The 121896-nt window shown below is 48.7% G+C and overlaps 2 protein-coding genes and 1 non-coding gene across 6 annotated transcripts; all 3 read right to left on the bottom strand.

Annotated features, from left to right (window-relative positions):
* Positions 1 to 1082: 1082 nt before the first annotated feature.
* LOC142573136 (glycogenin-1-like) lies at positions 1083 to 90531 on the bottom strand. Of its 4 annotated transcripts, XM_075682668.1 has the most exons (9): positions 90464 to 90520; positions 90033 to 90371; positions 87139 to 87388; positions 86328 to 86453; positions 73429 to 73604; positions 49207 to 49357; positions 45983 to 46027; positions 35037 to 35153; positions 1083 to 1436 (listed from the first exon to the last, which is right to left on the bottom strand). In XM_075682668.1, the coding sequence occupies exons 2-9, from the start codon at positions 90269 to 90271 to the stop codon at positions 1212 to 1214; spliced, it is 1329 nt and encodes a 442-aa protein (XP_075538783.1). In that variant the 5' UTR covers positions 90272 to 90371; positions 90464 to 90520; the 3' UTR covers positions 1083 to 1211. The 4 variants fall into 4 exon arrangements, with proteins under 4 accessions (XP_075538783.1, XP_075538784.1, XP_075538786.1 ...); XM_075682669.1 differs by lacking the exon at positions 35037 to 35153 and having other exon boundaries at positions 90464 to 90523; XM_075682671.1 differs by lacking the exons at positions 35037 to 35153; positions 45983 to 46027 and having other exon boundaries at positions 90464 to 90522.
* Positions 13116 to 14155, bottom strand: LOC142573137 (uncharacterized). Its single transcript, XM_075682673.1, has 4 exons — positions 14012 to 14155; positions 13588 to 13654; positions 13451 to 13507; positions 13116 to 13306 (listed from the first exon to the last, which is right to left on the bottom strand). The coding sequence occupies exons 1-4, from the start codon at positions 14153 to 14155 to the stop codon at positions 13116 to 13118; spliced, it is 459 nt and encodes a 152-aa protein (XP_075538788.1).
* On the bottom strand, positions 36882 to 36954 carry TRNAS-CGA (transfer RNA serine (anticodon CGA)). Its single transcript has one exon. It is a non-coding gene; the product is annotated as a tRNA-Ser (tRNA).
* Positions 90532 to 121896: the final 31365 nt, after the last annotated feature.

The following is a 121896-nucleotide window of genomic DNA, read 5'->3' as shown; positions in this document are numbered from 1 at the left end:
ATTGGTCTACTCAGACAACCCTGCGGGTTACCGCCCGATGCTTGCGCGTGAGCTTAAGCAAATTTGACGTGACGAGATTGGAATAAAAACATATTGGAGTAGCTTTACGTTATAGGGCCCCTGTTCGAGTTCTATATACCGGGTGTTTCTTTTTAAGAAGGTCCACATATTTTAAGGTCGCGTCTGTCAGATAGCATAATTCTAATCCCTGATCTAAATTAATAGATGAGGCGGCCATTAATGTTGAGAAATCAAAGCATTTAACTGAATAATTAACATAATTACCGCAACTCTTATGTAATAATCTTACGGCACATATTTTAATCTATGAACTGTAGTATAGCGACTTCGCAAGGCGTACACATTTGGAACGAATTCTATGGACTACACCAGTTTCGAGGTAATAATTGTCCTTCTTTTAAGGGAACGCTGCATTACGCATTGAAGCACAAAAGTAACTGGAACACTAATGCATTCCGTCAGACATTTTGAAACAAAATATCTCGACACTGGCGCAGTCCTGAGAATTCTTTCCAAATGGATACGCCTTGCCATCGAACTCTCTTGCTATAATTGGTAGATTTAAATATGTGTCTAATTAATTGCAAAGGTAATGAGGTATTACGATAATTATTAATTAGGTACTTTATTTCTCGTCGAACCAATGGTCGCCTCATGAAGACAGCAATAATTGTGCTATCTGCCACAGGCAAGGTTTAGAAATTTTTGACCTAAGAAAAACCACCCGGTATATGGGATCGACTGCACCATTGACGCATAGCTGCAAAGCTGCAGCGTTGGCAGTTATTTGTATTATTAACAGCCTTTAAAGAAAGCAGCCAAGCAGACGACGCGTGCACCTAATGGTTAGCGCAGATTACACAAATTCCAGGCCATGGCCTCCCATTTGTTTAGTTCGCCGTGGTCATAGAGTTTCCTACTATTTCCTGCCATTCGTGACGCCTGACCGTAAAATTTTGGACGGAGGCTGCAATGCCTTTGCAAAGTCTTACACAAGGCCTTTTGCGCGGTCAGAAATTCCGCTCAGTGGCGCACTTTACATTGCGCGCCCTTGAAGAAAATGGAATAAATATAGGACGTGAAGAGGGTGATTTGAGGTCGACGCGTTTACTACTGGTCAGCTCGCTCAGTTTCCAGACAGGGTGTTCTTGCGTGAGGCGGCAGCTAGACGCGCAGCTCCAGAGTCGCGCTCAGCTGTCGGTGAGGACGTCAAGGTAGGTGGACTCCGAGAGGGATATATGCTTGTCCATTTCGTCCGTCTCGTGCTTTTCGCTGCCCTGCGGCCCCTTGATGGCTTCGTCCAGCCTGCGCTGGATGTTGGCGAAGGCGTCAGCGCCCAGGTAGTCCACCTCCCCGCGCTCCCACGCGTCGTAGCGGTCCTCGTTGTCCCGTGCTCCGTCCGACCGAGACGAGCCCTGCAAGCGGTGAAGACACTCGCACAAAAACAGTTGGCGACAAAGAAGGAAAGCGGCCGTTCAGTCATGACCAGGCACGCACCCGGGGGGGGGGGGCGCCCAGAAATTAGGTGCCATAACCTCCCCCCCCCCCCGCCTACCCGCGCCACCCCTCCTCACACACATTCCTAAAGCATCCGCCAAATCATTCTCCAGACTTGACAGCTATTCTTTGACAGCTATTTTTTGCTGCCTTTTTCCCTCCTTTTGGGTCGCGGTAGTTATCGGTGTCTCCTGGAGTGTGATGGGCAGTTTTCTCATCGATTCGGTGCCCGCGTGTTTAACTCGAGATGCGTTCAGTTGTCACCATCTATTGCAACAATCACGCGCGTTACCTCTTTAGTTCAACCTTCGTTGTTTATAGACTGATCCAGTGATCACGAAAGGGATTCAATTCGTAGTCCGCTGGTCCGTATGCTCGTGGAAAGAGTTGCGGCCGCAGACAATAGACAGTTTGAGTTTAGCGTTTGCAACCAAATGTAAACGCATTACCTACGTAAAGAAATAGCATTGTCGTCAATGCGCATGCTCTGGACGTAATTGGGTTTCTGCGGTTACGTGCACAGTACGGTAAACTAAAGGTCTTGAAAGGACGCGCACCATAACGTCCCACAAAGGTGATTACGTTTAACGTATCATCATCAGCCTGGTTACGCCCACTGCAGGGCAAAGGCCTCTCCCATACTTCTCCAACAACCCCGGTCATGCACTAATTGTGGCCATGTCGTCCCTGCAAACTACTTGATCTCATCCGCCCACCTAACTTTCTGCCGCCCCCTGCTACGCTTCCCTCCCCTTGGAATCCAGTCCGTAACTCTTAATGACCATCGGTTATCTTCCCTCCTCATTACGTGTCCTGCCCATGCCAGTTTCTTTTTCTTGATTGCAACTAAGATATTATTAACTCGCGTTTGTTCCCTCACCCAATCAGCCCTTTTCTTATCCCTTAACGTTACACCTATCATTCTTCTTTCCATAGCTCGTTGCGCCTTCCTCAATTTAAGCAGAACCCTTTTCGTAAGCCTCCAGGTTTCTGCCCAGTACGTGAGTACCGGTAAGACACAGCTGTTATAAATTTTTCTCTTGAGGGATAATGGCAACCTGCTGTTCATGATCTGAGAATGCCTGCCAAACGCACCCCAACCCATTCTTACTCTTCTGATTATTTCCGTCTCATGATCCGGATCCGCCGTCACTACCTACCCTAAGTAGATATATTCCCTTACCACTTCCAGTGCCTCACTACCTATTGTACATTGCTGTTCTCTTCCGAGACTGTTAAGCATTACTTTAGTTTTCTGCAGATTAATTTTTAGACCCACTCTTCTGCTTTGCCTCTCCAGGTCAGTGAGCATGCATTGCAATTGATCCCCCGAGTTACTAAGCAAGGCAATATCATCAGCGAATCACAAGTTACTAAGGTATTCTCCATTAACTCTTATCCCCAATTCTTCCCAATCCAGGTCTCTGAATACCTCCTGTAAACACGCTGTGAATAGCATTGGAGATATCGTATCTCCCTGCCTGACGCCTTTCTTTATTGAGATTTTGTTGCTTGCTTTATGGAGGACTACGGTGACTGTGGAGCCGCTATAGATATCTTTCAGTATTTTTACGTACGGCTCGTCTACACCCTGATTCCGTAATGCCTCCATGACTGCTGAGGTTTCGACAGAATCAAACGCTTTCTCGTAATCAATGAAAGCTATATATAAGGGTTGGTTATATTCCGCACATTTGTCTATCACCTGATTGATAGTGTGAATATGGATGTGCAATTACCTTAGTGAATACTTTGTAGGCGGCGGACAGTAAGCTGATCGTTCTATAATTTTTCAAGTCTTTGACGTCCCCTTTCTTATGGATTAAGATTAGGGTGGCGTTCTTACAAGATTCCAGTACGCTTGAGGTCATGAGGTATTGCGTATACAGGGTGGCCAGTTTCTATAGAAAAATCTGCCCACCATCCTTCAACAAATCTGCTGTTACCTGATCCTCCCCAGCTGCCTTCCCCCTTTGCATATCTCCCAAGGCTTTCCTTACTTCTTCTGGCGTTACCTGTGGGATTTCGAGTTCGTCTAGACTATTTTCTCTTCCAATATCGTCGTGGCTGCCACTGGTACTGTATAAATCTCTATAGAACTATTCAGCCACTTGAACTATCTCATCCATATTAGTAATGATATTGCCGGCTTTGTCTCTTAACGCATACATATGATCCTTGCCAATTCCTAGTTTCTTCTTCACTGCTTTTAGGCTTCCTCCGTTCCTGAGAGCATGTTCAATTCTATCCATATTATACTTCCTTATGTCAGCTGTCTTACGCTTGTTGATTAACTTCGAAAGTTCTGCCAGTTCTATTCTAGCTGTAGGGTTAGAGGCTTTCATGCGTTGACGTTTCTTGATCAGATCTTTCGTCTCCTGCGATAATTTACTGGTATCCTGCCTAACGGAGTTACCACCGTCTTCCATTGCACACTCCTCAATGATGCCCACAAGATTGTCGTTCATTGCTTCAACACTAAGGTCCTCTTCCGGAGTTAAAGCCGAATACGTGTTCTGTAGCTTGATCTGGAATTCCTCTATTTTCCCTCTTACCGCTAACTCATTGATCGGCTTCTTATGTACCAGTTCCTTCCGTTGCCTCCTCAAGTCTAGGCTAATTCGAGTTCTTACCATCCTATGGTCGCTGCAGGGCACCTTGCTGAGCACGTTCACATCTTGTATGATGCCAGGGTTAGCGCAGAGTATGAAGTCTATTTCATTTCTAGTCTCGCCGTTCGGGCTCCTCCACGTCCACTTTCGGCTATCCCGCTTGCGGAAGAAGGTATTCATTATCCTCATATTATTCTGTTCCGCAAACTCTACTAATAACTCTCCCCTGCTATTCCTAGTGCCTATGCCATATTCCCCCACTGCCTTGTCTCCAGCCTGCTTCTTGCCTACCTTGGCATTAAAGTCGCCCATTAGTATAGTGTATTTAGTTTTCACTCTACCCATCGCCAATTCCACGTCTTCATAGAAGCTTTCGACTTCCTGGTCATCATGACTCCATGTAGGGGCATAGACTTGTACCACCTTCAATTTGTACCTCTTATTAAGTTTCACAAGACCTGCCTCCCTCTCGTTAATGCTATAGAATTCGTGTATGTTACCAGCTATATTCTTATTAATCAGGAATCCGACTCCTTGTTCTCTTCTCTCCGCTAAGCCCCGGTAGCACAGGACGTGCCCGCTTTTTAGCACTGTATAGGCTTCTTTTGGCCTCCTAACTTCACTGAGCCCTATTATATCCCATTTAATGCCCTCTAATTCCTCCAATAGCACTGCTAGATTCGCCTCACTAGATAACGTTCTAGCGTTAAACGTTGCCAGATTCATACTCCAATGACGACCTGTCCGGAGCCAGGGATTCTTAGCACCCTCTGCTGCGTCGCAGCTCTGACCGCCGCCGTGGTCAGTTGCTTCGCAGCTGCTGGAGACCGGGGTTTGATTGTTGTGTTCATATAGGATGTTGTGGCCAAGTACTGCACCAGGGTGGCCAATCCTGCTCTGGTGAGGGAGTCCGTTACCGGTTCTGCTCACCGGGATCAGGCCATACTCCAGGCCTGTTTATGCAATATTATCAACACGCGGATTTTTTTTTATCCGGTGGAAAATTGCCGGCGCCAGGATTCGAACCACGGACCTCTTGCACACGAGGCGGGTGCTTGTCGCCTTACGTACGTTAAACGTAAGCACCTTTGCGGGACGTTACGGTGCGTGCCCTTTCAAGTCTTGTAGTTTACCTAGCGGAAACACAAACGTACTGAAAACGTTATAAAACAGGGCATCGTCTGAAGCCTCGTGCCAAACGTATCCAAGTCAAGACGATCTATTAGCAACCATCCTGCTGCTGCTGCTATGTGGACACGTCTCGTTAGGCGTACGGGCGCCAGAATCGCCGGACAATCTCAGAAAATGGACGCGCTATGCGCTCATAACTAACCTTTCAGGTAAGTTTAGAGAAAGCGAAAGGTAATTACAATAGTTACTGGCGATCATCGCGAGTGAGAGCGCAGCCATGACGAGAATTCACGCTGAAGCGGGAGCCATGCGTGCGCCCCCCATGTTCGACAACGCAATTTCTTAGCGTCCGTAAGCATTACGGACATTAAACTTGCCAAATAACGTACGATATCATAGCGCACGTAAACCACATAAACCCAATAACGTTCCGAGCATGCGCAGTAAGGACGACGCTACTTCTTTACGTACGTAATGCTTTTATGGTCGGTTGCAAACGCTAAACTAAAACTGTCTAATATTCTAAAACTGCCTAATGGCAGTTGCGTTTACCTTTTCCTTTTGCTTCATTATTTCCTCGAGTGACGGCTCGCCGCGACGCTGGCGTATCATCGGAACCATATACCCGTGATACAGGTTACATAAGGTGGAAAATGAAATCATGCAAAACAGCGTCCATGATCGAGCCCTGCAATAACCGTTAAACCCATAATCAATATGAATGTCACCCATTACTTGGTCTCGTTTTTCCCTAATTGTACAGCACTTTTCATGCAAAATTGGCAACTTGAAACAAGAGTCGCAAGGAGCTGAGAAATTAAGTCATCTACTAAGGGAGGGTCGAGTCAACAGCCATACAGGAAGGAAAAACGAAAATTAGAAAATTTAACAGTTGCTTGTGGAACTATTTGTGCATGAACACCTTTACATTTAAAAAGAACCGCAGCGTCCTGCGCTCTACGCGGCTGTACGGGACTTGCAGCCACGCATCCTTACGCAACTTTCCAAATAACAATACGAGTCGGTTTTGGCAATTCACTTGATACAGCAGTAAACGAGGGATCCGATAGAACTGTGATTGTTCCGCAAATATATATATTTCTCTATTTATTCCAGAGCTAATTAAAAGAAAACGCTACTAGAAATTGTTATTTTACACTTTCCCTTGTTCAGTTGTTCTTGGCAGTATTCTTCCTGCGCTCCTTTACTGCCCGAGTCCATTTGATGTGGTTCCTTGTTTGTCAAGCAAAGGACAAGTCTATCTCACAGGCGTTTACCTGTGACATACACCTTACTTTATTTATCTTTTGCGGGATTACGCATTTTTATGGCGAACGGTGGGCGCTATTCACATTTGCGCTAGTAAAGGTGCCCCCCCTTCCTCATTTGCACAGAAAGCTTACCTTGAGTTACCCTCCTCCCCCCCCCCCAAAAAAAAATTGGAGGACGCTTAAGCTTCGCCTTCAAGAGTGGAACGCGACAGCGTTCCCATCGACCCGCCAAGGGGTGTAAGACAAAGCGCTACGGCGCAGGGATCACTTACGAGGCGCCCCGCATCGGACTTTGCGCCCACCTATCCCACGGAGAGCGTCGAGCAACGCAGCGTTCTGCGCAGCAACGGAACGTGCGCCTGAGCAAACGGAACGAACCAAAGAACTCGGTGTCTCGGAGGGGGAAACGATCTACGCCAGCCAAACGTCGTGATCGGCACGGGCAGAGAGATAGACAGATAGTAATCTAAAGAAAGGAACGGCGCTTGATTCTGCAACCCGCGTGGGAGCACGGCGAAGCGTCGCCAGGGGAGAGGGAGTCGGGGCCGCAACGTGCCTGGCACCGGTCCGCGCACAGCACAGCCCCAATGCGCGCATGGCGCGCCACCTGTCGGGGCAGCGCCGTACATTGAGAGGAGGGGTCTTCTGTGTTTGCCGCAAGATGGCTCTGCGTGTGCGGTAAGCGCAGAAGAAATGTAGCGGAAACGTACTTCGCTATTCGTGTAATTAAATGCGACTTCTGTAAGTTACGTGCTCATAATTACCGATATACACCGCAGTATAACATTCTACGGCACGTTTTTAAGGCAACACCGCGTTCACTAAGGGCGCGATCTTGTACGCGTTCCAAAATAGAACGGAGGCGGTCCGTTCCATCAAGCCGCACACAATTGGTCAATTTGAACCGCGACGAATGCCATGACGTCAATTGTCACGTGAGCCGTGACGTCTTGCTGCGCATAATCATTCCGTGTCGTCTGCTAACGGACGAATGCCACGGAACGGACGGAGAGTCCGTCCGGAGCGATAGAACGGATTAGAACGGCTACCAGACGGCTTGGATTGGATTAGAACGTAAGTACTTGGGACAGTTAGCATTTTTCGTATCCGGTTCAATCCGATTCCGCGCTCCCAACAGTTGGAGAACATGGCGTTTTTCTCTGCCGTGCCTTTTCGTGTCGCCTGTGCGGCTGGTGCAGTCGCGCAGAGACGACGACCCGAGGTAGATGATGCATTTGAAGAGTTGACGGAAGAAGAGTTCCGGCAGTATTTTCGTCTGTCCAAACGAACAGTGCGTAGCTTGTGCGACGAGCTTGACCCTATCATTGGATGCCAGCGAGCCAGTGGCCTTTCCACAGAAAGGAAAGTGTTGTGCGCGCTGCGATTCTTCGGCACCGGAAGCTTCCAGAGGAGCGTTGGTCGCGAGGAACACGTAGGCATGGCACAGTCGGCCGTGAGCAGCACCATTCACGAGGTGACGGAGGCCATCATTTCCGTGTCTGCCCGGCGAAAGTTGGTGGACTTTCCATTGACACCGGCTGCCAAGGATGAGGCAAAGGCGGCGTTTGCGCGACGCGGCGCCATTCCAGGCGTGCTAGCGTGCGTCGATGGCACATTGATGGCAATTATGAAGCCAGAGGGACTCAGCCCGGCTGACACGGCGAGCTTCATGTCGAGGAAGGGTTATTACGCCCTAAACGTCATGGTCGTAAGTACCGTTGGAATGTTTTACTTCAAACTGTGGTTGCCATTTTTACTCGCCCATAGTTGCAATTGTTCGGTTTAATGCCCAAGCTGGCATAACAAGTAATGTAACGATTAAAAGAGGACATGCGGGGAACTGTTTACGAGCTCGTTGAAATGTGACATGTCGGGAGTAATGATGAGTGCCATGTGTTGTGGATAATCAGTCTGCCGTTCTAAAATTGTGTTTTAAATGGGCAGCAGTCGTAGCAGAAATGGATACACTGTAGGGAAGACACGATGGAAGCATTTTGAACACGGAAGTACTTACAACCATTGCATGGGCTGGCTTCGTCTCGTATGGAGGTTCTTGCGCAATATCGGGCCTCGAGTTTTCATTTAGCTATCAATTAGTGCGAACCATAGCCGTCCACATAAGGGGGGGTGGCGCATTGCCACCCCCCCCCAATTGCAAGACCCTGTGCACGCCTATGGCTGAAACAGTCTGCTACTTGTACCAGCGTACGTGTATTCTTTTGTGCATATGAATGGCAAAACGGATTTCGAGCATATCTGCAGCGCTATTTTGTATTGCTCCCCATTGCAGGTTTGCAACGCGGAACTTCGCATTCTTGTTGTGGACCCCCGGTTCCCTGGTTCGTGCCACGACTCCTGGGTGTGGCAGCGTAACCCACTGCGTGCACGCCTAGCCGCACAACTGCAGCCTGGCGAGTATCTGCTTGGTTAGTATTCGTAATGCGTACCCCTAACTAGGGCAGAGCACTCAACTGTCACTTTCTGCAATAGGAGACTCAGGATATCCTCTCGAGCCATGGCTGCTTGTTCCAGTACCTGGCAGCCATGCCGGCACCAGCTCTGAAGGCCACTACAACCAGGAGCACGCATCCATGCGCAATGTTGTGGAGAGATGTATCGGGGTGTTGAAAAGCAAGTTCCGCTGCTTGCAGCGCTTTCGGACACTGCTGTACAGCCCCGATAGAGCAGCGCGAATCATTTATGCATGCGTTGCTCTCCATAACATTGCCTTGGACGCGGGCGACTGGACATTGGACGATTATGGTGGGGAAGTGCCACCAGCTGAGGAGCCAGAGGAGCCAGGAGACATCCAGGTGCTGGCACCACAAGACGTGTTCCTCAGAGGAAGGCAGCAGCGCAGCGCAGTTGTCAACCTTTTCTGAAGGACACAGGAATGGTGAGTTTTCATAATACATAATTTATTTATACAAAGTGCAGTGCCCTTAGGCTATCACAGGGGTGTGTTTGTACAGCGGAAAATACATTTAAAAATTTGTATACACGACAAGTGCACCTCCATACGAATGGTCAGTGTTCCCAATCCACACATCCGACAGATGATAATTTAAACACAAACGAAGTACACTTCGTTTCGCCAAAGACTTGAAAAATTATAGACCGATCAGCTTACTGTCCGTTGCCTACAAAGTATTTACTAAGGTAATTGCAAATAAAATCAGGAACACCTTAGACTTCCGTCAACCAAAGGACCAGGCAGGATTCTGTAAAGGCTACTCAACAATAGACCATATTCACACTATCAATCAGGTGATAGAAAAATGTGCGGAATATAACCAACCTTTATATATAGCTTTCATTGATTACGAGAAAGCGTTTGATTCAGTCGAAACCTCAGCAGTCATGGAGGCATTGCGGAATCAGGGTGTAGACGAGCCGTATGTCAAAATACTGAAAGATATCTGTAGCGGCTCCACAGCCACCGTAGTCCTCCATAAAGGAAGCAACAAAATCCCAACAAAGAAGGGCGTCAGGCAGGGAGATATGATCTCTCCAATGCTATTCACAGCATGTTTACAGGAGGTATTCAGAGACCTGGATTGGGAAGAATTGGGGATAAGAGTTAATGGAGAATACCTTAGTAACTTGCGATTCGATGATGATATTGCCTTGCTTAGTAACTCAGGGGAGCAGCTGCAACGCATGCTCACTGACCTGGAGAGGCAAAGCAGAAAGGTGGATCTAAAAATTAATCTGCAGAAAACTAAAGTAATGTTTAACAGTGTCGGAAGAGAACAGCAGTTGACGATAGGTAGTGAGGCACTGGAAGTGGTAAGGGACTACAGGTAGTGACTGCAGATCCAGATCACGAGACTGAAATAATCAGAAGAATTTGGGGCGCGTTTGGCAGGCATTCTCAGATCATGAACAGCAGGTTGCCATTATCCCTCAAGCAAAAAGTGTAAAAGAGCTGTGTCTTACCAGTACTCACGTACGGGGCAGAAACCTGGAGGCTTACGGAAAGGGTTCTACTTAAATTGAGGACGACGCAACGAGCTATGGAAAGAAGAATGATAGGTGTAATGTTAAGGGATAATAAAAGAGCTGATTGGGTGAGGGAACAACCACGAGTTAATGATATCTTAGTTTAAATCAAGAAAAAGAAATGGGCATGGGCAGGACACGTAATAAGGAGGGAAGATAACCGATGGTCATTAAGAGTTACGGAATGGATTCCAAGGGAAGGGAAGCCTAGCAGGGGGTGGTAGAAAGTTAGGTGGGCGGATGAGATTAAGAAGTTTGCAGGGACTACATGACCAGGGTAGTTGGAGAAGTATGGGAGAGGCTTTGCCCTGCAGTGGGCGTAACCAGGATGATGATGATGAAGTACACTTATACAAAGAATCCTTTAAATAGAATGCCACAGCCGTGGAAACAATTGTACCGTCGTCACTATGCAAGAGTCTCCAAGGCTGCCACTTATTGACAGTAGTACTCGCGAAGCAGTCGTAAGGCAATGCTTCATGCCCATTCATCTGTGAAGAACTGCATTCGCTGCTGCTCCCAAGCTAGCATTGTCTTATGCAATATGCACATCACAAAGTACTTCTTTCCTAGTGGAACATGAAACGCGGTAGCAACGTGAAAGTGCAGCCTTTTCTTTAAATATCACATGAAATATGAAATAAAAACATCCCTTGACCCATCATAGTCATGACAGACTTGATGGAAGCAATGCATATGATTGGCACTCTGTACTCATGGTCACCATCAGCAAAAGGTGCAAAAAATGTTCATAAAGCACATCAGAATGAACGCAACCGCCGCATCCTGTGCATTTTGACGCTCAGTGTACGTTGGTAGGAGTGAGGCAATATGCTTGCTAGCCATCTCTTGTGCTAGGTGTATCAAAACTTGTGTGCAAGCATGAATACGCAGGTGAGGCAAGCAAGTAACGCGTAATGAATGCGGATTCAAACACAAACAAAATGTAACGCCGAGTGTAGTGACAGCATTATACTCGTCACATCATGTCCAAATGGGTAGATGTAAATTAACGTAAAAGCGCAAAAAATAGTTAGGTCAACTTTATCACACTATGATGACAAGTACATCACAAACCTTGTAGTACAACATGCTTCAGGTAGCAAAGCATGTGACAACATCAGCATCACACAATTCGTTTTCACCACGGCATGTAAAACTTGCAATTACATTTACGTGACCTTGCAAGAAGGTATGTCCATTCCCTTGTCAGTGTTATGAGTCACTGACTAGAAGCATTCATTTCTCGGCAGCAATTGTAGTGCAATGCTAAACAGGTGAATCATAATTGTAAAAAGGTGAGTGCACTTGCCAGCTGTGATGAAACATGTTACATAAAACATGGATAATTGGCTCTACAATCTCACAGCACCCAGAAAGTGTCATGCGTGAAAGTTATTCTTGCAATGACTCCCTTGGAACGAAGACCAGAGGAAACCAATCACTGGTGTGGTGCAATGATGATGGTCATTTTCATTTGTGAAACTATGCAACTTAAAGAGTGACTAGTTTGGTGCTCTGAAAAAAAGACATTGTAGTCGTTGCACCTTAGCCTCACTGTGCCGAAATGAAAATATCACAGTGCAAACACTATGCGGTAACGCTTCATAATGAGTGCAGTAAGCTACAACACAGTGAAGCAATATAAATATCGCAGTACAAAACCCATACACAGAAATCGACAACTATTTGTAACGATTCCAGTGTGAATGACTAGGCGCCTTCGAAATGTGTAAATAAAGAAAGCACGCTGGCATTGCAGCTGGATAAGCATAAATAGAAAGAGGCAAATACAACAGAACAAAAATGGGTGCGCGCATTGCACCTCTCAACCAAAAAATCCTCTATTACTCAAAGGAAACTCAAACAACAGAACAAAAATGGGTGCGCGCATTGCACCTCTCAACCAAAAAATCCTCTATTACTCAAAGGAAACTCAAACAACAGAACAAAAATGGGTGCGCACATTGCACCTCTCAACCAAAAACAATAAATAAACAAAACAAACGGAACTGGTGAAACAAATGAATAAAATTATAAGTTAATTTCTTGCTTGCTGCAGGTGCTCAGCTATGTCCTGCGCTATGGCGCGCACCTGCTCCAGGATCCCCTCCTGGGCTGCTGCCGTCCGCTCTGCCGCGACAGCGAGGCGGGTTGTGGAGGCCTCGAGGCGGGTTGTGGAGGCCTCGATTCTGCGCAGCACCTGGAATGAATAATCATGGTGGAACTGTTCGCATCAGTTGCTGATTACTCGCAACCAGCTCACGGCTGCAAGCTGCTGTTGTGAAGAATTGCAACGTGCACAACGATTCCCTCTCTGCTGAAGAGCCACTGGCCTGATGGCATCCTTTGGCAGTGTCAAGCGTCGCGTACAAGCTATGCCCTCTTCGTTTGGACAGACAAAGACCTGCTGGAACTACTCTTCCGTCATCTACTCTAATGCATCTCTCACCACCAAACAGCCCTTTTCAGGGCTAACCAACTTTTCGTCCGGCGGCTGATCGTTGGCAAGACACGTTACCGAGCCCTCTATACAACGCATATTTCTTGTTTACATCCCAAGCTGATTTGTTTTTCAGATTCATGATTTACTTATAACAAAGCATAAAGAATATTTATGTCCTTCATGTAAAATGACACCAAAGGGCCTACGAACCTGCAGCACCTCATCGCCCTGTTCCAGGCTGCGGGCGCACTGCGACGACATCGTCGTCAAGGTATCCACCCGTCGCGGTCGCTGTCGACGTGGTGGCCGAACAGGGTGCTGCAACACTGAAAGCATACAGCATTTTCTACAGTTGCACTGCATTTTATGGTACGAATAAAAGTGGCTATGGCCATGTTATGGCTTATTGGGCTAGTTCAGTAAAATACAAGAGCTCATTTTATTTAACAGCTTGAGGACCAATAACTTACCAGGTGCAGCGGCCACCCTTTCGGCAGGCGCCGCGCCGCGCGGTGGATCCTCTGCCGCTGTAGAGTAAACACATTAATGTTTACGAACTGCACACACACTTGGCGATAATTAAAACACTCATTCTTCTGATGCTTACGTGTGCTCACGCCCGCAGCCTCGTCTTGGACGACGACTTCCATCGCGTAGGTGGGGACGTCAGCCTGCTGGAAAATGTCATAAGCGTGGCTATTCGTTACAATGCCTATGTTACAAGTTTTCGTACTAATTTGCGAAAATATTGTGCAATTATTCAGTGCTTAATGATCCCATGTGTTACCGTCCTCGTGCACTTCCGCGAAGGCATTTTAATTCTGTGTTAATCACTTAACCCCCCCATTTCCCGAAAACGCAGCCAACTGAGATTTAGTTGATTAACCTACCTGCTTTTCCATTCTCTCCTACGCTATTTTCCTGTTCACCAACGGTCTCGCGTTCTGCTAAAGGTAGCACTTACAGATAATGGCAAACTCTAAACCGGCACCATTCAGGAACCCATGATATTACGGCGGCAGTGTGCTTACCTCTTGGTAGGGGAGGTCGGTCACGCCGTGGAGGCGGACCGTCCCGGTGAGCTCCAGGACTCGGCCATGAAAACCATGTAGCCGCCCCCCTCCTGTGCTTCTGAAAATACACGCCAATGTCGAAGGACAAATCGCCCAGGCCATTGGACGGTCACTCACCTTTGTTCTTGGGCAAGTGCGGCAGCGTTGCGGCGGGCCTCGAACACCTGCTTCCGCCACCACTCTTGCCACTGCTCCGTGGTTTTCACGACGGGGCCTTGTGTGTTGAGCTGGTCGGCCAGCTGCTGCCACAGCCGTCGGCGGTCGCCAGCAGTGAAGCGCGGCCCCAGCTCGCTGGATCTTATAGCCAGCTGGGGATGCGCTTCCATGAAGGCGACCGCCGTCTCCTTCTGAGCCTCCGACACGCGCGGCCCCTTCGCCGGTGCTTGTAGGTTAAGCGCCATGGCTTCAACTGAACGACTGAACCAACCGCTTCAAAATTCGCGCCGTGTGCGTGAAACGGGGTGGTAGCTAGCGCCATCACTAAACGTTTCGCAAAACTGCGACACCACCTAGCGCCATTTGAAGACATTAACCACAATATTTTGTTTCAGTCGTTTTCCATTCCAAATTGAATCTTTGAAAAGCAACACCAACACATTTTGCTACTCACTCATAATATCAAAATATTTCTTAACATGTTGCAAACGCTTCTCAATATATTATACGGTCCCCAAGCAGACGTCAAAAGCATGACGCAGGCTTCCACTTCACTCATTGGCTGTTTGCTTCCTCTCGTTCTCGCGAACACTGCGAACCGCCTATTTCGTGACGTTTAGAACGGAGGCGGTCCGTTCTATTTTGGAACGCGTACAAGATCGCGCCCTAAAAGCGCGTTTGTACCGATTTCAAGCATCGAACTCGTGGCTGAGTGGTAGCGTCTCCGTCTCACACTCCGGAGACCCTGGTTCGATTCCCACCCAGCCCATCTTGGAAGTTGCTTTTTATTTATGAAGTGCCTGCCATGATTTATCGCTCACGGACAACGCCGCGGACGCCGACACCGACGCCGACGACACCGGCTTTTCTGCGACACGAGCTCCTTAACGCTACCGCGTTAAAAGAAAGAAGAATCCTGGGTACCTGCCTGGTGATGATATTAGTGTCACGTCATCAACACGTACTAAACCACCACCACTCGGAAGGCGTATACGATAAAGGCATATACACTGTGTGCATCCAGAGGCGAACTAGTGTTTTCCGAACAAGTGCGTTTAGGAGCAAGGGCACCCGACGAGATGCGAGCCACCGAGGATGTGAAGACACCGAGGAGACCTTAAGCCACGTCGTCGTTTCTTTCAGCGGATGACAGCCACCACCACCAACAGTCGCTCCAGCTTATGCACCTGCAGCAGCACGCTTGGACTACGGGACTCCTCCGAAAAGCACGCAGTACCCATACAAAAAGAGTGCTTGGAACAATGTTGGCGCGAGCGAATAAAAAAAGGCACCGACTGAAACGTAAGACGGATGGTGCACTGCGCTAACCGCTTATTGCGATGACCACGGTTAAGGCCGCCTGTGTAACAAGGGCGTAATGAACCAAGATTTAGGAGCCTTGGTGCTATTCTTGTTTAGTTTCTATATCAATTTTTTATGCTTTTGGGGGGTTTTTAATTTGTACTTCTTTAGATAATATATTTGTTTGTTTATTTTATTTGCGTGATCCAGCAAACTGTAATTTAAGGATGCAAACCGCCACCACATTATGGTGGCAGTTATAAGTGCTATGGGAACTAGGGCATCGGAGCCAGCAGTCGAAGAAGTAGAGGACAAGGTGACTCGGGAGCGCGAGCGGTGGTTTGAGGCTCGGCTGGGAGCTCAAGGGCGCGGGCGGCCAGGACTGGGGCCTGCTGGCGTGGACTGAGGGACCGCGCCGTTCCCACAGTGTACAGACAACGAAACTGGCGATTAACATTCGGATGGTTGCTCCAGTTTCTTATACCGGGCCTTTTATATGTGTCAATGACTTCCAACATAGCCTCTCTGCTAACACTGAATGCCGATTACATGTCGATGACACCACACCACACTAGCGATGAGGTCAGAAGGGCATTGCAAGATATGAAACGAGGAAGAGCGGCAGAAGATGGAATTATACTAATTTACAAGAAGGGAGACGTTAAAAAATTGAAAAATCATAGGCCCATTAGCTTACTCCCAATATTATACAGAATATTTACCAAAATAATCTACAATAGAATAAGGGCAACACTGGACTTTAGTCAGTCAACCAAGGGAACAGGCTGGCTTCAGGAAGGGATACTTTACAATGGATCACATCCATGTCATTATTCAGGTTATCGAGAAATACGCGGAATACTATAAAGCTGTCTATGTGGCTTTCATAGATTACGAAAAGGCCTTTGATACAGTAGAGATACCAACAGTCATAGAGGCATTATACGTAATCAAGGAGTACAGAACGCTTACGTCGATATCTTGGAAAATATCTGCAGAGGTTCCAGAGCTACCTTAATTCTACACAAGAAAAGCAGGAAGGTGCCTATAAAGAAAGGGGTCCTACAGGGAGACACAATCTCTCCAGTGCTATTCACTGCGTGCTTGGAAGAAGTATTAAAACTATTAAACTGGTAAGGCTTAGGTGTAAGGATCGACGGTGAATATCGCAGCAACTTTCGGTTTGCCGATGACATTGTTTTATTCAGCAACAATGCAAACGAGTTACAACAAATAATTGAGGACCTTAACAGAGAGCGTAAGAGTGGGGTTGAAGAATAATATGCAGAAGACAAAGATAATGATGAATCGCCGGGTTCCAGAAAACTGGAAGAATGCAAACATTATACTAATTTACAAAAAGGAAACCTTAAAGAACTGAAAAATGATAGGCCCATAGAGTCTGTGAAAGGGTACGTTTACGTAGGTCAATTAATCACAGGGAACCCTGATCATGAGAAGGAAATTTATAGAAGAATAAAAATGGGTTGGATCGCATACGGTAGACATTGCCAGCTCCTGACTGGAAGCTTACAATTATCATTGAAAAGGAAGGTGCACAATCAGTGCATTTTACCAGTGCTGAGATATGGGGCAGAGACTTGGAGACTGACAAAGAAGCATGAGAACAAGTTAGGGATCGCGCAAAGAGCGATGGAACGAAGATTGCTAGGCATAACGTTAAGAAATAGAAAGAGAGCGGTTTGGGTCAGAGAGCGAACGGGTATAGACGATGTTCTAATTGACATCAAGAGAAAAAAATGGAGCTGGGCAGGTCATTTAATGGGCCGGTTAGATAACGTTGGACCATTAGGGTTACAGAATGGGTACCAAGTGAAGGGAAACGCAGTCGAGGATGGCAGAAGACTAGGTGGAGCGATGAAATGAGGAAATTTGCGGGCGCTAGTTGGAATCGGTTGGCGCAGGACAGGGGTAACTGGAGTTCTCGGGGAGAGCCATTCGCCCTGCAGTGGAGATAAAACAGGCTGATGATGATGATGATGATGACACCATGCGGCATTATGACCTAGATGCGTTTGTCCCAAGTCTCAACCGCGATCTTTCTAGCACAACGTACTGCGAATACACCCAGCCATTAAACGTACTTCCCACAAATTTGATATTCACATCAAAACCACTTGCAGGCTGGTTTATCATACTTGTGCAAAATTTTGTGTAAAATTTTGTAACCACTAAGGTAAATGCTAGGTTTTCTTCGTAGGAGCTCCACAGCATTCAGCCAGTCTACGCGAAAGCTGCCATATAAAACGTACGTAAAGTACGTCCTCGGAGTACGCCTGTGTAGTGCAGCACCCTCCTACGGCACATCACATTGAAAAACTTGAGAGGGTACAGAATGTAGGTGTGCGGTAGATGTCAGGTCGATACAAAGTTAATTTAAACGGCACAAGTGCTAAGGAAGATTCTAAATGGGATACCTTAGAAATACGACGCAGAAAGCCGCGTCCGAAGCTCTTCCATTCGATATACTACGGTGCAATTAGAATACAAGGGGAAGCGTATATAATGCCGCCTCATTAGCGGTCAGAACGCGCAGACCATGAGCTAAAGGTACCAGAAGTTCCGAGCAATACAGAACTGATTAATACTTTTTTCCAAGAACTATACAATAATGGATATGCTGCCTGTCGATGTCGTCAACGTCGTGTCAAACGATGCATTCTTTGCCCTGTTGAAGTGACTCAACTTTCCCGTTTATTTGACCTTTTTGTTGTATTGCCTGCGGGTAACTTAACGTGTCTTGAAAGTGCTTTACCTTTTAAAAATATTTTTTGCCTTACACCGTGTGCAAAAAAAAACCCTTTGTGAACGTTTTTTACTGTTTGTAACCCCCCTTCATTCTCCCGTCCCCAATGTGATGCCTTCTGGCTCATGTGGGTACTGAATAAATAAATAAAACAAATTTACGGTGTGATTCTGCTGATCACTACTTTTTTTCAGGGGTTGTGATGAACAATTGCTTTACAGCAAACTTACATGCTCGTTCATTAGAAACGAAATTGAGGTTGAAAGCGGAATTGCATAATGGCGATTTATTTATGTATTCACTTATTTAGTACGCCGTAAGGGACACAGGCAAGAGGGAAGTGGTTACGAGCAATCAACGAGGAAAACTGAAATGTGCGATAGGTTTAAGATGTACAGAAAGTGTAGCTGCTGATAGAAAGTGGGCCAGCTTACAATAACGAATACATAAACTTAAATGACACGAAAACTGACACCACGAGGGGGCGCGCGATGTACAATAAAAAGCAGAGCGCATGACCTGCGCGGTCAGTGTGCCTACGCCCCTTACAGCGGCTACTGTGTCTTCGTTGCCGTGCGCTGTGGCCGCGGGTCTGGCCACCACAACTGGCGACGAGGGAAAATGCTTCAAGTGAACGACACAGTGACGCAAAAACAAGCATGCCGGTCATCGGAAAGATAGACGAATTCAACGCAGACACTGCAGACTGGACCGAGTACCGAGAGCGGGTGGAACTATTCCTGACAATGAACGACGTGCCAGACGGTAAGAAGACGGCCGCATTTCTAGCGTGTTGCGGGGCCGCGACGAATTCCTTGCTGCGAAGCCTCCTGGCCCCTGAGAAACCTGCCGCAGCAAACTTAGCGGCAATTTTTGAGACCCTCAACAACCACTTCGCGCCAAAGGTGTCGGGAGTGGTAGCAAGTTTCAAGCTCTTTTCACGACATAGGTGGGACAGAGAGGCAGTGAGTGAGTACTTCGCGTCGTTAAAGCGACTGCCCGACGACTGCAAATTTGGGTCATTCCGAGACCGCATGCTACGAGTCCAAATCGTCAGTGGCAATGACGACATGCCAATGCAAACGCAGTTACTGGAAACAGCCGATTTAAACCTGGAAACCGCAATGAGTACGGTACGGGTCATCGAGGCTGCTCGCAAGGATTCCCGTACGCTAAGCGCTCACCGAACGCCACAGTCGGTCGGAGTCAGCCCAATTCATAGTCGAAACTGTTATCGTGGCAACAAACGTAGTGAAACCTGTTCAGGGGAGTGAATCTCCGCATGGCTGCCATTGGCTGTTTTCGAGCAGACGCTCTTTCGACGCTAGCGCGAAGGTCCCCTTCAGTTACGGCCCTAACCAATGGGCGACGCAGAAGCAAAATGGGGGCGCACACGATTGATTACGTTGTCATAGCAACAGGCATAGCAGCCGCGCAGCGCCTCCTTTTCCACGCGTTTTTCTTTTCTTTTTGTTTTTATTATGCCGAGCCGCTCCACTTAGCTCCACTCACTTTCACCCTCTCCCTATGCCGCGCGCGCCGCTTACTTTTTTTTTTTTTTTTTTTGCCGTCTTATCGCGTGGTGTGCCGTGGGCTATGCGTTGGCACGCATGGAGTCTTGCCCATACTTATATTACACCAGCATGTGCCGGGAGATACAAAAAAAAAAAAAAAAAACACTTCCAACGCAACAAATGTTTAGTCTCGCTTTATTGACTTCGTTTCCGAAAACAGATTTTTCTTGTAACGTGGTGGTGATACACGCTCAAAAAATGAGCAAAAGTGAAAGCTGCATTACATATACAAGAGTACTAAACACAAAAGTTCACAGACGGTGAAATAACAAAAGAAAGCGCTAGAAAACGCGAAGGCCGTTTCATGTACACACACATAAAAAAACAGGATTTTTATATAACGCCCTCAAGACTAACATGTAGACGAACTTCTGATATATGCAGTAAGATATTGCACAAAATTGGACATATAACGCCTTCAAGACTGAAATGTAGACGAACTTCTGATATATGCACTAAGATATTGCACAAAATTGGACATGTATGACATAGTAGACAACTATAAAAAGGGAAACCTCACTGGTAATGGCAAAAACAATGACACGCAAAATACCTAAAAAATAGAATAAAATGCTAACATTGTTTGATTGAGAGCCATGCCAAAAAATAAAGAGTTTACTTATTAATCTGCACGAAAGTGTATGAAATGCGTGACATGTTCATTACTGCTGAACAAATTGAAAAAGACATGGCAGAAAAAATAACATTGTGCTCAAAACTGAAATACACATTATCACATTATTTTGCATTTGGCCACAACTTGAGTTGGCAAGGGGAACAGAAGGTAGTCGGCTTTTGCAGCAGCACATAGAAAACATTCGCAGAAAGGCTTATTCCTCAATCAAAGACCAGGTAAAATAAGCCAACAACACGACTTTTCTTTCGACCCGAATGCAATGCTTAGCAATAAAATTACGTCACTTAAGGCACTAAGCCGTACCTACTGGGCACTCCTTAGTATAATAAACACGAACTGCAAAAATCTGCATGTATGACACTTGCAATACTCATGCTTTCTAGAAGAAAAAGAAAGCGTATCATGCCTACACATGAAGGTTGTTCGCGCGGTTTTCCCATCGGTGGTTACTGAGATTATACACAAACACGAGCAGTAATTTTTCAGCTGTTAGTACGTTTGTAGAACGTGACACACAGAAAAAGCACTGAGGGCGCTATGGAAAGTTGGGCAAGTTACTGAAGTTCCAGAATGAGACTTGGCACAGAAAACACAAGTCACAGACCAGGTGACAATGAGGAGGAACATCTATTTGTCAGCTTTTTCTACCGGGAAGAGGCAAGTGTAGCACAATCAAGGCGCAACGACATCCGGAGCCTCATGGAGCACACAAATGGACCGGGCTGTGTTCGTGTACATGCACCTTCTGATGTCCTTGGGTCTGAGCGCTCACCCGGGGCGCGATCGGAGATATTTTGTTCGATACGTCACAAAGATGCAGTATGCAAAATTTGTGACAGCGGGGCGGAGAGAGCAGCCAATCAAGAAGCGGTGACCTCCCCGGAAGTTTACTTCCGTTGTTTTTCGTCTGCTTGCAGACAGTATACTACAAAACGAAATGTTTCTCGTCTTCCAAATGAATGAAATCTTTATCTAAAAAATTTATTTTTTCTTCTCAAGCCCAAACACGTTTTCAAATAGTAGTACGTGTGACTACAGCAATTTATAACTATTAGTTTCTTTGCGTCGTCCCAAGGTGGTGTCGCGCACAGCGAGAAGAAAAAAGAAAAAAAATGAACGACGGGAGGAGTGGCGCACTTTTCAAGAGGCAGCGACAACATTCCAGTGGCTCGCTGGCACCGATGGTTGGGTCGATTGCTCTGTACAACCAACGAATTATTTGTTTCGAGAAACAAAAACGAGGCCGGAATTCACTTTCTGCCACTTCTTCAAACGCTTTTCGCACCGCCACCCGCTCTCCTCCTTCCTCTAGAAACGCCAGCGCAACAACCTAAGTTCCCAACGGAAGCGCCATTGCCGCAGCCACCTGTTGGATCGAATCCAATCCACCAGACGCGCCATGCGAAGCCGTATGATCGTTCCAAACTTCCCAGCTCCCGTCGGGTTCGGCCAACACCTCCTAGACAATAAGTTCTCTAGAGGGTGTTGGTTCGGCGCCTAGCAGACGAAATGCTCGGTGGGAGGATGATTGACAGGGGCGTGTCGTCATTTTGACGTCACCAAAAACGTGGCCGCGCCGCGCGGCTGGCGACGTCGGCGCGGAGTAGGCCAATCGCACGCGCCGGTAACCGAACGAACGCGCCGAACAAACATCTCCGATCGCACCCCAGTTGTCTTTAGGCACCCGGAACAACATTGCAGGGCTTGTTTTTGAGGCATTTCTGTACCACTGCACGATGTACGAGCGGTACGAGTCGTGAAACGGGTGAAACATCGCGGAGCACAAGCACACAACTACCGAGGACCACGAAAACTGACGAAACTACCCACGCCGGTCAACGCACAGCAGCGCACGCTTCGCAATAAGAGCATATAACGAAACATAAAACGTCAGGCAGCGGGCTGAGCCAACACCTTGTGTTGGCTGAGCTGGCGCCGGGCCGGCGGGGCTGTACGGCGTCCTCGAGGAGAGAGTCGCAAGTGAGGGAGCTGCGAGGGAGGGTGAGGGGAGAGGACTTGAGGGGTGGAAGGGCTCAGCCACCTGGATCGGCGCGCGTGACGATCTACGAGGTCATGCAAGGGAAACGGATTTTCGGGTTCGCCCAATACAGAGATGGCGCCAATTACCTCTGCCACCGAAACCGGGGAGTTTCCCCCCACTGACCTGGTCGTCGCGAACGTGGGTGTTTCCGCTGCGGCGGTACCCATCAAACGCGCGCCAGTGCCAACACGTCACCTGAGTTTGCTACAAATGCGGGCGGCAAGAGCATCTGGAAAGAGTGTGCAAAAGTGATAGCGAGTTAGTAAACAGACAGGCGCGGCGCGCAGATTCGAGGCGCATGAACACCGTGGATGAAGTGGTTGGGGCACCCGGAGCGATTGAAACGCCGGAAGCGTACGACCTTTGGGCACTTCAGGCGGCTGGGCCTGCGCCTATGCGCATTGCGGTTATCATTAACGGGGTTCCACTAGAGATGGAACTTGATACGGGGGCCAGTGTCTCAACCATAAGTGAAACAAAGTTCACGCAACTGTTCCCATCGGCCGCCTTGGAACGATCCGACGTACAGCTGATGAGTTTTTGAGGAGACACGCGAACGGTCGCCGGAATGTTTGCGGCCGCTGTAAAGCTTGGGGAGGAGGAGAGACGACTGCCGCTGTTTGTGGTAAAGTGCCTAGCATTGTTTAGTAGAAGCTGGATGAAGGAATTCCAGTTCGGAATCAGCGAGCCGGAATCTATTTTATCTGCGTCGTCTGCAAAGGAAGCTGTGGACCGTTTTCAAGAGGTGTTTTCAGATGGTTTAGGCACATTTCATCTGGTCAAGGCTCGCCGGTGCCTCCAGTTGGCAAACCCAGATTCTTTAAGCCCCGGCGGAAGCCCTTTGCGTTGAAAGACGAGTTTGAGGAATCGTTGCAGAGACTGCTTCACCAAGGCGTGGTCCAAACAGTGAAGACTGCCAGATGGGCAGCACCTGTCGTTCCAGTGCTAAAACAAGATAGTCAATTGCGCATATGCGGCGATTTCAAGCTGACTGTAAATCCCATAGCACTTGTGGAAACGTATCCCCTGCCACGCATAGAGGAATTATTCACAAAGCTCCAGGGAGGAGTAAGGCTCACAAAGCTAGACCTAAAGGACGCCTACCAGCAGATCGAGCTGGAAGAACAGTGACAGGAGTTCGTCACTATCAATACCCCCAAGGGCTTGTTTCAATACATGAGACTGCCATTCGGGGTTGCTTCCACCCCAGCCATATTTCAACGGGAAACGGAAGACCTCTGGGAGGTCTTGATCATGTCGCAGTTTACTTCGATGACATCTTGGCAACAGGCGCTAATGACGACGAACATTGGGCAAACGGCTGCAAGGTACTAGAGCGCCTGGAAGAGGTGGGCTTGAAGCTGAAACTTGCAAAATGCAAGTTTTTGTTACCCGAGGCCCAGTAGTTGGGCCACATAATAAGTGCTGCCGGGCTACATCCAGATCCTGCCAAGACTGAAGCACTAGGGAATGCTCCCAAACCTCGAGATGTGAAAGAGTTACAAAGCTATTTAGGTTTGGTGAACTTCTATAGAAAGTTTCTCCCCAACCTGTCAGATGTACTGCAGCCATTGAACGGCTTGCTTACAACTGGAACAAAGTGGCGCTAGACGGCAGTTGAGCAATGTGCATTCATGAAGAGCAAGGAGCTGCTCGCATCCGCCCGTGTCTTGGCCCATTATGACCCCTCCAAATCCACGGTGTTATCGCTGATGCTGCCTTTCATGGCCTGGGACAGTCCTGGCGCAGAGAGCCTACTGGAGAAGAGCAACCGAGAGCCTTTGCATCAAGAAGCCTCACGGCCGCTGAGAAGAATTACAGCCACTTGGATTAAGAGGCACTTGGTCTCATGTTTGGTGTCACAAAGTTCAGGGAGTATCTATGGGGACGGAAATTTGAAGCGGCTACCGACCACAAACCCTTGTTGGGCTTGTTAGGTGCTGGATGGCGTATTCCAGAAACATGCTCGCAGAGGCTTCTTCGCTGGGCGCTGCTGCTGGCAGGGTACAGCTACAGTTTGAGCTATAGACCTGGAGGCCTGATAGCCCATGCAGATGGGTTGAGTAGACTCCCCTTGCCAACAACTGATTCAGCAGAAGCTTGATGTGGGGGAGTTGGTTTTGCATACTTGAAGAAAAGAGCGCTACGAAGACGCGGACTAAAAGAAGACGTACAACGGACAAAGCGCTACTTCCAGCTAAATGTTTTTTTTAAGAAACAGGACTTTAAGTAGACACAACCTAAAATGGCCCATCGTGACATCACGACCTCCCTGCCTCATTAGAAAAGCTATCTCTTTTTCGGTAAGCGTCACTGAAGGGCAGCTAATGCACGTGTCCTCGGCCTTTGCAATGTAGAAAGCTTCCAATATCTCCCTTCTAGTCTATCTCTAGACCGTGCCAGAAACCTGGTGTCGCGAAGATACGGACGGCAATTGTGACGTTTACAGTGTTCTGCCAGGTGGCCCCCCGCATTGTTATTTACGGCCCAATTGTGCTCACGCGCCCTTTCATTAAAACACAGTCCGGTTTGACCGATATAAGCCTGTTGGCAACTTAGGGGTATCTCATATACGACATTACTTTTGCAAGCCGTGTACTGCACTGCATGTTTCTTAGAGCATGGTTCGGGTTTTGCTTTTGTCATCATAGGGCATATCTTGGCCAGCTTACACGGTGCACTGAAGAGAAGATTAGCACTGTGCCTTTGCGCCACCTTCTTGAGGTTGTGGGACACCCTGTGCCAATAAGGAATCACTTGTAATCTCTTCCTATCAAATGGCTTTTTTGTGTTAGTGCCCTCTCCTGCCTGTTTGATCTTTAGAAGAAGCTTATCACAAAGGCTAGAGATCAAGAGTGAAGGGAAACCGGCTAGGCGTAGCCTTGAAACTTGGTTACTGAAACTACTTTCTATTTTGTGGTTGCAAGATTTATTTAGCGCTTCTTTTAGACAAGTCGTTGCAACTCCTCTTTTTACTAGCTTGGAGTGCACAGTGTCGTATGAAATTAGCTGCTTGTTCATCCTCGGCTGGTATTCGAAACAGACATGCGTGTTCATCAGAGTGAGCTTGAAAACTTCAACCTGGATGCTCTTCGGAAGGCGACGATCAGGGCTTAGGTAGGCGTCTTGGAAATATTTTTCTGCGGCAAGACCCACAAGCCTGACTGCCCCTTTAGGGCTATTGTCTCTGAGAAGACATGGTAGATGCGAGTAGGGCACTACCTGAAGCGCCATTTATGCCAGTTACCCCTAGATGACCCTTTCCTTGTGCGGAGCTCTAGAGAAGTCGTGCTGACTTTAGAACAAGGAACTTGGAGCAATTTGTACACGTTTTCACTGGACGTTGAAGAGCTGTATTATGCGATTCCTCATGACGGAGTGCTCAGTGCCATTAGGAACAAAATCGAATACTTTGGTGAAGTTAGGTTCAGTTGTGCAACCGGAGTGAATAGTACCAGTTTTTAGAACTGTTAAGCTTTTATCTTCATTCCACTGTCGTTAGTTTCAAAAACCAACGCTATGTGCAACCCAAGGGTATTTGCATTGGATCGTCGCTCGCTCCCATTTTTTCAGACATCTTTCTCAGCGCCTTTGACAAGTGTGTAAATAGCATTCTGAATCAGTCATGTGCTCCTTCCATAATGAGGTACGTCGATGACTACCTGGTGGTTGTTAACGACGTTCCAGGGTCTAGGCTAGATGACACTGTTGAATCTATAATTAACACATTTAGAAATGCATCGGAGGCTCTAAACTTCACGTGCGAAAGGCCTTGTGATAACAGCATTCGCTTTCTGGACCTCAATCTCACTCTGATGAACACGCATGTCTGTTTCGAATACCAGCCGAGGATGAACAAGCAGCTCATTTCATACGACACTGCGCACTCTAAGCTAGTAAAAAGAGGAGTTGCAACGACTTGTCTAAAAGAAGCGCTAAATAAATCTTGCAACCACAAAATAGAAAGTAGTTTCAACAACCAAGTTTCAAGGCTACGCCTAGCCGGTTTCCCTTCACTCTTGATCTCTAGCGTTTGCGATAAGCTTCTTCAAAAGATCAAACAGGCAGGAGAGGGCACTAACACAAAAAAGCCATTTGCTAGCAAGAGATTACATGTGATTCTTTATTGGCACAGCGTGTCCCACAACCTCAAGAAGGTGGCGCAAAGGCACAGTGTTAATCTTCTCTTCAGTGCACCGTGTAAGCTGGCCAAGATATGCCCTATGATGACAAAAGCAAAACCCGAACCATGCTCTAAGAAACATGCAGTGCAGTACACGGCTTGCAAAAGTAATGTCGTATATGAGATACCCCTAAGTTGCCAACAGGCTTATATCGGCCAAACCGGACGGTGTTTTAATGAAAGGGCGCGTGAGCACAATTGGGCCGTAAATAACAATGCGGGGGGCCATATGGCAGAACACTGTAAACGTCACAATTGCCGTCCGTATCTTCGCGACACCAGGTTTCTGGCACGGTCTAGAGATAGACTAGAAGGGAGATATTGGAAGCTTTCTACATTGCAAAGGCGGAGGACACGTGCATTAGCTGCCCTTCAGTGACGCTTACCGAAAAAGAGATAGCTTTTCTAATGAGGTAGGGAGGTCGTGATGTCACGATGGGCCATTCTAGGTTGTATCTATTTAGAGTCCTGTTTCTTCAAAAACATTTAGTTGGAAGTAGCGCTTTGTCCGTCGTACATGTTCTTCTTTTAGTCCGCGTCTTCGTAGCGCTCTTTTCTTCAAGCAATAACTGATTGTTCTCCAGGGCGCCTGCGTAGGTATTCATGCTTGATGGTGTCTATCCCTGTATCCTTTCATCAAAGGTTTTTGCAGAAGCCACTGCAAAAAATCCGGTGTTGTCAAAAGTGCTACATGATTTATGGTCTGGTCATGTTCAAGACTTCACATCAGGGGCGGGGGGGAGTCGTACGTGTACCGATTCAATGAGTTGAGTGTGCATCAGAACTGTGTGCTCTGGGGAAACCGTGTTGTGATACCCTCCAGTCTCCAAGGGGAAGTCCTCAATTTACTACACGAGAGCCACCCTGGGGTCACAAAAATGAAAGCCATTGCCCGAAGTCAGGTGTGGTGGCCGTCGTTAGATAGTGACATCGTAACCACGGTTCAAGAGTGCTTCACCTGCCAACAACAATAGAGACCATTGAGACTAGCGCCTATGATGCCGTAGCCGTTCCCCGACAGGGCCTGGTCAAGGATCCACGTAGACTATGCGGGACCTTTCCGGAATGCCTATTTTTTATTGCAATCGATGCATTCTCCAATGTAGCTTTCCCGTTTCGTCACCCTCAGCGGAATGTACTACTGCTTGCGTGCGAGTCATGTTTGCGAATAAGGGCCTCCCAGACATGGTGGTATCGGACAATGGAGCCGCATTCGCGAGTGAAACGTACGAGACATTCTTGAAGAAGAACGGCGTGAAGACGATGCTAGTACCGCCCTATCACCTTGGTTCTAATGGTGTGGCAGAGAGAGCCGTTCAAACTATGAAAATAAAATTACAGAAAGTTGGCCCAGTGGGACCTTCGTGCACAAATTGCACGAATACTGTTATGCACAAATTGCACGAATACTTTTATCATATAGGTCGACACCCCCCGAAGTCACCGGTTATTGCCCATCCGAGCTGTTGATGCGACGGAGGCTCAGGACTGCACTGGATCTGCTGCGACCGGACCTAAGGAGAACAGTCCTCCAGAAACAACTCGCTCAGACGATGGAGTACGACCAAAGAACGAAACCTAGGGTGTCAGCACAACCAGGAAACAGAGTACTCACCAGGAATTTTCGGTTAGGTCCGAGCTGGATTCCCGCTGTAGTCATCAGACAACACGATTCACAAGTGGAGCTACAATTGGATGATGGGCGACAATGGACCCAGCCTCTCAAACATGTAAGGCCACAGTCGATGCCCGACCAGCACAATCGTCGGTGCTCCCACCTTTCCACCACACGGTCGGAACCACATTTGACTTTATCCTCAGGGACCGGAGGTACAACTACCAGTGGTTTACCTGAAGCAGCGACAAGCTTGAATGGTCAACCACTACTATCCGGCGAGCCTTATCAGCTGGAGACCAGTGACACCATAACATCAACACGCACCAATTGCTGCCCGCCTCCTTCCACATCTCGGCTTCGTCGGAGCACTAGTGAACGCCGTCCGGTGTTTCGGTTTTCTCCTTGAACTATAACTGCTTATATGCTGTTAATCTGTTGTGTTAAGGGGTGAGTAAGTGTGGTAACTGACACCACCAGGGGGCGGGCGATGTACAATAAAAAGCAGAGCGCATAACCTGTGCGGTCAGTGGGCCTACGCCCCTCACAGCGGCTACTGTGCCTTCATTGCCGTGCGATATGGCCGCGGGTCTGGTCACTACAATTCTGCTGATCACTGCTTCTTTCAGGGGTTGTGATGAATAGTTGTTTAACAGCAAACTTACACGCTCGTTCATTACAAAGGGAATTCTCGTTAAAAGCGGCATTGCAAAATGGCGATTTATTTTGTAGTGAAGAGGAATGCCCATCGCTGCAGCCACATCGCCAATCGTCCGGGAGGCGCGAGCTCGAGATTGCCTGAGCCGCTCTGGTTGAGAGATGCTGCCTGCTGCTCTCTTGTACCGTATTCATATTAGATTCTGGTGAAGGTGCTACGGTTTTCCCCCAACCTGGAATACGCACCCGAACTCTGCCATACGTCATGCCTGACGGCCCCAGCCGGACATCCCCACCGGTTACTTCAGCCATCTTATTTATGTGCCAGTGCCCAGCGTCAGCGGGATCCTAATATCTTCAGCGGCACTGATGAGAAAGACGTTGAAGATTGGCTGGAATCGTATGAACGCGCCAGCAACACCAACAAATGGGACGATTCTCTCAAGCTCGGCAACGCGATCTTCTATTTATCGGACGTCGCCGAGCTGTGGTTCAAAAACCACGAAGCCGATCTCCGCACCTGGGCCAGCTTCGAAACCAGCATGGACGAAGTTTTCGGCCGCCCTGGCGTGCCCAAACTTCGCGCTGAACAACGCCTACGAAGCCGATCCCCGCAAACTGGTGAGGCGTTCACCAGCTACATAGAGGACGTCGTCGACCTCTGCCGGCGTGTCAACCCGACGATGGCGGAAGCGGACAAGGTACGTCACATCATGAAGGGCATTTCCGACGATGCCTTTCATATGCAGCTGTCCAAAACCCCAGGCACTGTTTCTCAGGTCATGGAGCTTTGCCAGAGTTTCGAAGAGCTCTGCAGACAGCGTCTTCTCACGCGGCGCCCCCCTGTGTCCGACGAAACCCTCGCGAGAATGACCGCGGCTCCTGAGATGGACTCCCTGCTTTGCCAGATAAACGAGTTCGTCCGTGCTGAGGTCGCTCGTCAGCTTTCGCTGCTGTCCTCAGCCACGCCACCACCTTGGCTCTTGCCGGCCAACCTTCGCAGGGTTATGCACGAGCAAGTTGGCGCAGCTCTCCCTACTGCCCGCGGGACTCCGCTGGCGCCGACTCCCGTTGCTTTTCCCGAGGTGACTGCACCTCTCAGCTATGCCGAGGCTCTCGCGTGGCCACCATCCGATCTTTGCGCCATTCCCATCAGTCGTGCCATTGCGTCCACCTCCTCACTTCGTTCAGCCGCGGTACCCACACATCAGTGGATAATGTGCAGCGCGGTTGAGGTGTCCTCTGCTGAGAGACAGTTACTGCGCTGCACTTTACCCCAACCTTTCCTTCCCATCAACTAGAATCTCCTTCTCTCTCTCTCTCAGTGGATAATGTCGCACTCCTGACAACCGGCCACTATGTTTTGCGTGTGGTCTACCTGGCTACGTTGCACGGTTTTGTCGTCGCCGCGCAACATCCTACCGCCGTAGCTTCGACACGGAATCATACGTTTCCCCCTACCCGTCATCCTCCGCGTTTCAGAACCCTGGCCAGGTGTCTTCCTACTCGGACCACCGCCCTCTTGTTGACCGCCGTTCATCATCGCCTCGACGCCGCTCGCTTTGGCCGATGCGTCGTCGTCCTTCTACGCCGGAACGGGAAAACCAATCGTCGCAGTTCCAGAGGCAAGAACTGCGTCACCCACGAACAGACCAAGGCCTATCCCATCTCCCACTAACGTTATTGATCTGTACGTGGACGGCGTTGCATTTTCAGTCCTTAATGCCAAATTCTGCCGTTCGCTCAGAAAAGTTTCGATGCCACTGTCAAACGTGTCACTTCGTACTGCCAGCGCAGACCGCATCACGCCTGCAGATGCGTATACTGCTCGCGTTGTGATCAACGGCCTCCTCCCCATCGTCGAATTTTCGGTGCTGTGTTCTTGTTCCAACTATCTTATTTTGGGCTGGGACTTCCTTTCCGCTAATAAGGCCGTAATGGACTGTTCTCGTGTTGAAGTGGAAATTCAAACGCTGTGTCATGCCCCACTCCTTGACGCTCGTGAAATTGAAGATAAAGTATTTGTTGCCGAAGACATTACAATTCCACCGCGCTCATCTGCCCTTGCCACAGTGTCATGCAACACTGTTGCTGATGCCAGCGCACTTTTTACACCATCTGCAATTTTCGCTCGTCGCAAATGTTCCCCGCTGCCTTTCACTCTTTTGGACGTTCATGCCGTCGCCAGCAGACTGTTCATCGCCAACCGATTGTCCTGTCCTCTCACTTTGCTTCGTGGGGAGTGCGTTGGGCGTGCCCAGTGTGTCGACCCTGCTGCCGTCGTTGACATGCCAACTGGTTCCATCGCCACTCATGAGGTCGCCGGAGTGACCTGTAACCCCGCACAGGAGCCGACTTCACCCGATGTTTTACGTAGATCCATCGCCGACACCTTGACTCTTTCTCAACGCGGCCAGCTTCTGCGCCTTCTCGACAAGTTCCGTTCGTCTTTCGACTGCCAGCATGTTCCCTTGGGCCGCACGTCAACTGTATGTCATCGCATCGACACGGGTACCAGTGCGCCACTGTGACAAAGACCATATCGTGTATCCGTGACAGAGCGCCGTGTTACTGACGACCAAGTAGCTGACATGCTCAAGCGCGGCGTCCTTCAGCCTACGGATAGCCCCTGGGCATCTCCCGTTGTTCTTGTTAAGAAAAAGGATGGATCGATTCGATTCTGTGTCGATTACCGTCGTCTCAACAAAATAACTCGTAAAGATGTTTACCCTCTTCCGAGAATTGACGGCGCCCTTGACTGTATCGAAGGCGCGGAGTTCTTCTATCGATTTACGCAGCGGCTATTAGCAAGTCCCCATGGCACCCGAAGACCAACCTAAAACGGCCTTTGTAACACCAGATGGCCTATATATGAATTTCGTGTCATGCCCTTCGGGCTTTGCAGCGCTTCCGCAACATTTGAGCGTATTATGGACAAGCTTTTGCGTGGTCTCAAGTGGAAAACGCGCCTGTGCTACTTAGGTGATGTGGTTACTTTTTCGCCGGATTTTCCCACCCATTTTTGTAGGCTGGAGAAAGGGTTACAGCTCAACCTAAAGAAATGACACTTTGGCGCAAGGCAGCTCACGATCCTTGACCATGCAGTATCTGAACACGGTATTCTTGCTGAAGCCGCCAAGCTCCGTGCAGTTGCTGATGTTCCCAAACCTTCCTCCGTAAGATAACTCGCAACTTCTTTGGACTGTGTTCTTACTTTCGCCGCTTCATTAGGAATTTTACGTCCATCACCGCTCCCTTGAATCAGCTTCTACGGAGCGACTTGAACGATTACGCTTGGTCGTCCGCTTGTGAGGATGCCTTCCAAGAGCTGCGTCGTCTACTGACCTCGCCGTCTATACTGCGTTACTTTGACCCGACAGCTCCAACCGAAGTACACATTGACGCCAGCGGTGTGGGACTCGGCGCTGTGCTCGCGCAGCGCAAATCTGGATTCGACGAGTACGTCGTTGCATACGCAAGCCGCATCCTCACCAAAGCTGAGAATAATTATTTGGTTACGTAGAAGGAATGTTTGGCCATAATCTGCGCACTTGGTAAATTTCGACCCTCCCTTTATGGCCGCCCCTTCGACGTGATTACAGACCACCATGCACTTTGTTGGCTGTCCACGTTGAAGGACCCTTCAGGTCGATTAGCTTGCTGGGATTTGCGGTTGCAAGATTTCAACGTGCGCGTTGTCTACAGGTCTCGCCGCTGCCACACCGATGCCGACGGGCTTTCCCGTTCGACCGTTTCAACCGAAAGCGATGCCCGCCTCTCTGCCGTTGACCGAGTACTTTCGTTCCCAACTGGCTGCGACATGGCTTCGGAGCAACGAAAGGATGCCTGGATTAGTGCTCTTATCCGCTTCCTTTCAAACCTGTCGACTGTTCCTTCACCTTCCCGAGCTTTGCGCCGTCAAGTATCCCACTTCGAAATTCGGGATGGACTTCTCTATCGCCGGAATTACGTCTCTGACGTCCGAAAGTGGTTGCTGGTCATACCTTGACATATTCGTGGTGAAATATGTTCTGCCTTCCATACTGACCCGCAGTGTGCACATGCGGATGTCTTCAAGACGTACACCCGGCTTCGCTCCAGGTTTTATTGGCGTGGCATGTACACCCTTGTGTGCAAGTACATTCGGTCGTGCCTTCAGTGCCAATGCCGCATGGTTCCTGCTCAGCATGTCTATGGTCCACTCCAGCCAATCCCGTGTCCTACCAGACCCTTCAATCGCATTGGCATTGACCTGTATGGACCCCTTCCGAGCACGGCTTCCGGAAACCGCTGGATAGTCGTCGCCATCGACCATTTCACGCGATACTCAGAAACAGCCGCTCTGCCTGCTGCCACCGCTCGCGATATAGCATCCTTCCTCCTGAAAAATTCTCCGTCACGGTGCACCTCGCGAACGTTTGAGTTATAGAGGACGTGTCTTCCTCTCCGAAGTGGTCAACGCACTCCTTGCTGAATTTCGCATCGTTCATGGCAACACCACCGCCTACCATCCTCAAACTAATGGTCTGACGGAAAGATCTGACCGCACTCTTGGCGACATGCTCTCCGAATACGTCGCCTCTGATCACACTGATTGGGACCTCATTTTGCCATTCATCACGTTCGCCTACAACACTGCACCACAGGCGACCACAAACTTCTCCCCGTTCTTCCTCTTGTATGGCCGCGAATCTTCGACTACCCTCGACACCATTCTTCCGTACAGACCCGACTCATCCGAATGTACGCCCCTCTCTGAAGCTGCCCGCCGCGCAGAGGAATGCCGTCAGCTCGCCCGTTCCTTTACAGCCGTCGACCAATGGCAACAAAAATATCGACGTGACGATGATCACTCGCATTGTCATTTTCTTCCGGACTCCCTTGTGTGGCTTTGGCTTTCCGCCGTTCCTGCTGGACTCTCATCCAAGCTTGTCTCCAAATATCAAGGACCCTACCGTGTTGAAGCGCAGACGTCGCCTGTGAACCATATTGTCGAGCCTGTCACGCCGCCTACGGACCAACGCTGTCGGGGTTGTGAAACCGTCCGCGTACAACGCCTGAAGCCGCATTACGACCCCATGATTCTATGTTCACCATGAGTCGCCAGGATGGCTCCTTCTCCTACAGGGGGGGGGGGATTCTAGTGAAGAGGAATGCCCGGCGCTGCAGCCACATCGCCAGTCGTCCGGGAGGCGAGAGCTCGAGATTGCCTGAGATGCACTGGTTGAGAGACGCTGCCTGCTGCTCTCTTTTACCGTATTCATATTAGAGTTTATTCATTTATTTAGTACAACATAAGTGCCAAAGGCAACAGGGAGGTGGTTATGAGCAATCAACAAGAAAAACTGAAATGTGCGACAGGTTTAAGCTGTACAGAAGGAATAGCTGCTAATAGAAAGTGGGCCAACTTATATTAACACATAAACCTTAATGACACGAAAACGCTGTCGAAGCAAGAGAAAAGTTGCACTTTGTGAGTAAATTACGGTGCTACAATAAAAAGAAAAAGAAACACCAAAAAGGCCACGCTTACCAAGAGAGAGAGAGAGAGAGAGAGAGAGGCCAATCGGTAATCTAGAAAAGACTCAAGAACGAGACACGGCTGGTTCCCCGCACCAGCTCGCCGTGACGTCACGGATTGTGACGTAGTTGGTTCACGCAGTCGATTATTCGTCAGTAAAGCTGGGCTATTCTAGACGAGCTGGAGACTGAAGTTAAGAAATTTCGAGAATTACCGCTACACAGTTACTGCTGTGTAGCCAAACAAACTGTTGTAGACCAAACACGAGAAAAATACGCTGAAATCCATTATCTCACACTGACGTGCCTTCGCTGAGGTTTCGACGCGGAATTGAAGAAACACCTAAGTTTGTAGCCTCCCTTTCCTCTTCTGAGGGTCAACGTCTGCCACGTAAATGAGGATATCGAGTTTCAAAGGACTGCAGCTTGACGAATTCCAACTTAACAATCTGACATTCCAGCGCGATTGCAGGAGGCGTACAGCGTGCCTCGGTGACGTTAATATGCGTGCGCATTCGACTGAGGGCCCACCTGCATGATGTTGGCGATGGACGTGTCGCCGAGGATGTTGAGCAGGCTGGCCACGCTCTGGTTGCGGGTGCGAGCCGGCGGCGAGGCCTTCGTGGCCGCCTCTTCGTTCGACGCTTCCTGCGAGCACGCGCGTGAGGCTACACGCTAGAGAGCAAAGCCCCAGGCCGGCTTGGGTATCAAGCCGGACCCCGTGGCGGCCTAGCATATAACCCAGGCCTGCACGACTGTCAGCCGACAAAAGCCTACAGAAGCACGGCTTGGTGGAAAATTTCTGGCGAGAAATTTTATTTAATGTTCTTGCGCACCTATTTACGTTGGAAGCACTATAATGCTTATACGCATTTGTAAAAACGGCTCTTCATTAATGAATATTTCTTGCAGCCAAATAAATAAAAAAATTGCATTATATATTCGAAAAGCAAGTGACTAAAATTCTAAACAAAATGTACAATAAGCGATCAATCTGTTACGATATGATCAGGCTATCACATACAACGCCATTATCACATTTTTTATTCGAAGTAACGGCAGCAACTCTCCTTAAAACCATAGTTTCACCAGAAGACAAACACAACAATCGCCAAAGCCAGCAAAGAAGACCTACGTGGATATTTACCTTTTACCATTTAAAACACAGACGTGGGGTCTAGGCTTCATATGAACCGATGGTGGTGTACTACTTCCAGAATATGTTTTGTCAAAGGTGCATTTGCTCGTACTACAAAAAGGCTTTGTAATGCATCTGGCCTTAATTTCTTGATGCTTTATTTCCGAAGGTTTGGCTTTCAAATTGGTCTTCTGTGAAGTGATCATAAGATGAATAAACTAAGATTTGGTATGGCACAACTTTTTGAGAAATGATACAAGGCACGGAAGAAAATATACGCCGTGACATTTCACAAATAATTTCGAAAATAAGAACTGTTGATATGTGAGGCCGCCACGTGCGTGGCCATATAAAAATTTTATAAACGTCGAACGCTGAAAATCGTCTTGACAGACCTACCCTACTTATCCGCGTTAAAAATGTTTCAACCAGCTTTTATTTGCACGACACCTCAGAACCAAATATAATTTCGACTGTGTTTAGTAGATGTCTGCATTGTGATTTATTACGCGCGCAGACATGGCGTACTCAAGATATAGCTGCCGTTACTGTGCCTAGGTACAGTAACTGCCGACTTTGGTAACAACCCCGAAAATACAGATACGTGCACCAATGCGCGCTACATAAAAGTTGGACCTGCACCGCGAGTAGCATGAACAGCGGGGGCTCAAAGGATGAGAACCGCCGTTTTAGTCTCGAGTTCGTTAGCAGAGTACAACTCAAACAAAAAAGAAATACGTCCAGCAACGCGCCTCACTACAGTATGCAATACGCGTCACTGAACGGCGCGTCGAACTAACATACGAAGCGCAACTTTCGTGTCCGATTGAGCCAAGCAACGGTTTCAACTGCAACGAAGCGAGCGCGCCAAGCAATGTGCGCAACATCAAGCCTGCCGAATTAGAAGCATGACCGACGAGGCTCAGATAACATGAAGCACGGCTTTCGTAGCAGCGGGTGAACGTTTCCAACTACAACAATGCCGAACGTTATTTAGTGCGAAGAAAGGCTGCAGACTCTCGCGTTGCAGCCTTTCCAAATCGTCCGAAAAAGCACGAATGACTTCTGATGAACGAGAAGAAAGGGGTTAACCGAGGGGCCCGATTTTTATTACTCATATCATAAGAAGCCAACAAACACTGACACCAAGGACAACGTAGGGGAAATTACTTGTGCTTGATAAATGGAATGAAGAAACGATAAATTAATCGAAATTAAAGTGGATGAAAAAAACAACTTGCCGCAGGTGGGAACCGAACCCACAACCTTCGCATTTCGCGTGCGATGCTCTACCAATTGAGCTACCGCGGCGCTGTTTCCCCATCCACTTTCTTGGGTATTTATGTGTACTAGTAAACCCTGGGAGTGTTAGCCAGCACCACTACTCACAGACCTTGGCGGCGGACGTGGAACGTCCTTTTTGCCGCAGGCGTCACGAGAACGTGATCTTTTTGGGTGAAGGTGATCTTTGGGTGAAATACAGTGAGAATGCTGCAGTAACGTCACATTCGTGAAACAAATTCTCAGAAAAGCATAACTGATCTCTGAGGCTGATTGTAAACTCAAACACGCACTCCCACATCACGTTTGCTGCTGCGTCCGCACCAACGGCGCAGAAACTCAAGCCATGCCGACATAAATTACTTCAGGACGTCTCACAGATCCGTCATCCATGTGGAAGACGTCACGGCTTACCGAACAGGTTATGAGAGTGCGAAAGCAATAATCGGAAACTGCTACCCAGCGTGTACCTAGCATACAATACGGAGCGCTCGACCAAGCCAGCATGCCGACCGCCAATAGATGGCGCCACTGTCTACGCAATATGGCGGCGCCCATGAAAAATAAAGTTCTATAAACGAGGAGTGCGTTTGTGTTGTTGAAACAACGCTGCTGGTCACCACACGACGCTTGCGCCTGCGAAGCGTCTGCGGTTACCGAAATTCGACATCGTCAGATCGGATAAAATGCGAATGGAATATTATTGCGATACACGGCCCAGGTAGGATTTTGTACGGCTGTAACGCTGATAGCTGACGCCGTTTTGCTGCAACCTAGCCGGCGTAGGGGCGGTCACCAAAGGTTCGCGTTGAAATGTAATTATTAGTGATTATGAAATAAAAGTTAGCCTGTACATACCACGCTGGATTATATAGCAACGTTTATGCCCATTTTTTTTGTCAGTAATCAACTGTATCTTCTATTGTGAAATTTCACTGTCTCCACGTTGGAGGATTTCGTGCGGCTGCGGCGGAGAAAGCTGATGGCCCTTTCCAGCTACGCCACCAGTGCGGAAGCCCCAGTGCAGCTGTATGGCCACACACTCAAAAATAAAGGAGTTATGGTGGAGTAAGCGCAGCATCTACTCTAGAGGAAACGTATTTACGCTTTTGAACTATTTTGTGAGAATGGAGAAAGAGATAGCAGAGCATTTCCTAACAAAGGCGCGGGTCCCGCGCATTTATAAAGTTTGCCCGGCCGATCCCCTGCAGCCAAATATTTCGGCGAGCCGCGTTGCTTCTTGCGGATGGAATAACGAAAAGTATTTTCCCCTAGCCTCCTCGGTTGTTGCACCCATAAGCGCAACATAGGCTAGGCAACGCCGGAATACCTAAACGGCGCCAGCGCTAGAGAAACGCTTCCTGCCAAAACTACGCTGCCAGAGGCAGAGAGAGAGAGAATAAACATTTATTTGGCAAAACAAGCAGGAAACTTCCTCGATGAGTGGGGCCCTCAGTCCAGGGCTCCATTGCCATGAGCGACTTCGCGAACACGCTGGATCAGCCGTTGTTGGTCCTGACGGCTTGTGCTTAGCAGCGCAGACTCCCAAGAGGAAAGGGTAGGGTTGGGTATAGGAGGAACACCAGAAGAATTAGGGCATTCGCATGTGGAGTGGTACACCATGGGTTTGGCCCCACAGTGGGGAAATAGGAAGGGTATAGGGTGGGATGAAATATATGTAACATGTGGAGACATGGAAAGGAATTGTCTGCAGTTGCCGCCAGACAGCGGCATCTGCCCTATTAAGCGAAGAATGAGGAGGGGGATAGTTATGGCGGCTTTGTCGGTAGTGCTCGAGCGTCTCACTGTAGGGGCTCTGGCGGTGCGTCGTATGGGTTGGACAGCTCTTCCGATGGTGCCGGCCAGTCAGACCTCGGGCTAACGCATTAACGCGTTCATTACCATGGAGAGAGGCGTGTCCAGGAGTCCAGACGATACGCACCCTGCGTAACACAGGAGGGGGACAGAGGAGAGAATTCGATGTGTGTGTGCAGTCACGAGTCTTTGTGCGAAGGCCCGGCAGGCAGCCTGCGTGTCCGTCGCTATGTTGATGGGGATGTCTTGTGCGGGAAGGGTCGAGGCGTCGAGGAGCAGCTGTACGTTGTGGGAATGTGGCACACACCCTAAGCGCGTCTGTGTTTTCAGTTACAGCTAAACACATGGCCCGCCTCCCTGGGTAGCGGACAGCGTCAGTGTACAAAACCGGTGTCATTGTGGGGCCGTCACCAAAAATGCGTGCCAGAGCCTGAGTTCTGGCGCGTCCACGGCCGGCGTGTCGCTCGGGATGCATATTACGGGGAATCGGAACTACTTCTATGCTAGCGCGTAGAGCAGGAGCGAGGCGATATTGTGGGACGTGTGTAGGTGTCTCAGGGACAGGGCAGCCAAGGCGAGAGAGTATAGCGCAGCCCTGACGGCTGCGTCTAAGATGTTGGAGCTGACCATTGCGAAGATCCTCGACAAGCTCGCCTACGGTGTTGCGGATACCAAGCTGAAGAAGCCATGGTAGAGTGTATAAGCGCGACTGGACGAGGACGAAGAAAGAAACAGATACACAGACACAGCGCTTCACTTTCAACTATATATGGTTGATATATAGTTGAAAGTGAAGCGCTGTGTCTGTGTATCTGTTTCTTTCTTCGTCCTCGTCCAGTCGCGCTTATACACTCTACCATGGATTCCAACCAACTAGCCCGCCAACGTGTTTTAACCTGAAGAAGCCGTTGTGTGAAAGCATGTGGAAGCAGCCGAAGAGCCGCTTTCACTGCCTTCCGCAGAAGGGCGTCCATCTTCTTAGTCTGAGTGAGGGTGAGATTATGATAAGGTAGGTGATAGGTGAGCCGAGTGATTATCAGAGCCTGTACTATGTGGAGGACGTCCTTCTCGCGAAGGCCTCTTCTACGATTAGTAATGCAGTTTATCATATGTGTGACTTGTGCTATCTGGTGACCCAAAAGGTGCGTAGTGTGCGAGGCTTTGCCATCCGACTGAATGGGGAGACACAAGATGCGGAGTCTAGCTACCTGAGGGATGGGGCTGCCGTGTAATAGCAGGGAGATATTAGGGGATTCGTCGGTTCCGCGGCGCCGCCTGTGCACGAGGAGCGATTCGGACTTCTCGGCTGCACAGGAAAGGCCTCCCGTGGCTGCATAGTTCTGCACGACACGCACAGCTTCCTGGACAGCATCCTGGATGGCCCCGTCGGATCCCTGGGTTGCCCAGATCGTAACGTCGTAGGCATAGAGAGAGCGCCGGATGGTGGGTATCTGGTCCAGTAAGGAGGGCAGCTTAGCCATAGCCACGTTGACGAGAGTGGGCGATAGGAACAAGCCCTGTGGTATTCCTCTACCTGTGTGTGCGATGATGTCCGACCGGAGCTCTTCTATGCCAATAGTTGCTGTGCGGCCCGAAAGGAAAGCTCTGAGGTACGTGTGCCGCATTGGGAAGAAGCCAGATTGTCGAGAATCAGGTCGTGAGAGACGTTGTCGAAGGCCCCCTTGAGGTCCAGGGCCAGAATAGCCCTGGCCTGTGCCGCAGTGGGGCCATCCACAACGTCCTCCTTGAGCTGCAGCAAATCGTCCTGCGCAGAGAGGTTAAGGTGGCAGCCGAAGAATTTATCCGGAAAAAATTGGCCGTCTTCGAGAAAGGGTTGTAGCCGCGAAAGTACAACGCGTTCGAAGAGTTTACTTACAGACGAAGTCAAGCATATAGGTCGGAGATTCTGGAGGGACAGTTGCTTGCCTTGGCTAGGAATTAATAATAATAATAATAATAATAATAATAATAATAATAATAATAATAATAATAATAATAATAATAATATTCCTCATCATCATCCTGGTTACGCCCACTGCAGAGAAAAGGCCTCTCCCATACTTCTCCAACTACCCCGGTCATGTACTAATTGTGGCCATATTGTCCCTGCAAACTTCTTAATCTCATCCACCCACCTAACTTTCTGCCGCCCCCTGCTACGCTTCCCTTCCCTTGGAATCCAATCCGTAACCCTTATTGACCATCGGTTATCTTCCCTCGTCATTACATGTCCTGCCCATGCCCATTTCTTTTTCTTGATTTCAACTAAGATGTCATTAACTCGCGTTTGTTCCCTCACCCAATCTGCTCTTTTCTTATCCCTTAAAGTTACATCCATCATTCTTCTTTCCATAGCTCGTTGCGTCGTCCTCAATTTGCGTAGAACCCTTTTCGTAAGCCTCCAGGTTTCTGCCCCGTAGGTTAGTACTGGTAAGACACAGCTGTTATACACTTTTCTCTTGAGGGAGAATGGCAACCTGCTGTACATGATCTGTGAATGCCTGCCAAACGCACCCCGGCCCATTCTTATTCTTCTGATTATTTCAGTCTCATGATCCGGATCTGCGGTCACTACCTGTCCTAAGTAGACGTATTCCCTTACCACTTCCAGTGCCTCGGTACCTATCGTAAACTGCTGTTCTCTTCCGAGACCTTTAAACATTACTTTAGTTTTCTGCAGATTAATTTTTAGACCCACCCTTCTGCTTTGCGTCTCCAGGTCAGTGAGCATGCATTGCAATTGGTCCCCTGAGTTACAAAGCAAAGCAATATCATCAGCGAATCGCAAGTGACTAAGGTATTCTCCATTAACTCTTATCCCCAATTCTTCCCTATCCAGGTTGAAGAGATCAGCATCTCCCTATAGAGATATAGATATAGCATTGAAGAGATCGTATCTCCCTGCCTGACGCATTTCTTAATTGGGATCTTGTTGCTTTCTTTATGGAGGACTACGATGATGTGGAGCCGCTATAGATATCTTTCAGTATTTTTACATACGGCTCGCCTACACCTTGATTCCGTAATGCCTTCATGACTGCTGAGGTTTCGAGTGAATCAAACGCTTTCTCGTTATCAATGAAAGCTATATATAAGGGTTGGTTATATTCCGCACATTTCTCTATCAACTGATTGATAGTGTGAATATGGTCTATTGTTGTGTAGCCTTTACGGAATCCTGCCTGGTCCTTTGGTTGACAGAAGGCTAAGGTGTTCCCGATTCAATTTGCGATTACTTTAGTAAATACTTTGTAGACAACGGACAGTAAGCTGATCGGTCTATAATTTTTCAAGTCTTTGGAATTAGTATCATGTAATTGTATGATTAGTATGGCGCCATTCCTGTGGAAGCGTACCATTCCTCCAGTGCTCAGTGTAGAATGAAGTCCTGAATGGCTCGATCATCTAGGTTGCGTAGGAGTGTGTATTGAATACCATCAGCCCCGGGTGCGGTGTTGCGCCTAATGCCCTGCAAGGCCGCCCTATCCTCGGCTTCTGTAATATCGGCGTCCAGGAGGGCGGCGTCTATGTGTGGGTAGTCTCTGTAGGTGGGGCGGGTGCCTGTAGCAATGTAGCGTTGCTGTATAGTGTGAAGTAGTGTAATCGAGACCTGATTTGTGGAGGATGGTGCGGACTCTGTTGCTAGTGTGTATTTTGGTTTGCGTAGGGTTTAATAATGCGCGTAGTAGCGACCTAGTCCGAGGTGTGCTTAGCGTGCCGCTGAGGCGATCGCAAATTGCCATTGCTATGCCAATTGTTGTTAGTGAGGGTGCTCACGTAGTCATCTGCCTCCGTAGCTAGGCGGACTATGCGCAGGCGAAGTTGCCGATTGTGTTTTTCCCGCCGCCACCGTCGGATCACGCCTCTGTGGCCTCCCAGAGATGGAGCAAATGGAGATCCACATCGGGCGTCTTTGTTGTCGCAGTGATGTGTTGAGTTGCAATTTTTAGATCAGTTTGAAGTTGTTTGATCCACTTCTGATGGGAGGGGGTGTCCTGAGGAGCGCTAGGGAGGACCGGTTACGCCTAAATTTATCCCAGCTTGTTATGCTCCCATAAGGGGACAGAGGTGGGAACTGCGCTGCCCAGCTTACCGCTTGCACTTTCTTGGCAGATCCATTTCCTTTATGGCCACGGTCCCTCGAACGGCCGCTGCTGGGAGTCCGGCCTTTGGAGCGGCCCTTGGAGCGACTCAGGTCAGTTTGGCAACAATCCCCGGGTGATCCGCGAGTGCGGCTGCGTACTCCAGTCCAGCGGTTCTCCGCCGAGCTCCCCGGTGTCGTTGCCGCTTGGTTCATATTTTGCTGAGCGCTCTGCTGAGTCGTCGTCCCAGGCTGGTATTGCGCTGATCCGGGCGGGGGGCACTGGTCCTTAAGTTTTTTTTTCACGAAGCACGCGCGATTTGTTGTGTGGCGGCAGTTGACGCGATGGACAGCGAGGGTCAGTCGCAGGATGAGCGCCGTTGCAGTGAATACATTTAGGGGTGCACTCATATTCTTTCGGTGGGTTCGATATTCCACACGCCGGGCAATGGGGTTTGTCGGGCGTGAGACAGACGTCCGCCCGATGGCCCATCGACAAGCATAAGCTGCACAGCTGTTGTCGCGGCCGGTATACGTGGCAGCGGAGTTCTGCTCCGTACCTAAGGGCGTAGCGGGGTACGTGGGTTCCGGAGAATATGACCAGGGCCGTATTCGTAGGTCCCATCATGCGAGCGTGTAGGACAGGGGCTTGTGAGCAGCGGAGGTTTTCGAGCAGCGTCGTCGCAGTGGTGTTGGGCCCAAGGCCTGAGACTGTACCCTTGCAGGAGTTGTCTGGGGCTGCTACGTACGCTTGAACGGCGTGTTGAGTGAGGCCCATGGATTTGAGTCGAGCTTTCTGCAGCCGTGCCGCGAGGTTCTCGTCCGGTGTGCTGAGCACCGCAAGATTTTGCTTAGTGCGGATGCGAATAATGAGTTCGTTGAGCACGGCGCCGTCCAGCCCCGCTGCTATGCCGATGGCTCGGGCAACAGAAGGATGAAGCCACGCACCGAGGTTCAGGCCGTCTCTCGGGCGGAAGACAATCTTGTAATCGTCGACAGGCAGTGGCGGGAGTAGCGTGTTCGTCTTTCGGGGTGCTTCGGGTGCCGGAGGACGGGGAAGGTTCGCAGTAACTTCAGCTAAGCGTTTCTTTTTCTGTGCCATGAGAAACCAGTTGGTGTCCTCCTCGACCTGACCGGTCTCCATCTGAGCGGAGTAAATTGGCGTGGGAAAGGACGGGCGCCCGCGTCTAGGATGGCGAGGTGAAGCGCGGGCGAGGCTCAGCGCGGCGGCCTCGGTGGTCCAAAAATTCCAAAGCCAATTTAATGTGAGGATCTCACCAGATCTTGCGAGAAATCGGTCTCGATCGATGCCGGTCGCCGAGTTGCGTCGTTTGATGGTATTTCCAGTGTTGAGAAGGCAGGGGAACCACTCTTCGACGGTTCGAAATACGGATCCCATACAGAGTGCGGCCAGTCACTACGGCAGCAGGTGGCGCACCCGCTGCCAGAAACCAACCGACGCACGATTTCGATACCCGGCAATGGCGCCGGTGTCTGCTACGGACCAAAAAAGCGCGCGCTAGCACGTGACCACGGCGCTTCGACCAATAGAAGGGTCGACTCTCCGGAGGCGTGACAGGCGAGACAGAAAGCGGCATAGTTCAGAGGAAGTCGTTACTTTTTTATTGAGGGTTTTTACAGCGAGCTAAAACCACTTCAGAGCGAGCGTGCTGGTCGCGCCAAGCCGTGGCGGCCGCGGTATCTACGCTGTGCTGCAGAGCAGATGCAGCTACATGGATCTGTATTGGCTATGTACACGACAGGGCCGGAGTGCGTTCATGGGCTCCAGTCGGGATGTGCTATTTTTACGGACGAGCTTTGTCCTGCACCACCTTGACCGACGGATATTAGCCGCATTCAAACAGCGCATTCTGCGCAATAGCTCAATACGAAGCGAAGTCTGCTAAGGCCTCTAGCCAGGAACGGACAGCGGTGAGCGCGCGCTGGCAAGCGTACGTCTGGCCTCAAGTTTCGCGTGGTTTGAGGCCAGTTGAGTGCTCAGCAGCAATAGAAATTAGCGACAATCGACGGATACGACACTGATACGTTGTGTGGCCAGAGCTTCACTCCTACGCGGGCGGGCGCAATCGAGCGTCAGCATACGATAGTCGGCGACAGCACGATAATCGCACTATCGCCGTCCTACCAAAATTCGAAACGCAGGTTTTCGCTTACTTCAGCTTGTTTATTAAACTGCGTCAGTAAATCTACGCAGTAAAAGTAGGAAGAAGCGCACTCATGTAAACAACCTTCTTGATTTATGTCAGCTATAATATAACAGCCGGAAAAGAGTGAAGAGTAGGCTTCTGTTGAAAAGAGAGTGAGAGAAAAAAACAAAGTCGCAGTTTCAACCGACAGGCGAAACATCGATTGCGACAGCAAATTATTAGACAGCTGGACGAAGTAGGATAGTAGGAAGGATAGTAGTTTTATTGGCCATATGAACTTGTAAACATATGCTAACTAAATTGACAAGCATGGTGTCACGTACGCACAGGCAAACAAACACATCTTACTCGTTGAGCGTGGGCACTTGCTGACCAAACACTGGTGCAAGGAAGAGTGGCGCGAGCGAATTGACCCTCGTGATGCCTGTCTCTCGCTTCAACGCGCACTAAGCTACGAAGTTACCAGCCCTTGAGCACCTAGACTCAGTAATCATCGCACATCGCTTCCTAGAAAGGGCTCGCGCCGGCCGCGCTCAGCCGCGCCATACACAGGCGCCGCCGGAGTAGAATGCCCTCGCACGCTTTCACTCACATACAGCAACGGCGCTGTCACGGTGTTATCACACTTCAACTTTATACGGTGCATCACGGCGACGCCAATGGCGACGGCGGCGGCGGAAATGCGGCTGGAGTGCGCATGCAATTGCTATCGCAATAACAGGTAACTTCGCGGTTCACTTGCCAGCTCCCCGCGGCGCAGACTGCAAAATTTGGCTGGTATGTTCAAGCGCATCCGCGAACTGCGTTTGTTCACCGAGCCCGAGGGTTCGTTCAGAACCCTTTTAACCTGTTTACGTCGTATGATACATGCAGGCGTGTGTGCCTTTCTAGAGCAAGATGAGCATACACGCGAGTCTTGGCGAGCACTGGTTTCGCTGTGGAAGACACGAGCGCATTGATGGTCTAATATTGAGAACCCTTAAGCAGCACTCACCGTTTTCGAGTTAAGCGTTCCAGAAGTGCCTGGACTCGAGGGCTCCTATAATTCATAAAAGAAAGAAACGTAAGTATAAAAACATTCTTACAGAAGCCATCGAAGATGAAAGTGAAAATGAATGTTAGCTTTCTTGTGTAATCTGGCGCATATCGCCATGCCATCCGTGAGCCTTATGGGCACATCAATATACACACGCGGCAATCACTGCACCATACTTGATATTCTGCAGCAATTTCCATTACACTTAGTATAGCGATCCTGACTGCAGTTTTGTTGCAATGACTATCTACCAATAAGCGGTCGCGCTCGAAGCGGTGTCATAGCTATTCATCTTTTCTATTTATATTCATCATAGCTCTTCATATTTTTTATTCATAGCTATTCATTTCACAAAGGCTGTGGAAGATGCCGCGAATTGATCCACAAGACATCCAGTCTTAGCAAAGTGGCAGCGCGCCACATCACAAAGAGACGCAGAAATTGACCGAAACAGCTAGTCGGGGTTTGGAACTGGGTCTTTACCCGATACAGACGACACATAGACGGGAAAGCGAAACTATGTCGCTTGCTTATATTCAGGGAAACGATTCTAGGAATTCTAAGAAGCGGCAGAAAGACGATATAATGCTTCCCAAATTTCGCAACAACGAAACTGAGGGAAACAGCCAATGAGAAACACTTAAATATTGGTAAAGTAAACAAAAGTAGTAAAACAATGTTAATGTCCCTTTTCCTCTTATCAGATGTTCCACTTTTAACGGATCTCAATGACTGCTGTTGCTGCTGCACCAAAATATTGACGACGTAAGAGTAAGTAAAACAGCCTTAAAAAATATAGACCCCCCCCCCCCAAAAAAAAAGAAAAGATCTGTTGAATTGCGTGGTACAAATCCATCCATCCATCCATCCATCCATCCATCCATCCATCCATCCATCCGTCCATCCATCCGTCCATCCATCCATCCATCCGTCCGTTATTAAAAGATGTGCTTTATTACTTGAAGAAAAGTTCTGAGACCTGAATGATATGTGATAAGCAACAGCCCACTGGTATCGATTGTAGTCCGTGCCGAGTGGCGTAGCTGAATTTCTACGCCACTCAGATAATTTCATCCATGGCACTAGCATAGGTCGTTGAGGTCAGATTGCTGTGAGGGAGCATGTGATACTTGGTGGTGATGCCCACCAATCGGATTTGGAAATAGCAGATGACAGAGTTTGTGCATTAGCAAGTAGGAACTTGCTACATTGTTTCTATTCCAGTCGTCATGGCTATAATGACGAGAAAAGAAACAAGTTGAGACTCAACATGTTACTTCGCCGATTGTGATAAAACGCCCTTAAAAGCAAGCATTTCATCTATGGCACTAGCATAGGGCCATGAGGTCAGATTGCTGTTCTGATTTCTGAGTGATGCATTTTTGTTTTGTTTATGTGTGCATTTCACGAGATTTTTTTTTCTTTAACTAATGTGTAGCTATGGTTTTCAATATGTTCTGTACTACTTATTTTGCTGTTCAGTTTCGTTTTGTTTTTTTCCACTCCTGTTAGAACCCCTGAATGAGGCTGACAGTATTAATAAATGAAATAAAATGAAATTTCTTAACTACAAAAGGCTAATGTACAGTTTGCATGAAATTAGTAACTAGGCTAGCCCTGCGCCCTAAGAGTTGGCTAGGAAAGGCAACTTCACACAACCGGCCTAGTCCACACTCCTGAAACATGACAAACCAATAAAATCAAATTTTCTTTCTCTTCAAACAGCAGATGACATACCTGACAACGTTGTGTTCACAAAAAGTTTTTAAAATATACTCGAAATTTGGCTTAACAATCAGCCAATCAATAGTGGACGAGCAAGGGAAGCCTCAACGTGGGAAGTTGTCTTCGTCACGGCCCTCATAAATATGTTTGATTGTTGAAACGTTGGCTGCAGGCTGAGGCTCCTCTTGCTCACCTCTGTTACTCAACTGAAGTGTTCGTCTCCTTGTAACCTTTCTCCATTGTTTGAACGCAGAAACCGAGATGTGTTTTCAACATGAAACCGTAAATTGCATTTTCCAACGATCTGTGAGCATTAATTGGGTATACTTATAATTTATTTAGTGTCCTTGTTTATACACAATATTTGCAAAGGTCCTTGTAAGCACTGTCGTCTGCATAACGCTCCTCACCTCCCTAAGGCTACTCCACTTGTGTCAAAGCCTTTACTGTGTCACCTGAATACTACACGTGCAGCAGAAATATCAAGAACAGACAATATGTAATTTAAAATTTAGCATAACGTTTTTCTCCTGAACACTTCGCGCCTATCGCCAATGTGTTATGAAAATAATGCGACATTGCAGCTCAAGCGCACTTTACATACAGTACATCTTTGCCGAGCACTTCTTATGGTTCTTTTTTTAATCTAGCTGCTACCGTCGAAGGCAGACAATGTACGTACAGTATGAAACACGTCGACCAGCACTGCACGCAATACAAGTACGAGTGTAGCCGAGAACAAATATCGTTGTCTGAAGCTTCCTTCTCCTTGCTTTAACTGCACGCCAAACACGATGAGAAAACTTCGCTCGATTTCAGTTTTTAATTCTGTTAAATAGATTACTGTCTGTGTTTCTGTACATTGTAAACTCAGTGACTGACAGCATTAGCTCCACCTGACCTGTACGAAAATTGTGAGCATGTATTGCTTCATTCACGATTGGCAATAAACCCCAATGCACGTTTACTTCTCTGATGTGTTTTCTTTTTTGCCAGTTGGGGCCTCTCGGTCACCTGGCGATATAGTAAAGGTATCTGTAGTCATTTTATAGTACCGTACACACAAACCCGCCCGGAAAGCGGTAGCAAAACGCCCAAAACCAGCGAGCGAGCAGCGCAACGATCCCCACCAGCCGCTACCGTAGCGGCCATATTGCTTACTAGGTAACAATGATGATGTTAGCTTTGATTTTGCCAGCGCCATCTCTCGGTCGCATACTTTAGTCCACAACGCCACCGCTACTGTTACTTCCGCTGCACTGTGGAAGGTATAGTCATGGTACAGTTTCCCTTCTCCACGTTTATATAGGTGTTCTGTGCTTTAGTCGCGTTTAGCGCTTTGTCCAGAGTGACATCAGGCAGCAGATTGGCCGAATGAAGTCACTCAAGGACGTGCTCTTCGGCGTAATTGCCGCGAACCGTGTTGGATTGGGTAGCAAATGGTTAAAGCCTCTCACCGTGGTGTCGGTGGGCAGCGCGGTAGGTGGCTCCTCCCGGTAGAGCGGCGTGCAGATCTCGTCGCGGCAGACGAGTCCCGGCTTGCGGCCTTCGTCGCCGCATGGGTGTCGCGCCAGTTTGGGCTGCACGTGGCGGCTGAACAGGTCCCACCTACGGAGGACGGGTGTTTCAGATGCGCCACAGACGGCAGCCACGCTTATAATGGGGCGCAAAGGGAGGGTCCGTTTGAAATGACACAGTATTAAGCCCAAAAAATACCCGCATTCTAGAACGTTTCTACAGGCACCGGGCGCGGGATCAGTTTGGGCCGGTGACCGCTTCATGCGGCGGCGCCTCGAATATAATGGAATGTGACGGCCGGGCCGGGATCAGTGTGTGCTGCCGCCGGCTACGTTGATTTAATTTGTTCCGTAGTTTTATTTTTCTATTTTGCGTTGCCGAAATAACACGTAAAACGAAATCTGATCAAACATGTGTTTCAGGGTGTACGAACAGTCACTGAAACATTATTGAAGCTGGTTAGCCCATTCAGTTACATCGTTTTACATCGTGGCCTAACCAGATGGAACGGCGTAGAGACTGGATACGCGCGGTCTGTAGGCAACACTACGTTCGTTGCTTAGCAATCCGCATTTTTGATGTTCCTGTGCTGCCCTAGCTATGCCGCACTCCGCTGGAATTGTTTTGGAAGTGTGCCGGGGCTTTCACCGATTGATTTGTGTACATGTGCCCATATTGAGAGTGCGTCTGTGCATTCCGTAGATCTCAGTTAATTAATAATACCCTCTCCGTGCAGCATGTCGTCCCTGGAAGTCATGTAGCACTGAATGACTACCGGGTGAGAAGGCCTATGTGCGCTATTCTGCAAACAGTGCGACCGATAAAGGCACATCGAGTTCCGTTTGCCAACACGGCTGCCTTGCAGTTTGCTGTCGCTGATTTCTGCACTTGCAGCTCGCATTTGGAATTCTTGTTAAATAGTTTTTCTGGCATTTCGCATAATCAAGAAGTCTTAGAGCCCAGCCCTCTCCGCCGGATTTATCAAAGCGGTGCACTTGTTTGTATCAACATCTACAGACGCAGATCGTTGAGGGACAAATATTGTGGAAGGGGTGCATCGTTGATATGAAATAATGCCAGAACGTAGCAAAACATACGTATCTGCGCATATGTGCCGTCTTGTTCCACCCCGAGACGAAACATTATGAGCGGCTTAATCACTGAAACAATGGCAAGTGTGATCCAGATAGCATATTACGGGCTGCTACTTTTTTCTGATTCTCGCTTTTCTTTAACTCCATCATACTTAGAGTTTGCGCGTGCCATGAAACATTATTAGAGAAAACTGTGCTCGCATAAATTAAGTGCTCATTTATAGGCCGTGTTGCTCTCTCGCGTAAAGGCGGATGCCATTGCTGACACAGATGGTACAACTCAGCGAGGCAGTCGTTTCTTCTGTTCTATGCCGAAGGCACTGTCTCTTGTCTCCCGTGTGACGCATAGGTAAACAGTTTTTCTCTGAAATTAAGAAATGTGTCGGCATAACAACACGTGCGGACCCACCCGTCTACGTAGCCAATGCGATCGGCAGCCATCGGGAACGGTGACGTAGGGATGTTGCCACAGCATCGTGTCGCCGCTTGTTACTTATTGTGCACGCGCCGTGCGAAGTAAAGAGTAGTTGGCATCGAAAAACTGTAGGACCACAACTGGACTATAATAGCAGTGTCCTTCATCGTAACTGCTTATGTTTAAGTTCAGGTCCCCCGGTAGCGGGTGCACGAACTCGACGGGGCCAGGCCTAACCCAACCTTCGCTAAACAACATTGGCTCAAACTTCATGCGCACGGCTTGCGAGGACTGGAGCTTGCGCATTTAAAATTTGAAGTCATGTTTAGACATTTTGAGTGCGAATAATGATATATAAAAGTGAAGGCCCTGCGGCTACCGCTTTATCGGTTCGATTACCGATAGCGTACAGTTCGGTAGAGTGATCACGGTCTGCACGCTGATTTTGTCGGTGCCGTTAACAAGAAAGTCCGTCGATGCTGCAACTCACGCCCGTCGGTTGCGTCGTTGTCGGATTGCTCTCATAGAATGGTCTCAGCGACGCACTGTGCTGAGTAGTCGGCGCATTGCTGGCTTCAGTGTCTTGTCGGTCTCGTATCGACCCAGTGTTACCGCGCCTTAAGCAAGTACGCGAAGTCAGGCACGCGCTGGGCTGACGCTGCAAGGAGACTGCGTCAGTAGCGATGTTTCTGAAGCTTCGCCCCAGAGTAACGCAGGAATTCACTGATCAACTTCTTAGCCATCAATGCAAGGCGGCAACATCAAAGTCAGTTCCCGGTGCAGTCCGAACGAAGCCCTGGTCGCTTTCCACGTACACAGGTATTCGGCACCGCACCGACGTAGTGCTACCAGTGGAGTTCTAACGCAATAAACGGCACGAGTGTTTGCTGCAGTGCTCGTCCGTGAGTTCTCTTTTCTTATTTTTTTTGGGGGGGGGGAGGGAAGAGGGCCGCTCGCCCTCTCCCCTTCCTCGATTTCAGGTCGCGCGCGTGTCCTTTCCGCGCGACAGCGACAAGCGATGTGATGGGAGATGGCTGTCGCGTTCGCCCGTCGCTTACAAGTCGTATCCCATGTGAGCGACGATATTGAGCGACGTCTCCCCGATGTTGCCGGAATGAGGGCAGCAATATAGGCGCCGAAACTAGCGTGACGCGTGCTTTATTTAAGTTGATGTATTTTACTGTAAAAAACAGCGTATAATATTTCTGGGGGTATTGCAATAGGTTCTTATCCTCCTCCCCTTCTAGCGGTGACCCTTGGTGCCAAGACCGACGCCTACACGCATGCGCGTCCCTCCTAAACTGCAAGCGTGCATGTTTCCACGCTTCCTCCTTGCGCGCCTCCGGCGATATCCGAATGTAACCGCGAGGCAGCCCTCTTGCGATATGCGCTGTGGCGGCTTCGACGGGCGAAACTATAGTGTACTAGAATAATGTCCTAGTGACACGACCGGAAAGGAGCGCGCGTGCCTCTTTCCGTTGACGCCACCAGGTGTCGCCACTGCGACCTTTTCTAGCAGACCGGCTGCTCTCATATTCGTTGCTATTTAGGCGGTCCGTGTTATTAAGTGTTTTTTACGGACATGATTCTTTCATTATAACAGAACAGGATTGTATTTAACAAAGTATTGTGTAAAGGAAGATCTTGAAGGCCACATCGAGACCATAGTATCGACAATGCCGTCTGCTAGCGTATTCTCGCACAGTACAGCGCTTTCATTGCGCTCGTCGTATCGCATGTGCCAGCTGGCAATTCACTGAGCTTCTTGTTGCTCATCTACTGCTCGAAAGCCAATATATCTGGGCCTGCCTTGCTTCTGTGGAGCTATATTTACCACCCCATTTAAATCGCGTGCTTATCGCAAATGACAGGACAGTTCGTAGCGACTTCGGCGTTGCGCTGCTAACCCCGAGGGCGTAGGATTAAATAATGGACTCGTTGGCTGCACTTTCATAGCGGGAAAATGCAAACATGTCCGTGTTGCCGGTTATAAAACCCCAGTTGGTCAAAATTATTCATGTGTCCCTCCCCCCCCTCTTTACTGCGTGCCTTATAATTAGATCTTAGTGTGTTTTACACATTAAACCCCGGAATGAATTCATTTTTGACTATGCAGTTGCGCACATACAAACTCACAATTTTTCCCGAAATTTTAGCTCCTAAGAAATCCGCCGCATCTTCAGCACATACTGTCAGAGTGACGCTCGAAAGAAATCCAGGTTACTCTTTTTTTACTTATTCACAATGAAAATAGCACAGCTATAATGGAACCCTAAAGTGAACCTTCCCTAGACACCGAGCATCAAATCCCATTATAAGTAACTATTACTGTTAAAACACATGACCAAAAAACACCTTGTAGCATGGAGTTCTAGGAACATCAACTTAGCTTAATATATTTTGATGCCTGCAGGGCGCCTTCTTTCATTACACTTCTTCACGCTTTTTGTGAAGAAATGTAGCCTGGTTGTGATGTAGAAAGCAGTGAGTTCTGCTGTGATGGATTCGAAGTGTACAGGGCAGCCAAGTTGATGCTGCAGCCTGGCTTTAACAAAACCTAGCTAAAACATCTAAAACACGGTCTGCGTGCAACTCAAGAAGACTAAAACAAACTATGAAGTCTTTGTCCAAGTTGATCATAAACTTGTATATAGGGGAGGCAGGATATGACAAACCACCGTTGTCTTTCATATGGCAAACTCTGCAAGCCTCAAATTTCCTGCTGCCCATTTTCTGATAAATAGTAAGTTCAGGCAGGCTTCACAGCCTGTCTTTAAAATGCACTTTCTCGCCACAACCAGCGATATAGAAAATTAGGCGGCTGTCACTGGATGCTGTAGTCCGAAATACCACAGCAGCAGGTTGCAACCTCGAGTTAAAACACGTGAAAGGTCATGAAAGTCACTTTGAGGCATTATTCCTTGGCAGATGATGCGGCTCTCAGAGTCCTTGTCCTTGTTACTTTGTGGTTGCATGTGTTTGCGTTGTTACAATTTTTAATGTTTTTTATGTTTATGTAGCAAATGGTTCGCAGCGGCAAGGGAGCGTACAAATATGTCTTGGCACAGCCCACCTCTAAAGTACAGTTGAGCAGACACTTCGTCTTCATGCCCACTGAAATGCAGAACTTTCTCATGCAATATCTCGAGCCTTTCTTGCTTTTGTACCTACGTTGTCGCGAAAACTACGGTTGAGTCGTTGCCACACTTAAAGTGGCACCAGAGCTTAAGGGAACATTCACTACTTGGAGCGAGCTAATTGCGAATGGTTCATTCTCCGCAAACTGTCCGTTTTCATCTTACGCAGACTCGACCAGTATCTCGCGAAGTGGTTGGCGGAGCTGACGCTCTCCCGCTCTTTCTTCATTTTGTGCGGTCCGTGCGCTCTTACGTGGCTTCGTGCTTCATCAGTGCACTTTCTACGGCTGACCTCTTCCTTTCTGGCCTCTCTTCAACAGGTGCGACAGAAAGGTAGGACGTACAGTCGGGCAGAAGGGTAGGCACCGCGCCAGGCGCCAGCGACAGCTTCCCACGTGGAAGTCGCACTTCGGTGCTATTGATGATGCCGACGTCATCATCATCATCATCATCAGCCTAGTTACGCCCACTGCAGGGCAAAGGCCTCTCCCATACTTCTCCAACTACCCCGGTCATGTACTAATTGTGGCCATGTTGTCCCTGCAAACTTCTTAATGTCATCCGCCCACCTAACTTTCTGCCGCCCCCTGCTACGCATCCCTTCCCTTGGAATCCAGTCCGTAACCCTTAGTGACCATCGGTTATCTTCCCTCCTCATTACATGTCCGGCCCATGCCCATTTCTTTTTCTTGATTTCAACTAAGATGTCGTTTACCCGCGTTTGTTGCCTCACCCAATCTGCTCTTTTCTTATCCCTTAACGTCACACCCATCATTCTTCTTTCCATAGCTCGTTGCGTCGTCCTCAATTTCAGCAGAACCCTTTTCGTAAGTCTCCAGGTTTCTGCCCCATATGTGAGTACTGGTAACACACAGCTGTTATACACTTTCCTTTTGAGGGATAGTGGCAACCTGCTGTTCATGATTTGAGAATGCCTGCCAAACGCACCCCAGCCCATTCTTATTCTTCTGGTTATTTCAGTCTCATGATCCGGATCCGTGGTCACTACCTGCCCTAAGTAGATGTAGTCCCTTACCCCTTCCAGTGCTTCGCTACCTATCGTAAACTGCTGTTCTCTTCCGAGCCTGTTAAACATTACTTTAGTTTTCTGCAGATTAATTTTCAGACCCACCCTTCTGCTTTGCCTCTCCAGGTCAGTGAGCATGCATTGCAATTGGTCTCCTGAGTTACTAAGCAAGGCAATATCATCAGCGAATCGCAAGTTGCTAAGGTATTCTCCATCAACTTTTATCCCCAATTCTTCCCACTCCAGGCCTCTGAATACCTCCTGTAAACATGCTGTGAATAGCATTGGAGATATCGTATCTCCCTGTCTGACGCCTTTCTTTATAGGGATTTTGTTGCTTTCTTTGTGGAGGACTACGGTGGCTGTGGAGCCGCTATAGATATCTTCCAGTATCTTTACATATGGCTCATCTACACCCTGATTCCGTAATGCCTCCATGACTGCTGAGGTTTCGACTGAATCAAACGCTTTCTCGTAATCAATGAAAGCTATATATAACGGTTGGTTATATTCTGCACATTTCTCTATGACTTGATTGATAGTGTGAATATGGTCTATTGTTGAGTAGCCTTTACGGAATCCTGCCTGGTCCTTTGGTTGACAGAAGTCTAAGGTGTTCCTGATTCTATTTGCGATTACCTTAGTAAATACTTTGTAGGCAACGGACAGTAAGCTGATCGGTCTATAATTTTTCAAGTCTTTGGCGTCCCCTTTCTTATGGATTAGGATTATGTTAGCGTTCTTCCAAGATTCCGGTACGCTCGAGGTTATGAGGCATTGCGTATACAGGGTGGCCAGTTTCTCTAGAACAATCTGACCACCATCCTTCAACAAATTTGCTGTTACCTGATCCTCCCCGGCTGCCTTCCCCCTTTGCATAGCTCCTAAGGCTTTCTTTACTTCTTCTGGCGTTACCTGTGGGATTTCGAATTCCTCTAGGCTATTCTCTCTTCCACTATCGTCGTGGGTGCCACTGGTACTGTATAAATCTCTATAGAACTCCTCAGCCACTTGAACTATCTCATCCATATTAGTAACGATATTGCCGGCTTTGTCTCTTAACGCACACATCTGATTCTTGCCTATTCCTAGTTTCTTCTTCACTGTTTTTAGGCTTCCTCCGTTCCTGAGAGCCTGTTCAATTCTATCCATATTATAGTTCCTGATGTCCGCTGTCTTACGCTTGTTGATTAACTTAGAAAGTTCTGCCAGTTCTATTCTAGCTGTTGGTTTAGAGGCTTTCATACATTGGCGTTTCTTGATCAGATCTTTCGTCTCCTGCGATAGCTTACTGGTTTCCTGTCTAACGGAGTTACCACCGACTTCTATTGCGCACTCCTTAATGGTTCCCATGAGATAGTCGTTCATTGCTTCAACACTAAGGTCCTCTTCCTGAGTTAAAGCCGAATACCTGTTCTGTAGCTTGATCCGGAATTCCTCTAGTTTCCCTCTTACCGCTAATTCATTGATTGGCTTCTTGTGTACCAGTTTCTTCCGTTCCCTCCTCAAGTCTAGGCTAATTCGAGTTCTTACCATCCTATGGTCACTGCAGCGTACCTTGCCGAGTACGTCTACATCTTGTATGATGCCAGGGTTCGCGCAGAGTATGAAGTCGATTTCATTTCTAGTCTCACCATTCGGGCTCCTCCACGTCCACTTTCGACTAACCCGCTTGCGGAAAAAGGTGTTCATTATCCGCATATTATTCTGTTCTGCAAACTCTACTAATAATTCTCCTCTGCTATTCCTAGAGCCTATGCCATATTCCCCCACTGACTTGTCTCCAGCCTGCTTCTTGCCTACCCTGGCATTGAAGTCGCCCATCAGTAGAGTGTATTTTGTTTTGACTTTACCCATCGCCGATTCCACGTCTTCATAAAAGCTTTCGACTTCCTGGTCATCATGACTGCATGTAGGGGCATAGACTTGTACCACCTTCAATTTGTACCTCTTATTAAGTTTCACAACAAGACCTGCCACCCTCTCGTTAATGCTATAGAATTCCTGTATGTTACCAGCTATTTCCTTATTAATCAGGAATCCGACTCCTAGTTCTCGTCTCTCCGCTAAGCCCCGGTAACACAGTACATGCCCGCTTTTTAGCACTGTATATGCTTCTTTTGTCCTCCTAACCTCACTGAGCCCTATTATATCCCATTTACTACCCTCTAATTCCTCCAATAATACTGCTAGACTCGCCTCACTAGATAGCGTTCTAACGTTAAACGTTGCCAGGTTCAGATTCCAATGGCGGCCTGTCCGACGTAATCCCTCCAAATGTATCGAGGCTGAAAGTGGCGCTCACATACCACTGAACATAAAAAATTGTAACAACGCAAACACATGCAACCACAAAGTAACAAGGACGAGACACCAGCACGGAATTCTTATGTCAAGTATGCACCAACTCGCCCAGAAAGAAGTTTTAATGAAATACCGCTGAAGATTCCGTGAGATGCTTGTCTGCTGTTCGCAGATTGCGCTCTCCCATTTCTTCCCAAGTTCATTTTCCGTTGGTGCGGCGAACAAGGACGCTTTAGGAGCGCCCTGATAATCACTGCGGCATGCCCGGAGCGTATAAATGGGTGTCCGTCTTTCTTTTTGGCATCGAACCTCCTGTGCTGCAGTAGATGCAGGGATACGCCTTCTTTTTTCAAATCATCCACTGTTTTTCACAAGCATGGCCACGTTGAACGTAACACGGCTCGGAAAACACACGGAGCAAACAGTCGCAGAGCGCGTCTGAGCCGGCTCGACCGCGCGCCAGCAGCTAGAAAAAAGCACAGCAGCGCCACCGACGGCGGCTACTGGCATTTGCTTCAGCCGGCGCATTGTCCCTCCCTCTTGCTCGCGCCACTAGGACATTATTCTAGTACACTATAGGCGAAACTGTGTGAAACGTGCTTAGAAGCGTGAACTTGCGGGTGCCACTGCGGCCGCTTTTTGTCAAGTCACGAGCGCTGACGCATAGGGCCGGCCCGGTGGCGAACGCAACAAGTCATTTTTTTCTTCTGGGCTGCACCTTCTCGTGGCCAATCTTAGTTGTTTTTTTTTAGAGCGCAGCTCTTTGGCGTCCGTTCCTGGGTTTCGCGTCGTCGTCGTCGTCGGCGTCGTCGTCGGCCTCGTAAACAGCTCCGCCCCCCTTTCATCCCCCCAGCGCTAGCAGCGACCGACTGATACCGCTGGATGCCGCTGACGCCGCTAGAGAGTCAAGATAACGTGACTGCATAGAACACCGTCGCCGCCATGCAGAAAGAGGAGGAAAGGGTCCCCCCCCCCCCTGTTCTTGTGTGGCGGATAGCTGGGGTTGACTCACTATCGCCGTCAGCGGCATCAGTCAGTCGCTGCTATCTCTTCCCTCCTCCCTTTATCGTGTTGTCCGCTTGCTGCGCGCGCTTCTGCCCCCATCGTTTGCCGCTGGGTGTACACGCCGCCCCCCTCCGCTTCCGCTTACTGCTGGTTGCTCTCGACGGCGGCGATGAGCCTCCGCTTCGGCGGCGCGAACTGCAGGGTCTTCTCGGCGGCGGCGATGAGCTTCTGCTTCAGCCTCGCTTACTGCTGGTTGCTCTCGACGGCGGCGATGAGCCTCCGCTTCGGCGGCGCGAACGGCAGGGTCTTCTCGGCGGCGGCGCTTAGCCTCTGCTTCCCCCACGGCTGTGACAACCTCGCGAGGCACTTGTATAGATCTCGTCTTTGAGAATCAAGCATTGGTGTACCAAGTCGAACATATATCAGTCTATTTCTCCGACCACAAAGCTTCCTTCATGACTGTCAAGAACTGTTAGTGGAGTCTTTGTTAAAGGAATACGTGTGAAAAATAAAAAAAAATTATGTGATAGCGCATACATGTGTTGCTCGATTTCTTTGCCTCAATCTATCGAAAAGGTGAAACAGCTTATTTGCTGCGCTCGCATTTCGCATTAGGAAGTAACGTAATCGTCGGTAATTTTTTTCTTTTTACGAACGGTGCGTTCTACCGCAGAAGAGCGTGGCAGAAGACGTGCTCTATAGACCGTTTCATCGGGCGAGGAGGATAGGGCGCGCGGAGTAGTAGAAAACATTTATTCACAAAAGAGGAAAGAAATAAGGAGAAAAAAGAAATGTACAGTGAGTGGAGTCTTCATTTCAAAACCCCAGTGGCCTTGGCTGCTGCTCTCGCCTGGATTACCAGTCCGCGCTGGGTCTCTAGGTCTGAGCTGGACAGGGTGGCCTCCCACTGCTCCTCCGGCTGTTGTGTTTGTATGTCTGGCGGTTTGGGGCCCGTACACCCCCACGTGACGTGGTAGGCAGTGGGCTGTTCGTTACACCAGGGGCATGCGTCTTTGTAGTGTTCTGAGAAGAAGCTGTATTTGTGTAAGTTGGGGAAAGTCTTGGTCTGGAGCTGTCTCCAGTCCCGCGCTTCCTGTGCGTTTAGCCCCTTGTGTGGTGGGGGGTAAAGCTGTCGTTGTTTGCGCAGATACTGAAGTCTCGCGCCGTAAGCCGCGGGGACGGGGAGGGTGGTTGTATAATCGAGGATTGTGGCCGCTCGGTTTGTGTGACCTCGAGCTAGCCTGTCCGCGACCTCGTTACCCTCCAGCCCCGAGTGCCCCGGGGCCCACGTAATCTGGTGTTTGAGTGATGAATTTGTAGCCAATGGATTAGTCGTGAATCTAGCTAAATTTTGAGGTATTCTGCCTGCTAGAAGGAGCCGACATGCCGCTTGGGAGTCGGTTACTACTTGTAGTTCTCGGTTGGTCGCGTCCCCGTATTGAACAGCCAGCACGATCGCCGCCGCTTCCGCTTCCGTAACCGTACAGTGCGGAATGGAGATACTGGAGACTTCTGTGTAAGTAGAGTCCACCACCACGACTGCTGCTGCGTTGGATGCACCCTGATAGAGGGAAGCGTCAACGTAGACCGTCTTCGGGCTCCGTCCCACTGTGCGTTTGAGGTAGTTTACTCGGGCGTTTCTTCTGCCTTCATTGTGAGTTTGAGACATGTTTTTTGGGAGCGGGTCCACGTGTACTCTGGCCCGGTACGGTGGAGGAATGTTCGTGGTCGACTGGATGGTGTCAATGTCCGCCGGGTAGCCGATGCGCTTGAGGATGTGCCGGCCTGTCGCTGTGGAGAGCAGGCGTTCTCTCTGGGACAGGAGGACCGCCTCTTGAATTTCCTCGAACGTGTTGTGTAGTCCCAAAGCTTCCAAGCTCACATTGGATGTATACGGTGGGAGACCAAGGGCATTCTTATAGGCTACACGTATCATCGCATTGACTTTGTTTAGGTCTGCTCGGAGCAGGGTGAGGTATGGGAGCCCGTAGGAGAGGCGGCTGATGACCAGCGCCTGCACCAGACGGATCGTGTCCTCCTCCCGCATGCCTTTTCTGTTTCTGGCCACCCGGCGGATCATCTTAGAGATCTGCTGTGTTGTCGTTTTGAGCAGTTGGATTGTGTGGTTGGCCTTTCCGTCGCTCTGCAACCAGAGACCCAGGATCCGCATGACTGGCACTTCCCGGATTGGAGCCCCGTGTAGGAGGATGCTCAGTTTGCCTGGTGATTTGTAGTTGTGTCCCTGTATGCGGATAACTTCGGATTTGTCGGGTGAGCAGCAGAGCCCGCATCGAATGGCCTCGATTTCGACGCAGTTTGCTGCCGCTTGGAGCGTGTCTTCCTTCTCGGCTAGGGAGCCGGTGTTTGTCCAGATCGTAATGTCGTCCGCATACAGGGTGTATCCAATGTTCGGAACCTGTTGCAGAGCCCTGGCGACTCCAATCATGGCGATGTTGAATAGGAGCGGGGAGATGATCGATCCTTGTGGCGTGCCCTTGTTGGGCATGTCTTGAGGGTCCGATCTCGTGTCACCCATTCCTATTGTTGCCGTTCGGCTGGACAGAAAGTTCTTGATATATTGGAAGGTGCGCTTGCCGCAGTTGAGATTGCTGAGCTCCGAGAGAATGGCCTCGTGAGACACGTTATCAAACGCACTTTTGAGATCCAGCGCCATAATGATGTGTTCGCCACCCCTCGGGATGTTGGAGAGAACCTCTTCCTTCAGGAGAAGGAAGGCGTCTTGCGTCGACAAGCCCGACCGGAAGCCAATCATGGAGGGATGAAAAAGATTGTTGTCTTCCATGTAGTGTTGGAGGCGCGTCTGGACGACTCGCTCGTAGAGCTTGCCCAGGCACGATGTGAGAGATATAGGTCGTAGTGCTTCAATCACCGGCTTCTTGCCCGGTTTCGGAATTACTATGATCTCCGAGTGTTTCCACTCGGAGGGAATTTCATTCTTCTCCCAGAGCGAGTCATTGAGGTACTTGGTGAGGTCCCTGATCTGTGCCTTGCTCAGGTTGCGGATCATGGCGTTGGTAATTCTGTCTACTCCCGTCGCCGTGTTTCGGGTGCACGATCGGACGGCGGCATACACCTCGGCCTCAGAGATGGGAGCGTCGAGTGCAGTGTTTTCCTTGCCCTGGTAGGTCGCCGAGCACGGTGGGGCGGTACTAGTACCGATGTAGAGCCTTTCCTCCTCTCTGGCTTGGGCGATCCGGCGCGGCGCTGCTTGAAAGTATTGCTGTCGCGTGCTGCGGAGCGATTTCGAGATGTTTTAGATGGTATTTTGTGAAATTTACGCCGTGTCCGTTCATATAAGGTCGTCAGGGAAACCTTTCGGTGCATCGGTAACTACAGCAGGCGGAAATATCTTTTGGGAGCGCAGAAATGTGACGCGTTTTATAAGCCGCGGTGTACGCACATTATCAGTCGCGGTGTGTGTATGTGTTGTGAACTATTTTACTTATATCGGTTTTAATTCAACAAAGAAACCCGGTGTCTCTGTATTAGCAGCATGAAATGGTAAATCTGCTCAATATCTGATCGCTTGGCGTAGGGAGTAAACCATAAAGCATAAGAGCGCATGCTCGTGCACGGCCAACGTAAGGCAACCACGAAACATCTAAGCGGCAGGCGCAATCAAATATTTGTGATACACCGGCATCATTCTCGCTCATTTCAAGTCTAGTAGGCTTGAAATTACCATATGTCTACGCTAACCTTGCTGCATGAGGCCCATGGCGCTGCTCAACACAGCGATCAGTGCGGTTGGTGAACCAGCACGATACATATATAAGCTGTTTGCTTCGGCATTGCCTTTTTGGCCTGTATACAGCCATAATATATGAGAGGGTTCGCATAAAAAGAATGCGATGGCAATTTTTTGAGCGCAAAATTTCTGTAATACGTGTGAGTGCGTCGTAGAGAAGTGAACGAACACAACCGAAAAAGAAATTCGGTTATCATCCTCTTTCTCGAAAGAGCAAGAGAAAACGGGCTAACGCCGCAACAGGGCCTCGCATAGTCACGCCGCGCAACGTTTATAAATATATAACCGCTGATGCGGTATGCTTGGACCATGCGGTATATAGAACAAAGATATATGTAATCCAGCACTTAGCACTGCTTAGGACGCTCGCGCAGTTCGTAAACAGTTCCTTTGCTGGACAAGCGTAATTCAGACTGTAAGGTATTCTGCTATCGCTTGCCAAAACTATTTTATTCAGGGGCGGAAACCTCATCCATCGAACCAAGTAGCCACGCAATGTAACCTGCAGCGACCAGTTTGAACGCTTGTCAAAGTATAACATCACAGCTCCTATCGTAGCAGAACGGTACCCACGCTCACGCTGTTACGATCGTCGCGTATTTTTCATGACTCCTAAACCGCAGCTTAGAAATGGAGGATAATACTGCAATAAGGTCACATTATTGACTGGAACATTCAGAAATACACAATTCATCTCCGAGGCTGATTGTAGACTCGAATATGCGCGCACACATCGCGTTGCGTGTTCTGTCCACCTCAACGCCAGCAGAAATTCCGGCCATGATGCCTTAAACCACTTCAGCACGTCTCACAGAACCGTTTACTACGTAGAAGACGCTAGTCATACTAAACAGACCGCACGACCGGGAAAACAAACGCCAGAAACTGCCGCCAAGCGTGTACCTGCCATGCAAAAGACCGCTTTCACCCAAGCCAGTATGGCGCTGCTCATAGGCGGCGCCACTGCGTTCGCAATATGGCGGCGCCTACGAAAAAACGGTCTATAGAAGGAGACAGGCAAGACGAAAATGGGGGACAATTGATTTCCGTTGTATAAACGAAGTTCTGCCCGTCGAAGCCGCCACGGCGCATATCGCAAGAGGGCTACCTCGCGGCTACATTCGAATATCGCTGGGCGCGCAGAGAGGAAGCGCGGAAACCTGGCACGCTTGCAGTCTCGGAGGGACGCGCAGGCGTGCAGGCGTCGGTCTCGACACCAGGGGTTCACCGCTAGAAGGGGAGGAGGGTCGCTTTGCCACGCACTCGCGCATCCCGCAAACTTTTGCTGTTGACTGTACATCCATTTCGGGCTTCGCGCTATTGGCTAGTCGCTCATAGCACTTGCGGGCGACGAGCGACGAATTCTAGATTTCTAGAACTGAGCGATTGAGCGACAAGGCCGAGCGATCTGTTCAAGCGACGGCCCGTTTTGTCGCTTAAAGCCATCGCTCGTCGCCGTCGCGCATAAGATCGCTCTCATGAGGTTGAGCCTTTAAAGCGTTGCAGAAGGTTTTAAAGCGTTTCGCGACTAATCCGATAGGGCAGGGCGCATGCGCTGTCGCGCCGGGAAAGAAAGGCGGATTGAAACGAGGTCGAAGCGTCGGCACATATGGTCGCCGGCCCTGGGAATACGGAAGAGACCATCGTGGTGCACAGTGAAAGCGATAACCTTTGTGACGCATTGTGGTTGCATTTGGTCCCACGGCAATCACCTAGAGCTGACCTGTGGCGCAAAAATAAATAAATAAAAAAGAAATTATGCAGATCCCACGCACTGTAGGAATCGATGTAAGCGAAGCATTCCGTGCTGGATGCTTTGATTGACGATAATTAGCTGTGATGTTGAAAGCTAAAGCTTAATTTCTTCAACCTTGAGTCCAACACGAGAATGGTTGGCTGATGTTAAACGCTACCTTGCGGGCCCCACTGGTGTTCGTCTGCGTATAGTACACAGAACACACAGGGAGAGGTGCTTGCTTGAGGCGTTGTTGTGCACCATAGTTCATAACTTCTGAGAGCGTTGTGCATAGTCATTGCCTCACATGATACATCGCATTGTGCCAGAAGTATTACAATTGAATTGGATTATGGGCCTGTACGTGGCAAAACCACAATCGGAATATGATATAGCCCGTAGTGGCGGACTCCGGATTAATTTTGACACTGTGATATTCTTTAACGTGTCCCAAAATCTAAAAGCACGTGCGTTTTCTATTTCGCCCCCGTCCAAATGCGGCTGCCGTAATTGGCATCAAATCCACGACCTCTAGCAATGCCATAGCCGCAAATCTAACGCGGCGGGCACAGAAGTGTTGATTTGACGGTCGACCGCTTCCCTAGTGTCGCCTGGACCCTGCGGTGCGCTTTAATTAATGGGGCTCTGCTTCTGCACGCCCTGTGTAGTTTGTCCGCTCGACATATTTGCATGGTGTTCATATTTCAGAAGTAGCAGCAACGGACTGTACTGTACCTTGAACTGAAGCTTATCCAGTTTCCCCGCAACCGCCGTCGTATAGTAGTAGGGTTTGGTTGCCTTTTCACGTCACTTCCCCCCCCACTCTTGTACGGGAACTGCTTCTTCTCCCTCCTCCCTACAGTTCTATCTGCGTCCCCTCTGGACTCGCACCTTAGTAGAAAGAGAAGCACCGCAGTTTCTGCAATGCTGCTGAGGGGTGTCACGGATAATTTTATGACCTTTGTTTTTATTATCTACCTTGTATACGCTCCCCCGCCTTATGTAATACCCCGACAGGGGCCTTTAAGAGACAATAAAAGATGATGATAATTACAGCTGTCAAGAGGCTAATGTGCCGACGGCCAGGGAGCTCCAGAAGGCATTTTGCACATTCGACGCGGTGGGGTGAAAACGAGTTTCTAGCGTCTCCTTTCATCTCTGACTCGCTCCTGTCAGGTATGCACACGCTGTGACCCCGCCGACGCAGTGTGCCTGACAGCAGCAGCCACATCAGCAGCAGCAGTGTGAAAGTCAAAGGTGGAGGCAAAAAAAGCTTCGCTTGAATAAATAAATAAACAAATAAAAGACGGCGGCAGCCGAGTGTTCCGAGTATTGAGTTTCAATCGCTGAGCATTGTGCATTTCCGACGCTGCTTTGCTGTGATCGAGTAGCTCTAACATTGATGAAGCAACCGTTCATGCTTACGAGCTTCATGTCCCACGGGAATTGCTTATCTTCGCCTCCGCTGCTGTAACGGCTCCGGAGCTTGGGTGACGAAGGTGAACACTCAGATTTGTAGCCGCCATTTCGTCGTCTTATCAGAGCACCAGGCTTTTGTTTAAGGTATATTTTCCTAGCTCGCTTTTCCCAACTCTGGTTGCGTCCGGCACATAACTATTTGCTGTGCATTGACGGCGAACTAAAACGCACCAGCGCCACCGACGGCTCTCGTCGCGCTGTGTGAAATGGACCATGGCTAAAGATTAGGCTAGTTTCTAAGACACTAAGAACGATGAAGCATTGCAACAACAAAAATAATTACACACGGGAGAGAATGGGAACTTACCGACACATGTGCGATCGGCGAAGCGCCTCCCATTTTTGTCACTAATTTTAGAGCGCAGCTCTTAGGCGCCCGTTCCTGCGTTGAGCGTCGGCGTAACCGTTCGATCGAACACAGCAAAAGATGAAAGAGCAAGCGGAGAGCGCAGCAGGGCATGAAAGACGGCGGTAGCGATGAGAGCGCGAGTAGGAAAGCGGAGGAGGAGGGTCCGGCGAAAGCGTGAGAAGTAAAGCGTAGTGGCACGCAAGGCGAGCTCTACGGCGACAACCGCTACGAGATGACACCAGAGTACCGTGCCGTAGTCTTTTCACCGATGGCATGCAGAGAGTGCGCCCACCGATACTACATATGGAAACAAAACGCTGCATGATGTCTGGTTGCGGCAGCTGCAGTGAATCGCGCCCACGCGTCACCCACACGTTGCCTCTTGCTATTTCGCGATTAGCGAGACAATCACACCACACTTCGCTCCGTTTGCAATGTGCCGCACTAGACAGATTATCCGCGCCAGCCAATATATCACGAAATGAAAACACGTATGAATTTCGCATTAGGGAGTATCGTAATCGTCGGCGAATCTTGTACTCCAGAGCCGACTATGAAGGTGAAAGTGCAGTTTAACACAGTGTTCGGAAGAGTTACCTGCCACGAGGCGAGAATTGGACTTACTGACATGCTCCCGCTCTCGAAGAAAGAAAGAACGACGTTAATTCTAATGGCCGAACGGAAGCTACGCTTGATCTTGTAAGCTGGTTGCAGCACTGGCGAAGCTACTAGAATTCTCAGCCAATAGAAAGACCGAACGCCCCTCGAGATGTGCTCATCCGCGCCGCGTTGTCTGCTCAGCGTCTGCTTGCCGTCATGTTACATGGTCCATGGTAGGTGGCTTGACGCAAAAAGTCTTTTCACGCCGTAACCATAGGCTGCATTTACATGCATGCGAAAGCGGGGCTTCGAGTTAGGCGTAAACTTTCCCTGCAGTTACCTTGCAGCCTCCTTAGGAAGTAGTACGGCCGAATTTCCTGACAAACGTTCACCTGTGCCACAGCGTCTACTCGGCGTCTACGTAGCGTTTCCTCGCTGCTGCCATCATGTACCATGCTAGAGCGGGCTAATAAATGAATAATGCAGTGAACAATTGGGCTTTTGTATTGTTCCCCATCGTCAGTGCAGCACCACTGTTAATGCTGTGGCGCCACCTGCTTAACTAGAAATCAAACCAGTTTTATGGCTCGGTGCCGTGTCTGTAGTCCTAGCAGCGTGAGAACAAATAGCCGATGTAAGAATTACGACAAAACATACCTAATTATTTGACCTCAGCTTGAGAGGAGGCTTGGCGATGACGGATTTTGCCGCTTTTTTTCTTGCTGTTGGATAATAATATTTGGGGTTTTCCGTGCCAAAACCACTTTCTGATTATGAGGCACGCCGTAGTGGAGGACTCCGGAAATTTTGACCACCTGGGGTTCTTTAACGTGCACCTAAATCTAAGCACACGGGTGTTTTCGCATTTCGCCCCCATCGAAATGCGGCCGCCGTGGCCGTGATTTGCTGTTGGAGAGCCAGTAACAAGCGCGAATTTGAATCGAAGCGGGTGGTCGGAATTACACGGGCGCTGCCTTGTTACCACCGTTAGGGCCGCTACTGCAGTAACCGGCGGTAACTGACACAGTAATTCTCGGTATACGACGTGCATGCGAAGAGGTCCTAACATGTCACGTAGCGACCGTATCACGTAGCGAGAACAAATAAAACTCTCTAGTGTAGCCAATAATAAGCCACTTACGCCTGGAACTATTTGCCGCTGCACAAGGATATTGCCTCTGTACGCCTCGTACCTTTGGCAATGCTGCAACCAGCTTGTGGAATGGAGTATAAAGCGCACATGAGTGATCTAGCTCATGTTATGCGGTACGTGAAGTATACCTGGCAGCCGTTCCAAACAAATTTAATACAGTCGAACGCTTTTATATATGGTTTGGGGCCTCCGAGCGTTATACAGGTCACTCCGTTCTAGAGGCTTTCTTTGTAGAAGTGCTCGACTCTACTAAGTAAAGCTGCTCGACGACGAGGCAAGCATGCGTATGGTTTGAATATTGTGCCTGCGGTGTCAATGGTTCTATCCTTGCTTCTATGTTACGATTGCGCGAAATTCAATTAGAGCCGAAAAGTACACGCACAAGGCTACGTGTTATCACTCATAACCACTGCAGTCACTCTGGTAATCTTTGTATTCTGACAAATACTGCGTCAATGTGTGATTAACGAGAAAATTGGAACAGTTTTCGTGAACAGCTTCGGTAGCAGGGAAAGCCTCTTAGCTCAATGTCTCCCATGCAAAGCCCTTAAAGAGCACAAGTGCGATGTTGCAGGTCATATTTGGCAAGAACGTGCTTTTTTGAGAGCCGAAAAAAAAAAAAAACAACGTCGACGCCTACCCTTGCAAGAAAAATCGCATTACGTCAATGTCGCTGGGTCGGTGTGATATTGTTGGGGATAATTGCAAGTTGACGTCACAAAAGGTTTGCTGAAGAGCAGCAGACGCCCGTTAACCCCCGGGGCACATACCCAGCGGCACACACACAGCGACTCCACGCATACATACCCAGTGGTACGTATTTTGAACATTTTTCAAACATCGTTGGCGAATTCTTTTTCTGCTCGTCTTCTACTTACTTGACTGAGTACGCGTCGAGGTTAACGTGCACAGCAAAATAATACCTAGAATATAGATGCTAGAGCTCCACGCCCTAGTTTACCGCGGTAAGCTCTGCTGCCGGAGTGAATATACATTGCAATTTGCACTAGTTTTCTACCTTATATGTTACCTGGTGCCATGAATGTTACCTGCCTCGTACAAGTGGTGACCTTTCTCAAAATCAGACAGAAGAAAATTCGTTTTCCGGCACGTCAGGCCCGAAAAACCCGCAGTGTGAAATTACTGGAAGCACCGCGAGCGCCTTCGTCCCGTCGTCTGCTTCACATGCCAGTGCTCTGGCTTCTGCCGTTCGCGGCGCTGTCCGCCAGCACGTCGTAGGTTCACAGGCAGGCAAACAATTGGCGCAGTTGCCGCAGGACGAAGTAGGTAGTAAATGGGAAATATACCGGGAGAAAAAGCCTGCCGTTCACATACTGGTGCAAGCAAAGATAAAAGTTTAGAGTGAACGTTGGTTGGTCAGCAGTACGCGAGAAAAAGAAGGCTGCACCTAGAATATTTTGGAACCAATAAAGAACAATACAACAATATATGCTAGACGAAGATGGAAACAAACTGGAAGGGGAAGCTGCACGAAATTACATCCCAAAAATAACAGCCGAATCTTTCCAAGGCAATAACGACGTTGTATTCGAAGAAAAAAAAGAGCATGAAAGAGAACCAGATGGAAAAGGAGCTGCTGGTGCTGACAAATTTCAACTGGAAGAAAGCGGAAGAGAAAATTCCTAAGCGCACATCCACAGGGCTAGACGAGGTTCCCGTTAAGCTGATTAATGAACTAGGACCAAACAGTGAGGAAGCTCTGGTGAAAGCAATGGAAGAAACCTTAAAAGAATGAATATCAGATAGTTGGCGACAAAGTAGAAAGAATTTTTAAAGGTAAGGGGGAGAAATATAGAATTCACTCGTATAGACCATTGGCCATTACATCGGTAATATACAGGTTAGCAATGCAGGCAATCAAATTAAAGCTGCAAGCATGGGCAGAGAATGTTGGCATTTTGGGAGAACTTCACAGTGCCTTCAGAATAGGTAAGCGTTTGAATGACAACTTATTTGTTCCTACTCAGTGTATTGAAATATCAAGAGTTGAAAGCAGACCGTTATATGTGGCCTTTTTAGACATTACAGGAGCCTATGACAACGTAGACAGCAACACTTTGTGGGATTTTCTGGAAAGAGAAGGCTTAGGTGACGATTGTCTACAGCTTTTGAAAGATATTTACCTAGAAAATACAGTTTGTGTTGAATGGGAAGGGATGAGAAGCGAGGAGAAAGTTGATATCAACAAGGGACTGAGACAGACGTACCCTTTATCTCCACTGCTGTGTATGATGTATACATGGTGAGGATGGAGAGGGCGCTAGAAGGAAGTAACGTCGGGTTTAATGTCTCATACAAACAGGCGGGTACAGTAGTAGAGCAGCAGCTTCCAGGTTTATATTATACGGACGACATTGTGTTGCTAGCTAACAAGCAAACAAGAAAAGTAATTTGCAATGTCTGGCCAATATCTGTGAACAGGAAAGTGTGAATTTATGGTTGAAATTTAGCGTTAGAAAATCAGGTGTTATGGTATTCAACGAAAACAGTGAACAGACAGTGGAGATGCAGGGCCAGGAAGTACCTCGGGTAACAGAATATATATACCATGGTATATGGATAAACGAAGGCAATAGATATATGGAAACACAGGAAAAAACAATAACAGTGAAGGGGAAGAGAAGTGCAGCCATAATGAAGCAGAGAGCGCTATGGGGATACAATAGGTATTATGTGGAAAGGTGTAATGGTTCCAGGACTTACTTTTGGAAATGCGGTTGTTTGCTTTAAATCAGGGGTACAATCAGGACTCGACGGCAACCAAAGGTCAGTGGGTTGCCTCTCATTGGGCGCTCACGGGAAGACTACAAATGAAGCTGTGCAGGGTGGTATGGGCTGCACTAGTTTTGAAGTGAAGGAAGCTCGCAGTAAAATTGATTATGAGGAACAACTGAGGAATACGGAGGAAAGTAAATTTGCTGGGAGAGTGTTGAGGTACAGGATGAAGATTAATTCAGAGTGGAGGAAAATAACGAGGAAGCTTACCAGCAAGCATGCGGCCTGTAGGGTGAGCAACACACCAACAAAGAAGGTCAAGCGGAAAGTCAGAGAGGCTGAAATAATCTCATGGGTGGCAGCAATGGAAAAGGAAACTGCCATGAATTACTACTTAAAAGGAAAAAAAAACCGAAACTAGGAAAGAAACAATTTGTGAAAACTCAAAGGGGAGCTCATTAGGTTTCGAAGCGATATCAGAATGCCTTAGAACACGCACCTATAAAACGAAATATAAGAACGAAGAAGAAGAATGTGCTTGCTGCAGTAAAGCGAGGGAAATGATGGAGCATGCTTCATTAGAATGTGAAGATATCTGCGCAGCGGTCGATTTAGACACCACTGGACTCCTTGTAGCCCTTGGGTTCAGTGAGGGAGGGGGAAAGTCTGCAATAGAGATTAGTAAGAGGCGATTGGAAGATTGGTGAAAGAAAAGTAGCAAAACGGCAAAAAAAAAAGACGGAGACTTGCAAAAACAAAGTTCCCAATAGGGGTCAGGAAATTTGCTTGTGGGAATTCATCACGCGTTTTTTTTTTCTTTTTTTTAAAGACTAGGTAGGACATTGGGCAGTATAATAGTAAGAGCTTGGTGGCGCAACCCACCGCCCCGTTCCAAAGGGGACACTCATAACATCCATCCATCCATCCATCGTAAAGCGGGAGACACACGGTCCGATTCGGTGTCCGATCCGGTGTCCGACGCGCCGGAACGGCAGCCGGAATCGAGGTGTTTGGCCGTGCCGAACTGCCGTTCCGGCGCGTCGGACGCCGGATCGGACTCCGAATCTGACCGTGTCTCCCGAAACACCCGTCAATCTCCAAAAGTAGCGCCAAACACTTCCCTCCTACTTCGCTCCACTTCCGCGCTCGGCGCGGCCTCTTCAGTGGCGCCGCCTATGCTGGCCCTGCCGTAGCAAACGACGGCTAACGCGCTACCGGAGAAAATCCGCGGAAAAGTTCGTTCGAGCCTTGCGGAGAAGTTTTCGAGGCGAGATTTTGCTTCGTCAGTCGTTACCTGCCCTTAATAATGTCACGTTGTAATTGCGCAAAATACAGAAAAATGGACCATTAATTAAGGCGTAAAGCGCCCGCACGTTGATAGTTCGTGTTGCTGAAACACGACGCACGCACATGGTGCGCTCAAACACGCGCGTAATTACCTCAGTTTCAGGTATTCATTGCGTGAAAGTACGTGTACGTGGTTTCGTTGATTCATTTACGTACTTGCAGGATACTTTTGTTCGGCCGGCGCGTGAGGGGTTCCAACTCTCTGGGGCCAGCAATGCCTAGCAACAGGGCCGCTTCTGCTCCGCGCCTTTTACAGATGTGTGTAGCTTATGCACAGATTGTGGCGGCCATGAGCAACGTTTTCACACATAGGCGGTATAGACAATTTGAACAACGCATGTGTGCCTAGTGCTTGCGTCATTTGCGGACGTCACGTCGCAACCATCTGGCAGACTAAACGTCTGGCCTAGTGCGTGCGTCGTCGAGCACGTGGCGGCGCAGCCAATGGGTAGGAGGTGGCGCCGCGTCATGAGCGTATAAGATGAGCGTATAAAATAAAAAAAAACATTAATGTCCAGTTTGAACGCCGCTGAGCGGCTTTTCAAGTTACGAACTCGTCGCGGGCAAGCGAGCGCGTTGCGACACTTGGCATGTTTCCATTGGGCCTTACCGAGGAGCTGTTAAAACGCAGGCGAGAGTTCGCGCGGGCAAGGAACGCGCAGAAAAGAAAATCTCGTCCCTCCCGTAATCGAGAGTAGACGTAAGCATGAAATGGTAAGACAGGGCCGGCTTGCACGAACATTTAATGACGAAAGTAATAAGAAATTTAAGAACGCGTTCTTGTGCGGACTAGAAGTTGTCTATAGGGATAATTTAAGAATGCGTTCTTAAATTCGTTATTACTTTTGTTATTAAATGTTCGTTCAAACCGCCCTTGATTCGTTGGAGATGATATTATCCACAATCTTAAAATGGGTGTAGTGCATGTTCGCAACGGCACACCCCACCCCACCACGCCGCACCACACCACGCAATGCGGCATGTGCACTGGTCCATATTGACACGTGTACTTATCTTTATCGGGCGACCACGTTTCGCCGCCTAACAAATGTAATCGCACAGCGCGGGACGCGCTTGCATGTATCCGAAGTTTCTGGAAAGTTATCGATGCTCCTATCCGTTGTCTGTTGTCGCCGAACCTTGTGTTATCTGATTTCCTCACGCGACGCGAACGGTGTAGAACTTTGTGGAAGGCACGCGGGTCCAAACGATTAGTCTGGAACATTCGACGACTGCTGTATAAAAGCCGACGTGCTTGACCCGCTGATAAGATTTTCGACGATCGCCGAGTCTGTTCGCCGCTACCGTTGTTCTTTGAGTGTAGCCTGTTTTTGAGGGCACAAGTTCCCCGAATAAAACGCTCGTTTTATGGACACAATATTTTCCTGTCACAGAAAGAAAATCATTGCAGGTTTCGCCTCGGTCAAACAGCCAGCCAGGGTTGTCGCCGGACGCGCCGTGGGATTCACGAACCTCGGCATTGAAAAGGGCACTCAGCGCCAAAAGATGACCATCAATCGTATAGTGCCCTGTATGTGCCTTTTGAACTTCGCTATAGGAAATGACAAATAAAACTTCAGCGTACTAGCTTAAGTGATATTGTGAACATACATTAGGAAGAACTCGGAAGGTATATTTTTTTTGTAAGTTATTTGGGAAGTAACTAGCGTATGTAACGCGGTCTTGTCTGGTTGCCTGGGTGATTTCTTTCTGTTCTCGTAACTTGCGCAGAGGTTCTCGTTTAAGTGGCAGGATAACAGCGTTGGTTTTTGGCTCAAGGTCACTAGAAGGTCGTCGACAAAAACGTTGCTAAAAGCATTTCACGCTTAGAAAAGAAAATTAACCAAAGCCATTACAATTCTTTCGCATTCCCACACGTAACCAGTATTAAGTGTCGCTGTCGAATTTTGTAATCACTGTTGCTCAGCGTGGGGCCATTAACAATCCGAAGCGAAGTCTTGAGGTATAGTGGTCGGCTGTCGAAGTGCGCAGAATGCGTGCCACGGCTTACCACATCTGGAGGTGTTGCGGGTGGTGCTGGCAGTCCGGGGAAGGGTGCACCCGTGCCTTGGACCAGTCGTAAACCTGAGTCCACGGCTTGTCGGCGCCCCAGAAGTGCACGATCTTGGTGCCAGACTCGCCGAACTTCTGGTACGCGCGGTCGAAGAACGGACGCCCCGCCGAGCCCTGCTTCCAGGAACGCGCAAAGTAAAGAACACGCGGTGAATTTAGTGGATGAGCTCCATATGTTGAGCTGCGTGATTTGTCGGTACAAACATTGCCGAAGTCCCTTTATTGGTGCGCACGTGACAATAAGTGGTGCAGGTTTGCTTTGTATATAGGCTGTGATAAGCAACGGAAGAATGTGATAACCTCATTTGCTCCTGAACAGTTTTATTCAAACTTGTTAGTAGAGAAGACCTCGCTACCAAACACTGCAATTCAGCGCGCGTATAACTTATATATTCAAGAATGTTTGATTGCACATAAGGGAATGCAGGTAGCCAATGTATTCATGACAATATCCCTGCTTTCGAGGGTCTGTGCCTTTGGTGTCTTTGGAAAAGCAAGAAACTTGATCACACAGCTTAAGCCGGCGCTCATACCCAGTTAACACCTACACATCTGTTTCTTTACCCGTGGATTGGAGCGTCGCTTGCTGCTTCTGAGACACTAGCATTATGGCGCTCATAGCATTGCTATTTATGTAGGTCGCAGACGCAAGACACGCCCGCGTGACGCAGGCGTGTGTAGCTGTTCGGTCAGCACATACCCGCCGTGGTTGCTCAGTGGCTATGGTGTTGGACAGCTGAGCACGAGGCCGCGGATCGAATCCCGACCACGGCGGCCGCATTTCGATAGCGCCGAAATGCGAAAACATCCGTGTACTTAGATTCATATAGGTGCACGTTAAAGGAACCCCAGGTGGTCGAAATTTCCAGAGTCCTCCACTACGGCGTGCCTCATAATCAGAAAGTGGTTTTGGCACGTAAAATCCCATAATTTAATTTAATTTCAGTCGGCACATGACCTCCGAGATCCGGCAGCACGTGCGCTCTTTCCCCGGCTGTCCCACTCGACGCATTCCCAAGCAGTTCGAGCGTAGTCGCAAGTCAGAGCTTAGCGTCCAGCACATACGACAAGCTCGTGCGCTTATTCCGAGGTCTTCTATATTGCCATGCTATCTCCTTCTTGTCAAATACGACGTATAACATTACATAGTCACTAGGGGCGTAGCCAGGGGCGAGGGCGCTTATGAGGTTCTGTACCCCTACCCCCCCCCCCCCCCCCACCCGCAATTTTTTCGTGCTGTCATGCGCCGTCGACCAAGACAACCCCCGGCACCGGAAATCATTCTGTATTTTGTCTAGAATGTCCTTTTCACGCTCGAAAAGACATTTCAGCGCGAACATAGCGAAATCGGCCTGGATTTCTACGGAGCACATGGATTTCAATTCCGAAACATGAAGAGTATAAAGTTCTCCAACTTTTGAGGCGAATAGTGCATTGACATTACCAAAGTCGTGCTTTAGATTTTCAATTCCCGAACCTTGTGGTTTTAATGTTGTTATAAACATTTGACGCCAAAGGTGCATTGACCTTTCTAAAGTCGTACATCGTACCATACAACGAAACAAGCCAAATCGACACACTACCAGACAAGTTGACAACACGCAGCGAGGTCCAATGAGACGAAGCGTTGTGGTGGTTCATTTTTGCCGTCAGTAAATAATGTCAGAATTTTTTTTTCACCTGCGCCAAAGCATCCACCTCAAGACACTAATGCCAGCAAAGATAACTACGTTCTCATTTATTTTTCTACTTTGACTTTTATTCGCGAGGACACATTGGGCCTCTTCGATTAAGCTTTTTTTTGTTCTCGCTACCCGCGAAAAAAAACCCGCCAGGAGGCCGTGGAGTTCAGCAGTGTCTCACATGGGCTCCCGCTTCTCGTGCTTCTCAACCCGGAAAAAGGCCAGTGACGAACCCAAGTTTTGCACCGGTGCAGCCGGCAAGACCAGAGTAACCGGCGGACACTAGCCACTTTCGGGTGAGTGCACCTTATCTCAAGATATAAAGCGTTATTCCCGATGACCGCCCACCCGCCCCGTTAAGCCTAACGCCAGAACCAGCTCCCGCGATCTCATCGGCAGAAACACCCTCGCGCCGCGGGCCACGCGCCGCGTGAGCACGAGCACACGAGCGCTCGCCCACGCCGCGGCGAAGAGCCCCTACGATGAGCCGAGAAGCAGCTGCTGCAAGCGAAATGACAAACCAGAAAGAAGATGCAGCAAATGCAATGCAAACAGACCGGACGGAAGAAAACACCGGGGAAGGTACCTGGAACTATGATGCAGAAAGCGGCCGAACAATCGAAGCGGAAAGCACCTGGATCACAAGAAACAAGAAAGCAAAGAAGGACACCTCGAATTCAAAGACGCCGGCAAAAAAACTAACCGATGAGCAAACGCCCAATGCAGCACCTTTACAGCAACAACGCAGACCCAGGATGCCGCCCCTGCCACTTGACGACTTTAAGATCGTCTACCGCCCGCAAGCAGGTCTCGACCTCGCCAAATGGCATACCGTCGCAGTCATGCACGCCATCGGTAGAGCGAGTGGACTATCGCAGCAGGACTTCAATGATAAAGTACGCGTACAAGTACAGAGAATCGAAAATTTAATCATCGCAAGCACGGCCGACAAGGAAGACGCCAAGATGCTGGTCAGCATCAACAGAATACAGCTCGGAGGCACTTACCACAACGTCAAAGGCAACATACGAACCCCTGACGACGTATCCCGAGGCGTCATCAATGGCCTCATACCAGGAACAAGCACCGCAGAACTTATGGCTGGAATCCGAACACCGGCACGATACACCGTCCTTCACGCCCGAATGATGGGTCAGTCGACCGCGGCAATCGTATTCTTCGAAGGACCGCACGTTCCCTAGTACATCATCTTCCAGAGCGTAGACTTCCGCTGCAGACCATATCGCAAGTCAGTGCAGTACTGCCGCACCTGTGGCAACACGGGACACCGCCAAGACGTCTGTCCGAAACCCATCCCAGATTTTTGCTACAAGTGCGGCAAGACTGGACAACCACAAGACCATGACTGCAAACCGACCTGCAAGCTCTGCGGAGAAGCGCACGAAACTGCAAGTACAGAGTGCAAGAAGAAACTGAAGCCAAGCCCTCCACCCTACAATATACGGCAACAGCGCCTTAACAGACTACAAGAAAGAGACAACCGCTGGAGCTCCAGCAGTGAAGAGTTCCCGGAGCTGGGCACCTCGGCCACCAGTTCGAGCAGTGTCAGTGCGGGCAGCTCGCCCAGGCGCAGCAGCTCCAAACCAATACTGCGAAGTGCTTCGCGCTCACGTTCCCGCTCTCGCTCCCGCTCAGTCAAACGCGCGAGCTACGCCGATGCGGTAAACGGCTCGAGCGACTCGGCTGGTACGAGCAGCTTGGATGCATCGGCCGAAGCGGCAGTCATTCGGGTCCCAGCAAACAAGCAGCAGAACCAACAGAGCAAACTGCAGAATCAGCACAGCCAATTACAAAGCCAGCAAGACCTCATAGACAAGCTACTCCGCAGTCAACAGAAACAGCAAGAGCTCACCGACAAACTGCTTCAAAAATGCAAAGAGCAACAAGAACTCACAGACAAGCTGCATCAAAAATGCCAGGAGCTCGAAAACATAAACAGACAGTCGGGAACGACGTTGACCAAGGCCGACGTTGAAGCCATAGTAGATGCAAGGTGCCTGATATTTCAAGACGCCTTTATGAAGAACATTCACGCCACAATGGAAAAAGTTGTCCAATCAGCTGTCGAAAAAACAGCCGCTACCTTCGAAAACAAGATCGCCACGTTAAACGCCAACATTGATGGGATCGCACCACAGCTCAGCAATTTTATCGCGCATGTAAAGAACAACTACATCACTAAAGCACAGCTCGACAATTCGCGCCCCACGACTCGGAAGAAGGCACGGGCGAACAGCCACAGCGACTCTCACTCGGTCTCGCCCACTCGCGATCGCCGACGCGAATTCGAATCTTACGACGATGGCGACCCCTAACCACAAGGCAAAGAACCAGCATTCAACTATACGCATATGGCAATGGAACTGTCGATCATACCACCCTCGACACGCCAATCTACAAGAATTCGTCAAGCTGAATCAACCCGACATCATAGCACTACAGGAAACCAACACGCAGAACGTCCGACTGCAAGGATACGCCACATATGCACAAACCCGACGAACTGCCATACTGGTGAAGAAAACTTTCACAGCCCAAAAACATGACGTAGAGGACACCCAGACCGAACACACCTTAATCGAGGTTTTACCGGAACGAAAGACGCAGAAAAGCCTATTCGTGGCCAGCGTGTACAGCCCGCCTCGCGACCAGCTACCGGACTTCGATCACTTTGTGCGAAAAATCAGGAAAACCACGAATGGACACCAACTCGTCATAGTGGGAGACTTCAACGCCTCGCACACGGCATGGGGCTATCATACCACCACAAAGAAGGGTGCTAGAGTGCATGATGCTGCCCAGCAACACAGACTCACCCTCTGGAATGATCCTCTCCAGACCACAAGAATTGGAAACAGCGTCTCGAGGGACACCAACCCCGATCTAACCTTTACTGCTGACGTCCCCTGGGCAGAGTGGAGTCGACTCCAGGAAACCTTAGGTAGCGATCACCATATCCTCCAATTAGATGTAGCACACACCCGTAAACAGAATAAGTCCGGAACTGCACGGTCAACTGAATGGAAATCCTTTAGGGACGAGCTAGATTCCGGAGCAAGCATAACTGACATTGACGAGTGGCTCAAAAATGTATTAGACACAGCAGAACGTTACACCAAGATCATACAACTCGATGCCGATACACCCGCGGTCGCCACGCACCTCCTCCATCTCTGGGAGGCAAGACGTGGCCTCCTGAAGAGATGGAAGCGACAAAAGCTTAACAGAAAGCTAAAAACACGTATTGCTCTCCTGACCAAGCAGGCTCAAGACTATGCGGACCACCTCGCCAGGCAGAACTGGTACGCTTTCTGTGACAAGCTACAGGGGACTCTGAGCACGAAGAGGACCTGGCACCTCCTACGCGCACTCCTGGCCACTGAACCCACCAAAACGAAACAGAAGCAACATCTTCCCAGTCTTATCCACAACCACGCCGGATCAGAAGAACACCTCCTGCGAGAACTACAAAAGAAACTATGCGGAGACGCACCCTCTACCGCGTCAACTCGCAGCAAAGAATACTCTGGAAAACCGAATACAGAACTCGACCGACCCTTCACGCAGGCCGAAAACCACGTAGCCCTATCCAAGCTGACTAGAAATACTAGCCCTGGTAAAGACCGGATCATTAACAAACACCTACGCAACCTACCGCCGCAGGCCACCGAGGCTCTCCTCCGTTACTACAATGAGTGCTGGGAGAAAGGAGAACTGCCTGCTGTGTGGAAACACTCGGACATTACCATGATCCCCAAGCCCAACAAACCTCTCAGCTTGGAGAACCTACGCCCAATTTCCCTCACCTCGTGCGCGGGAAAGCTTTTCGAACATATGGTTCACGATCGCATTACCCAGTACCTGGAAGACAACGGTCACCTACCAGACACCATGTTCGGCTTCAGGCAGCACCTCTCTACGCAGGACGTTCTCTTACAACTAAAGGAAGGCCTTCTAGATCACTTAAACAATCGAAGCAAATACTCCATAGTGGCAGTAGACGTCAAGGGAGCCTTTGATAACGTTAGCCACGACGCGATCCTCACCAATCTCGAAGACAGCGGCTGCGGCGCTAGGACCTACGCATACGTCAGAAACTTTCTGATGGACCGCACGGCAACAGTCGGAATCTGCAACATCCGCAGTGAAAGCTTCCTACTTCCAAACAGAGGCACCCCGCAGGGGTCGGTCATTTCACCGCTACTCTTTAACGTAGCTATGATCAAGCTACCCCCACTCCTCGAGACCATACCAGATCTGCGTCACGCGATGTATGCTGATGACGTCACGCTCTGGACCAGAGCTACGAACGTTGGAAGGCAAGAAAGTAGCTTACAAGAAGCCGTCGACACCATCGAAAGCTATCTCCGCGACTGCGGTCTCCGCTGCGCCCCAGAGAAGTCCGAGCACCTCGTCCTGAAAGCAAGAACGAGAGGCCGACCACCCAACTACGAAGAGCCCGACCCTACCATCACACTCAACGGGACAACAATCCCGAAAGTCGACACCATACGAATACTTGGACTCCACATCCACAAAGACGGATCGGGAGCTGCAAGCCTACCGAGACTAGAACGCACCCTTTCGCAACTCACGCACCTTGTCAAGAGGATCTCAAACCAAAGAAGCGGGCTCAAGGAGCAAGACACTCTAAGCATAATACAAGCACTGCTCACCAGCCGCATCACATACGGCACGCCGTACCTGGCTTTAAAGAACGGTGAAATAGAAAAGCTCAACATCATGATAAGGAAGGCAATCAAAGTCGCCCTGGGACTACCCGCCATGGCCTCTACATCACGTCTCCTTAAGATGGGCGTCCACAACACGTGGCAAGAGCTCGCCGAAGCGCACAAGAACAGCCAGCTAGAACGCCTCAAGCTCACGCCCACAGGGAGATCAGTACTGCGACACCTGAACTACAGCGAGACGTATGTCGCAGACACGGACAAGAAAGAGCGAATACCACCGGAGGTTCGAGAGTGCATTTGCATCGCACGTGTTCCGCGCAACATGCATCCCATATATCACAAGAGTAGAAGACAGGCTAGAGCCAACGCCATCCAACGAAGTTTCAAGCATGACCCGAATGCCCGCTACACCGACGCGGCCAAGTATCCGCATCGAAACGCGTACGCTCTCAGCGTGGTAGACTACCAAGGCTCCGAGCTAGCATTGGCAACCGTCAAGGCACGCAACCCGGAAACGGCTGAAGAAGCGGCCATCGCCCTCGCCACCACTACATGCACAGACTCAGTGGTTATATTCACTGACTCTCAGGCCGCCTGCAGAAACTTCTTGAGGGGCCGCATCTCGGCCGATGCACTCAAGATACTAAAACGACGAGGCACTCCGCTCCCGTACACCTCCGTAACGTGGGTACCCGGACACGAGGGACTACAGGGGAACGAAGCGGCCCACGCCGCTGCCCGCGAGCACGTCAGCCGGGCTCCCCTCTCCCCACGCGCTCTCGGACCCGCGACAGAAGAGACGGAGGCCGTACCCACCAACTATTCGGCCATATTGCAACATTACAGGCTCGAGCGTCGAGTGTACCCTCCACCGCACCCTAAACTCGACAGAGAAGAAAGCCTGATCCTCAGACGCCTGCAAAGTAATACGTACACGCACGGAATGATAATGCATCGCCTCTACCCGACGCTCTACGGATACCTCTGCGCACTCTGCAACGTACCCGACACTCTGGCACACTTGTTGCTGGAATGCCCGTGGCAGGAAGGCAGCGAAATGCAACTAGAGACGCACGCAAAACGAGCAGTAGAATCAAACGACCTATTCGAAAAGTGGAAGGCCAAGCTAACCCTCGGGGACCTGGAAGACCAACGACAACTCGTCGCCAGGGCCAAGAGGGCAGTCGAAGCCAGAGGGTTCCTGGACTAAGGAGCCTTCCCACCTTAGGGTGATCCCCGTCCTCGCTCGGGACACTGTTTCGTACAATAAACGTTTCTTTCTCTCTCTCTCTCTCTCGCTACCCGCGGGCTGCCGAGCCTGCCAGAGCGCATTGGGTTTTCTAGTGTTGCCCTGACCACTGTGCACGCGCGCGCGCTTCAATGCGTGTTCGTTTTTCCCCGGCCGAGTGGATTTCCGCCTGGCAGAGTTCTGGATGCTTTCTCGCTAGCAGATGAGAAAAAGACACAATGCATGGTCGCTCGCCGCCATCACTGCGGGGACACGATGGATTGCAACGCGTTCGCTTCAGCGCAACCTCTCGGGAAAATTGTCTCGCTGGTGTAGGATACAGAGCAGTATGCGTATATGGTTCTCTGTGGACCACGCGGCTCACGTTTTCTTCAATATTCCTTCAGTAGCCACATTAGGTGCCCAAAGTAGGCATTCGATTGTGGTCAACATGCTTTCCTTAGCGTTTCTTTTTCTTTCATTTCCGTGCCCCCGCCCCACTTAAGAGAAAGAGACATTGATGCGGCGCAGCAAATCGTCGCGTAATGAAAGTTTGATTTTGTTACTTCTTCTACTGCGGAAAGTAATGGGACACGGGATGCTTCAGTTGCCGGATACGCTTATTATATTATTGTGACAGTAATTATATGGAAACTCCAGGTGCATTCCTGTTATCGGCTTCATGTTTCATAAAGTCCAAGGGCGATAACATCGTGACCGCGCGCCGTATGCTGTACGTGCGAGTGAAAGCGTAAAGGGGGGGGCGCGGGGGGTGGCGGAGTGGCATATGGGTGAGCCGACGATGGTGGCTCAGTCTTTTGTGCGCAAGGGAGAAAAGCGGGGAGGAAGCGCGCCGCCTCCCGTCGCGCGCGGTACATCAGCGGGAGTTGATAAAGGGGAGGCTGGGATCTGGGAATGTGTGGTTGCGCAACATGTTTATTTGCCTAGTTTGACGCATGATATACGCTGACTTTTCGTAGACACGTAGGTTTATTGCAGACTTATACGTATATTTAAATATCTTATGGCGAGGTTTTGTGTATACGTGCAGTGAACATTGTTTCAGTGATAATTTTTTGCCTTTTATCAAGCTGTATCTTCGCATTTGTATATTACATATCTTCCCATTTCTAATATACGAGGGCGAGTCAAATGAAAGTGAGGCGACCCACCCCGCGCAATAATGGCTCGGTTCATTATCTGCGAGGCATACACGTAGCACACAGGCATCTCTCATTTACGAAAAGGACACGCGGGTGGGATGATAAAGGTTCTTTGATGCTCTCGTAGACTAGGTTGAATATGGTTGCGTGACATAATGGACACTCCCAAAGTTCAAGAGCGTGGTATCGTGAGGTTTCCGATAGCTGAAGGTGTTTCCCAAAGGTTGTTCCGCAAAAGGTGTTTCCGAAAGGTGTTTCCCGTATGGCTGCCGTGTACGCTGAATATTGCATTTCATTGGCCAGTGTGAAGCGTTGGAGTAAACGGTTCAAAGAAGGACGTGAAAGTTGCAAAGACGATCCAAGACCGGGCCAAAGCCACCGTGCAATCACCCCCCACACAACTTCAACGGCTGACAAGAACGGAGGATAATCATCGATGAATTGGCAGCGCGTGTGAACATCATTCGCGGTTCGGGTCACACCATAATTCATTAACATCTCGGTTATCGGCTCTTGTGTGCGCAATGGATGCTCAAGATTTTGAACCACCGCCAGAAGACGAAGAGGTTCGGCGCTGCCTTGACTCATCTGATCCGGCATCACGATGAGACTGACGACTTCTTGTCCGCAATTGTGACCGGGGACGAATCATGGTGCCAGTTAAGTTTTATGTTCTTTTCTCCTTGAAGTCGACCAAAGTCTCTTCAAGGTGATTATCGGCGTTGATGAAGCAGGAGGCAGGTTGTAGGTAACAAAACTTGAAGATATATTGCAACGGAAATATTTACACAGCCAAATACAGAGTTAGCAAAAGAACACTGATGCAAAACACACAAGTAAACAGTGCCTAACTCTTCTACTTTTTCTTAAGTTAGAGCCTAGGACAACTGCCACTACATACGACCAACCGAGTCTCACTGTTCTACCACTAAGTGGTTACGGCCCAGACTAGCATTGCATCGTACGGAGTCTTACTGTTCAGGTTTAGGTTTAGTGATTACAGCCTAGACTGAGGACTAAACACCTCGTCTCGATTGTTATAGTTGGAAGAGACAAAGAAAAGGGGCGGTAGGACCGTTAGCCCATCCCACAAAAGCAGTTGCCAATGAGAGTTGACAGTTTCTTAAGCCACAACCCAAAGGGATGGCTTACTCTCAAAAGTAAATGTATTGGAAAACAACCCTGTTTTCCCTCTTCCCACAGCTTCGTTTCCCTCTCCTATTTACACGTGGTCAGTGACGTCCTCGGCAAACACGCCAGGCACGCACGATTTATTGAGGCCATCTCGCACCTCAGCGGCGTTTCTAGCCAGCGGGGGGCTCGGGCGCTGGTGTCCCAACACCGCGTACCGCAGTCGCCCTCAAGGTCTTTCCTCGTAAAAAAATAATGAGCGCTGGCGGCATCCGGACTCGGTGTTCTTAAAATGACGTTCTCCGAACGCGGCCTCCGCACGCGCACCGCGCCCCTTTCTACGGCGCGCACTGCAAGTTGTAACTCGACACCAAGCAGGCTCTCCTCAGCGCTCAAAACAAGATGCACGTGGCTGCCGCCCGGATGCGTAGGGGCGTGGACCCCCACTCCGTACGCGCAACACGTGGTCCACATTGCTAAGTGCCCCTAAACCTCGGCTGCGTCTCTAACCAGCAGGGGACTCAGGAGCCGGCGCCACAACGTCGTGTATACTGCCGTCCCACTCGAGGTTTGTCTGCGTGGACCTATTGCGACCATCGGCGGAATGTCAACACATTGCGCGTAAGAGCCCGTTCTCCGAATCCGTTTTCCGCATCCGCACCGCGCCCCCCCTGCGGCGCGCGCCGCGGCTCGTCACCCGACACCACGCGGGCCGTCCGACCCCTCAGAAACAGAAACAGTTGCTGCCCGACGCGCTGTGGTGTTGACGCCTCTCTATTCACAAAACACATGGGCAACTCGCGGCTCTGCAACAGTATGTACAGAACATTCATGCAGCCCTACACGGTCCATTCTGCATGTTCGAGAGATGAGCGGCCTAAAAGTGCCGCTACTAAGAGCCTGAAACACGACGGCAAAGCCCACGGTGCAAACATTGGAATTCACCACTCCAAAGAAAGCAAACGCCATCATTTCCGCCAGAAAGGTGTTGTTGGCTTGTCTTTTTCGATCGTCAGGAGCCATTACAGATTGAATTTGCTAAACCTGGAGAGACTACCAATCGTTTATGATACTGCGAAACGCCGGATTGGTTGCGTGTAGCAATCGAGAACAAACGGCGTGGAAAATTGAGGAGTAGGATCATCTTGCTCCATGACAATCCCCGTCCCCAAGTCACTGATGTGGCTAATACAAAACTGGCAAAGTTCGAGTGGGAAAAGCTGCAACATCCGCCATACAGCCCAGACCTATCGCCTTGAGACTTCAACATTTTGGAATATCTGAAAAACAGCTCAAGGCAACCACATTTGTGTCGGACGATGACGTGAAACAGTCAGTCTTTTTGAAGCAGCAACCCAAGTTGTTTACGAGACGGGAATCACGCGGCTCGTTAGTAACTGAGGCAAATGTCTAAATGCTCATGGAGACTACTGTTTGATAAAGTACCCCGTTTGTCATGTATTCGCATTGGCTGACTTCCATTTGACTCGCCCTCGTATATTTTGCATTACTCCTGCTTTTTAAATGTGCTCTTTGCTGCGACTATAATTTCGGTGCAATTACAATACACCACAGGCGACAGCTGCTGCTGCGCAACACACTGTAACAAAGGACAGTGTCATTGAGATTTTCACCTGGTCGTTGCATATGTACAAAAATGCAAACGAGGTTCTTGAATGACAAAGCTTCATTAAAATAATTGTCCTCCACATGTTCATTTCGTGACCTTTAAATTTTTCATATCAGCGGCATGCGCAACTTTGCCGGTTTCAAACTGATATCGACACGTGAACTTGTTTATCGGGTGACCAGGTTTCACCGTTTGACAAATGTTATCGCACAGCGCAGGATGCGCCTGCATGTATCGGAACTTCTAGAACGTTATCGACGTTTCTATCCGCTGTCTGTCGCCGAATCTTGTGTATCTGATTACATGCATGCGCGACGCGAATGGTGTACAACTTTCTGGAAGACACGCGGGCACCAGCGATTACTCTTGAAAAGTTCGATGGCTCATGCATAAAAGCTTATGCGCTTGACCCGCTTATCCGATTTCGACGATCACCGATTGCGTTCGCCGCTATCGTTGTGCTTTAAGTGCCTGTTTTTGTGGGCACAGGTTCGCCCAATAAAAGCTACCTTTGTCTTTCACAGTATTGCTACCGTGTTCTTTACCGTCACTACCACGTGAAAGTATAGTTCTTAAGTTCATGTGACATTTTCTTTAGGTATCAAATAGAGAAAAAAACTAATAATATTTGGGGTTTTACGTGCCAAAACCACTTTCTGATTATGAGGCACGCCGTAGTGGAGGACTCCGGAAATTTTGACCACCTGGGGTTCTTTAACGTGCGCCTAAATCTAAGCACACGGGTGTTTTCGCCTCCATCGAAATGCGGCCGCCGTGGCCGGATTCGATCCCGCGACCTCGTGCTCAGCAGCCCAACACCATAGCCACTGAGCAACCACGGCGGGCCAGAAAAAAAAACAAAAAACATGGAAGCATTGATATCCGTTATTTCGGGCACAAGTTTTGGGTCATACGAGTATATTATTTTATAAAAAAAATACATATTTTACTTGTCTTAACAGTGCGTAGAGTTCAGGAATTCGTTTGCAGCATTTTTGGCAAAGGCAATGCAGTTATTAATAATATATTCGATCCGTGGACAAATTCTATAAGGAGGAGGCCGAGCTGCAACGTGAGCTCGGCTTCCTCGGCCAACGTGGGCTCGGCCATATAGTCATTCTTCTCGCCACCTGACCTTATCCGGAGGTCTCAATACAGTCTTTGATTATGGGCCCTCCTTTCGCATTTCATATCTGCCAAAAACTTGTAACTACTTTGAAGCAATAACCTTGTAAACTTAATAAAATCGCAAAGCGTAGCGGCGTGCCCGTGGCAGGGAAGATGCGCTTGCCTGCAGGTTGTAGGTGAAGGGCAGCCGCAGCGCCAAATCCTTCCTCCAACGTTGGCCAAACACTTCGTTGAGGACGCCACGGTCGACGCCGTCGAAGCTGGCCGTCTCTCTGGCCACCTTCATCACCTGTGGTTAGGCCAGTGCACGGTGAACAGTTGTGCATGAGTAAGCATGCGGGTGCAAAAACACCTTCCACCTGCGTGTCATTGAAGTTTAAACGCTGCGGTCGGCAATGATATTTTCCTCAGGGGCTGCAAGAGTCACTGGGACTTTTTAGCAGGGTAGTTTATACTTGCTGAGAACTACTGACTGTATATTTTAGAGTCATCCAAAAGCTTATACTTTTTGAAATATTGGCTGACCATCCTTCGTAGTAATTGCATTTGCGTTCCGCAATTGCTTTGTCTGTTTTTTTGTATATAGTAACTGACTGTGCATCGCCAATCTTCTTTACTATGGTTTAGCTAATTTATAAATCCTATAGATTGTTGCATAGCACGTTCTATAACGGTGCATAATAACTACATAACTCACGTAAATAAATCGTTCATTCTTTATTCGATTTAGTGTTTGCCATATCTGTACTTACTCTTACTAGGTCGGCACTGACTTGTGTACACTACATTGTGCATGCTTCAGATTAGAATGTTCCCCTGGCGGCAATTTTTGCCTCTGGGCCTCCTACAGGACTTAAAGACCTCCTATTTGTACACTGTCCTATAGAAACATAATTAAACTCACCTCATGTTTCTCTTCAACACACAGTTGCCTATGCCTAATGTCTGTTCGAGGCTCAGCACGGAGTGCTTACCAGGCCATGCGTCTTCTCGGAGGGTACGAAGACGAAGACACCCGTGTCAAAAAGGTCGGGCCAACCCCTCAGAGGCACAGCGGACAGTTCGCGCCTCTGGAACAGTTCGTCGCAGTTGGCCAGCACCAGGGTATCGGCATCCAGGAAGACGCCCTTGCTGAGGTGCTGCAGGCGCCAGACGTGGAGCTTCGTGTAGGAGCAGGCCACCCCGTCAGCCTCCCGAGTGGGGCAGCCCAGAGGATCTCGGCCCCTGCAAGGTATCGAATTTAAAAGAGGCTTGTTTGTAGCACAGCATAGTGGCGATTGCGTGCGCTACGGACTACACGAACACAGAGAAACGTATGCGTAGTCTTCTTCGTTGCATAATTTTGAAACTTCATATTTGCAACAATGTCGCAATATCTGAAAACTTCCGTCTGTTCCCATAAATCAAATGAGGTTATTGGATAGCTTTCTTTGGCTACCGTTTCGCATGGTGGGGTGCCGGTGGCCGGGCATCCCGCCGGAGGAAACGGGCGGCGTGCGATCCCCCGAGGTCGGATGAGGAGAGAGTGCTCGCCGATTGGTCCTCGCCAGCGCCTTCATCACGAATGACATTACACGGAAAGGTGCGCGCCAGCGTCGAAGCCTGGAGAGGGCAGCAGACAGCGGAGGAGGGCTGTGCGGCTTGTTCAACTATGCCGTGCTTTGACGCAACCTCCAAGGCTCTCACGCGAAATGCCGCCATAACGCAAGTGTCATGACGGGTAGCAAACTGTCGGGATAAAAATTACAAACAGGAATAAGGTGCCTCAGAAAGGCTGTTCAACGTTTCAATAGGGGGACCTATCTTCGTCAGAGGCGGCCTTGTCATGCTCGGCGGGTTAGTTTTAACCACGGTGTAAGAATATTTTTACACCGTGGTTTTAACAGGTTAGCACGGTGGCGTCACGTGCGGTCGTTGTCGGCGGCGAAGAAAGTACTCTGTGACGCTACTGCTTAAGAAGGACACTTCCAACTTGTTTATTCTCAAGTGCACGTGTCATTCATTCTATCTGTGCGCATTACACGATTGTTTGAAACTTCCACGTGTTGTCAAAGATCTCGTGCAGTCTACAGTTACTTCAACTCAAGTCTTATAAGGGGGCGCCTGATGGACACGAAGAAATTTTTGTCTCTTCTTGAACTGAAGAACAAACATATTCATCCAAGTCAAACAATGTGGTTCTCATCACTTGCTGCAGTCGACCACTTTCTGGAGGAATATCGAGCTCTTCAAGCATATTTTCTATCCATCTGCGGCTTTCACACACTGTCTATGTCTTTCGAAATCCCCAGGCGTCTCAAAACCACGTACCTCTCCGAAAATCTCGGGCGTCATTTTATATCCTGCTGCTTAGAAGCAGCCACATTATAGTAAAAACAATAAATGCAGAATTTGTGGCGTCAAAACCTTAGTGCATAAATTGAGTTAGAAGACCTGATTTCTATTGATTTTTCGGGGCGGAATATACTACTATTTTTTATGTCTCGTGGCAACATGAGCCTTTCAGCGTGCGAAGGTCTATATATGCTGTGGTTAGTGGCAGCGTTGTGTCATTGCGGTCCGTGTCTGTCTTTAAGCGCAGTGCGCGTCTCTTGCGGAAATACGCGCTGTTTCGGCCAACGCTACGCTGCACGGAATGCTCAATAAAGAGAATATCGTCTATAGCAAATGAGCGTGATAAACGCCTGTTGGCGGCAGGCCCGGCTCTTCACCTACTTGTGCTCCGTCACAGACATCGGGTGCAACGCTGGTCAAAATACGCAAGAAGTTGTGTCACGAACATTTAGCACTCCGCGCGTTTCGTCGATGCTTTGCTGCGGGCCAACGGCATTTGCTCGCGGAAGCATGCGCGTGACGCTGCCGCGACGGGCTGCAACTAGAATACTCGAAAAGCAATTGATCTGAAACAGCACATTAGCAGCCGTACGCCATAGTTTGTTTGGTTCTAAGGGATAGGACGTTCTTCGTTCAATACTGAGCCTATATAAAGAACAGTTTAACACAACTGCGGTAAAAAGAATGAAAACTATTTCTAAGTGCGAACGCAGCCACTTCAAAAAGTCTCTTTAGAGTATACAGCGTTTCAACTGATGACAGAAACGGAGTACATATATTAACGTTGAGTTGTTCTTGTATGATTTCCTTTTAAAGAACTGTCGTTATCCTAGTGGTTTTGTTGTGCTTTGCAGCGAAAGAATCAGCTCGGATCATATCTCAGATCTAACTTATAGAGCTGACTGGTTTCAGAAAAACAAGAGTATTATCGGGAAGAAATGAGCACGCAGATGTGGTTATAACACGTGCAGCCATTGTTTGCCTCCAAAAATAAGTGTTTATTATACGTTCTTTATGCCAGTCTGCTTCACTCGCTGCGAATGTACGCAAGATAAGTCGCCGCCACCAATAGGGAAAACCAGAACCACACTCTGCAAATGCCTCAACCAAACAGTTACCGCGCAGTTCTGCTCGTTGACGAACTCAGTGGACGTGCAGCCCATAGCAGTAAGGACACTGGAATGGTTATGCGACGCCCTGTTTACACTCCGGCGATTCGGTTGACCTCTGCAAGCATAGCAGTCCATGCATGACACGCTTTTCTTCGCCCAAGTACTCGGCTTCCGTTTGCCCTGGCCGTCACATTCTGCAGTTGCCTGATCGCCGGAGGCATGCGCATAGATTATGCGTGACGCCACGCTTGTTCGCCCATGGCTTGCACGGTTAACCGGAGGTGCGAGAAAGCAGGGAGCGACGCTTCGCGCGTTCGCCGTTTTCCTCACGGGCCCCATTTTGCAAAAACTGTCGGCACGCTCGGGTGGAGCCACGAACGGATCGCGTATAGGTCTCTCCGAGGAGACCGCGAGCGGCGTACCTGAGCAGCGTGACCTGCTCGATGTCGTCGAAGGCCTGGGCCAGCAGGTGCCGCATGACGGCCCCCACGTCTCGCGTGACCAGCACGGTGAGCTTGTAGCGGGTGCGCGCTTCTCGCAGCGAGTAGCCCAGCACCAGGGCGCCGAACGCGTACGTGTCGTCCGTGGCCAGCGTCACCCACGACTGCTGGCGGGCCTTCTCGGGCTGTTCCGGCGGCGGCGACGGGCAGCACGACTCCATGGCCACCCACAGTTCCTTCTTGTTCGCTTCACGAGTCCCTGGCACGTGCGACGTTGACGATCATTCGCGCACGTCGACGGCAGCGTCATCTGCATTCACACTAAACGTTGAAGAAGAAGAAAAATAAAGGCTCGCAAGTTTATACAGGGGCCTTTCTAATTTTTTTGTCAATGTTGGCTGCCCAATATTTACCCATTCTTTGTAGTGTCGACTCTTAAGGTTATATCGTCATACTGCAGCTTCGTTTACCTTTCGCCTATCTTTTTATACTTCTCATAAAGATAAATTATTATGCTTCTCCAGTGGCGTAGCTAGGTCGTCTCGCGCCCGGGGCCCTTAGCTCTTCTGTCACCCCCCCCCCCCCCGGGTGTAGTCGAGCAAGGCGAGGATATCGACAATTTTCGGGTGTCTTCAGACGTATATGACACCCCCCCCCCCCCTACTGGCCCCGTGCACCCGGGGCCCACGGCCCCCCGGCCCTCCCTGTTGCTACGCCACTGTGCTTCTCACAAGGATCAATGTAATTATTGCGATGAGGCCCAATTATACGAAAGGGGGAGAGGTAAGGGAGAAAAAGATTCTGACAGAACCCGTGTCACGATGACTGTCGACGTTCATGCTATTAGTAGTGAAGGAATTCAGCCGCACACCGTATTGCCACCGCCGAAACGCGAGACGTGTATGAGGCTCCTCTCTCCCGCTTCCATGTGAAAATACTGCGCCATCTAGTGGCGCCCCCAAATAGTCCGAGCATGGCCTCCAAGATGCGTGGTGTGCCAGTGCGTGAGAATGCTGACTGTTCTCTCGTTAGCAGTGCGCATTCGTGGAGCAGCGTGCTAAAGCATCGGGCTACCAGTTTGAGGAAGCAGTGTCATGCGGGTTCGATTCCCCCAACACAGTAGAAATCGTAAATAATTTTTAGAGAGTATGGTACACATTAATTCTGATGGATTAATCAAGGATGGATATATACGCATGGACAAAGGGCGCGCGCCCCCTATGTAATAACCCTTCGGGGCCCTTTAGGGGTATTATGAAATAATAATACACCGTGGTCGAAATTTGGTCCATTCGTACTAAGACCCAGTAGATCATAAAGGGTGTTTCAGCGAACATTTTCAAGACGTTTTAAAGATTGCCTATGGCAGGTAGCACAGTTATAGTCCATGAGCTAGTCTTTTCGAAGAGGCGGACATGCACAAGAAATTGAAACGCATAATGGACTAATTTTAAGAAGTCACTAATGAAGTTTTAAATAATTACCTTATGACATATTGCAGTTTACAAATTCTAGCGGGTGAAACTCCAAGGCATATCAACTTGAAAGGAATTGTGTGGATGACGCCATTTAAGAGATATGCGCCGTCAAACTTGCGGTAAAGATGCACTGCCGTTCCACTTACTTTTTTAACAATACGTCGTTTTATGCATGAAAGCACAAAACTAACTGGAACGCCAATGCATTTCTCTGCAAAGTTCGGGAATTCATATTTCGAAACTGGTGTTATCCTGGGAATTCGTTCCAAGTGGATCGGCCTTGTGAACTCCCCGGGTAGAATTTGTAAATTGCAATGTGTGCCATGGGTAATTAGTTAAAAACTTACTCAGAGAATTTTTGTTAATTAGTCGACTATGCATTTCAATTTTTTATGCAAGTGTTGTCCGCCTCTTCAAGTAGACCAGCTCATGAACTACAATTGTGCGATCTGCCGCAGGACATTTAAAAAGAAAAGTGAAAGTGTTCGCTGAAACATCCGGTAAACGTGCCCTGTTGCGGAGTGAAAGCATTTGGATACAAACATACTGCAAAGTTGGTACAGTTCCGGAAGATTTCTAATCGCCATGAAATTGGCATTTTAGCCCAAATCGCGATTCAACAATACTTAGCGTGGTGCCTGAGCTACTTGGACGGTGTTTATAACCATGTACACGGTTGCTGCGTCATGGCGCGAAGCTGCATGCAAAGCCCCTGCTGCTCAGAAGTAACCGTGCACTGGCAGCCACTAGGCGTCTGACAGCGCTGGCGTTACGCTGGCCGGGCGAGGAGCGACGCCAGTGGCGCTGCAGGCAATTGCGCTGGTGCACGATATGCGAGCGACGCGAAACTGCCAGCGCAGGTAAATAATCGTTAGCTTGACGTTCACTGTCCGTTCCGCTCAGACCAGTCCACGCTGTTGCGTTTCGCCTGCGACACGTGGTTTTGCCGGCGCGACTGCGGCGGGGCGGCAGACATTTTTGGCCCGATCGTCGTCGCCGCAACACTCATCGCCAGGTGTTTCCAGGCGCGACTGCGGCGATGCGACCGCCTAGGGATCATCCTCGCATTCCAGTCATTGTGCCCGAAACAGGCGATGCCAAAGCAGGGATCTCATTCCAGTCATTGTGTCCGACCGGCAGCGCCTCGACAGGGTGCTACGAGATCGTGCTCGTCATGGTACTACGGCATCGCTACGACAGTGTGCGTCACCATTAGCCCATTGTACATTCACGTGCTCGTCTTTTGAGGGGTTCCTTCTTGCCCTCAACTGCGAGAGTATAAAAACAGCTGCCCCCGGACGCCAAGAGGAGGGCTCCGATTTCTTCTGTTGAGTGAAGTGCTCTCCCGTCTCTCTACTTCGGTCAAACCTGACCGCCAACTCTTTGCGATGTTAAAATAAACAAGTTGTTTCGTTGTTACCAGTCGACTCATGCTTTGCCGGGACCTTCGGATGCTTCCAGTTGTACCCCAGGCCGCCAGGCCAACGCTACCCTTGGGGCTTGCGACCCAGGTACAACCACGGGCGTCAGCGCCGAGTTCCCAACAGATCGTACCAGCAAGTCCGATCCAAACATCTGGTTGGCAGCGGTGAGATCGCCTCCGACTTCAAACAACTGTCTGCCAGCGGTGAGATCGCGACAACGGAGGCCAGCAGCGAAGAGATGCAGTTGACGGTATGCTGAGCAGCTCAACGACGATCCGGGAGCAGTGCAACGAGCCCTGTGTGACGACTGGTTGCCTGCAGCGGAACGACTGCGCGGAATTCCTGCCTGCGAGGTTTGGTGAGTGCGGGACTTTCTTCTTCTGAGCTTTGCCAGGCTTTTGTTAGTGTCAGAAACAGAGCTGGTAATTGTGGTTGTCGTTGCTGCCGGGTTAGTTTGCGGCAAGACAATAGTAAGCAGTAGAGAAAGCAGCATTCAGAGCAGCCATGGATTTGAAGTCGTTGCGCAAACCGAAATTGTTGGAGCTTGCAAGAGAGTTGGGTCTGGATGTCTCAGACAAACTAAGAAAACCTGAACTGTTAAAGGCTATTCTTGAGTTAGAAGCTGAGGATGACGAGCTGTCGGAATGCCTTGAGACTATTGAGGAGAGGTCAAAAAGACAGGAGCGCGAACTTAAAGAGCAAAAAGAGAAACAGGAGCGCGAACTTAAAGAACAGAAAGAGAAAGAAGAGCGTCAACACGCTTTGGAAATGAAGCGTCTCGAGGTAGAGATGGAACGCGCTCGTAATGGAAGTCAGGCACACGGTGCAGGAGAACGAGTATTGTTCAAAATGACTGACCTGATGCGGCCGTTTAAGCTTGGAGAGGACATTGGTTTGTTCCTGGTTAACTTTGAGCGAACGTGCGAGAAGCAGGGGTTCTCTCGGGAAACGTGGCCACAGCGCTTGCTCACTTTGTTACCCGGCGAGGCGGCCGACGTAGTCGCTCGCTTGGATAGAGAGGAGGCAGAGGATTTCGACAAAGTAAAATCGAGTCTGCTAAAAAAGTACCGGCTGTCTGCGGAGGCGTTCCGTCGGAAGTTTCGGGAAAATGAGAAAGGCAGAAGTGAGTCATATACAGAGTTTGCGTATAGGCTTATGTCGAACATGCAGGAGTGGCTCAAAGAAGAGAAAGCGTTTGGTGACCACGATAAAGTTCTGCAGTGCTTCGGGCTAGAACAGTTTTATAGTCGGTTACCGGAGAACGTGCGATACTGGGTCTTGGATAGGCCAGACGTTTGTACGGTGGCTAAAGCCGCTGAGCTAGCCGAGGAGTTTGTGACGCGTCGGGCTCGCGGAGCTAAGGATGGTCAAAAGGGTGAATTTGGCTCGAAGTTTGAGAGGCCAAGGTTCACGCCCATGAGATTTAAGGGGGACACGCGTAGTGAGGATGCGAGTGAAAGCAGTCCGACCAAACGTAAAGAGACGGCGGCAGCCAAACGCAGAAAGCGGTTCGAGATGAGGCGAGCGCGCGTTTGTTATACGTGCCAGAAGCCGGGTCACTTTTCGGCGCAGTGTCCGGAAACAACACCAAAAGTTGTGTTTTTTTCAATAGGCAGCACTGACGAGAACATGAAGCTTCTCGAGCCTTACATGCGAGACCTCCTCGTGAACGGGAAAGAGTGCCGAGTGCTTCGCGATTCCGCAGCTACGATGGATGTAGTTCACCCATCTTACGTAGAACCCCATATGTTCACGGGCGAGTGCGCGTGGATCAAGCAAGCCGTGGAAGCTCATAGCGTGTGTCTGCCAGTAGCAAAGGTGCTTATTGAAGGACCTTTCGGAGCGCTTGAGACAGAGGCGGCAGTGTCATCTATGCTGCCACCCCAGTACCCGTACCTATTTTCAAACAGGTCCGATCACCTCCTGCGCGAGAAGGGGCTTTTGTTTGGTGAAGCTAGTGTTCAGGCCTTAACCAGATCGAAGGTTCGGGAGCTCGCTGCAAAGGCGGTAGTTGCGGGGCCGACGTTATCAAACAACGAAAAAGGGTCAGAGGCGCAGCAAGCTGATATTCAGAGCACGCCCGAACTGAATAAAATTGAGTCTGTAGCGTTGAAGGCGCCAGATACTGGAGAGGAAAATCCCGATTCGGGAAAGTTAGAAGAGCTATCTACTGATTTGCTCATCGCGCCTACGTCAGACGGACTTGATAGGTTGCTAAAAGTCAGCCGGTCGGCTTTGATAGCCGAGCAAAAAAAGGATGGCAGCCTGGAAAACGTGCGCTGCAATGTCAAAGAAGGTATCGCCAGGAAAACTGCGCGTTTTGTGGAAAGAGGTGGAGTCCTGTACCGGAAGTATCTAGACCGAAGAGGAGTGGAGTTCGATCAGCTGATCGTGCCTCAATGCTATCGTCAGGATCTGTTGCGCTTGTCGCATGGGGGTTCGTGGTCCGGACACCTAGGAGTTAAGAAAACTAAGGACCGTCTCTTGCAAGAGTACTATTGGCCAGGGTGTTTTCGGGACGCAGACCATTTCGTGAGGACATGTGACACTTGTCAGCGGGTGGGCAAACCAGGGGACAAATCGAGGGCGCCGTTGAAATTGGTACCTATCATTACGGAGCCTTTTAGACGGCTCGTTATTGATACTGTGGGACCTCTGCCGGTAACAGCCACGGGGTACAGACACATTTTGACTGTGATCTGCCCAGCGACAAAGTTCCCTGAAGCAGTGCCGCTTAAAGAACTCAGCTCAGTTGAGATAGTTAATGCACTACTGTCCATATTTGCGCGAGTTGGTTTTCCTGCGGAAATCCAATCAGATCAGGGCACAGTGTTTACTAGCGCTTTGACGACAACTTTTCTCGAAAGGTGTGGGGTAAAGCTGTTACACAGCTCAGTGTACCACCCACAGTCGAATTCCGTTGAGAAGCTCCACTCCGTCATGAAGCGCGTGTTGAGAGCGTTGTGTTTTGAACATCGAACTGACTGGGAGCTGTGTCTGCCTGGGGTGATGTTTGCTTTAAGGACCGCGCCGCATGCGGCTACGGGGTTTTCGCCAGCTGAACTGGTGTACGGTCGCTCGCTTCGATCTCCGCTTCGCATGCTTCGAGAATCGTGGGAAGGTAGGGGCGACGACCCAGTCGTGGTGGAGTACGTGCTTAAGCTCCTCGAACGCTTAAGAAGGGCACAGGAGTTGTCAGGTGAAGCAATGACAAAGGCCCAGCAGAGGGCCAAGGTTTATTATGATCGGACAGCCAGGGCCCGTCGTTTTGAGGTTGGCGATGAGGTCATGATATTGCGCACATCGCTAAACAACAAACTAGACGTGCAGTGGGAGGGCCCAGCACGAATTGTTCAGAAACTGTCGGACGTTAACTACGTGGTAAGTCTGCCAGGAAAGCGGAAAGCACAGCAAGTTTACCACTGTAATCTGCTCAAACCTTATAGACAACGGGAAGCAGTGGTGTGCATGATGGTAAACGTTCCTGAAGAGCTTCCAGTCGAGCTTCCGGGACTAGGCTCAGTGACGAACAGGGAAGACACCGGTCAAGTCATTAGTGACCTTATCAGTAAAGCACCGCTGTCGCCCGAGCAGAAAACCGAACTACACCAGCTATTACAAGAGTTTCAAGGTCTGTTCTCTGAGAGGCCTGGTAGGACTTCGGTACTTACTCATGATATAGAACTTACCTCCCCAGAGCCAGTACGATCCAAGGCGTATCGGGTGTCACCCCGCCAGAGCGATATTATGGAGGCTGAGGTAAAGAAAATGCTACAGCTCGGTGTTATTGAGGCAGGTGAGAGTGATTATACCTCCCCTTTGATTTTAGTTGAGGTACCGGGCAAGGAACCTCGTCCTTGCGTCGACTACCGCAGGCTTAATTCCATCACTAAGGATCAAATTTATCCGATCCCTAACATCGAGGAGCGCCTTGAGAAAGTTAGTAGCGCTCAGTTTATTTCCACCCTAGATCTTGTCAGGGGTTATTGGCAGGTTCCACTTACAGAAGAGGCTAGTAGGTATGCGGCGTTCATTTCACCAATGGGAACATTCCGTCCTAAAGTGTTGAGTTTTGGTTTGAAGAACGCGCCATACTGTTTTTCAAGTCTCATGGATAAAGTGTTGCGGGGACAGCAAGAATTCGCTTTACCGTATCTAGACGACGTAGCGATATTCTCCGCATCCTGGTCTGAGCATATGGCACACTTGCGGGCAGTGCTAACCCGCCTGCGCGAAGCGGGCTTGACAGTCAAGGCTCCTAAGTGCCAGTTAGCACAGGCCGAGGTTGTCTACCTCGGTCACGTGATTGGTCAGGGTCGTCGCCGCCCCTCTGAAATAAAAGTGGCCGCTGTGCGAGACTTTCCGCAACCGCGCACCAAGACCGATATTCGGTCGTTCTTGGGTGTCGCCGGCTACTATCAGAGGTACATCCCTAGGTACTCTGATATCGCGGCTCCCCTGACGGATGCTCTAAGAAAGACAGAGCCTCAAACAGTCGTCTGGGACGAGACAAAGGAAAGAGCTTTTAGCGCCCTAAAGAGTGCCCTAACAAACCAGCCTGTGCTACGATCGCCAGACTATACAAAAGGGTTCATTGTTCAGTGCGATGCTAGTGAGCGAGGCATGGGCGTTGTACTGTGCCAACGGGAAAAGGGAGAAGTAGAACACCCCGTCCTGTATGCTAGTCGTAAGCTGACCAGTCGTGAGCAGGCGTATAGCGCCACCGAGAAAGAGTGTGCATGTCTCGTGTGGGCCGTTCAGAAATTGTCATGCTATCTAGCCGGCTCGAGGTTTATCATTGAGACGGATCGCTGCCCTCTCCAATGGCTGCAGACCATCTCTCCCAAAAATGGCCGCCTCCTGCGCTGGAGCCTCGCTTTACAACAATATTCCTTTGAGGTGCGTTACAAAAAGGGGAGTCTCAACGGTAACGCCGATGGCTTAAGTCGAAGCCCCTAACGTAGGAATCAGCCTCAAAATTGTTGGTTACTGATGTTTTTCTTCCTGAGGCAGGATTTTTTTTAACATATTGCTTTTGTTTAGTGTTTCAAAGTGATGATATGCTTTCTAGTGCAATTTTTCAATTTGTGGACGAGTTCTGAGTGATGCTAGACTACTGTAAGGAACTAGGCAGTGGTATAAAAAGGGGAAAGAGCCTGGCAGGGCTTAGTGAGGGTTGTGCCGTGCTTGCTGACTGAGCGGTTGAGTTTCAGCGTAGTTCTAACGCTTGCCGGGAACGAGAACAAAAATGTGAACTCTCCCGAAGTCACTTTGCAGTGTCCCGTGCGAACCTGAACAAGAGAACGAGGCCTTCTCTGTGCGCTGCGCTCAAGAAACGTCGAGGGACGCCCGACTTCGGTTATGAGCATCATCGAGCGACATCCCTCCGGACAGCGGATGCAGTCCCCTGTCCATCGGGATCTCCTTCCCCCGGCGGGGCGGTCTGTTGCGTTTCGCCTGCGACACGTGGTTTTGCCGGCGCGACTGCGGCGGGGCGGCAGACATTTTTGGCCCGATCGTCGTCGCCGCAACACTCATCGCCAGGTGTTTCCAGGCGCGACTGCGGCGATGCGACCGCCTAGGGATCATCCTCGCATTCCAGTCATTGTGCCCGAAACAGGCGATGCCAAAGCAGGGATCTCATTCCAGTCATTGTGTCCGACCGGCAGCGCCTCGACAGGGTGCTACGAGATCGTGCTCGTCATGGTACTACGGCATCGCTACGACAGTGTGCGTCACCATTAGCCCATTGTACATTCACGTGCTCGTCTTTTGAGGGGTTCCTTCTTGCCCTCAACTGCGAGAGTATAAAAACAGCTGCCCCCGGACGCCAAGAGGAGGGCTCCGATTTCTTCTGTTGAGTGAAGTGCTCTCCCGTCTCTCTACTTCGGTCAAACCTGACCGCCAACTCTTTGCGATGTTAAAATAAACAAGTTGTTTCGTTGTTACCAGTCGACTCATGCTTTGCCGGGACCTTCGGATGCTTCCAGTTGTACCCCAGGCCGCCAGGCCAACGCTACCCTTGGGGCTTGCGACCCAGGTACAACCACGGGCGTCAGCGCCGAGTTCCCAACAGATCGTACCAGCAAGTCCGATCCAAACAACGCACACCGCAGATCAGTGGGAGTGATGGCGAACGCTGTTATAGCGAACGTGCGCACAAAGCTGATGCCTGCAGCGGGAGGCAGAAAGCTGTCCGCTGGCTCCACTACCGGCCCCATTGAGCGGAGCCTTGACTGTGCGTCTACTTCGCTTCGTCATTTCTCTACTCAAACGCATACACTCCGCGTCTCTGAAGGCGCTCTAACCTTCCGCGCATGCGCCGTGGAGCTGGGCAGATCAGGGGTGGCGCGGACGGTGCGAATGCTCCTCGAGCTACATTTAAATGCCATCCAGTTCGGTAGTCGACGCCGGTGGTATACATATGTGTATTCGCGTGAGGTCACAGCCGCCGCTGTCATCCGATTCCGCTGCCTTCCGCCATCTTAGGAAACCTTACGTACAGGCGTGCACCACAGCACGCTGTTATGTTCTTTTCTGACCCGCCGTGGTTGGTCAGTGGCTATGGCGTTGGGCTGCTGAGCACGAGGTCGCGGGATCGAATCCCGGCCACGGCGGCCGCATTTCGATGGGGGCGAAATGCGAAAACACCCGTGTGCTTAGATTTAGGTGCACGTTAAAGAACCCCAGGTGGTCAAAATTTCCGGAGTCCTCCACTACGGCGTGCCTCATAATCAAAAAGTGGTTTTGGCACGTAAAACCCCAAATATTATTATTATGTTGTTTTCTGCATGTGACCGCCGTCACAGTAGTTGCAGCGTGAACCGACACTTTGAGGCAGTGATAGCGAAAGGTAATTGTGCTGGGTTTTGCCCAACATACTTCGACGACCTTGTCGGTCCTGTACATGCCAGGTACGAGAGGAGAATTAATATGTGTGACGATATCGATTCGTACACGTGAAGCATCAGGGCCGATGCTCCCACGGACGCGGACTTACTGCTAGCAACGACATAACCGGATATTTACGATTACTTTGTTCTGTCGACGAACTACACCATACAGGAACAGATGATGATTGTGAAGTCTTTGGGAGCCCATAACTTTTCATAAGCGGGCAGGTTAAAAGTGCCTCAGCGAAGCAACTACCGCCAAAGCGTGCCGTCGTGCTCAGCGAGACGAGTTCACGGAAGAGAGCGCGTTTTTCGAGCGTAATCGCGGATTTTATTGCGACAGCAACTATATCGACACTCCAAGCGCATTTACGCCATTGGCGTCGCCGTGATGTTCCAAATAAAGTCCAAGGGCGATAACACCATCGCCGCACGCACTACGATGTGTGTGCGAGTAAAAGCGTGCGACGGGAGCCTACGATCGTGTGCGCGAAAGGAACGAATGCGACGGTGCGCGCTGTCTTCTCCCGCGCGCGAGGCACCCAACGCAGCGAGGCGCTGGGGAGAGGGGAGGGAGGGGGGTGGCGTTCTCTCCGGCTGCAACTGCGCATGTGGCGGCAGCGCGCGCGCGCGGACGTATCTTGCGAGCGATCTGCTTTGGGGGCAGAGTCTAGGTACGTCGGCGGCTCGTAGTTTTGCGCGTGCTGTGTGTCCTCGGCGCTCGCTTTGCGTTGAAGCGATAGACCGAATGTCACCTCGCTCGCTGCTGCTGCCTCACGCCAGCGTTTTGGCAGCGTGTCCGCAGTCATCGAGTGTGATGTGTTCATGCTTGCTGTGCGCGCTGACAGCACGCTTAATGATTTAGTTAGCTTTAGTTCGCTTTTCGATTTAGCTTAGCTTTAGCTTTAGATTTAGTTCGTATGGCTGTCTTCTCATTTGCTATCACAATCGATGTTTGGCCTTTCGTGCGAAACTGCGACTTTTTTAATGACGCGATTCCAGCAGCTAAAGCAACAAATTTAGCCAATGCCGAACTGCTGCCCATTTACCTGTCATAGCTATGTTACCACGGGATGGCCACTACCCAGCATACAATGTGATGGCTGCGCTATCAGTAAGGTACCATTTAAACAACTTTTGCTGCGGAAGCTACAGCACTGTACTGTTAGGGCCGACTTTTGCCTACAGTAAAGTACGTCCTTTATCATTTTTCTGCACGAAAAGAGTGAATGGAAAGAAGATCATGCAGCTTTATTGTGTCCTAGCCACAAGGCTATACGAAAAAGGAGCATGCACACACTTTAGCTGGCTTGAGGCTTAATTGACGAAGCTGGAGGTAAGCACAAAGATAAAAAAGACGGGCCCCTACTGGTCCGCGATATAACAGACCACCGGCAAAGAACCCGACAACAGTATGCCAACTATTCAATGTGGAGGAGGTGTAGAAATATAGAATACAGACGCATACCTACTGACATTTAGGTAGATACCATAAAATAAGCCCAACCTTGTACATTAAATCTTGCCCGCGGTGCGGGTCCTGGCCTTCATTGCCTCACGTAACATTGGAGTGCGCCAAAAGACCTCATGCTATTAATTCACCTTTGGTACTCACCTTACTCAGGGAGCCGTGTGAAGGCCATCCTCGCTCCACCTGACCTCGAGACCCAGAAGGGTCTCCTGGATCAAGCTGGGCGAGTCACGGTGGCCACTGGAGTCTTGGAATAAGGACCCACCCTGCACCGCTTCCTTCCCTCCCTTTTTTCTTTCCTCCTTCGTTGCACTGCCGTGCACGATTTGTCATTCTAGAGCGGGTTCCTTCTTTGTAAACGCGAGCGTGGCCATGTAGAACCCAGTACAAATGGCTAGTTGTGTGCACTGTGCAACAAGAGTAAGTAAAAAGAAACATGCCTAGTTCGTAGCAGTTTTTTTTAAATCCGTGACTCTATTTCCAGGCAGCCGTTCCCAAAGCCCAACCATTGCCAACCGTTCCCTAGCAAGGCCTGGATTCTTACAGCACCCGATGGAAGCTGGGCGATGGAAGCTGGGCTGGGCGAAGCGTGCTCACACATTAAAGCTACATTATTTGCAGTTGATGTGGAATTTCCACTCTGAGCCGCGAAGACATGCACAAACGAAAGCAACATGTAGCTGCCAGCACATAATTCTCAGGCGTAGTACAAATGCTTAAAGGACACCGATTTCGCATCTTGTCAACGAAAAATCAAACTAATGGACAACACAGATGCCGAGTCGAACGCCCAAAAATGCGGACGACTGCATAGAAGCCAGAGTACGAGTGCCACAACCACCAGGAGACGAGGAGCTGAAAAAGTTCTACGAGAAAGTGGCCGCATCAGGAGTGAGGCCAGCACTCTTCATGGTACATCAGGAATACAGCCGGATGTTCTAGCCAGCGCGAAGCAGACAGCCGCAACCCCTTCGAAAATTGGCGTTCGCAGAAGCTCGTTGCGAGGAGCTTCCTACACTAACTACTACACGTGCTGAAAAGTTCCTCGCAGAGCTCAGTTAGCCAGCGAATGAATGAGTATGTTGAAAGAGCCACAAGAGAGCAAGTAAAATGCCAAAAGTGGCATGCATGCGAAGCTGGGCGCATCACTACGTTATGAAGAATGCGTGTACGACAACAATCAGCCAACCTTCTTCAAGCCTGCTAAAGAAAATTTGCTACCCCGGACAATATCAGTTTTCTTCTGCTGCAGCAGCAGCTTTAGCATAAAGCTGACGCAGTAAACAGCTGTGTGCAAGAAATGAGGAAGTAGCACGTCAACTTCACACATCACAGGGCAGGTGTTTACCTAAGCTCTGAACACTCGGCCATTCAAGTACCAAGTTTGAGCGCTTCTGTTGAATGCACACGTTTTCGAAAAAGGACGGTCGCAGTGAGTTGTCCGTACACCTTGGCTACCAAGGAGACGGAATACCAGCGAGTGCTGAAAGCCCTTCGCGGACTGGCCGGGCAGCGGCGGCGGCGGGTAGCACGACTCCATATCCACCGTCAGTCTTGTCTCCTCGCACTCATTTTGCTTATGTGGTTGTTGTTGTTTTTGCCTCAAAACACAGCTCGCACACAGCCACACTGCGTTGATTGAAAAGACCACCTAACTAAATACCAAAGGGGGTGAAGGCAAACATTCAAAACGAGGCATTAGACAACCAAATGCTAATAGAAATTTCTAGAGGCACGCTGCATATCATCATCATCATCATCATCATCATCATCATGATTACGCCCACTGCAGGGCGAACGCCTCTCCCATACTTATCCAACTACCCCGGTCATGTGCTAATTGCGGCCATGTTGTCCCTGCAAACTTCTTAATCTCATCCGTCCACCTGACTTTCTGCCGCCCCCTGCTACGATTCCCTTCTCTCGGAATCCAGTCTGTAACCCTTAATGACCATCGATTATCTTCCCTCCTCATTACATGCCCTGCCCATGCATGCCCCCATTTCTTTTTCTTGATTTCAACTAAGATGTCATTAACTCGCGTTTGTTCCCTCACCCAATCTGCTCTTTTCGTATCCCTTGACGTCACACCCATCATTCTTCTTTCCATAGCTCGTTGCGTCGTCCTCAATTTGAGTAGAACCCTTTTCGTAAGCCTCCAGGTTTCTGCCCCGTAGGTGAGCACTGGTAAGGTACAGCTGTTAGACACTTTTCTTTTGAGGGATAATGGCAACCTGCTGTTCATGATCTGAGAATGCCTGCCGAACGCACCCCAGCCCATTCTTATTCTTCTGATTATTTCGGACTCATGATCTGGATTCGCGGCCACTACCTGCCCTAAGCAGATACATTCCCTTACCACTGCTGTTCTCTTCCGAGACTGTTAAACATTAGTTTTCTGCAGAATAATTTTTAGATCCACCCTTGTGCTTTGCCTGTCCAGGTCAGTGAGCATGCATTGCAATTGGTCCCCTGAGTTACTAAGCAAGGCAATATTATCAGCGATTCGCAAGTTACTAAGGTATTCGCCATTAACTCTTATCCCCAATTCTTCCAACTCTAGGTCTCTGAATACCTCCTGTAAACACGCTGTGAATAGCATTGGAGAGATCGTATCTCCCTGCCTGACGCCTTTCTTCATTGGGATTTTGTTGCTTTCTTTATGGAGGACAACGGTGGCTGTAGAGTGGCTATAGATATCTTTCAGTATTTTTACATACGGCTCGTCTACACCCTGATTCCGTAATGCCTTCATGACTGCTGAGGTTTCGACTGAGTCACACGCTTTCTCCTAATCAATGAAAGCTATATATAAGGGTTGGTTATATTCCGCACATTTCTCTGTAACCTGATTGATAGTGTGAATATGGAGTAGCCTTTACGGAATCCTGCCTGGTCCTTTGGTTGATTAGGTTGACACGCTGCATATATTTAGGATAAAATGAAAATAAAATGTCCCACAGTCGGTACAGTAGCAGCGAAAGCTTCCTGACGCTTCAATGAACTTGTGTATAGTAACAATTCAACCATGGCTTGTGCCTGATTTATAGGAACCAAAGGGCAACATCTTCGGTGTCGTGAGCGTTAACTCTAGCTTTCTGGTTGGAAATATGACAAAAGTTCTGTAGAGGGAGGAGAAGCGGCGGCAAGAAAGAAAGAAATGGTCCATAGTTTCTGGCTCATTGAAAAAGAGCAGCGGTTATCTATAGATAAACCAAATCTCTGAAGGTAAAAAATTTAGGTGGAGAACTCTACAACGGTAGCTGGATAAGGTCACCTCGTATTGCCGTGAAAGGGATTTGCTCGTCTGCTACCGGAAATTTAAATGCCTAAAATAATCTGCTGAAAGTAGAGATGATTCATTACAATTTAGAAATAAAAGGCCTTGAAGTATAGCTGCTGTTATAAAAGGGACATCAGGAAGAATATTTAAGACTGGGCCATTTAGTGACGACCATGCGAGCGAGTCAGCTGATTCATTTTAGACGATTGCACTGTAAGCGGGAACGCAGACAAAGTGGACTTCAGACAAATTGTCTGGGGCGAGAGTCGAAAGTATACTCAGCAGGCGTGAGCAATATTGAGAAGTTAAATTTGTACAAATTAAAAGCGCATCGGTAACAATTATCACTTTAAATTTCTGCGGACCCAATTTTTTATGGCCAGAATAATTGCCAGAAAGCCTGCAAGAAATATTGGGGTATAATCAGCGAGACGGAGAGCAAAAGACCAGTTAAGCTGATTTGCAAAAATGCGCACTCCGGCATTCTCTAAATTTTTGTCGCATCCGTAGAAAGAACCAAAGAAACGGAAATTTACTAAGATGATCTCTCAAGTATGCACGCGGAAAGAAATTTGGCGTGCTTTGGAAAAATATCATCAAAAGTCAGTTTCACCTTTAACGAATTCGTTATTGGAGAAATCAGGCTCCGGTAGCCGAACCTGAAGTTTTGATAACAGTGTCTGAAGAAAACAACTTGAGGCTGTCGATAACGCCGCCAGCGTGTTTAAAAAAAAAATTAATCGAGAGAATTGAGGAAAACGGATTGCAAGCGGTAGGGGCACGCATTGTGAAGCTTCGGAAAAGTCCGGCCAGTAAGTTGCTTAAATCTGCGCCAAGTCCACAACTTCCCACGTTTCCATGTAGTTCACTCGGAAAACCGCGACAAACGAGTGCGCACACTTTCACCGTTCCTTGTATCAAAATCTTTAACTGATGTTTTTGGTCCCGGTGATAAGGCGACGAGGATGGCAAGCGGTGATCTCCTCCTGGAGCTCCGCGATAAGAAGCAATACGAGAAACTGCCGAAACTAGTGTCATTTGGAGAGACCCGACTAACAGTAACCCCGCACCGTACTATGCACACCACCCACGGCGTTGCATCGGACGATGACTTGCTGGAGATGACTGAGGCTTAACTCTTGCAGGGCTTCAGTGAACAGAATGTCGTTAACATTAAACGAATTAAGATGAGGCGGGATGGCAAAGAGATCCAGACAAAGCACCTTTTAGTCACCTTCGGCTCAAGTGTCCTTCCCGAGTCCATCGAGGCCAGTTATATCAAACTTCGTGTTTGATACGTGCCAAATCCCCTCCGATGTTTCAAATGCCAGCGTTTCGGCCATAGTTCGCAGAGCTGCCGAGGCCGCCAAACATTTGCGAAATGCAGTGCCCATAAACACACCTCCGAATCTTGCGAGAACACTCTCCACTGTGTAAACTGTGATGGCGAGCATGCCGCGTACTCGCGGTCGTGCGAATCCCGGAAAATAGAAAAGGAAATTGTTATAATTAAAGTAAAAGATAACATAAGTTTCAAGGAGGCGCGAAGGCGGGTTTCATACCAGCCCAAGAACACCTTTGCCGATATTACGCGTCAGGGGGCAGCGACACAACGGTTTCCGGAGGCCGTCCGACCCACAAGCAGTGAGTCGGCAGTTACGCCATCTGCCCCTGCAGCGGTTGCAGCTAGCGCTGCTCCGCCACCCCAGCAGAAGGGGCCATCCACCTCCGGGCAGGTGGCCTTTCAGGTCTCGACTAACGTGCCGAGGCCTTCACGTCAAACAAAGCGCTCGGAAGAGCGCGTGTCCAGCACCTCGCAAGAGGCGATGGACACAACGACGAGCCACACGGCACCATAGCGCCTAAAGAGCGGCGAGTCTCTTTCGACCGCTCTAAAAAAGACAAAACTCGCGCAACGGCGCCTCCAAAGGGCCCTTGAGCTAATCCTCGTCTCTTAAACACACAGCACACAACAATTTTTTTATGGAGACACAAATACTACAATGGAATGTAGGAGGACTTCTACATAACCTCGATGACATTAATGAACTCCTACATGAATAGAGTCCAAAGGTGCTGTGTCTTCAAGGAACACACCTCAAACATACGCAAACTAATTTTCTTGAACAGTAGGCTATTTTCCGTAAAGATCGTGATGGCACAGTCGTGTCGTCCGGGGGGGTGGCTATTATAGTTGACAAATGTATTGCCTGCCGGGAATTAAAACTCCATACGCCCCTAGAGGCAGTTGCTGTCCGAAGCTAGTGACTAGTGACAAGCTAGTCACTATTATCTCTATATAGATCCCTCCGAATTACCAACTTCACGAAACAGAATTTCAAAACAATATTGACACGTGTACATGTTGATCTTTCCCGGGTGACCATGTTTCACCGCTTAACAAATGCTATCGCACAGCGCAGGACGCGCCTGCATGTATAGGAATTTTCTGGAATGTTATCGATGCTTCTATCCGCTGTCTGTTAGCGCCGAACCTTGTGGTATCTGATTTCATCGCGTGACGCGAATGGTGTAGAACTTTGTGGAGGACACGCGGGTCCCAGCGATTAGTTTGGAACGTTCGACGACTGCTGTATAAAAGCCGACGCGCTTGACCCGCTGATCAGATTTTCGACGATCGCCGACCGTGTTCGCCGCTATCGTTGTGCTATAAGTGTAGCCTGTTTTTGTGGGTGTAGGTTCGCCCAATAAAAGTTAGTTTTGTCTTTCACAGTATTGCTACTGTGTTCCTAACGTCACCACCACGTGACAATATAGATGAACTTCTGGCGCCCTACATAGTTGTCGGCGACTTAAACGCACATAACACTTTGTGGGGAGACTCTCGTTGCGATGCGAGAGGTCGCCTAAGTGAAAACTTTCTCTCCTCCTCAGGAGCATGTATAATTAATAAGAAAGAGCCAACGTACTACCGAGCGGCCCATAACACGTACTCATCAATAGACTTAAGTGTAGTATCGAGTATCCTAATCTCGTATCTTGAGTGGACTGTTCTGAAGAACTACTTTGGCAGCGACCACTTTCCAATTGTTTTAAACCTAACGAAACAGGATGGATGCTCGCCACATTTCCCGCGACGGAACATGAGCTCAGCCAACTGGAAGCTGTTCGAAGAGCTGACGTATTTAGGCGGAGATAACATTGCTGGTATTAAAGTATAGACGACGTTGTGGCATATTTAACAGGTTTTATTATTGACGCTGCAACTAAATGTATCACGCAAACTAACGGACTGGCAAGTAAACTCGCATCCTATGGTGGAACGACGAATGTCGGAAAGCAGGACAAAATCAAAATAAAGCCTGGAGATTGCTTTGAAATTGTCCGACCGCCGAAAACCTTGACAAGTTAAACAAGTCAAGCCACAAGGCCGGAGAAGACTTCGACGTGCAAAGAGAGAAAGCTGGGATAGCTACATCTCTAGTATAAATTCGTACACTGATGAAACAACAGTAAGGAATACGGTAAGTAAGCTAATAGGTCGGGAGTCACACCCCCTATCGTTAGTAAGCAGCCAAGGTGATAGCCTCGTAAATCAGGCGGATTGTCTAGGCGAACACTTTCAATATAACTCGAGTGCATCGCACTATACAGAAACATTTCTAAGACACAAAGAACGCGAGGAGCGGCATCCCCTAAACCGCAGAGGGTCATCGAGTGATGGTTAGAATAGCCCATTTACTTTGGCGCAACTGAAGGCGTTTCTGGCTTCTTGCAAGAACTCGGCGCCATGTGGCGATCGTATCATATACGAAATGATTAGGCATCTACACCCTGAAGAACTGGAAACACTCCTATCTCTTTTCAATGCCACGTGGGCGGCGGGGTATATGTCCTGGAAAGAAACTATAGTCATCCCCGTACATAAACAAGGGAAAGACCAGGCCTTAGCCAGCGGCTACAGGCCAATAGCGCTAACAAGCTGTCTGTGCAAAGTTTTTGAAAAAAATGGTAAACCGGCGCTTAATCAGCTTCCAAGAAAGTAACAACAAACTAGACGCCCTTCAATGCGGTTACCGTGAGGGAAAGTCGACAACAGACCACCTTGTCCGCATTGAGGCAAACATTGGAGATGCGTTCATTCATAAGCAGTTTTTACTTTGAGTATTTCTAGGCCTAGAGCAAGCGTACGACACGATATGGCGATTCGCGATCCCCTGCGATCTTTCCGCGATGGGCGTCCGTGGGAACATGTTAAACACAATCGAAAGCTATCTGTCTAACCGCACTTTTCGCGTAAAAGTTGGTGATCTTTTATCTAAATCATTCACATAAGAAACTGGTACTAAGTTGCACACTGTTTATTGTAAAAATTAACAGCCTGCATACAGTCGTTCCACGTGCAATGTTTTATTCCGTTTATGTTGATGATGCACGAGTAAGTTTCAAATCACGCAATATTGCTATCTGCGGACGACAAGTGCATCTTGGGATAAACAAATTGTCCAAATGGGCGGAGAAGAACGGCTTCAAAATAAACATCCAAGAAAGTACCTGCGTACGCTTCTCAAACAAGAGACGGGCAGCACCACTGCCTAGTATTACGATCAAGGGAGACGAACTCTCGGTGAGCAGCCAACATAAATTCCTGGGAATCACTTTAGACTCAAAGCTCACGTTTATTCCCCATATTCAATATCTGAAAATAAAATATCTGAAAACAATGAACCTTCTCAAGCTTCTGTCACACACTAATGGGGTACTGATCGAAAGTGCCTTCTGAACTTATATAACATTCTTGTTCGCTGCCGCCTTGATTAGGGAGCAATAATTTATAATTCTGCAACACCAAGTGCATTAGAAATCCTAGACCCCGTCCACCATCTGGGTATCCGTCTCACGGCCGGTGCTTTCAGGACTAGTCCAATCCGGAGCCTCTACGTAGAGTCAAATCAGTGGCTACTTCATCTGCAGCGGTTATATAGCAGTTTTACGTATTTTCTGATAGTACAAGCGAACATTGAACATCCTTGTTATTAAACCATAAACGATATCGACGCTGCTACCCTCTTCCACAAACGACCTGCAGTTAGGAAGCCGTTTGCTTTATTTATGAGGAACCTCATTGAGGAAATGGGTGTTCCACTTCTTGAACATTGTCCTATGACTCAAGCGAAACTGTACCGCCATGGCAGCGGCAGCTCATAGACTGCGATATGTCGTTTGTAGATGTCACGAGACATGCACCAGGTGCACATATTAAAATGCATTTTTTAGAACAACAGTATAAGTACTCTAGCACTGAGTTTTACACGGACGCTTCCAAGTCAGATGAAGGGGTTTCTTACGCAGCCGTCGGCCCATCCATTTCAGAATCTGGCGTACTGCACCCGGAAACTAGTATATTTACGGCAGAAGCCCATGTACTATTGTCGACATTTAAACATATAATGAAATCAAAACTTCAAAAACAGTCATATTTGCAGACTCTCTAAGCGTCATAAAAGCCCTGAAGTTACTCTGTAAACACAGAAACACTGTACTTATTAAGCTCTACACGGTTCTGTGCAGAGCATACATATCTAACCAGCATATCATTATATGCTGGGTACCTGGCCATAGAGGCATTGAGGGAAATTACATCGCAAGCTACTCTTACCGCTGCGGTCCCTGCTACTGATCTGAAGCCTCTCTTACGAAGTAAACTGCGGAACGACTGGCAAGGGTTGTGGGACGTGGAAACAAATAATAAGCTGCACGTGATAAAGCCACAGTCAGGTTTTTGGCCCTCCTTAACAATATCACGGCGAACAGATGTCATATTCTGTCGACTCAGAATAGGACACACATTTGGGACTCATAATTTTATACTTTCTGGAAATGAACCTCCAACCTGTGGTAGATGTGGTGAGAGGCTGACCGTCCTCCACGTGCTCCTGGAGTGTCGGGAAGCGGAAGCTGAGAGAAAGAAACATTTTCCTCTTGCATACCGTTATTACATCCCTCTTCACTGGGCTATGTTTCTTGGTAAGGGACCGCTTTTTAACAATAAGGCAGTCCTCGGATTGTTAAATGATGGTATGTTACATATTATAAGTTCGTAGGGCATAAATTCGCAGGGCATCCTCGTTCCAGAGCATGCCGCTGCAATAATTGTTTTGCATAGCACCTGCCTCCAGGCTCTTGTGTTTCAAAGCTCAAGGAGGCAGCAGTGCTCGAGCCAATCTTAGAATCTGATGTATCTTATACATCGTATAATCGTATCGTATCGTACAGCAACAATTTCACGGTAGTGTCGATCAACCACAGGGGTTCGACCGTTAACGCCGCTTCGGTACGAAGCACGTCGTCGCGTGCGGCCGAGCAAGTGGCCATTGCCTTGGCCCTCCTGGACGACGAATACGCCAATATCTTCAGCGACTCCAGGGCAGCCATCGGCGCCTTCAGCGTTGGCGCCGTGTGTAAGGAAGCCTGTCGCATCCTCGACGGCAGAAGCATCGCCACCCGCACTCTCACGTGCTTCCCCGCTCACATGAGATCCATCATGGGAGGCCCCACAAACCTCAACGAGCTGGCCCATTCCAAGGCGCAAGGCCTCGCGTTCCGCGATCATGGAGAACCCCACCGCCGGCCCGAAGTGGTGGTGAACAGAGTACAACAGACAACATATAATGAAATTACGCAGCACTTTTATCTCGGCAGGAGAGACTTTCCCCTTCCTCACAAGAAGTTAAATAGAGCGCAGGCATCGACCCTCAGATTATTGGAAACAGGCTCGTATCCCAGCCCGGCTTTATTCCACAAGCTTTATCCCGACACTTATGCCACTAGTTCTTGCAGGTACTGCAATGACTTCGCTAGCCTAGACCATGTGCCCTGGCGATGCCCCTCGTTACGAGGCACAGAACAAATCAATGACGACAAGCGGCTCTCCGCTATCAAGAGCCCGGATGCCGGGGCGCAACTACGGGCTGTCCAGAGGGCCCACGATGCGGCGGTCGGGCATGACCTGACTCACCCAACGTGGGAGCGGCCCGGAGAGTGCTGAGTCGCGTACCTCAGGACCTTAATTAAAGTTTTCCATCCATCCATCCATCCATACATCCATCGTATCATACTTTTGAAATGCATCTTAATGTTCATAGCACACGTCATATGTCATCGCCATAATCTTACTATACAGATTTTACTCACTTTAAAGCGACTATATTTAAGGCCCCATTCCAGTCACGTCACATCGACTTCATAGAACTCATAACTACACTGCGAACTCATTACCACGGCCATAACCCTTTGGCCATACTTGGCCCTTGCGCCATTACACATCAAACATTCATTCATTGCTTAAATCAGGACTCTAGTGGAAGAATTCCAGCCAACAGATAAAGGATATCGTTAGCCGCAATACTTGGCAGGCAAGAACAAACACGCAGCGCTTGCCTTTCTATTAGTATTAAAGTTCTTATTAGCTTGTATGCTGCCCATTCTGAAAAGGGACACAGCCGAATACCAAAATGGCGCGGACGTAAAGTTTATAAATGATCAGCAACGTAGCCCTACGTATGCCCGTCTTCATATTACTGAAGCGACGCAACAATCACAATGCACGTTTTATTAGCATTTGTTTCTATTTGCGGCAGCCAGTTTAACGTACCATTATATGTTATCCCTAAGTACTTCAAAGCTGCAACTTGCGGTATTGGCTCATTTCGATAACGAACAGAAATGAAAACGGGATTTGACAATGGAAACACGAGTAACGAGCGTTTTTTGACGTAAAGGGAAAAAGACAGACTGTCCAGCCAGGACTCGAGTGCAGACAAATAAGAGTGCAAAATTTGCTGTAACTATTGATATCCCGTGAAGAGGAGAAAAATATAATGTCATCAGCATAGAGATGGAGTTACTTATGTGGATAAGGTGGTTAGCTAAGAAACATACGTGGCTAATACCCACTATAGGGGTTGGCCTAAGATCAGGTGGATTATTCTATATGACAACGGCGGATAAACTTTTAGGACTGAAAAATGAATGTAACACGGAAAAACCAAATTTATATCAATCAATCAATCAATCAATCAATCAATCAATCAATCAAACAATCAATCAATCAATCAATCAATCAATCGATCGATCGATCAATGAACTTTATTTACTTTGGATAGGAGGAGTACGGGACTAAAAGCTTGAGCAGCTCGACCTGGCCCCGACCCCGTTACAGTCGGCAAAACAGCAGGATGACGGTCAGGCACGTACAAAGAGTTCAAATAAATCGACGAATATTACATAACATCGCGTTATACAAAATTTTGTAACAAGGCGCGAAACAATAGAAGCCATTTGCATAGGCTTGAAATGGCATGAACATGAACAACAGCGATCAACAAGAAGAAGGACAAAAGAAAATTCGAAAGGATGTACTATTCCTGAAAATGAATGGACTGGGCGAAGCGTTTAATAAGACAATTTTGACTACATGAAGGATCAAAATCTTCATGGTTTTTTAAGTTTAGAAGGGAAGGCAGCTTGTAGGACAAAGATTGTTCATCATAAGAAGTTCTAAGGGTGGGTACACTCCACATTTCTTTGTGCCTGATTGGACGAACACTTGTGTTTGCTTAGCAAGATTAATTTTTATATCGCTACCATACTTGACAAAAGCTTCATAACACAACATCAGTATATAGTTATATAAACAGAGCACTGGTAGAATTTCGTACTCTGTAAAACGAAGTTTTGTAGAAGAAGCATAATGTACAGCAGCAATATGTCGTATGTCTCTTTTCTCCAGCAAATGCAGCTTGCGGAAATTTGTTGCGCCAGTTGTGCACCACACTATGCTGTAGTACTACAACAGAGAGGACACTAATGCATTGTAGATCATAATCTTCACCTTTGTAGGAAGAATGCATCATGTACGTGCAAGGACACCAATGGCAGATGACATCTTAGTATGGATGTTTTCAACATGTACATTCCATGCAAGGTGCTTGGAAAAATATACTCCAAGGGTTTTAACAGAATCCCCCAACTCTAACTGCTGAGAGCCCAGAAATGAATTCAACTTATTTGTCAGCGTTTTTAATTTACGCGTGTACAAAATAACTAGTGTTTTTGAAGGGTTTACCTTTAAATAATTCACCGAGGCCCAGGCATCTAGGTCATACAGCGCTTTATTAGCCATCGCTTCTATCTCTGTTTCCAAACCCCCTGTAATAAAAACTGTCGTGTCATCTGCATATGAGACGAATATTGCGTTGTCTGTGCAGTGTACAATGTCATTTACGTAAATCAAAAATAAAAGTGGCCCTAGAATGCTTCCCTGTCGCACACCAACAACGAACGGCTTCCTTGGAGATGTTTCATTGTTTGTATAAACGAATTGTGTCCTGTTTGAAAGATAGGATTCCAAAAGTGCATGCGCTGTCCCACGCACACCATAGTTCTCTAATTTGCTAAGGATGGTATGATAAATTAAATCAAATGTCTTGGAACAATCGACGTACATGTCTAACGCCATTTGATTACGACTGAATGTACCTATAGTTGTTTCTTTTTCAGTCAAGAGGGCTGTTTCGGTAGAGTGACGCCTCCTAAACCCGTGTTGAAAATCTTGAAACATATTGTAGTGATTAAAAATCATAGTAATCTGATATGCAACAATTTCTCAATACCTTTCGAAAACAATGGAATTATCGAAATAGGTCTATATTTATTTAGTGCCCCCTTATCACCATGCATGAAGACTGGAACAAGGCGTGAAGTCTGCATTTGTTTAGGGAATACACCTGTAGATAATATTAAGTTATAAATATGGGCAAGAACATTGCATATAATATTAAGCACATACTTTATGGGGCGAATCTGGATACCATCGGCGTCCAGGGACCGGCTGTTACCTATATCGCTGAAGCAAGAAAAGACTTCTAAGGGGCTTGTTGGGGTAAGAAATAGTGTTACTAAACGCGCTTACAGGCAGGAACTGAGTATAGCTCTTGAGGTCATCAACGTTATTTAATTGAGGTTTTAATGAGACGATTTCATTAAACGCGTTTGGTGTAGCATTTCCGGAAAGTTTCTGCCCGTAATGACACAAAACATCTGAAATAGCTGAAATTGAATTAAACTTTAACAAAGCATTCAATTTGCGCCAGATTACATCTCTTTTTTGATTGGCGGGATCACTAAACATTCTCACTATATAAGCATCCTTAGCAGCCCTAAGCTGATTTCTGATACTATTTCTATATTTCTTAAACTCCCTGAGCAGGGCAGGATCTCTAGGTTTCATAAATCGGGCATACATGGCGTGTTTGTGTTTAGCCATACCAATAAGCTCAGGTGTTAGTCAAGGTTTTCGTGCTTCGGATGGCCGTGTCATTTTTTTCATGGGGAAGTGTTCATGGTAAACAGTTTTGATAGTGCTTATAAAATCAGTATACGCCGTATCACTATCTTCTGCTCGGTAAACGCTGTTCCAAGCTACATGAGTAATAGCTTGGCGAAATGCTTCAAGATTTGATGACGTAATGAACTGAATAAAGACTGTTTTTTTGTTTTACTAGCAATGCAGTAAATTTTATTTGCTAGTAATATAATACCGAGATGATCACTGATATCAGTGTACACAGCTTCGGCCTCTAATGAATCAATATTATTGTTTGAAATTAATACATCTAATAGGGATGCACATCCAATAGTCACGCGCGTTGCACTAGATATTGTGTTTGAAAAACCATAAGTTGTGATAAGAGATTGAAAATCCTTTTGTAGCGAGGAAGACAAAAACATGTTTATATTGACGTCACCGCCTAAGATCAGATGGATTTTCTCTTCTAATGTATAACTGCAAAGTTTTTCAAGAAACACAAGAAATCGGGTTGCGTCACCTGATGGTGGTCTGTACACAACGGAAAACATATTGCTATGACTCTGCATTGTTAACACCTCGTAGTCAGAAGTTATATCAGCGAATTCATCTACGGGCTGAGCCACAATATCGTCCCTGAGCAAAAGCGCGACACCGCCATCACGCTTAAGCTGACGACTTAGGAAAAACGATTGATAGCCAGGAGGCTGAAACATGTGCGATGTGGGCGTCAACCAAGTTTCAGTTAACATTATTGCTGCAAACGGTACTCAGAAAGTATCGATTAGCAAGGTCAAGTCGTCTATTTTATTTGGAAGTGATCGAACATTTTGATGGAAAAACGTCAATTACCGCTTTTTAACTGACACTAATAGTTTTATTTCGGATAGAAGATAGCCTATTATCAAGCCAAGTGAAACATGGTTAGTCCCGATTAGCAAATTTTATACAGGCCCCTGCGCTTCCAATATGAAACGAAGACCGTCATTAAGCAGATGAGACGGGAATCACTAATAGAAAATCTCCAGCACTTTACGTGCTTGTGCGTAAGGGAAACGGTACGTGCGCCATGTTCCTACGCAAAGACGAATCATGTGATTTCTGTGGCCTCCACAATAGTGCATACACGCTATATTGGGATTCGCCGCAAGACCTAAATTCTTATAATGAGTCATAAAATTAGAAATAAGATATGCGTAACAGTGTAAACTTTAGTGCGGCAGCTAGCTGAGCGAATCAGTACATCGGCATCATTATTGCTGACAGCACGCATTAAAAACACGGACACAGAAGAGAGACGAAACACGATCGTGTAAAGTGTGAATAAAATGCACTTCATACGCTAGAAAATGAGGACCAATGTCTGAGGCTTTGGTGTTAAAACGGCCGTTATAACCGGCGTACCCAGAGGAGCTACGATACCTCCATTCGAAGCAGTAATGAACAGGTTGCGGAGGCTCATTCTATATCTAGCGATGCGGTGAGAAGGGCCTTACAAGACATGAAATGGAGAAGAGCGGCAAGAGAAGATGGAATAACAGTCGATTTAATCAATGATGAAGGAGCCATAATGTTTGGAGAACTGGCGGCTCTCCATGCGAAATGTCTATCGACTGCAAGGGTCCCAGAAAATTGGAAGAATGCAAACATTGTACTAATCCACAAAAAGGGAGGCGTTAAAGAATTGAACAATTATAGGTCCATTAGCTTACCACTAGTATTATATAAAATATTCGCCAAGATAATTTCCAATAGAATAAAGGCAACATTGGACTTTAGCCAACCAAGGGAACAGGCTGACTTCAGGAAGAGATACTCTACAGTGGATCCCATTCATGTCATTGGTCAGGTAATCGAGAAATCCGCAGAGTACAATCAGCCTCTCTATATGGCTGTCATATATTACGGAAAAGCATTTGATTGAGTAGAGGTACCAGCTGTCGCAGAGGCTTTGCGTAATCAAGGAGTACAGGCCACTAACGTAAATATCTTGGAAAATATCTACACAGATTACACAGCTACCTTAATTCTACACAAGAAAAGTAGGAATATATATATAAATAAAGGGGTCAGACAAGGAGACAGAATCTTTCTAATGCTATTCACTGCGCGCTTGGAAAAAGTATTCAAGCTATTCAACTGGGAAGCCTAGGGAGTAAGGATCGACGGCGAATATCTCAGCAACCTTCGGTTTGCAGATGACATTGACCTGTTCCGCAACACCGGAGACGAGTTATAGAAATGATTGAGGACCTTAACAGAGAGAGTGTAAGAGTGGGGTTGAAGATTAATATGTAGGAGACAAAAATAATGACGAATAGCCGGGCAAGGCAACAAGAGTTCAGGATCTCGTGTCAGCCTCCAGAGTCTGTGGAGGAGTACGTTTACCTAGGTCAATTACTCACAGGGAACCCTGATGAGGAGGAGGAAATTCACATAAGAAAAAAAATAGGGTGCATACGCCAGACATTGTCAGCCCCTGGCTAGAAGTTTACCATTATCATTGAAAAGGAAGGTGCACAATGAGTGCATTTTCCTGGTGCTAACATATGGGGCAGAAACTTGGATACTGGCAAAAAAGCTTGAGAACAAGTTAAGGACCGCGCAAAGAATGATGGAGCGCAGAATGCTGGGCATAACGTTAGGAGACAGAAAGAGTGCGTTTTGGATGAGAGAGCAAACGGGTTTAGCCTGTATTCGAATTGACATTAAGAGAAAAAATAGAGCTGGGCAGGTGGTGTAATGCGCAGGTTAGATAACCGGTGGAGGGTGCCAAGAAAAGGGAACCACAGTCGAGGACGGCAGAAGATTAAGTGGGGCGATGTATTTAGGAAATTCGCTGGCGCTAGTTGGAATGGGCTGGCGCAGGACAGGGGTAATTGGAGATCGCAGGGAGAGGCCTTCGTCCTGCAGTGGAAACAAAATGGGTTTCCAATGACGATGATAATGATGATTCAGTTTACAGTGACAAGTGTACTTTATCCTTTTCTCGGGGGCTGCATTTCACCCACTAACAACTTAGTCATCGCACAGCCCAAGACGCGCCTCCGTGATTTGAACTAAGTGGAATGTTATCGATGGTTCTATGCGTTGTCTGTTGTTACCAAAGCTTGTGTAATCTGAGTGTATCCGCGAAGCGAATTGTGTAGCACTTTTTGGAAGACACGCGGGCACCAGCGATTACGCTGGAAACTTCGATGACTCATGCATAAAAGCCACCGCGCTTGACAGGCAGATCAGGTTTTGGTCGATCGCCGACTGTGTTTGCCGCTATCGTTGTTCTTTTAGTGTAGCCTGTTTTTGACAGCACAGGTTCGCCCAACAAAATGCTAGTCCGTCATTCCCAGTTTTGCTGCTTTCTTCACCTCAACTACTACGTGGCAATGGTGATCATTATAACCGCTTCGGTCTATGACGTCGTCATGTGCATAAAACCCTGCGAGTTCGAGCGAGACATGTTTTGTACGTCTCTTCTGTCAAAATGGAAAGAAGACACCACCGACTGATAAGCGCGATTTGATTTGAGATGAAAAGCGCCAACCCACAACTTCCAATCAAATGGTGCCATTGATGCACGGGCTAACTTGAGCATCGCTGCCTGCCTCTAGGCAAGCTCAGATTGTTAATGAAGTGGCTGCAGGATCACGTTTTATGGTAATGACAATACAAAGTACTCGATGGCCTTCAATAAGAAGGCGTGCTTAGCGAGATATATTTAAATGTCACGCATATTAGTGATTTGATTGAAGCCCCCGTCACCGTGAACGTGAGCGCGTTCGAGAAATTTAGCATGTGGGCGCCCGGATCGAGTCACTTGACCGCAAATGTTTGCACTGTTACAAGCAGCAGCAAACATAGTGCTTAAGCATATTCATAACATATGCTTGTGGCCATCAGCCGGAAGATATGGCTTCTTGTTTACCGAGAAATCCATTGGTGCAATATTCAATCACTTTATATCGCACCACAGTTATCTGCGCGCCATCTCAGACGATGGAATGCCTTAGTCTATATATACATTGCATTGTTGAAGATCAGTCTTGATGACAGGTACACACTTTACGTGTGGGTACTGCCACTAGACGGTGCCTCTGGGAATGCTCGCTGCTGCTGGGAGAGCTGGACCGCTCCCTCGCAAGAGCTGCGCCCTACATCATGGCCACTGATGGTGGCCCACATAAAGCGCCATCAACAGGTTCAGGCAAATTGACTGACCACGAGGACCGGGGACCCAGCTGGACTCTGACGGCGGCGGCTCTTACTAAGCTCGTTGTTAAGAAATAAAGCTTCGCTTGCTATTAAAATTTTCAAGACATATCTTTTGGGTTGCATACGGTACAACATGCCAGTTCTCACAAACACGTGCGCACACCTTTCCTGCATAAATCTGAGTCTCCGAGCAGGAGCACTGCACTCATGCCCATGTTTGCCGGCCGGCAAACATGGGCATGACAACCATGACAAACATGGGCATGACAATCGCAGAGCAAGCTGCAATAGCGATGGCCTTATTGGACGACAAGAGGACATCAATCTACAGTGACTCGATAGCAGCTGTTAGGGCATTTGCCAAAGGAACCATATCCGAGCTGGCCCTAGGGATATTAGGAAGCAAGGAGATCAAGCCAAACACATTAATCTGGTTTCCAGCCCACATGGGGCAGATCGAGGGTGCCCCGCCCAACCTCAATGAGTCGGCACACGGAGCTGCGCGAGGGATCATCAACCGCGTAGCTACCGGGCAGCGTGACGCCGGGGGTACTGACAATCGGGACTCTCCTTCCTCGTACACCGAAATTACTAAGCACATTTACTTGGCTCGGAGTATCTACCCTCTCCCACATTGCAAACTCAATAGACCTCAGGCTTTGACACTAAGGCTTCTACAGACGGGGGCATACCCAAACCCCCTACTTCTTCACAACATGTACCCCGAAATTCAGACGACAAATGCATGTGCACTATTCAATGGCTTAGCGAACTTACCTCACATGCTCTGGCGATGCCCCGCGTTACGCGGCGATGAAAGTAACTCTTCTTCACGCTGGGATGCTGTCCTACGCAGCCCCAACCTCGAAGAACAGTTATGGGCTGTCCAACGGGCCCGCGACGCAGCGGAGAGGCTCGGCCTCTCTGTCCCGACGTGGGAGCGGCCCGCTGTGCGCTAGGGCGCGCCCTAAAGGACCCTAATAAAGTTTTTCATCCATCCATCCATCTTTAGGTTACGCAAAGAGGGTACAGCAAAAGGTTATTCTGGTAAACCACTAAAGATGATAGGCAAATAAGCATACCGTCTTGCCTTTCCATACCTTGTTAAGCTCCGCAGCACATAATATCGAAAGTTTTTCGCAACTTCCGATTAGCATTATATTTAACTAAAATGTCTGCATTCCGAAAGTAGCGGTGAACAACAGTTTGTACGAAGAGAGAATGAAATCAGGGAAGACGTAATAATCGGAAAATATCCGCCCCGGATGGCATGTGACAATTATACGCAATGCTCTTTAACATGTTTTTTAAGATGCAATAAATTCGGCAATGCCAACGAGAAGGACATGATGCAAATAAGGCGATTCCATATCTAAGAATACTATACGCAATGGCATAAATTATAGTTTTCTTCACCGACATTGGAGCCAAAGAACTGATATTAACGAGTAACCATGAAACCTTTCGTAGCCTGGCACAAACGTAAGCCAAGTGGCCATGCCATGATAAACTACTATCGAAAACCACCCCGATATATTTGTACGAACTTACAGATTCAATGGGTTCGCAACGACAAGAGAGTGAATCATGATGATGGAAAAATACTTGTGTGTCTATGAGAGCATTCTTTAAAGGATTTCTGAAACACATTTTTCTTTTTTTGTGTTCACTTAAATTCCGTTCTCAGCGAACCATTTCAATACATAACTTATGTTTTCCTGAAACGCATTAACTGCTGTCTCGTAGTTTATATGTCTTGTGAGCGAAACAGTCATTTGTAAATATATTAAAGAGTAACGGAGACAAAATGGATCCCTGTGGTGCGCGAGCCTTAACAGGCAGCTTGCTACTATATTCTGATTGGCTGTTTAAACTAACAATTTGACAACGACCGCCAAAAAAATTCTTGATAAATGCATAAAAAGGACCTCCAAAGCCTAGTAAGTACCAGTTTTTGTAAAATAATACCATTTCCTTAATCTCCGCTAAAAGTGCTGCTGGCGTGTCAGAGCTGTCCGTAGGTTGTAGCACCTGTTGCGAACTGCAGCCAGTACATTTTTGTTAGTACGGCAAGCTTTGCAAACCCAGACGTTTCGTTTTTGGGGTCCTAACGTAATGAACGTGTTTGGAGCAATGCCTGATCAGTTGTGCCCCAAATGATACGGCTTTTTGCAATCCATGCATCTGATAAAACGGCCGTTCTTGAGCAACGCCTTCTGACAGACAATATAATCATCACCGTGACCCATAACAGCGCATCAGTGCTCACCAACTAACACTCGGCAATCAGAAGTCCAGCGGGAAAAAATAAAAATAAAATAAAAATAAAAATAATAAGTTTATTGTTGCAGCAAAGAGTGTTTGCTTGGTTGGTTTGCTACGTACGCTGAATAATATAGTCAATGAGGAATGAGAAGAACGCTGTTATCACTATACCACATGTATATTAGCCCGGTATTGGATTTTGGGTTTGTATTGTACTCTGGAGCACCGGCATATAAACTTCGCCTCATTGTTCTTCTGGAGAGGCACGCCTCGCGACAATGTTTAGGTCTACCTGCAAAGTTTAGGACTACCTAAATATCTGGAAGCTAGGATGCCTTCTCTTGTAACGCGGTTTTAATTATTACCTGTACAGTCATTTATAAGGCTATATGAATCCCCTATAAGGCGTCCCCAAGCAGTTTTTATCTGCCAGCTGGATTTGTTTTTTGGCTTGTACTGGCCGGAGTTCCACATACCTCAAATCATTTTTGTA

Source organism: Dermacentor variabilis, chromosome 2 (assembly GCF_050947875.1).
Source record: "Dermacentor variabilis isolate Ectoservices chromosome 2, ASM5094787v1, whole genome shotgun sequence".
In the NCBI taxonomy this organism is placed as follows: domain Eukaryota; kingdom Metazoa; phylum Arthropoda; class Arachnida; order Ixodida; family Ixodidae; genus Dermacentor; species Dermacentor variabilis.
Note: the sequence above shows the minus strand (reverse complement) of the source record. Positions and strands in the feature narration are given on the sequence as shown.

Coding starts and splice junctions, on each gene's coding strand:
- LOC142573137 (XM_075682673.1), bottom strand. CDS start 14,155: ATGGCCTGGGCGATTTGTCCTTCGACATTGGCGTGTATTTTCAGAAGC. Junction 13,655..14,011: donor CCGACCTCCCCTACCAAGAG/GTAAGCACACTG, acceptor GACATTTTCCAG/CAGGCTGACGTCCCCACCTA. Junction 13,508..13,587: donor GGCTGCGGGCGTGAGCACAC/GTAAGCATCAGA, acceptor TTTACTCTACAG/CGGCAGAGGATCCACCGCGC.
- LOC142573136 (XM_075682668.1), bottom strand. CDS start 90,271: ATGGAGTCGTGCTGCCCGTCGCCGCCGCCGGAACAGCCCGAGAAGGCC. Junction 49,358..73,428: donor CCGCAACACCTCCAGATGTG/GTAAGCCGTGGC, acceptor CGTCCTCCGTAG/GTGGGACCTGTTCAGCCGCC. Junction 46,028..49,206: donor CGCTGCCCACCGACACCACG/GTGAGAGGCTTT, acceptor TATGAATTATAG/GAGCCCTCGAGTCCAGGCAC.